This window comes from Myiozetetes cayanensis, unplaced genomic scaffold (assembly GCF_022539395.1).
Source record: "Myiozetetes cayanensis isolate MyiCay16 unplaced genomic scaffold, myiCay2020 scf4, whole genome shotgun sequence".
In the NCBI taxonomy this organism is placed as follows: Eukaryota; Metazoa; Chordata; class Aves; order Passeriformes; family Tyrannidae; genus Myiozetetes; species Myiozetetes cayanensis.
The window spans coordinates 3,314,205-3,458,383 of NW_026087631.1; the positions used below are offsets into that span (position 1 = coordinate 3,314,205).

A 144,179-nucleotide genomic window follows, 5' to 3' on the forward strand; every position below is an offset into this window, starting at 1 on the left:
ATATCCTCTTCAATTTATCAAAAAGAGGCTGATTTCAGACAAGGCTTGCAAGAAAGGGTACAAATCCAAGGTGAGGAAAGAAATTTCGTCCCACCGAAAGGGGAAAAGAACCATGTCCACATGTCCATTTACGAACTAGTAAATTAAGCAGAACCCTCCTCATTACGTTGTTTTTGTGGGTCCCATCTTTCTTCATATGTTAAACGTACAGTTTGGATGTTATGAACTCTGCTAGTCATTAGGGTACAAGACTCAGGAGCTGTAACCAGCAAATACAAAAAAAAACCCCTTTGTGGAGCTGCTCATGAAGATACTGGAAATGACTGTGCTGAAGTGGACTGTGACTAAAACACGCAGCCTGAACCCGCCCTACAAAACCTGTTTCCTATCCGCCCTTCCTAGACCCACTGCTTCTTAGAAGTGTGCTCCCTGCCTCTCTTCTCCATTCACCACTGCTTGCAAGAGGAGGCTGGCCAAAAGAAGACATCTCGAACCACAGACCCTGAGGGGTCAGTAGCTGGGGACACTTATATATGTTTACAAAAATAGTACAGCTACAGACCAGCTCTGAAGGCAACAGTCCCAGCAGTACAGAGTTATTACACAAAAAAATGAAGAGTCAAACTCTTTCCACGCCACCACAGAGATGTATTATTAACAATTATATGCAATGAAAACACAACCTGCACAACTCTACCCTTACAATTAAATTTTTAATTTTGTCTTTCTAAGCTGGATGAAAGAGACACGTTTTTAAAAAATTTGTACAACTGGCATCAGAATTCTTAACATGCTAGAAAGAATTGAGCCAAAGATGATATCACAAAGTCCCTTATGCTTAAGGGAAAATGTTAAATCAATTAGCAGTTGCCAGAATAAAGAAGCAACAATTTGACGTATAAGTTCCTTTAAAAAATAACACACTTTTCATGTTCTTCTGAAAGTGGTTATATTATGCAACAAGAAAACTCCACCATATTCTCAGCTCTTTAATGTTACAAAAGCTTTATTAGCATATGTTTCAGAAATTATAATCAAAGGGTAGTAGTCACCAGCCAGAACTTTGAAGAGTTTATAAACATACATGTACAGACTATGCCTTAGAGGGTTAATGTACTATTTTGAACTCAACTATTGCAATAGGACTTAGCTTTGACACAGAATGTTCACACCCTCTGTAATAAATTCTTTTCACATACTTCATATTTCTTCCCATGTGAATGAGTGTCCTTGGAAGAATTATCTACTAGATAAAAGTTGGAGATGAAATCTAAGTCTAGACTTATTAAGGGGGGTAGAGACTGATCTTATAATCTACGACAGTTGTTGATTAATGAGCTGCTCCTGATTGCTGTAGGCCTCCCCAAACTGCAGGAGCAAATGATACTATGGTACTGGGAGGAATGTGCTATCTGGATGCCACACCTTTGTTGAAACTTAAGAACTCCCTGTGACTCCTGCTACATTTATTCTAGCCTTGAACTACCACGTGTACCCGACGAGATACACGGTGACACACATACATCCCCCTCGCCACTTGACTGCTGCTTTTGTGGCAGAGTTTCTGTGCTAAGAGAACACCTTACGGCGAGTACAGAGCCACTCATAGCATACATGCTGTGTGGGGCCGAGTGTTCTGCTCCTAGGGCTCCTGCACAAACAAATTCAAAGCTTCCTGGAGCAGAAGAGTGGCATCACATCCTGAGGGCATCTGGTCTTGCCCGACAGTCTGGATAATTTTATTTATATGTACACATATGCATATGCACATCCACATGCATATGCATGCACATGACATGTCAGTACACACATGCATATATTATAGGGCATAACAAGTGCACTGTGAAAACACAGCACATTCTGCTTAACTAAACAAACTTCTGCTGAGCTCTGTTCCAAGGCTGAAACTGAACACAATTTAAATCTATAATAAAAGGGTGCATTACCTAATATTTAGTGATCACACGGCAATCTCTGATTATGTATTTCAAAGACCTTTCAGGAAAAGTTTTTAAACTTTAATAACTTTGCTTGCAAAACGCCAGTGTTCTTAAGGTGAAAACAACCCATACAAACTCTTCAAAGTATTCCCTGCACACTCATGTCTGAGCTTCAGACTCAGAGGAAAGAAAAACCTACAGAAAAATAAAAGGGCACAAACAGAAAAACTAGCTCCTGTAGTATGCAAGAGGAATTTCATTACCTTTGCTGAACACAACTCTTCTTTTGGTTTATCTACTTGCAATTATCCTTTTTCTCATTTCTGGAGATAGTTCTAAAAGTGTGCAGAAAAAGAACATCTTAAAATAACCACATCATCACGAACATTATCACCTCGACTACACTGACTGTATCAGCCTCAGTAGACAATGCAGCCCTGTAGCTTTTCAGCACTGTCACAAGGTACAAGAACAAGGCTAAAATTCCACAAATGAGACAGGAAAGCACATCTTGTTCCATGCACACCACACAAAAGAAAAATGATTTTCAAGCAAATCTTTCAAAATTGTAAATAAATCCTCTGTCTAATCTCAGCAGACACCTTTTCAGGGATTTGCTTGCATGGAAAAGGAATGAAATAAAAATCGTGTGTTGATAAATTAAGATCTTTCAATTACTCTTTTCCCTTGGGTTTGGTACGTGAAGTGACACCAGTATCAAACATTTTACTTCACTCCCTAGGTCTCCCGAAACCAGACTCCAAGTAGCACGATATTCTGCCCTCTCCCATGTCGTTCTCTTCAACAAATCTGACTATGATTAAATGAATCAAAGAGCAATGACTGAGTAAAATACTAAACAGCTGAGAATGATACATCCTGACGTTTACTATTCTGAATGCAGCTGGTTAAAAGTAGTTTCTAGAAAGGCATTTATATGAACCTTGGTGTAAGACTATGAGTAACTCCACACAGACTGACAGAATTTCAGCAACAGCGGCTCTGCAAATGTTACAGAAATGTTCCACAGAACAACATCTCCAAGAGCTCTCAACTCTGTCATTACATAGCCTTAGAATAAATAAAACACCTTTTTTCTTTTTTTTTTTTCCACTGTTGAGACATTATCAGCTGAAGGTAACGGACCTACTTATGTGATAACTTTTCAATATCCAACTCAGCGAAGTGTAGAAGAACTCACTATCCACTTGAGCTCAGCAGAAGCAGGAGAAAAAGATGGTTCTGTGTAAGGACCATGACACAGCCTTTCAGGAAACCAGTGGGGACCAGGGCTCACTCACCCATGGAGTGGATTTAAAGTGGAGAAAAGCACGACTTTACCAGGAACTGAAAGCATCGAGCGTAAGTCCTTGAAGAATGATTTCCCTTTCATATGGAAAAGTCAGCCCTTATAAGAGCATTTCTCTTACAAATCACCCTTTTGTGCAAGCAGAGTTCTAATATTGCTATTAATCATGAGCACTGAAGCCATCATAACACGTCACTTAGAGATAGTGATTAACACATCTTTTGCTAAAATATTGTTCCTTCAGAACTATTTCAACATCACTCCAAAGTACCTTTAAAAATTGTCCTACTGACATTCACTTTGTAATAATATTCAAACTCTTGACTTCAAAGCTGGGACTCAAATTGCTATGATATGACTCTATCTTCTCCTGAGAAAAGGAATGGACAGACCACTGCGACAGCAAAATTACTTTCTGAGATCAAAACTACTAGTTAAAGGCATGAATCTACAGTCTTATGCCACAGTATTTAAGGTGATTAGATGTTTTTAAATAAATGTTCACAGAAGGTACTTAACTAGTGCTTGTTGGAAAAAGGCAACTCAACAGCCACACTGTATATCAAAGTTATGAAACAAAAATCCATCAGCACAGACTTAATATTTTTTTTCCTATTAACATAATTATTTCCTAGTCAGTAAAAATGAAAATGACATGTTAGCATTTCAAAAACAGGAGAAAATGACCCTCTAGGCTTTATATGACTATCAAAACAAGCACCAGTACTTTATTTGCAAATTATTGTGCATGAAATGATCGACTCAGCAAGTTTACCAGTCAACAAAGTGTGAGCTCTACCAGTTGTAATCAATTTACATGTAATGGTATGTCTAAATATGAATGTAAATGAGTTCTTGTCATTTCACGTTGATGAGCTGCTTTATCATCACAGATATGGACAGGGACCACAGCTAATGTTGCAGAAACGGCAAAGCATTCACAAGTTTCATGAGCCAATGGTATCCAAACACAAATAAATTTGTTTTCATATAAAAAGACAGCCTCCAACTGCTAAGCCATGTTTATTTTCCAGTCAAGTTAACAAAAATACTTTCTACGAGGTTATTTCCAGACATTTGCTGTATATGCCACGTCCACTGCAAATACACAGCATGAACCACAACAGTTTTCTCACCTCGTAACCCACAGCATTTCTCTTTCAATATATGAAAAGAATTCTGAGGCCACCACAGAATAAAGAACATTTCAATATCATCCCTCTCGTATATAAATATACATTCCTAGAACCTGCAAAAGGAATATTCTGCAGATTAAGATAATTCTAGTTTCTTCAACAGTGCATTAGTCACATCCCTCCACAACCATCTTCAATACAATCATCAAAAAATCAAAATAACTGGGTCAAGTGGAATAAAGTTCCTTCACAGCTGACAGTGCTGATCAGATGATACGTTGGAAGAATGCAAGACAAAGACAGGTTTAACATACAAGAATGTATAATTAATGGCTGGCCTCGAAAATGTTTCATTTAATACAGTGAAATTAATATAATGGCAATGACTTAATCAAAAGGACACCATTATGTGCTGAAGTGAATTTCATTTTACTAAGGATAGTGTAAATAGATAAATTAAGCTTAACATTTTCCAAACAATAATCCTTTTCATTTCCCTTAGCTTTATTAACAGTACATATTCAGGTAGAATACTCAAATATAATTTTTACTGATATACAGAATCATTTAAATGCATATTTGGTACAATTTCTTATTTTTGGTGTTCAGTAGTTGCTCTTGCTTGATAAAATGGTACAGCAGATTTATGCTTCACATCACATTTAGGTTTTGCCTACGTAAAGAATTTACAGAGCTTTGTTCAGTTGTGGAATGGTATGTTTCATACACGCAAAAATGTCGAAAATGCTGCATGAACCTGTGGCCTTGCCAATACACAGATCAAAACCATGAGAAACTGTAATGAGCGTGAGTTGACACACATTCAAAATGTTGTAACATCTGTATGATTTGCTGTTACTTTGGTGGCTGTGATATTCCAGGTGCAGATGCAAAGTGCACCTTAATGGTCCTCATAGAAGTACATTTATCCCCCTGTATTTTAAAGGCATCAGATTCTTTTATTCTCCCTTGTAGCGAGGAGGTCTCTTCTCCTTAAACGCAAGAAGACCTTCAATTCTATCTTTTGTTGGAATAGTCTGCAATGAGCAGAGTAACACTTCATTATTGACACCAAAAACAATACCAAGGAAAATATTACCATGCAAGTCCTTGTTTTTCAACATATCCAAGATGCAACATACAATACAACAGAAAAATTAAAACCTATCTAGTCAGAGACAGGAAAGCACCAGACACATCAAAGGCATGACATATGGACGTGAAACAACTTGAGAGAAGGACTACCTTTTCTCCAAACAGATCTCTGTTAGAAACTCTTTAGGGTTTGTTTTTGATGTTTTGGTGGTAGGCTTTTTGTTTTGATTTTTGTTTGGTTGGTTGTTTTGTTGTTTTGGGGGTTTTTCGGGGGGGGGGGAGGGGAAGGAGGCTATTAATCAGATCACCATATGTCTTATGCGAGCATCTAAGGCTGATGCTTCTATTTCCATCATCAAAAACTTGCCTCAAAGCCCAAGAACATGCAGCCTCAAACACATCATTCCCATGTTTCACAGGCAAAGAAGTTTGCCTCAATTTTCTGTTGGTTAGCACAGATGCCATTAGGGGCACGTTAATGAGCTGCCCTTCACGTTATTTCATGTCAAACCAACACAAAGCAAAAGGAAGGCAGTTCTTGGACCAAACACATGGTAATGTTTGTGGAATGGAATGGTAGTTCCTCGCTACCTTCACCCTAACAGTCCTGGCAGGACATGTTATTGTCCTGAACTGCATCTCCTTCCTTAAATACCTTACAAAATCAGAATAAGTAGATGGAAAGTCTCAACACAATGCCAGAAAGTTTGCAGACAAAATCATAGAGCAATTCCTAGTTGAATTTCCACGTTTCATAACAGGCACCAACAAACCCTATTTTCTGTGGTTTTTTTTTTTTTTGTGTAATAATATTTACATACCTGAGCATAACAAGCTTCTTCAATTGCTAAACCTGTTACTAAGTCGACCTGAGGAAAAGAATACAATGTTTTTTAAAGGCATACTTTTTATATTTATTATATACTATCTCCAGACACCTCACAAAAATACTGTGTTTCTACATGCCACATACTATAACACTTCTGCAAAGTTCTTCTACCCTACTTTAATGCAGAAATGCTACACTGACATGTGGTGACAGTGGTTAGTATTTCTCTAACAGCTTCCCCGTTTGGCAATACAATTAGTATGTAATACACTCAAAAAATGTATGCTCTTTGCTACAAATCATCGGGGTAGGTAACAACCGTTGGCTGCCTGCACATTTCTAATAATTTCATTTACTACAGGGGAAAAGATGCACTGTGTGATTATTTAAAATCTGTTCTGAAATAAGTCATCTTCAAAATGTCATATAAAAACACGATGCCATGCCACGAAAAATATAAATTCAAGCTTAAAGGGATTCAAAATAGGGGGAAAAAGGAGGCCAAAGGCCATTCTGCATCATCATCTATTTTTAATACATTTATTTTCTTTGTGAGTTGGCCTGAACAGTTGAAAAAGCTGAATTTTGCCCTCACTGTTTCTCTGTCTGTCTTAAGCACGAGCTGCTGCAGAACTCACTAGTTCTCCAGCTGACCACTGGCAGGACTGTGGCTAGGCACCACAAGCAATTTTCGGGGGGAGATAAGCAATAGGATAGGTTACCAAAGGAAGCTGTGAAATCTGTGCTATCCAAGTTTTGTAACAATAGCTTGGATAAACATGTGCCTTGATTGGTTTTGATGCAGTAGATCTTTGTCTCGTGGCCTCAAGATTGAACTAGAGATGACCATTCAGAGTCTTTCTAATCCCAACGCCCATAATTCTATAAACATCATCACTTTGACCTTTCAGGCCACTACATCGGGTAGCCAGATAATTTATCTTTTTGCACTTTGAACCTTGGGTACCACTGAAATAAATCCTGGATTCCATCACTGCTTGCTATGGAAACCTAACAAACATCCTCTTTGCACAACAGCATCTGAGTTTGGTTCTCACGCCACAACTTAACGGGTGCAACTCAGTTATACTGCTGGTTGCTTTTGGGACTTTTAACAAAAAAAGGATCGCTTTTAAATTCGTCTTCTTGGATTCAGACGCTGCGTACAGTGTGAGCCCCTTTCCCTTTCACCAGGCTGAGCCATAGGGTGTTCTGCTGCAGAGATTAACTTCAAATATGGACAGTCCTGCTGAACTCAGCAAGAGGATCCATATGCCCAAAGTAAAACACATGTCCAGACATGTTCAGGAATGGATTTTAATGAGCTTTAGAGCCAGGTCAGACTTGACAGAGCGTAACTTTGATGGCTGTTTCCCACCCAGGATTTGAAATACAATTTGTTCATAGTAGTTTATGTTTAGTTTCTAGTATTAATAATTAGCAGGGTGCTCTACTCCTGAAAACAGGCATGAAGTAACTAAGTTTCGTTACAGAAACCAGCATCTAAGGAGTCTGAGACATAATAAAATTGCATTTCATCCTTTAGAAAGCTTTGAAAAAACATATTTTTTAAAGACTATACAGTCAGAAGCTAAAACAGTTCTAGAAAAAAATCACCATAGTAGAACTGATTTCTGCTTACTCTTATGGAAAGTACAGATCCTTACCTCCATTCCCTGATTGATAGCCAGTTTTGCAACTCTCATTGCTACTGGTCCCTAAAATGAAAGAAAAAGTTTATTCACATGTGATCAAAGCCAACAAGACTGGAGAGTCTGCACCAAAATGTTCTTATATGGGACTTAGACTTTGGGCTCTTGTTAAATTTACAGTAGTGGGTCAAATATCCTAGATTTCACCACTATCTTAGACATTTGCTTCCAAACTGATAGGCTGAATACTGACAAAAAGTAAAAGTACGGTATTTTCAAAAGAACCTAATTAAAGCATTGTGTTTGGTTTATGTTTCAGAGGTGCTGAGTGTGTCCACATTTGTCAGGCTTCGCCAATTCCCTTCCAAACAAGGCTCAGAAAGGCCACCTTAAGACTCATTTGGCAAGGTCAATCCTCTGTCCCTACTGTCACGCAGTGGAGACACACGAAGAGATGGGATAATGGAATAAAATCAACTGATGCAGCTTCAAACCTGAAGGACATTATTGCAAAGCCTGCACTAGTCAAGTGGAAACTCTTCCACGTGTGGACTGAGGTCCCCAGCGAGCAGAGAGGTTCCCACACTTGCCTCCAATGTGCTGCAAAACAGCAAGACATCTTTGGGAATCGCCTCAGTCCTGTGCCTATCCATCAGCTTTAATTCTGAAATTCCATTTACCTCTGTTTTCAAAACAGAAGTTACACTGAGACACATCCACTTCCATATGGACCTTTTTGCCTCTCTTCTGAACCGTTCAACAGCAACAGAATGACCTACTAAGACAACTGCTATGCTAAAAAATAAAACCTGTGCAAGTTGAAAGCCAAAACATACAATGAAAACACAGACCAGATCATGATGAGATGAGTATTGATAGGACTTTTTCTTCACTGTGAAATAATTACCAAATAACACCCCTCAAAACACAAAACAGAGAACTTCTGATTGCTTGCCACATAACTGGCGTGGCTCTTTAAAACATAACTTCACGTCAAGGATTTTTTTTTTTAATACATCTGTTTCTTTTTCAGTCTTAACGTTTGGTAAAAAGTAAAAACCAAGACCAAAATGACCTGCCATACCTGAGGTAAGAATTCTTTTGCCAGAGCTAATGCTCTTTTGTATGCAGCATCCCCTGCTTCATTCTGTTCCACCACGTGGCTAATCAATCCTATTGATTTTGCTTCCTCACCATCTACAACACGTGCAGAGAAGATTAGTTCTTTTGCCAGCGACACTCCAATTGTGCGAGGTAATCTCTGTGTCCCCCCTGGGGTTTGTAAAAAGAGAAAATTAAAGTATTAGTTTTCCCATTTATCTGCACCGCAAATGTAGCTGCGTTGTTCAGTTTAAGTGTTTTCATTTTAAATTCCACAAACAATTACACGAACATACAGGAATCAAATTAGTACAAAGTCATTACCAAATGCCTTCTTCAGTTTGGAAACTACACCTAAGTTGAAATCAATTGTCCTGTTTCTTAGAAAGACATGTAAATAACTGAAAAGAGGTTCTGTTCTATTACAGACAAGTTAACCTTAATCATATCAGGCAAAAGCTGAGTGAAAGCTACTTGCCAATAATCAGCATATCCAAGACCTCTGGATCTTTTCAACACTGTACATTTTTATGATATCAATCACCACTTTTGAAGAACTATACTTGAAAAAGAATATATACCTTAACAAGACTGTAGTCCACACTGAAATGTGGACGTTGGGGACAACATTTACATGTAAACTAAACTAAAACCACTACCAGAGAAGATCTCAAAGAAGCCATGGTTTTGTCTCTTCTTACTTCCATATTATGGTTGCAGTCTTAAAGCATGATTACAAAAACTAGGGAAGGACAATCAGCAGAGAAAGGCATCTAACATTAGTCAGCTGTTCTTAGTACATTAAAAAATTCTTTGGCATATCAGCATTTTCAGCAGGTCAATAAGCAGCAACCACATTAACCAGACATGAAGACTTTTTAGCTGGACTAACAATTAACTTTAAAGAACCAACAATGAGAATGTGGGATTAATCATTATCAAAATGGAAGATGTAGATTCAAAATCACAGAAGCAGATATTTGTATGAATTAAAACAGTGGAAATGGCCTTTCTCCAGGAGAAAGGTTTTTAAAATACACAAGGTCTACCATTTTGACATGGATCTGAAACAAACACTCAATTTATTCAAACAGTCTGTAAGTAAAAATGTCTTTCCAAAAGCTATTTCTGCAAGAGCATGCTAATATATTCAAATATAAATATATGTATTATATATGCAAGAGGAGTATTTATAGGAGTTGTTCAAAGGGAGGTGGTACAACACTGAATAAATGTGTGTTCAACTAGCAAGATATATTAATTTCCACTAGATAATGGTGGACTAAGACAGTATTTTATTGAAGCCATTCAATAAAATCATCTTAATGATATTTCCTGAATATACTTTAAATTCATTTCTGAGATAAATAAACTGACTGGAAACAAACAAAAAAGTTTTTGTGATTCAATGATTCAGCTTCCAATTACTGTTTTTCTATGAATCATGAGCTGCAGTATTACTGTATTCCCTTCCATAAAAACAGAATTGCCTTTGAACATATTATATCACAAAAAATTGTAGAAGGTTTGGAGGATTTCTGCCTTGTACCTTTCTAGAATATTACAAGGTCATTATCTATAGCGAAAACTGAGATATATTTTCTGGAGGAATTAAAAAAAAATTAAAAAAAAAATGCTTAAACTCATAACAATTAAAATAAAATTTGTAGTACAAAAATATTAGTAAATACAAAAATTGTGATACTCTCTATGATCCTACAATACCTGAGAGCATTAGAGCAAAACTGTCCTAATGGTCAAGGGCAACAGGCAACAGCAAGAGAAGTTCCTATTCCATAAATTCTGCTAATTCTGCTAGTTCTGCAGAGCTAAGGAAGAGGTAAAATTTTGCTAACAACACAATTTACAGAAAGCCCCGACTCTAGGGGCATTTTTCTGAAGGGAGCAGGGGATGCACACTAAAGCCCCTTGCCAAAAACAAACAAACAAAAAATGCTGTGAACCCTTAAGCATTAAGTCTTCCCATCAGCCTTGGCTGCCCCACTGCTGAGATTCATAGAGAATGACTAAAGCTGTATCTATCAAATTTATAACAGACCTACTTGCCATAAAAATGTGAGCTGTGTTTTCAAGAAACTCCCTGCCTCTGATACTGAGCTGTACCACCATCATCACAAACAAACATTTACTGGCTTTTTAACTTAAATATTGAAGACGTCTTATAATTTCTCACCCAAATGAGCTGTCACACCCTAATCAACATCTATTCTTATACACATTTTAAGCACACATCTGAACACAGCAAATGTCTATCCTTATTCTCCTTAAGAACACTGAAGTCAAAAGTTATTCCTTCCACCACAGCCATGGAATCTAGAAAAGCATCCGGTTTGGATTTTGATTACAGAAAACTGTTTGTCCAAATCATAAGACCTGAAACCATATGGGGCTGAATTTACTGACTCCGCATCTTCTGCTTCTTCTTTGCATGCTATGCCCAATATTTTTTCTAGTTAATTCTCTCCCCCTTCCTTTACTGTTTTATCTCTTCTATTACTGCTTTACCAGGAAATGCTGAAAACAAAATTTCATTGAGCAACAATATTTCATAACTTTGACCAAACAATGGATATGTTTAAGCATGAAAAAAACTGTTCTTGCCAGTGTCTTACACAATAATGATTAAAGAGCAAAAAAAGAAGACTATAGCTATTTGGCTGCCTCCTACACTGCAAAGCCATTAAGCAGAGGAGCATATTCTTTGATTAATATTCACAGAACAGAAGCCAACAGTTCACTGCATCTATCACATATATTCAGTAGCAGGGGTAAGATAGATGTACACACAAGAGCAGTGAGAGCAAATTAATCAAACGCAAACAACCCACTAAAACACACCCAACCCACCAAAGTTGCATCCATTTATGAAGACAGAGAGTACACCACAGATAGATGCTCTGTTTTGGTGATACAAGAAGAACGTATAATGCCTGCCAACTACAATCAGAGCTAGAGGAAGTAACACCCAGTCTTCAAAGACATTACTTAACCAAGGCATTTCATCTAAACGTAGAGCAGAATTTGATGGGAGAAGAGTTGTTTCATCTTCACAAATTTATTGACATGTTATTTCAAGGACGAGTGATCTGGTATTATTCACTGTGTTGATGAAAGTATTTAACACACAGTTGCAATGTAAATGTGTTCTTACCTGAAGTGGTTTATAGTCAATGTTGTAATAATTGTAAACACAGTTTTAGATGACACTTGTTCATGTGAAAAGAGTCAGTAAATACCAGATTGCTAAGTTCTGGTACAAAAACTGTTAAACAGTATTTTTTCAACAAATAGTTGATTTTGTATGAATATTATTTACTGTCAGCAATTCATCAATTACAAAATATGTACACAACTGGTTTGGATTAAGGGAGTTACGTGATAAATGCCCAAGAGTATATCCACCAAGATGAAGCAACTAGCTTACTGGAAATAGATTCATCATTCTGGCAGAGAGCATCTACAGTCAGTAGTTTCTCATAGCTGAGGGCTCTGTCAAAACATATTGGAAAAAGTAGTCGTCTGACAAAAAATCCAAACTCTAATTTGGCAATAATCCTGTTTATTAAGTCACGTAAAAAACAGTCTTTATGCTATCCTATCCTATTCTAGCCTAGCCTAGCCTATCCCAAGCTTTGTTTGATTCACATTAGATTGACTTAACTGACAGGTTTCTAGATTTCTTTTTTTAAAGGCTACTGTGCACTTCTTATATTAATAATCAGTGGTGAAACCAAAGTCTGTCAGCCACAAACCTTCTAATTATTCAAGTCAGTCAAGAAATGGCTCAAATATCTGTGATTGAACGATTCAAATACCCTGTGATTCTTTTGCAGAAAGCAGCAAATAGATTTTTCTCCCTTCCAATGAAACTCATAAAAACATGGAATGCAGAGACCTACTGTTCGTAACACCAAATCCTTAACACTGTGAGCCTACAAATAAACTAACATGCATAAAATTATTATTTTAATGTAACACTTTTCAGTCACGTTAAGTCATATTTGAAAAGTCTCTGTAACAAACATATCCTCTGCTTTTAAAGTACCTGCCATCTGTTGTTAAGTTAAACAATTTTCAAAATATTAAACATGCTAAAGTCTAAACACTGTACCTAGATATTACTTGACACCAAGTTTCCTACAGATTATGTCCAAGGTTAGGCCTTGCTCCTGCAAAGTTGTACACATTTTAGCCAGCTTAAATCCAGGTCTAAATCTCTGTGGGCTTAGACACCCCCTTTGACATTTTGTCTTGGAAGAAAACATGAAGAGCCTTTCATAGGCATAAACCAGACAGCTGGCTAACAACCAAAACCAGCTTAGACCAGGAAAGACACCAACAGATGCAAAAAGATGAGGGAGTGAAAACGTAATGGAAAAGAAAAGAAACAAAATATTATCTCTGCAAGGGGAAAAGAACCCACTGAGCTGACAAAGACCAGGTGGTAGGTGAGACCATTCTTGAGTCTGGTCATGTAAGTCCTTGTTTGGAAGAAGACTGGAAGTCCGAGGAAAGCCTGAGACAGTGGCCAGAGGCTGATTCAGAGGTTACCCCAGGGTCTGCAATGACTGAGAAAAGTTGTTTGAGCAAGATTTTGTAGAAGGTTGCCCAAAGAGCTCCTGGAAGTCCGGCCTGTCAGCCAAGGTAGGCACATCAGAGACATAACCTCCCTACTTGAGCTCCAAGAGGCAGGATGACTTGCTACCTATGCCAGCCTGGCTCTGGTAAACCCAATCTCCACAGCAATCCACTTAATTAATTTGCAAATCAGCCCTTAACTTTCACAAACCACTTTTATTTATCTGCGCCTGTGTTTTATTTAAAAACCTACCTGAAAAACACCAGGAATATACCAAACCACCACACATGGGTGGCTTGCAGGTGGCAGCTTGAATAAAAAGAATGTAGTACTTGGCTAAAAGATGCTTAAGATGCATGAGAGGAAGTGTAAATACACTTTAAGAATTCACTAGTAGATAAATAATCACAGCTTTTGTACTGAAAGATGAAATGGGCATGTAATTTAGAAAAACTAATTTATTTTCAAAATACGTAATTGTCTTGGAGCTTGAGAGAGTAGAAGATGGTTTCCTAGCAGATGGCTGCATATGTGAGATGAATAGAACCAAAAAAAAATGCATCTGGAACCTGAGCTTTGTAAAACGGACTCCACTTCAAAAGGGATTCTGCACCTGGTGCAAGGAGCTCGCTCCACACTTCCCTCACAAGCGTGGTACAAACAACTCCACTGTCAGACCAAACACCATTTGAGAAGCGTTTTGATCTGCATTACCACCCCTGGACTCCTAATGCACACTGACAGTCTGCCTTTTTTGGTTTCAAACCGAAATTATTTGAGGAGGAAAAAAGAGAAATGCCTAAGACTGCTAATCCACTTATTAATTTTTACTTAAGTGTAAACAAAAGCAACAAGCACGAGCACACACAGGTATTCAGTAGACCACGTGCCTTCCTGTTACTACAGATAGGAACTTGGCATTTCACTTGAGAATGCGGCGATGGGAAGTCACCTTAAACGAAATTCAGAAGTACATACACAATAAAGTGTAAGTCTTCTTGCTGCAGATAGAAATTAATGGCCCATGAGAGGGCATTTTCCAATTTCAAAATTACACCCACACGTTAATGAAGTCATTACTCAGCTGTAACAACAGGTAGGAGGTTTAGACCAGTGCTGCTGTGCAGGATCATACTTTACAAATCACGTGGGATTTATGCGAAATATTAGGTAAGAAGTTTTATTTAACTTGTATTTTAAATAAATAATGTTATAGTACATGCTCTTGCACTTTTGATTGACTATTACAGCTAAAATTCATTTCATGTGAAAATCAAGGCAAAAAACCCCCCAGACATGAGAAAAACTATTATCATTACCTAGGGCAAGTGAAAGAGAAAATTAATTACCACAGTAGTATCCTATTTTTACTTACATTTTTAATGAGATCACAGTCTGAAATTGGGACAATTACTATACTTTTTAATGGACGGAATTTAAATGAAGAAACAACAAGCAAAGCAAAAACCAGACTATTAAATCTGAAGTCTTTACTGCTTATAAGCAAGTGACTTGAATGTTTTCCTCACTTCAGTGCTCTTCTTATAGAAATCTACCATTTTATTCTTCCACACAGCAAAGAAATGTGTAAACCCCCCCAAACCAATTCCTATCCTAACCCTATTCTTTCTCCCATTGTGACTACTATCAAATTAATCTGCTTTCAACTCTTCCAGAGTAATGGGTTTTTTAAGAATTTATGCCTGAAATTATTCATCCCTGGAATTCTCTGACTCGAGCAGCGCTAAAGGAAGGAGAACTGTGGGGTCCCAGGGAAAACAGCACAGCCAGCGAGGCACTGGGAGGACACAATCCCGCCTGGTCCAACTGACAAATCCCACGCGGGTAGAGCGCTCTCCCTACTGATAAATAAATGTATGCAAAATGAACTTGAACCCATGAAGCACACTTTCCTTCTTGAGCAGAATGTCCTCCCAGGTGAGGCAGCCATACACCACCGCTGCACTGCACCTAGCCCAGTATTTAGTATTTAGTATTTTAATGTCTAAAACAATTTTTGGCGGGCTTTGAAAGTACAAACTCTACCAAAAAAACCTGGTCAAATCATTCAAAGCTGGCACGTACTAATGCAGTGATCTGCAACGCAAAAAGTGAACTCTTCTGTAAATCTGAACTTGATTTTGAGATGGTAAGTTTGATACTCAGAAACACTCCCAACTTTTTTGGCCTGTTCTGTTAGATTTTACAGTGTTATCTAAGAGTGCCAGAAGGGCATTCTCTACTTTTTACTTCCCATATTCATCCTTCTATTCATTATTTTAAAGTAAAAGTTGACATGTGATGAAATAATCACTGTTGCTACTAAAAATTCTCTATGTCACACAAGTAGTTGAAATGTAATTTTTATTTCTGCATGTTAAATTTGTATTCTGAATGTTATATTATTTGCTATTCCTTGTAAGTATACGTATCTGCAAGAATCATTAAAACTTACGTAAGAAATTAACAAATTAAAGTAATTCATCACAAGTGTAAATATAAATATGTACTCAGTCTATGGTACAGGATATTCTCCACGTGTTAATTTTGATCACTTGGATATTTTCACATTTAGCTTGAAACAATGGAATACTTATTTTTTAGAGAGATACAAACAGCCTTAGTGACTTCAGCTTCAGGTTTTCATGCTCAATAACTCCGACCTGGATATCAAAAGATTAAAATCAGTGAACTGCCACCTAAGAAATTGCAATTTAAGTGATCTGAACACACTAGGTTAGAAGCCTATGACATGGACAAGCTCCTCTTCCAAAACCAGGATCATCCTTTACAGACTCTATAGAAAACATTTTTATTCACTACATAAATAGGATTCAGCTATATTGAGAGCAGTAGATACCCTACAAACTATACAAAAGACCAGGTATTCAGAGATTGGAAGGTTACAAACTCAATATAAACAAAAGCAATTGGAAGAAGATCCAAATGGCTTATTTGTTCATGTTCTTATCAGGGAATCACATCTCTTTACTACTTCTGACTGACCCTTAGCTCCATTTATTGCTGTTCAGGATCAGCTGAGGGAGGGTGGGTAGGACTAACACCACTAAAGGGCCAGACAACAGATGGTACATTTAAAATTACTCTTCTCCCTTGACTGGTAAACACAATTCGATTCACATTGTTAACACTCTGAGAATCAATGTTTCTTAAGCCTTTACAGCCCAAATTAATTAAAAACGTTAAATTTAGTATGTATATTATTTTCTAATAATAAATGTATGCGGGATAGATTTTCTACTAGGACAGTTCATAGAATGGTTTGGTTTGGAAGGGACCTTCAAGATCATCTCCTTCCAACCCCCTCGACATGGGCAGGAACATCTTTCACTGTCCCAGTTTGCTCAGAGCCCCATCCAGCCTGGCTTTGGACACTTCCAGGGATGGGGTAGCCACAGCTTCTCTGGGCAACCTGTGCTAGGGCCTTGCCATGCCCATAGTAAAGAATTTATTCCTAATACCAGTGATCCTACCCCAATAAGCACAAACTGGTATTTTACCCCTTTGTTGTCTGGGATTACTCAGATGCTTTTCCTTAACAGAAAAGTACAGATCTTCCATCACCTTCTAGATATTTTTTAATTTTTAAAAAAACAAACAGAAAAAACCAAACCAAACCAAAACAACTAAACCTAAAAAACCCCCATAAGTCAATAAGTGACAGGAAATCAACAGAGAAAGAGATTAAATAATCGATTATTCCCAGGCTGTAGCCGTCAGACTGTTATAACACTAAGGAAATTAATTACACTGAGAAAACACGTTTTATGTTCCTCTTGCCTGCTGCTGTGACATAGCAATAGAGAGCAGAAGTCACTGTTTTTAGCATGCAGTGCAAAATGGCTGCATGCAGTAGCAATTCTTTCCCCATGGATGGAGAAACTAGTGCTAGTTATGTTCTTCTGTCACCTAATCAGGCACATGTGAGTTGGAATTCATGGACCTTTTAAGGATCAAAGACACTAATTTTATTTTCCTTATATCCTACATCCAAATTTCAGGAAGAGAGACATTAGGGGCTATATAGGCATGAGGTAGTGAAGAAACAAACCTACATCAACAGCAAGACCTAAGACAGCTGCCCGGCATCTGTGGGTCCCTGCACTGCAGTTATTCAAAAAATTGTAAATGTGTTTTAATTAACATAAGTAATTAAAAACAGTTTGCGACAAACACTAAGGTTCAACAAGATAGGGAACACCACTCACTTCTCATAGCTGGTCTCATCCTGCTCTTCAGGCAAGACCATCCTGATTCGAGCAGAGCCCACTGTGGAACCCTTTGTGTTTCTAGGTTTGGCTGCTGCTCCTGGTTTCTAGACCTCTCAAGGCACTCCTACATGCAGATCCTCTGACCCTTATCTGGCAGCAATCCACCTGCTTGACCAAAGAGTCAGGGCTAGAGCTCTCCCAAATCCTTTTTGTTAGGTTAGGAATATTTTACTGAAGCCCGGAGGTGTCAAAAGCTCTATTTCTGCCTAAGTCCTTCAGAGAATACGTAGTACATGAGCAAGAAACTAAAAAAAAAAAAATAATAATTTCTTTAATAAAGAACAGTTTACCCTTGAAATCTGAAGAGAATCACAGAACCTCTAGGAAAAAATGCTGAATGAAACACCTTGTAGACCCATTTGCCTTCAAGGCCAGAAATTTGATGAGCAAGCATAAACCCATATCACCTTCTTAGCCTCAGTCTCTTTTCTCTTTCTCAGAAAAAAAGTTGTTTTTTAAAAGACTTCCTACCTCTCTTTCATTTTAAGCATGTTTCACCCTAAGTGCTGTTAGCCTTCTTTCCCACTCAGACTCAGTTGTAACATTTATTCTCCTTGGAAGTAGATCACCGAAACAGCTCAGAAATGGAAAGCATTTATCACACCTCCATTTTTAATACTCGTCGAACAGGGTTGCATCTTACCGTGCAAATACAATTTATGGTCACACAGCAAGCTGTAGGTGTTCTGTGGAGGCATCTGATGGAGTACCAAAAGCAGGATAAGCTTGCAATGAGTTGCGAGTGTGGCCCTTACGCTTTTTTATGTTACAAAACATAAATATGATTTGAGAAAGTCTGCTTTGTTATCTCAGCCTCTCTTATCAGGTTCCTTGTTCGCACATCTCTATTTCCTTGGGGTATTTTAGGATTCTGAAAAAACAATTCTGATGAAGCAAAAGAAAAACAATAAAAAGGTATCCCACACCAGGGAATGGGAAGAAAGACCTTTTTTGAAGAAAAAATACTGGGAAACTGAGAGTAGAGAGAGTAAGCCTGCAGTTGCAGAGTGCAGGAAAAGATGACTGTAATTGGAAGCAGAATTTTCAGTGTCTTTGTGCAAATCTCCTAAACGTCTTCTTTTTGTGCAAGATCATCACTATGTTTCCTAGAAACTGGGCAAATAAGGGGTTCCTTTAGCTTAGTTCTTTTCTAGAATCCTCTAGGAAAAAAAAAAAAAATTCTTAGGATCACCCAAGTTCTGTTTGGCCAATAAATACGTTTTATCATTCTGCAAAATCAAGAAAGCCAAGAAGCTATGAGAACCTCGAAGGGCTCAAGCTAAGAGGAGAATTTCACTCCATTCATAATAAAATAACCAACCATTCCTTCTGGAAGGTATCTCGATATTAGCATATTGAACTAAAAGGTCAACATTAAACTAACTTTCTTCATCCTTTTATAGTTTGGATAAATCAAATTTCCGAGTAGTAATTCCTATTTCTTGATGACCAGATCCAACATAATGGTAAAAAATCCATCAGGGTAGGCCTCTGAGAGTGTGAATTCTTAAAGCACTCATGTCTGTGTTAAGTACATTGCACTCTATGTTCCAATTTTCTTTGCAAGATCATAAAACTCTTGGAGTAAGAATTAGCTTAGAATTAGTGAAGAGAAAACTTAGATTAATCCAGTCATCTGATTAACACTAGTTTCTCAGATCTCAATTTCATATTAAAACATAAAGTACATTAACACAGAGTTGTTAGCATGAAGTTACAAAGGATTACTATCTTCTGGGGCAATTTTCCTACAAACCTATTTTCTGTTGTGTCTGAGAACCAGGGGAAAAGAAAGCCATTCTTGGTCATAAACTGAAAATACATGATGAAAAATGGAGGTAAAGAAGGAAGGAAAAGAATCTACTATTTCTGAGATTCAGAGATTTGTAATAGTTGGCTCAAAAAAAGTCTCCAGAGCCAGAGAGGTTCTGTGAAATAATTAAGGAAACAGTACTCCATAAATCATTTTGTCCAACTTGTTTTGTGGTGAACTAACTTGTGCAGCTGTTCTTCTGAGGCAGACTACACAATTGCCATTTCATTTGTTGAATCTTCTGGAAGCTGAAGAAAAATGCCAGGCATACAGTGAATTCGTTATGAGTTTGGAAGCTATTTTTCTTTCTCACATAATACAGTCACAAATGAATATGAAATAGAAATAATTAGACACTGTACTATTATTAAGCAATGATGGATCTCCAAATAGGTAAATTATTCAATTAAAAATGGAGTTACACTATTCATATAGATATGAAGGATGTATTTTTCACTTGCTTCAAATTTAACACTGACCATAAGTAGAATGGATTTTGTGTTTTGTCCTACCTTGGCCTGACACATTGATGCTACTTACTTCATGGCCCTGAACCCTGTGGCAGTTGAAAATGTGGCCACAGTAAACTAGAAGGTTGTGCTATCTATCTATCTATCTATCTATCTATCTATTAGAGAAACAACAGATGTTTCATTCATCCTTTACACTATCCTTTCTGAGAGTTCAGGAGCTGGCTTAGCTGTGTTTTCCAAGAAACCCTTCAGTGTTCTGTAGTGTCATGATGGCAACAATACAATATAATTCAAATATTTTTGAATAATTGCCTTTTATACATTACAGTATAAATGAGGCATGACTATACTACATGAGTATCCTAAATTCAGTTACTGAACATCTGCAAGAAATAAGTTTGATTACCTTTTAAGCTTAATCACTTGGTTTTGCTTATTCTTCTTAGTAGAAACAAAAGATTACCATTCTTGATCTGTTCCTCAAAACCATTAAGTAATATAATTATTTAGAAAAACCAAAAGTCAAGCCAACTATTTTTTATCTTCTATGCCTCAAATTTCTTGTGTAAATAATACCTCTTTATACACTGAAAGTGCCCACCTGTAATATTTATAAATTAGTAGTTGGGCAGGTTGCTTCTTTAATTTATTTATTGACAGAAAAAATGCAGAAAACTTGTATGCACTAACAAAAACTTTTCTTCTGCCCACTTCCTCCCCCCTTAGTAACAGCTTACACTCTTACAGCTTCCCAAGTGCAAAGACATGGATTTCTTTTGATCAAATGTTAACAATTTTCAAATTCAAACCAACTGCTCTAGTGACATGAAACAGGTTTGATATTTTCAGTTTGCTCTGACACATTACATGCATATCTGAGAACAAGGGAAGTGAGATACTTCAAAAATTTTGTTTTGCAACCTCTGTGGTCATTACTAATCCAAGTCTGGTAACCACAGTGTAACAGGCTAAATTGGCTTTTCTAACAGCACAGGGGTGGAACCCAAGATGAGATGTTACAGCAGATGCAGAAGTTTCTAAATTTACAAATCTGATTACACCTGTTACAATTGACAAACTGCACAGCAAAGTATCTCAGTGCATCACAACTGGAATACTGTGAAAAGGAAAAACTAGAGATTAATATTTTTGTTGACCGCTTAACATTTTCTCTAAAAGCTAAGAACAATTAGGAGATGAAGGAAGCTGTTGTTTGCTGGATTTTCACTTTGTTGATAAAACAAACCTATTTATACTACTTCACTCCAAAGGAGTTTTGGAAAAAACAAACGCTTTAACATCACCAGAGCACAGGTTTCTCAAAGATACTACTGAAATTATTTCCATAACATTCCTGTAAGATGAAGCATTATCACCTTCATGTACTTTTATATGGAGAAATGAAAAACTGTGTCCCCAGAACAAGGTTGAAAAATGTAAAGGAAAAAGTGAACGATGTTCATTTTACATAATGGGGAAACAAGACATACAAAATATTGAGTACTAGCTGATCAAAAAAGAACGATCTATTTTATGAAGGAGAAGGGCAGTGAAAAAAAATATGATGTAATTTATCATGTTTCATAATCTATATGTACAAAGGAGATCATTTCAGTCAAGGGGCATATAGTGATAGTCAAACTTGTTACTTGTTTTCCTGATGATCATTAGAAAATGTGAATTCCTCATTAAGTGTAGTATTCAGTATAAACACACCTGTCTGCATGGAGTGGAACACAGCTGCGTTTCCTCTGAAAGCAGCTCTGTTTCCTACTGTCTAATGTGCATAACTCATTTAAGTTCACAAGACTCTTCACTCTCAGGAAGCTCAGCCATGAGGAGTGTCCAGTCCCAAGACTGAAGGACTGGCAATCTTACAGCTCCATGGTGGGCTGACCAACCAAAATACGTCAGGTTTTAAGTGTAAAAAAGCATTAGGCTATCTGGACAGTTGGCTGAAGCTCTGGCCAAAGTCCATGCCCAAGGCTGTTAGCCAGAGGAAAAAGCTGGCAAAGAAGCCTGGCAGCTCTTCAGCGTTCTCCCAGCTGAGAACCCAGGACCAATGGCTGCTGGATCAGTAGCTCCAAGGCCCCATTCAGGATGATTCCCAGGCTTTAGATGTGGAGTGGGAACCCTATCTAGGAGGCAGGAAGGTTGCACAAACAGCTAACCAGGAGTCTAGAAACCCCCAGACTTCATATAATTATTTGTTTTCCATTTTCCTCACTTGCTACTTACTAATTCCTGCCTTGTCTTTATGTGTCAAATAATTTCCTATTCCTTTCTGCCATACCAGCTATCATTAAGTTCTTACATTCTTCAGTTGTCTTTATCATTCACCCCAAAACAAAACAGGTTCAGTGTATTATATGCACCTTTAACTCCCTCCTGGAATTATTGTCCATTTTGTCTCTCCAGTCTGATTTCATTATGAGATTAAATTTCCCTTCTGGGTTTAGCGGATTAAAGTTGAAGGTTAGTAACTTTCCTGAGTTCTGGCAATTTGTAAGAAATGGGCTGAGGCAGCATTTCACACCATACCACTCAGACTCTGCAAGTCAATATGAAACCTGTATATGGGGATCAGGTAACAGTAAGAGAGTCTGCAAAAGAGTAGATGTTAATTATTTCATGGCAGGAGGAGAAATAGCTAAATGCTACTTGGTTCAATTTTCTAGTACCCCCTGCAGGTTAATACAAAGGAGTAGCATTTGGCTTCAAAGTGAATGGCATATATATCCTGCCTAATTAAAATGAAAATAATACCAAAGGTCTTTTATGTTGCTATTAATATTTAATAAAATATTTCTAAGCTTCTGTGTGAGGAGAATACCGAAGCAATTTTTGACTCTATTTCACCCATGTCCTCAATTTCAGGAAATGATAGTATCTTTTGCACAATACCATAGTACCTACTATTATTGTTGGGATTATACCTAATAGTCTTCCTTGTTTTCAATTTCCTCACGTTCCTATCAAGTTATCCAGACTACTTACACTCCTCTGGTCAAGTAGATAAAATTGACTGTGCATTTAATTTATTACTTCAAGTATAAACTAATCTTCTTAAGAGAAATTCAGGATTCAAAAATAAATATGGAATTTTAAGGTGTTCTATTTTTCATTTTCTATTGCACTGTCTAACAATCTCACACTTTACACTATTGTGTAATCAGTTTCCATTTCACATCCATATTAATTGCCTCGGTATGAAACAGTAGGGTAAGTAGATTACCACAGGCCTCATCTTTCTTAAATCAAGTAATGAAAAAGTCAAAATCCATCTAAAATTAACCCTTAATATAAAGAATCTTAGCAATATGATGCATTTATATATTTATTTCAGGCAGTGCTGCTAGTATCACCTCTATGATTATCATATAAAATTTCCCAATGTAAAGTGTTCTTTTATTTAAGTATAATCGCTCTTTGAGCGTAATAGCTCTTCCCTTTATAAGTATTATAAACAGCTCAGCAATCAGTTCCTACTACTAGGTTATTCATGTTGTGGTTTTTTTTAATTCAGTCAAAACAGTTCAGCTGTACCTAAGAATCGAACTCAAGTAAAAATGTGTGTAGCTCAAATAAAAATAAATAAATAAATAACCAACCAACCAAATAAATAAATAAATAAAATGGAAACCTTGTTTTGAGCCACTCTAACGTCTCTACTATGGAATACAGAGTCAAATTTGGCTTGCCATTGGTGGCAATGCCATTTGCAATGTATTTGGGCAAGTTTCAGTCTTAAAAAAACCATCATTATGAAAAGCACCAGTATTCGTGCCCAGGAAATAAAAGAATATAGAATAATGCATACAGAGCTGGCTTTGAACTCTGCAAGCAGTTTTGTGCAAAACTGCATGTAGCAGTTAATTTTTGTGTGCTTCAATTTTCAGTCACTTTCTGCCAAAACACATTTTCCATACGTCCATATAATCTCTGAGATGTGCTTGTGCTCCTGTTTTTTCAGGGTCCATATGAGGAACGACATGAGGTAGACTTTTTGAGGAACCATAAACTACCTTCAGCTGCAAGGTCCTGGACTTCTCTGCTGCTAAAAGAGAGCATTAAAATTTTCATACAGCAACATCGAATATCACGTAAAGCACAGTGCATGCTGCAGTTGGGACTGCTGATGAGAGAAGAATAGTAGGACTTGCAGGATGGCTGTATGGGAGCATTCTAAAATATCAGACATTTATATTCAAGTAAGGAAATTTAATTTCAAAGCGAATGAAAATAACTCAAGTTATGTCCATTCTAACCGAGAACTATTTGTGTCCACTCTGAATTTAACTCAGCTTAAGTAATAGTTGAAACAAATAAATTTTGAAGTCCCTCTTCAACCATAGTTAAGTCTTTAAAAAACACTGGCTCCATTCCCAGCTCCGTAAGGGACTGCATTTTAGCAGGTACAGTAATTTTAGGTATGTTCCCATCCAAACGTTTTTGATGTACCATCTGTTCATCTGGACACTCAAACTTGCCCTGCCTTTTTTCCCATTTCCTTGCTGACTCATCAGTCCCAGTCCCCTCCTCAGTGTTTTGGCTCTTCAGCAGGCTCGTCTCTCTTCATCCTTAGCTACTGGTTCCTTAACATCTTGCCCTTTAAGTTCCAGGATCACCTATCAATTTTCTTCACCTAAAAAAATCAATGCAACTTTTCCCAAATCCCCATTTCTTCTCCAGTTTTGCTTCCTGCTTAAGTACAGCTTCCCACTAAAGAAGTCCTGTCCTGGGCTGTGTCTTCCTTCCACACTCTCCCTGTGAGCTGTGAATCTCTGCAAGGTGCTGGAGTGCCTAAGAGTTCTGCTCTGGAGCTTAACATCAGCCTCTCAATACAAGGAAAATACTGCTCAGGCCCGAACAGAAACAAATAAAGGTCACCGGGAAGTGGCAGATAAATCCCTAAATAATAAATCCCTAAATAGTACATGAAGACTCAACAACTTTATTGCTTCAGTCTTCAGGGTCTTCAGCCACTCTTCCCACACCTCTCAAGTGGACAGACCACAGGACAGGGACTGGGGGAGCAAAGTCCCACCCACTGTAAGAGAAGACCAGGTTCATGACCATTTGAGGAACCTGAACACACACAGGTCTATGGCACCTGATGAGATGCATCCCAGAGTCCTGAGGAAATTGGCTGATGTGGTTGCCAAGCCACTCTGCATAGCATTCAAAAAGTCATGGCAGTCAGGGGAAGTCCCAGGTGCCTGGGAAAAGGAAAAATGTACCCATCTAGGAACAACTGACTTGTCGGCCTCACTTATATGCCTGGGAAGATCAGGAAACAGATCCTCCTGAAAGTTTTTTTACAATGAGCATGGTAAGGTGCTGGAACAGGTTGCCCAGAGAAGTTGCCGATACCCCACCATTGGAAGTGTTCAAAGCCAGGCTGGATGGGGCACTGAGCTACCTGGGCTAGTGAAAGGTGTCCCCACCCCTAGCAGGGAGCATTAAGCTACATGATCTTTAAGATCCCCTCCAACACAAAGCATTCTGTGATTCCAAGGACAATGCTTAGTCAAATTCTGGATATGAAATACAGGGTCCTCAGTAAGGTCCTGCAAGCTTTCCAGATCAAAAAGATGGTCTATTTTAAGGGAAAAAAAAACCCAAATCACTTTGTTTTCATTCACATCCCCATTAAAAGTATCTGTAAAGTCAGCTAGCATTACAAATTTTAGCCCAGTTGACTGGAACTTGTCAGCTGTATAAGGAATTCTTATGCAATCTTCTTGGGAAGCCTCAACAAAACCAGCAAAACAAGAGCTTTCAGAAGCAGATGCTGGCACTATGTACTAAATGGAAATGTTCATATATGTATGGATGGACAGACATGTGTAAGCATGTATAGACACTCACAGCACTGGATCTCTACATTTACTTAACACTAATTAGAAACACTAATTATCACAAGGTTTAAAAAACCGTTATTTACATATTTCCAGGCCTCAACATACAGCATCCTGAACATTGTATGCTACTCAGGAATATCACTTTATGTCTGAAAGTGTCAAAGTGATTGGAGACAAGATGACTAATTCAGTGCAGATTTGTTATTTAATACTATTCAACAGATGTTATAAACATGGCACACAGGTAAAAATTTCGTATGAGCAGAAGGATGAAGCAGACAAAGTTCTAAAAGCACATCTTTCTCTAAATAAAAAGCACAGTTACCCAGCATTTTGGTAGGCAATATGAAATCTGCCTCACTACAAAGGACCTGCTGCAGGGATTCTTTTCCCATTAAACTGCACTTAAACCCTTAAGACATTTTAAAGCACCATAGTAATGATGCCCCAGAAAGAAGAAGCCCTGGCAGATTTTAAATGCTGGTCAGATGAATCATGCAACAGCTTTGCACATGCACAGCAAAGTCAGTGCCTCAGAACTAGTGCATGTTCACAGCAGAGTTAGTTGGTCTTGCCCAATGAATCCAGCACAGCTGGTGTTGGACCAAATACTCATGAACAATTCAGCCACATTACTCAGCAGGCAGTTTTCTAGCAGCTGAACAACTGAGTTATCGAGCCTCTCAAGCTACTCAGATCCCTGGAGAACCAAGGAAAAAGCTGTGTTCCACATGCTTTTGAGTGAGGCTGGGTTCTACATCCTGTAACACACAATGTTACCCACAGAAAACACCCATTAATTCTATCTATACCACAGTGAAAGCCACTCCAGAGCTTCACACAATGCCAGAGCACTCACACCATCGTTTGTACTGAGGTGAAGCTCACTCCAGCTGAATTTCACTGCATGTCTTAGTCAAAGGGGTAATCTGAGCAGCCCCACTCCTGGCCTGGACTCTTTTTTTTCCCCCTCTAATCAGCTCACAGCTCTAAGGCCACAGAGACACAAAACTCAACACAAAAGAAACCTGGCAAAATTAAAAGAGCCTGTTTAAAAGTGAAGATCTTTACTCTAATTGATTACCACACTGTATGAACTGCAAGCTTAGCTTGAAAACCACATTTTCTGCTGGAGTTTATTTTTACTTAACTAAAACATATTTGACATGGTAGAACATAAACCTCAAACTGCATACGAGAAATATGTTAACACTGAACCTATTTTTGGAGGCTTTGGTGCATGAAATATGATAATACAGTTTTCCTGCTAACTAAGAACAGCTCTCAAATGTTTTTATTCTTAAATAGACAGCAATCTCAACACTTTTTTTAAAAAAAATAACCAAAAAAACAATGCCCTCATCTCTTGTATCTTGCATTTCAAGACAGAAAGCAAAAATACATTTTCTTTCAATGAAACCACAACAATGAAATCTAAATGAAATTAACTGAGAGCTTATTAACTCAGAGTACTTACTGATTCTTCTCAGCATTTTACTCTGGGTTGTTGGTTATCTTCTACTACTACTATTATTATTACTGGTTTTGTTGTTGTTGTTTTGTTATTATTATTTTCCTGGGTGGGGGTTGAGGGTTCTTTTAGCTTCTTATTTGCTGCACGTTATAATGTCAGAGGTTATCATTTTGAACAAGTCCTACCTGAAGAGCTTTTTTAGGCTTAACTACCCAAATTCTTAAAATACTCTATCAGATTGCTCCTTTCTTCTGGAACTTTTCAATTACACTGCTAAGTTTTACTTATATTGATCACAGACTGATAACAAGATTATTTCATATTTATTTTTAGTTTAAATAAAAGTGCTCAGGCAGAAATGTAACCTACAAATGCTTAGTTCATAATGGCATATATTAAATATTTAAGAGAACGGCATTGATTCCCCATAGATAGACTTACACTGATTAAAAGCCTCTACAGTGACGTTAGTAGCCTCATTATCTGGAATAAATTTTGTCATCATTTCCATTACAATCTGTCGCTTTCAAGGGTATAGGAAATATGCAAAAAATAATTACTTATACTATATTTCCATGTAAAATCTTAAAGCTAATTTCTAAATCTACTGTAGATTTTTTAAAATTAATATAGTTATATTTCTCAATATAAATTGGAACAATAGATACTTGACTTTATTTCTCAAAAAGTGAAATCTGAAACACAGGCAGTCCATAATATGCTTTACATCTTTTAAGATTTTTGCAGGGAAAACTAATTGAGGCCTCTTCTCCTTTAAGAAAATAAATTGTAGGATGAGAAAATACTGGAGGCTAGGAAGTGACATAGAAGGCTCTGAATAACATTAATTTGTAGCTGAAGACAAGCAATTGTAAATCTGCCAAAGGAATCTCATGTCCTCCTTTGAATATTTTGAGGCATTCAGAGAGAGGCAAAGTCCACTCAAACTACTCTTTGTGTTTTTCCTTCCTTAGATATTGGTTCTCTATCATATTGTTACCCACAGTACTGCCTTTTGCAATAATCTGCCTTTTTCAGAGAAGAAACTGAACCACACCAACCTCTCTTCATTCACTCACAGGACTGCAACCGGAATCAGTGTCCTGACCTATTCAGTGAAGCACCTCAACTCACACACACACTCATCTCATCATACCATTTTAATGGTGTCAGACAGAGAAAACAGAGAGAACAATAACTATTTCTTTAATCTATTAAAAGTTAAATAAGCTTACTTCACTTGTAGTGTACTTTTCAAAATCAATTTTGAAACAGCAGTGCCATTGAGGCATTAGAAAATCTAGTTTGTTTTCTAACTACATGAGGTTGTATTTCCAAATTTAGAAAATCACAGCTGCAATAAATATATAATATATAGACACATTAGGCATATACTCATATTTAAGTCACTTAAAGATACCATTAAGGTTTGTAAAGAGTTCCTTCTGGCTTTCTTAAGTTCTTAGTGCCAGAAGGAAATTATAACTTTTGTTGCCATTCATAAACAAACAATGGCTTATGTTTGAAGCAAATTAGAGAACAACACTACAAAGAGGAATGTAACATCATGTTTGTACTTGTTAAGGGCTATTACCCTTATCAGCAACGTACATCAGTGTTTGACATGAGATGTTAGAGATGTATAGATCAATATCTCAAGGAAATCAGTTGGTACCTTACATTCAAAACAATTACTTGCCTTAGCAATTTGCAGAATTGAGACTTTACAACTTTTTGTCCTCAACATCACCACGGTTAAACCGACAGACTGCTTCAAAATGTAAACTTTATAGATCACAAATAACATAAAAGTCCCCAAATGCAAAACGAGGACATTCCAACTGGAGAACTGAAAATATGGCAACAAATCCAGACTGTAGGGAGCAATTCTTTCTTTCCCTCTCCTGAGTAGTCCCTCAGAGAATTTCCTCAAAAACCTTAACTGAGAGAAGTTCACTCTTTAATACGTAAAGATTTGTGTCCATTTAAGCATTTAACTTCAGTTTCTGAAGCTGAGCTATAAGGATGGGTTCCAAAGTTTTGCTCTCTGATTCAAAGCAAAAATAACACATGCTAACGTCATACTTAAATATATCATGCCACTAGTACAATCTTAACGTAAATTTATGCTAATAAAAACATGCACCTACTGGTATGATAACCTTTCATGCTTAAATTCTGGTTGTGTCATAGGATTTGTCAGCACTGGGGGCTTTCCAGTTATTTTATTATTAAAGCAAATGGAAACGGAAACTTAAAAGGGCAAGCTCAAGATAACTTTGGGCACAGTGATACATACGTTAGCAGAAGATACTAAATATCTTCCAGAACAAGCTATACAAAGTGTATTTTTCTATTCGGTACAATCTGCAGTAATGCAGTTTGACGATAAAATGTCATCCATCTGCATTCTAAATGCTCCAGTACCCTCTTGCATGTCAAACACCTTCTCTTCAAACTTCTAGCTTCTGTTGACACTTCATTAGGGAACATTTTGAAAACCTCTCTGGTTTGAAATACAAGCATTTTGAAACACAGAGTGCCTGGAAGACTTTTAGCAATTCTCTCTTGGTTTTGGATACGAGGTTTATCTTGCATCTTCTAACTAGCTTTGTACACATGAATTACACAGAAGTCCCCCGTGGCAACTCAGTGAGCACCCTGGAGCCTTCCTAGTTTTCTGCCAAGTTATATATTGATGACAGAGCTGAACTAACGACTTTAGGGCCTCCAAAATCTATTCCTCTGTGAAGTTTTGGAATACAATTTTTAGGCTTTTCATGGCTGAGGTGTCAAATTCCTCCAAATGCCATGCTGCAGAGTTAAGAAATCTAACAAGACTATAGTATGACTTTAAGAAGTATGTAGACTTTAGAAGGAGAAAGTCTTACTCAAGCAGCTATGACACTTAAAAAAAATAATGGTGGATATTAGCTCTCACCAGGAAAAAAACAAACCAAAACAAAACATAAAACTAGGGACCAGCATCTTTGATGGTATGCTACATTTCAATCCAATTCTGATTAGGAATTCATCACTTTTACTCATGGCAGCCTTGTATGACATTGCCCATCTCAGAGCTCGGCGAAGTTGCAGGGGAGGGAGTCCCTCAGTGGCACAGCGTAGGTCAGGATGCTCAAGCCACACAAGTGAGGGAATCCAGAACTCAGAGTTGTGCTGGTAAGTCTAAAAGCTTGATGCGTGTAATCCCATACCAGTTTTCAATTCTCTGATAAACTTGCTGCAGTTTTTTCCACTCCCAGAGATAATTTCTAAAATCGTAATTTTAACTCTGACACGTCCTTACTCTCCCCACAATCATATAAGATTTATAGCAGATACATTGTACATACTTATCTATTACATATGTAAAAGTAGCTTCTACAATCAACAAGATACTTTAAACATCTGCATATTATATGCATTATCTACCTGTCCAAGATTTTTCTCCTGATCATTACAATCCTTGCTGCAGTGTATTTCGGACGTCTGAATGTAAAAACTATTCTTCTAAAACTATTCCTGTAACTCACAGATGAAACTGAATTAAAAAAGGACAGGTTTTCAACCCAGTGACAGGATTGAAAGTGCTGCAACACCAATTGTAATTTCATAGCAGTAGATGTGAGTATTTTATCATTCATTTACGCCCAAATTCGGAAGTCCCTGAATGGGTGGCTGAACAGTAAGATTTCAGTCAGAGTTTCTTTCTTATTTCTTTCTTATTTCATCTCATTTGCCAAAAAGAGATTTTGGTGGTACTTAAAAAAAAAAAATCTAGTAGAAGAGGCTTTTGACCAGCATAGGAATAAGTACATTTTAGGTTCAACCAGAACCTGCAGAAGGAAATGACATCCTGAGGTTCTTCTTTTCCTCTTGTTACATGTCACATGCAATGTTCTATAACAATTACACTGTGATTATGTTTTGTTCCCTTATCACTGAAAGATCATCAGGAAAGAATTTTGACAGTTAATCTAACATGCCTGGATTACAGAAAGGACGTGCATTTTAAAAGCCTTGAAACATAACACATCTGCTTTTAATTAAAAAAAAAATTTTTTTTTTTTTTAAAAATTAAATATTTTTCAACTTGGGCTGATTATAAGGGCGACAATAACCATTAAAACATGAATAACCTGAACTGCAAATACAATACAAAAGTTGTTTCACTTTCTCCTACAGACTTCCCAACATGTACCACCATCCAACAAGTTACTAAAACCATCCTATTCTGAGCCACAAGCGAATCATTGAACACATTCCAACCCTAGGGATCAAAGCTAAAACTTTACTTTGTTCACCATAAAGTCATCAGAGTTTAAAATTCATTCTGCTTCACCACATAAAGCTTGAAACTGACACCGAACATTCTACATGTCTGTAAACTATTATATCAAACTGTTTGAAAGCTATTATCTGTGCCTTCTGAACCCCTTTGCACCAACACAGCAATCTGACTTTTCAGAGGAGTATTCATCTCCTGATACAATATTAGGAAAAGAGTTCTTTTCAGGAAGGGCATGACTAAATGGCTTTGGATGCAGTTAAACTCCCCATTTAAAAACCACTAGAGTTGTCCAATTTAAGACACTGACACACACACACACACACAAAAAGCTCTCTGTACATCTTCATACATCATACAAAGTGAAAAATACACAATTATTGTACATGATAAGTGCTGTAAACAAAACAACACTATGAGAAAATTGTGATCAACTCATTAAACTGGTTAGTGAGCCCTGAACTGTGTAAAACACATATCCATTACATCTACAGATTGTTGTAATTAAGCTTTCTGCATTTTATTGCCATAAAATAATTCTTCATGAACAGTGCAACATTCTATAAATTTCAACGAAATAAAATTAAATATATTTGCTAATAAAACTTGTATAATAAGGATATTAACTGCAATCTTTGTAATTCTCTGAATTGCTGATAAAAATAAATTTACTCATAACAGAATGACTGAGAGACTTTTTAATTTTTTTTTTAAGTTAGCCATGAACCAGGTAATCAGAGGTACCTATTTTTAATGGACTGTCTCAAACACCAAGAAAAGCAAGGAAAACTGCTTAAATACAGGCTTGAAACACCTGAATGCTATCCAAAATGTCTGAACAAGGAGACTTACCTTAACAACTGCTTCTGCGCATTTTATGAACAAACCAAACAGAAACAACTTCTCTAAAAATCAGAAAAAGGTTAATCCCATTTTACTGCACACTCTTCTGTATAAATTGGTAATTATTATACGGTTTTGGACTGCACTTTAGCTCCAATATCTCAGAACATAACACTTCCAGTGCCACATTCCCACATAAGCTAGCAAGTGCTGCAATTAAATTATGGAATATAGTCATGAGCATAAGTCTCATGAGCAGAGACTCTGGGTTATTGAACTATTTGTTTAAAGACAGGTATTTCTCCAACTGAGTGTAGATGAAATTGCTGCAGCAGTCATCAAATTAAAAAAACTGGGCATGAAAAAAGCCTCACGATAAATTCCCTTTGCAAATACAAAAGAAGTAAATAAAACATCTCAAAGGAAAATGAGAAAAGAATGTTAGAAAGTGCATTTAAGGTGGAAGTGGGGACAGTCTACTTAAGAGGAACGCAGAAACATCACCCACGTGAGCACAAGTGGAATAAGAGCTGGAGTTGGAGGGGAACATGAAGAGCTTCCATAAGTATGTTAACACCAGAACAAGTTAAGTGTGTGGGTCTCTGGTGAATAAGGCATGAGACCAAGCAACAATTGCCAGGAAAAGGTACAGCAAAAGCTTAAATACTACTCAATGCCTTTTCTGCCTTGCTCTTCATCATCCAGGTCTGTTCCCTGGCCCACCAGGGTTCCTGAGCAGCATGGTGGCATCTTTGGGACTGAAGCACTGCCCACAGCAGAGGATGACTGGATCAGGGACCAAATGAGCATAACTGGACGCTTCCAGGTCTCAAGGCACAACATGGGATGCATCCAAGGGTGCTAAGGAAGCTGGCTAATGTCACTGTGATACATGTCTCTTCTCTGGAAGGTCACAGCAACCACGTAAAGTATCTGATGTGCAGACTATAAAAAGGCAAATGTCTTATCCTTCAAGAAGGAGGATCAAGGGAACTACAAGCTATCCAGATGAATTCCAGGTCATGGGAAGACTACAGTGCAAATCTTCCTGGAAGTCATTTGTATGCACAGGAGTGGAACTGCCTGACCAACCTGATGGTGAGATGGTTGACTCAAATGATGAGGAGAGAGCAAAGACTGTAATTTACCATAAATTTAGGAAGTTTTTGGAAGTCTACCACAGTGTTCTTGTTATCCTCAACTAGGTAAAGGATGATTATAGAAAAGGCAGAGATACACAACAGCTTCAGAAGGAAAAGGGGCAAATTGCATCAAGTGAAATTCTAATAAATTAGAATGAAAAAAAAACTTCACGAGGGTGGTCAAACCACAGGACCAGTTGGTCAGAGAGGCTGAGGAATAAATAACCTTTAAGACTTTAAAAACTTGGCAGGATAAGGCATTGACTAACCCAATCTAGCTTCAACAGGGAACTGGAGTACATGACCTCAAAAATTCATGTCCAACGTAAGTTGTACCATTCTAGAATACACAAGAGAAGTTCATCTTCTATGATATCAGCCTCAGTCAATCAGACAGGTCCAGATGTTCCAACCAAAGAGGTTACTGCTTCTCTAAACACCCCCTTGCTTTTACAAGAAGCAACCTTGTAGAAGGTTGCTCCTACAACTGATCCCTGAACTCAGAATCAAGATTCCCTGAATCTGCTTTAGTGAGAATCAGCCTGGACAGCTGACTAAATCATAGCTCTTCGGCAGACCTTTTATTTTGACTACAATAAGGGTCTGAACAGGCTGTTCTGCAAGCAGATCTAAACGAATGATGACTTCTGGCAGGAGGGCGAGACAGGCAGCTGAGGGTAGGATACTGAGTAGTAATCTCTTCTCTGGAAACAGCTGCTTGTAACATGCTGACACCCTTCCAAGTAACTATTCAAATGCTTTAACCAACTACATCAAGAAAAAGTGCATCAATGGCTAACATGATGCACCAGAACTAACATTCAATGAAGCAACTGCTCTTTGTCACATAACACAGAAACTCAAACAAGGCAGTGTGAGTGAGGTAAGGAGCAATGACTGAGGGAGTAGAATATCAACAAAATGCATGAATTTTGTCAGGACTTTCACTTCCCTTACTGTTCAGAGAATCCACAGTTGCAGACACTGGTAATGATGTAATGGTCATTTCAAAAAAATGGCACTTAGATCATTCAAACATCACTTAAATATCAGGTCACTGTTAAATTAGAATCTACAGATCCCTCAGTGGTACAAGTTCTGAACAAAGCTTGTAACAAAGGCTTAAGGGAAGGGAAGATCAAATTCATGGAACCAAAATCCACTGAGAGTTATTAAAAATATATAAGCCTCATCCAGCTCAGAAAATCCTTAATCAAAAAAACAGAGACTGGGAGAGTAATAAAGTGAGGTTTCATTTATATATACTTGCCCTGTGGTAGACAAGACATGGGACTAGACAGACCTCTGGGGTATGCAATACAAGCTGCCTGGTTCTAAAGTCTCACTTGCTCAAATAATGACAACCTGTAAGCTGGAGATTCCTATGTGGAAAACTAAAGCTTCTATTCACCCTTGTACCTGAAAGTTTAAATTTGAGCTTACAGACTTCAACCAGTTCTTAAACTTCTCTGTGGAGTAATCAATGGCTGAGGATTTTTTAGACTGTGCAAAGGTCAGGAAATAAAATAATTAACTCGAAAACATTTAGTCCCTTGCAGTTTCACTAATAAACCATTCTAAATTTTGTTTGGTTTAAAAGTTTCTTCTTGTTTTAATACAGAGAAAAGAAGACAAGACTATAAATTGTAAATCTGTGTCAGAAGCAAAAGTTCTAATAACACCTTCATCTATGACTTAAGGGAATCGTTAAGGGATCGGAGCGAAAAAGAAGACGACCATGAAATGGTTTGCACAATCACCTCAACCAGCAGAAATGACACACGAGAGATTCACAGTTCAAGCTGTGTTTACTCCACCAAGTGCACTCTTACTTCTTTAGTAGTTTCCTGGAACTTCTTTGCCAGTTCAAAACCTTACTTCCACACTTTATTCCCACTGAGCTTCATTTGCAGCACCAGTATCAGCTATTCACCAGGTCAAAAAAGGTTTGTCATAAAGATCAGAGGTAACATATTGGTGGAGTATTAAAGAAACGTTATTTTTTCTACACCTAGAATACCTTGGGAATGCCAATGGCAGTTTTTCTTAGTCCTATTGAAAGAAACAACATGTTTAGATTATGGTGTATATCATCAGCCTTCACACCTTTGCTGATCAGTGTATAAGGATTAAACTTCAGTAAATACTTCATTCTCTATATGTCAAAGACAGTATCTCTACCCTGTTTCTGATCTTAAGTCCCTCTCTCTGCATCTTTTGTTCTCTACTCTGCTTCTATTGAGTAAAATTTTCAGTGCAACACTTTTAGTTTTTTATTTTATTCTATGCATGAAAACTCATTCTGTACTGAAAGACTGAATCTGCTTTTTCAACTACAGTAGTAATAGCAGTAAAACTCTTCCATTCACTTCCCACGTTGTGAAACAAGCACCTTCGTGTCTTCTTCCCTCATACACCTCATGCCGGAATGAGGTCTCTTCTGGACACATTTACTATCCTCTTCAAATCAGGCCTTAAGTTTTCTTTTACTCTGATGCCTAAAGGAAACTGAAGAGACTGCATCATTACTCAAACCATCACCTATCAGACCAAATATTGTGGTCTCATGGTTTCCTTATATTTTGCATCTTTCCTACATTGCTTCTTTTCTACATGTACAATTACACTTACATTGTAAGTATTTTTCATCAGGAGCAACCACCTTGCACCTTCCCTTAAAAAACAAGCTTCTCATCCATTACCAGAGTATCATTGTGCTACAACAGTACAAAGGAATGATACCAAGTACTTCTAGAAGGACTCTTTGTTATTATAGATTCTAGAAAATCTTCTCAATTGTTCAAATACCACAACAGATAAAGCAGGACATGCAAATACCTGGGGTTTGGGGTGGGTTGATTTTTTAAAATCATATTCAAACTTGGAGTGATTTGATGAACTTTAAAGTAAATGGCAAATTAAAATTAAACTGCCTTCCATTACATCATTGCAGATCAATTGTCCAGGTACAAATATGTAATAATTTTCCAAAATGTAGAGTAACAGCCTAATTCTACTGCACTGGCTTCACAGTATGAATAATATGATACCCAAACACTGATTCATATGACTATAAAACAAGAGGCTGATGTGGACCACAGTTCAACGAGTCTATATTCCACTGAGACAAAATGATTCATATAATAGACATTTTCTAAACTTCTGAGAAACTATGCCACATTAACTCTTCCATCAGTGGTTACACAATCACATTGGCTGTGTTCTCCTGATGCCCACAACACTGACAATATTTCACTTTTCACAAGCTTCACAGGGGATTTTTCAGCTCCTCCATTGCAGTACACAAGGTTTCACCTGTTAGATCTGAAATGTGAGAAAACATTTTCTGTTGTTTCTGAGATTACTATAAATCCCACTGAGCTTCTTCACTGATGGTCTTCAAGAATTCATATTTTATTTTTTTCAGCAGAGTAACTGTTGTAAGCTATCTTGTGCTACTTGTTGAGAACAATCAGTTCTTTTCCCCTCATGTTGTCAAACACTGAATAAAACTTCTCAAACCTGAATATAGTGTAGAAAAGCAACCTCACTAGCCTAGAGTGATCAATGGAATGGACATTTATTACAGGTCAATTTAAAAAATGAAAAACCTGCATGCCATAACAATGGGAAATAACACTACTAACATTCTGCATGCAATGAAAGCATATGCTTCTACTATAACTAGGAGGTTTAAAAAAATAAAAAAAAAGAAAAAAAGATAAAGACAGATGTTCAACAAACATCAGTAACATTTTTGCATCTATTTTTGGTTTGAAATTTCAGCAGGTAAGCATTTAAAGAAATACAAATATCACTCAGAACTAGTCAAAACACAGACACTTTGCTAATCTTTTTGAACATTTAATTGTCAAGAATTGAAGAAAATAATTCTTTCAACTTGTTCAACGTCAAGAGAATCTGGTCCTCATGACCACAGGTCTTTGTTCCCTAAATTCTATTTTCTTTCTTTCTTAGCAACCAGATACTTACGGCTTTCTAGAGCGCTTAAGAACTTTGGAGTTATAGTCATTTACATTTTTTGAAACACAGTTCCACAAACTGTTTCTAAAGCAAAACACTCAAGCTGGAATTGGGTTAAATTCATCCAGAAAAATACAAATAAAAAAAAATAAATATATATACACAAAACAAACCAAAAAAGCAAAAAATAAAACTGCTCTTACAGCAGCTAGTGAATTACCATTCACCTAAAAACGTTAAGTGTATGCATGCATGCATATGTATACAACACTCTGCACAAGGAGAAAATAAAAGTTATTTTAAAGTGTTAATTCTTACATTTACAATGAATAAAAATGTATAGTGCCAATCCCTTCAACTCCACCCTTTTTTTTTTCTCACCTCTACTTAAAGTAAGTTGAAAGACCAAGTACAGTAAGCAAGTTTGTAGAAAATTAAAGTTATTTAGGCACAGTGTAACATTATGTATACATTTGCTTTACTGAGTTATCTCTTAAGTGTATATTTGGCTGGATTCACGGAAATACTCACACCAACGCTTACGGAATCAGCTTCTATGAATTTAACCTAGGCTAAACAGTTCATTAAAATCTCTGTTCCAGGTAAATGCCAGTGCCCTTAGTTGTGTGAAGTTCCACTCTAATTATTCGGAATCATTCATATTTGTCTGCTATCACAGGAGAAGATTAAGCAATCAATGTTTCAGTGTGGGCTTTATAGTAGGGATATATATTCTTACTTATCTGCAAAGCTCTAGTGACAAATTATAATGATGTTTCAGATGTCTGCTTTCTAAGCAGACTGGTAACAGAAGACTAAAAGTACACTTCTGCTATGTCTTTTTTAATATTGTAAATATGAACTTGAGCTAAAATAATTAAATAAACAGAGGATTTCAAGCTTCTGCATTTTCTTCAAGGTGTAGGATTTTCAAACTGATGTACTATTTCATTGGTTACTTTCTCCTTCTGTGCTATTAAATAACAGGTTTGATGGCAAAGCATTGTGAAATAGCCTTTGCCACAACAATACATTACCTCCTGAATATATCAGGCCAGATTCCAGCTAGTTTCACAATCAACACCTCATTTCCTCCCCAGAAAGATACAAAGAGGAGCGTGATGCATTATTGAATCAATCTGGACTTTCCTTAACCACACATTGTAAAAGACTGAATTAGTTAAATAGGGGGCATTGTATCTTTTTAGAAGCATTCTGAGTCCTTAATACAATAAATCAGTAATTTAAAAAAGATCTTTCTAAAACCTTAGGAAAATTATTTTGTTGAAGTAAATACCTTGCTTAATTCTGGTTTGTGTTTAAAGGTAGTCAGTTTGAAGGTTTTACTTAATTGGCCACATACCTGATTATGAGACTAAGGAATGTGCAAACCAGCCCTTTTCACCATTAAAAGAACTTCGTACATCACAGTGAAAGATGACACAGAGAAAACCTCCAAACTGACCCTGGTAGTAACTAACAAACAAGTGCTGACAATATTTGACTTACCACAGGATGCAATGAAAATCAGAAAAAGGGGTATTATTTTTAATTTTTTTGGTGTACAGAAATAAAACTTAGCAGGCCAACGTTCAAGTGGTGGAATCAAAAGCAACTTCTGACAAAGAATGTCAACGATTACTAAAAATGAAAACATCAGTCATATGGAGGTGTGTTCTATTTAGATGAAATGATATTCAAATGCAGTTAGTTCTTGGAAAACATTTTCCTCCTACACACATTCTTAAAGCTGACTTTTTCATTATGGAAATGATTACTACTATTACACCACTTCCATATTTCTACATTGCCACCCCAGTGATTGATGTAATTTACTTCAATCAGACACTCAAAAATCAATGAGCTACACTGTGAATAGTTTATGGCCCAATATCTCACTTCTGCAGTAGAGCAGATTAGTCTGGAGTTATTTTATATTTGCAATAGGCAAAAAGCAATCCCTACCCATACTATACTTCACACATATCTGAAAATCAAAAATAAATCAGTAACGCTTTTTATTTTAAAAAATTTACATATTATCAAGCAATACTTTTCACAACAGTTTTCATAAGCTATAATTATTTAAGACAAAATAACTATGTTATTATACTTTGCTAAAGCTGACCTCTCATGGCTGAAATTCTTCAAATATATTACATTCACCTGCTTAAATCTCTAAATAGAAGGGAAGTAAAAAGCAGAAAAATTAACATCAGCAAAGGGGCAGTAAAGATGACATACACACCTGAAGAAACTGCCAGAACTCTGTCAATAAATGTCAAATGTTTGGTCAGCCAATCAAACTCTACACTTGGTCTGTGCTTATGACTGTATTATCTATTCTACTAAAAATGGATCATAAGTGTAACTTTACAATCTACTCAGCTGTGCCCTAAAGATTCCCTGTAAAAATACTATCTACATTTATCCTTTCAGAAACCTGTGAGCCGATAATGATGTTACAGGAATACTGGAAATACTCATTATATTAATAAGCAGTCATTTCTCTGTCTGTGAGAAAAAGAAAATCCACATAATCAAAGAGGATGGATCTATGATTTTGAAAATGCACTTCCCCTAAGCTAAGTGCTTATTGATGTGTTTATGTAAATGCCTAAAAGTGACACTGTCCCTGACAGAATTAGACTATGTACATATAAATAAGAGATCACAACTCCTTTAAGCAAAGAAAATCTGACAATTGCATTGACTGTGGGTTTTTTCATATGTATTTACTTAGGCATTCTGGATGGATTTCAGTTTCAATACCTCAGCCAACGCAGAACTTTACCTCTATCAATGGCTCCTTCAGAAAATGACAAAAACTTTGCAATAGGTAAACTACATCCTCTACAAGAATAAACAAATAAAACAAACAAACAAAACAAACAAACAAAAACCCTCTCATTTTTTTCCCTGAATCTCAAGACAAACCAATTCTCTCAATATTATTTTTCAAAAGATAACCTTTTAGTTAAGATCATTCCATATATTCTTTGCATCTGCAGAGACACAAGCCATATGCTGAAAGACAGATTCCTACTCAGTGTTTGGTCCTAATTAAGAACAAAACTTAGAACAAACAACACAACATGACCCAGTAAAACCTGGAAGAAACACCCCAAGGAAACTCAGTTAGTGCCATCAGACATGTTAGAGAATGCTAATTCTCAGTTCAGATAAATGCTTCTTCAGCCAGACACAAAAGCTATGACTCTAGAAATTCACAACCGATTTCAGAATGCCTGTTCGGTGATATACTTTGAAATTAACTACTAGAACATTTTGATCCCTACATGTACACTCAAATCTGAATTGGATAAGGTACTGCACTGTGGTGACTCCCCGTTCTTCTTGTATCTTCTGTCCTGCCACCCTCTGGGCCAAGGGTACACCCACTGTACCTCACGGATCCCATGTTCTCCAAATGGGACTGGTCACAATAATCCCATTTTCAATAAGATACAGACACTTTTAAGATAATCTCAGAACACGTTTTACCTTTAGAGCATGGAAAAGATCTCCAGCTAAACAGGCAAATTCATCTCAACCTGAAGTATGGCAGTACTATTACTTCATTATTCTGCATTTATCTGTAAGGATAACTCCATTTTCCTTTATGTTACTCAAGTTGGCTTCCTAATGTGGCAGCCTAAGACAAACTCCCTTTGGCACCAATGCAGTAACTGCACACCTTACATACCTTACCCTTGGTTAAACAGGAGTGCAACTAAAGTTCTGCACCGAGCCTATGAGTTCACTATCCACACCACACCACGTGAGAAGAAAGAAGGTAGAAATCACAAAACACCCTTGTGTAAAAAACACCTCTCTTTTAAAGGGTAAACTACAAATCCTACATGTAATGAAACCTGTGAAGAAGAGGTTTTGTCAGAGGTGATAATATGAAGTCCGATAACATCAGGAAACAAGAGAATATAAAAAGGTAACAAAGCAGAAAAATAGCATGAGACTGCAATAATATTTTGTTCTATGAACAGTGTTTTCAGGAAATATGACCATTTTTCCATTGACAGATCATACTTCACCACTACTTCCCTTTTCTATGCAGGGGGCTGGGGGAGGGAAAAAACCGAACCAGATTTGGACTCACATACACATTTAACATGTTTTTCTGTGTTGTGCTGGTACTTGTGCCTAAAACACGCTCACTTAAAAAAACAGTTAAAAAAACCCAAATACATTTTTCACTGTCTTTTGATACTTCATGCAGCGGATAAAATTGCAGAATCACTGAATGCTAAGTTGGAAGGGACCTCCGATGAACACCAAGGCCATGTCCAAATCAAGGAATTCTGAAGACCGCATTTTTCTAATGCAGTAAGTAGCTAGCACCTGGGTGACGGGATGTGGAAACAGACATCTATACAAACCTCCAAAAATATATGTCACCTGACAATTCTGAAATAAAAAACAGTCTAACAGATACTTTATTCTGCACACCAGAAGAAGAAATGCAAAACGTAGCTTTCGCTGATTTTTTTAATTTTTTTTTTTTTTTTTTTTTATTTTATGTTTTTTCCCATGATTTTTAAACAACTACTTATTTCCTAGAGGAATAAATTTGGGGGATTTCGGGGGGGCTTTTTTTTTTTTTTTTGAGTGGTGTTGGGGTGGGTTTTTTCCAAAGCAAACTAGAGAATTTTTGCGACTCTCAGTGGTTCCATTATGTATAATCACCTCTTCTCTCGGAACAGAAAAACATATAAAATGTTGTGCTCGCAGACATTCAACCATACCAAACTAAATTCAGGTTTCAAATAAAAAAGGTATTGTAAAGATAAACTTTTAGTAAAGGCCGAAGCAAAGAGTAGAGTTCTCTCATCTGGAACAAAAGTCTTGCCTAGAGATATTATATATGAATTGCAGGGAATTCAAGAGAATCAGAAAATCTGTAGCTACAATATATTGCAGCCATACCTTAATTTAGGACACATCTTTTACAGAACATGGAAACACTTTACCTGGGGTTTAACTCATTTTAGAAGGGAGAAGTGTGCAGACCTCAGAACTGACAACACATCAGCCTTTCCTACTATTTGGACCTTTGACACTTCCAAGACTGCATTAAGTGCTTCCTAATTCACAGGGGCTTATTTTTTTTCCATATGAACAATGAGCAAGTTCAATAGCTGCTGTTTCCTATGTATATGTACTATTATTTTTGTACTCCCAGTGTTTCTTTCTTCCTCTCTTATTTCTCACTTCAAGATTGAAGAAAACAAAGGTTTTTAACGGCAACAGTGCTATGGTCTGGGCGACCTCCTGTCCTGTTGAAGAGATGGATATCCAGAAGGATAGCTGCCACTTCTAAAGTGTTCAGCATGAAGATGTCTGATCATCTGCAGAAGTTATAAAGCTGGCTAGGTACAATATCCTTATGAACAACCAAAATATCAAAATTCAGACACTTTATTTCTGCCTCTAGTAGCAAATCTCAGGGAAGCAGTAAGAAATCTTTCACTATTACAGGTCCCATCCTGTAGGAAGTGACAATCCAATATACTTGGATTAAAACTGTCTATTAATTTCCTCAGTTAAGAGAACTTTGAAGTACAGGCTACATATTGCTCCCCAAATTAAATAAATAAATAAATAGACAGATAAATAAAACCAAGCTCCCAGACAAACAAGCAAAATCCCCAAAACAACATCAACAAAAATCCAACCAAGAACCAGACACATCCATCTAAAAGAACGTAAAACCATAGTACAGCTATAGCATTATGCTCTTATGTTCTGTTATTTCACAAAAAAACTGCCCTTAAAAACCTTGTGCTCATGGGATTCAACCTACCACACCTAATTATGATAAGCACTTTTGGACATCATAGGACATGTACAGGTCCTGCACTCTCAGACTCTTCCAGAAAGAAAGTGGTAGAAATTATACTGAAAATATGAGCTTTGCAATTAAAGCAGCTACCTACCCTTCACTGATCTTTTCTAAGAGGACAGTTGCTCCCATGTTTACTTCTACAAGAAAAATAATGGGGAAGTCCGGGATCTAAGATGAATTTCCCACAAAAACTCTTCTTCTGACTCAGCTAATATCCAGCTACCACCTCACTCCTTCACATATGCTGGAAGAAGTGGGGTTTTTTTTCCCCTTCTCTTTAGCAGATGTGAATTCACTGAAATTTTAGATGTATTTGAGATTAAGGCACCTGAGAATGGTTTGATGATTTTGAAGGTGAGACTTACAGCATTAAAGTCCTATAGCGTACAGTGAAAATTCCACACATAAAATGTTCAAATCTATGAACAATTTCAAGATTTTTAATTGGTCATCATTCATCTGCTTGCTACAAGACCTACTTTTATTCTAGCTCTGTTGGAAGAAGTATCACTGCTGACTCTTTAAAAGAAAACAGAGCCAAGAGAGATATTTTCTTAAGAACTTTCCCCAGTAAAAACAGGTGAAAAAAGTGATTTAATGACAGAAGATGAAAACTGCTCTTAGCTGAAGTTCTTGGTAAACGCAAACCTTTGGAAAAAGTGTCACAGAAATGCACTTGAAACAGTCAATTAACAGATGCCAAGCTCAGCAAAATGAAAAAAAGAGCCTGTCACAGTAATGACAAAAAAATCCCCAGTGAAGCCTTGTACACTGACATTTTCAAGAACAACATTCACATGAACATTTAGATGAGTAAACTGCTCTATTTTATGCATCTTACACTACAGGTGAACTAGAGATTCAGGCTGAGGGATTTTCCAAACATCCCAGTTTCAGTGTTCCCAAACAATTTTAAAAGTTTAGAAAGTAAGCAAACATTAACACATTTCCTAATTTCATGCTGAAACAGAGAAGTGGGACAACCTCAGGCCCCCAAACAATAACCCGAATCATGATCACACTATGTACTAATAATATCGTAGAATAAGAACATTATAAACAATTAATGGAATATCCCCAAAAGTAACTGAAAAATGAATACAACAAAAAAGACTTCAAAAATACATTTTAAAGACAAACACTCACACGTCTGAAACACTGGAACACGAATCCAAATCACTTTCATTTGGTTTGGAAATGGCATGAAAAACCAAGCAAGTATGTCCTGCTTCTATGTGATTTACTAAATCAGAATGTTGTTTTACACTGTTCACCTCCAGTTTTTGTTTTATGCTTTATCGCATTAGAAAATGACTCACTGATAATTTACTTTGTTTTTACTCTCTTTTTTATGACAAAGACTTTGGGAGACAGTCAGCAGATGCAGTGAATAGAGAACACTTAATTTACTGTGTCACTTGAAAGAATCTGAAAACAAAGGAGACATCAAAAGATAAATTAGGCCAAGTCATCAGAATCTGCTAGCATTCCATATACTGAAAGACTGGATATTATGCAAAACAGCCAGACCTTTCCTTGTTCCATGCAGGGGAATCATATAGTTAGCAGTCTGATAAGATAAACAGCACAAAATAGAGGAGTGTGCAGCAGCTACTGCCCTTTGTATGTTAAGTCTCCATTGAAAATACTGGTTTTAGCAAGAGTCGATGAGAAAGCTGCCTTTTTTTTTTTTTTTGTCCTATTTTGTCCTTCCTCAATTTAAAAATGCATTTCCTATTAAAGGAAAAAACAAACAAACAAACAAAAAACCACACTAACCTTCACACTGGATTTCATAAATTCTCTCTTAGCACTAGAGAGGTGGAGGATGATAATTGTAGGGACATCACAATTAGTTCAAAAAATAAGTGTTTGGCCCCTCTGCAGAGTCCAGATAAACTGCATAAAGCTGGAATTTTTACAGATACTCTGTTTCAATGTACACTTAAAAAAGATTTCAGTGTTTTCCATCCTCCAACGCTGCTAGACAGCTATCGTTGATCTATATATTTCTCCTGAAAGTTCCCTGCTGAAAGTTCCACCGGAAATTTTAATATCTCTAATATAACATGAAGTACCCTAGCTCAGAAGCTCCTGAGCTGTCTTAAATTAGACCCCAAAAAACCTCAAAACCAACAAACAAAAACCCCCACTCTCTTCTCATTATTAAACTTTAATCTGTGACCAAAGATCAGTTTTGTACAAGTCTAGAAAATCCTTTCCTCGTATATACCCAAGAGTAGGGTTTACTACATGCAGTGATGATGCCTGATACTTTAATCAGAGCCAGCTTATTGCTATAGGCAAAATTTAATTTTTCAAGACAGTGGATTAAGGGCCAGGATGCTGTGCAGCTTCTACCGTGGGGAATAGTAAATGAGGAACAGGAGAAATATTCAGATATAAAGTTAGGTAAAAGGCTCAGAGCTAGGATGCAGACACAGAGGGGTATCCCTTTAGAGCTACGTTTAATGATTCTCTGCTGCAGAAGCAGAAAAACTGAAGATACCAGCAGCACTGCCAGGAACAGCCAGCTGTGTCACTGCACAGTAACAACTGCTTTCTGACCACTGAGCCCTCTTCCCTCAATGGCAGCAGCAAGCTTGACTTTCCAGGGCTCTGGCCCATGCAAAGTAGAAAAGAGCTCACAGCTATTTTGGTATCGAGTGACTGCCTGCCGTGCTCGTGGCAAAAGACAATTCTAATTTCAACAAAAACACTGCGGGGGTGGGGATGAGAATAAAACTGAAACACCAGTAAATTCAAATTACTAATCTTCCTTTTATGTAGCAAGCATGACAGCAATATCATAATGTGCTTTTTCAAACAATTATGCATCCTCTACACGTTGAATTTCTGTACTGTTTCAAAGGTAACCAGCATGGTTGTCAGTACAGTACAGCATCATGTGGTGTAAAACCACCACTTCAATCAGTTATCTCCCTCCAATAGCTACTTATTACCCGTATTTTCCTTTTGATTAAGTTGCTGGTTTGTTTTCATTAACAGTCAGACTCTTCTACATGATTAAAACCAAAAAATGTTGCATTGAACAGATATCCTATAACTAATCACCTGGTAGGGTGACCATGACTATTTCCAGATACTTCCTCAGCCTCTGTTAAGCCAGTGACAGATTGCAGTTATTAACAGGTCAGTGAATAAATTAATTCCAGGGCACTGAAAATTATGTTCATGAAATGAAAAGTGGCCTTGCTGACATTGCATCACTATTTCTAGACAGTGTGCTTGAACACCAAATAAATCTCACAACTTGGATGAGCGCCAAAAACTAGTGACCTACTTTCATTAGTGTGGGAAAAGACTAGCAATTGGTCCTATGAGAGCAGATTACCAAAATAACTTCACACAAAAACATTCCATAAAGAATTTTCTTTAAATCAGACATTTTCCAACCTAACAGGTCACTGAAAACCTTGCCCCCACCTCCAAAGTGCCAGTCTGAGATACATTAAATTTTAAAGTTAAAATGTGCTTCAACTACTCATACTGACATTCCTATACAAAATTCCAATTAGATAAATATTATCTTCTTTCCATCCCACTATCTCTCTCCATTTCATTCATAATAATTTAAAACTGTTTCAAATCAAAACAGCTCTTGCGTTTTCAGTGAAAAATGTAACACTTCAGGCTCAAACAAAGAGTTTTACTAATAAAAGTAAGTCTATTTTTAAGCACACAGTAATCTGCTCAGTAATCTTCCTTGATTAAAAATTCCTTGGCTTCTCTTCAAAAAACACACTGAGCATGGATGAGCTCAACAGCTGTCGACATAATTTTTAGGAACTTAGCAAGTATTGTTGCGTCTATACTAGCCCCCATTTATACACTCCAGCTGGTCCACCAGAGCCCCACTCCCAATCCTTCTCCCCCAGAAACATCTACACAGAGATGAAGAGATTTCGAAGAGGGGAATTTTAATAACAACACACAGCAGAAGACATTTCATCTTCTTTTCATCTCTCCAAAGCCCCGCTTGCCTTCTGTAAATTGCTTTCCATTCATTAATCCAAGCGGAGTGCAGAAGGTAAACTGGAATGCCGTAAGAAAGCTATTACAGCACCGGCAAAACCCCCAGAACATTCTTTCGTAAGTCAGGCTCGAACATGACATAAGCAGCGCACCGCAATTAGTTTCACCCAGCAATCCCTGCTTGCACAAGTCCTCACTGACACATGCCAGTGGCAAAACCACAGCTCTTCCCTGTGTGCTGCGAGCAGTGAGGGTCGCTTGCGCAATGGCTTGCTTAACCACCTCCAAATTTTGGGGTTTCTTTCGTGCTCCGGATTCCCTCCGGATTCACAACTACTGAAAAAATCCTAGAGGATGATCATAGCTTTTGTAGGCTTTGCTGTGGCAAACGATGATGTCAATGGAAATTTTGAGCAAATAATGACATGAAGACCTGTGACTAAGTTTTGGAAGGACACACTCATCATTTAAATTTCAAAAATGCTGTGGGAGTATCTGTAACTGTACAGAATAAAAAAACTAGCTATGCGGTTACGTTTCTAAAACCCACACTAATTATTTTAATCTTAATAAATAATTTCTCTAAGAGAATCAGTAGGAAAATTTTAGCATCTTACTTTTTTCTCCTCAGTTATTAAAACTTACCTCATGTTTGTATCTCCAACCTGTCCTGTTTCTCTGCCAATAAGCTACTGATCAACACGTACTTTTTTTTTTCCCCCCCTCCTTCTTTTCCCTCCTTTTGATCTCCTGCACCTTCTGTCTCTGCTTCTATGCCCAACCTTTTTGTAGACTCCATCCCAACTATTTGTGCAGGCTATGGCAGTATCAGAACTACATGCTGTCAGCTGTAGACTTCACAAAGGGCAGGGATGGGAGACACATCACAGAGGCTGAGTCACTCCAAATCACTTAAAGGGTGGCTTATGAGCTGTTTGATTCTCAGGTAGGAGTGTCACTTATCTCACCTGTGAGAATCATGCAGGTCTTCTAAACATACTTTTTATCTCACAACTGAAAACCTCCTCACTTCTACAGAACTATTGAGAACTACTGAGTGATGTCTAATATGACCAGCTACGTACAGTTTGCATCCAATGTCTCATCTTTACCATCTTGTACTAAATTGTGTCTATCACTGTGCAGATTAACAAGCTTCTTAACACTACAAGGAGTATTTTCATCACCCTTTTTACACATCTCATTTAGTGACAAACCAAGAACTAAAATAAGGAGTCTGTGTTTCTTGAGCTGTCAATGTAGAGAGACAGGACAGCAACTAAGACTTCCAAAATTGCCTAGATTGTATGAATAATCTTCTTCACTCCTTTTATTTTGCTGTATTCCATTGCCCTGGTATGTTTTTCACACACACATATTGAAGAGTTTGGTAATGACATATTTCTGCTTGATTCTGTCACTGAGAGATAAAATTAGATTTTTCCCTCACCACCTCATGGAATTAGAAAACGAATTCCCCATCCAGACTGACTGACTTATGCATTTTCATCTTCATCCATCACTGACTCTTTAAGGTTAATAATTTTCTCTACTTTACCTGCCTGTGTTTCCTAAAACTCCCAAGGAGTTCTTTCTCCTTAAGACTTGTGCTACTGTAGGGATAGGAAGAATAGAGAAAAAGTTTCATCAGTTTATCAAATAGAATGCATAAGCGAAGCTACAGGAAAAAAGGACATTACTGAGACAGTATTTAATCTCTGACAATGAGCTGAAGTAGCAATGAGTCTCTGTAACAAACACGGAAAGGCAACCAGAAAAGTTAGAGAACATAAAAATTCAGAGATGCTGACTATGGAAGAAGTTGAGCCTAGAACTCTGAAGCTCAGCATTTTTGTTTTAGCCATAGTCCAACAGGAGAGGTTAAGACAAATCAGTAGATACCGAGTTTAATCTGGTTAAAATGCAGTTTTAATTTATCCAAAATTCAGTTCTTTTGAATTAAAAAATAACAACAAAAAGAATCCAAAAAAAAAACCACCAAAAAATCCAAACAAAAACACCACCACCAAAAAAAAAAAACCTACAAGCAAGCAACCTTCAGTAAGCCAACTTTTTAAAAGAAAATTTAATGCAATTGTATTTTCCATATGCAGCAAATTTTTATTCTCTTCATGTTCCACTTTTCCCCAGGAACATCAGCTATTTTTACTTGGTCTTCCTTTTGTTCCCACATAAGCTTAGTAATGAGATATGGAAAGAAAATAACACAAACACTTCACATGAAAGTGTGTACTTTTAAGATTTTACTATGATTTTTCAGTGGAAAACAGAACTTGAGATTGGCACTAGATCCTGTTTTCAGGACATGTTTGGGGATCAAAAGGGTGGTCTTTTACAAAGTAAATTAGGCTTTGTACAACTTTTAAAACTAGTTCCAAACTGTACAAGGGGAAAATCAAATCATCAAAGGCAGTCATGATTGATCCTTATGAGTGAAAGCTCATTCACCTGATTAGATAAGTATATATATATATTTATTTTTTTTTTAATGGTTTTGAAAAAATAAAGGGTTCCTTGCCTGGCAGTGTTTTAGATCATTCTTTTATTCATTTACTTTATTCTCTCCATCCCCTCTTCACTTGAGCACCCCAAGTGAATATAACCTGCTTTGCAGCTATGCTATGAAACCTACTGTGAATTCCATTCATATTATTACAGACTGCCTAAGCCATAATTCCATTCAGTGTCATACTATTCTATATATGTAGTAAGAAAAATCAAGCTGCAAAACCTCTAAAAAGTTTGAGTTTGCTTTCTCACATAGCTATAACAATGAGGAAAGCAACTGATAACACCTCAGGTTGTACAAATGAATTTAAAAAAAAAAACCAGTATCCAAAAATTCAATCTTGATACAAAGAGCAATGCTTTTATTTCCTCAAGACATGACAAAGGTCCAAAGAACGTTCAACCATTGGTTGTTGCTAAGGTTTGCTTTCTTCATATACTAATCTCAGAACTTCTGTGCTTTGCTTTCCAAGATCAAGCGCTCTTACACTTCCTCTAATGCTCAATTTGGCTTCTGGGGCTTTCTTTCGTCCTTGTTTTACTTCCTCCCCCCTCTGCAGCATCAGGGGACTAACTTTAACTAGACACAGTATTTTGGAGATGCAGTGCTGATACTTTATGATATTCAAATCTCTCAAACATTTGACTGTTAATTCTGTTTTATCAACAAGACATCTCCAAACTGAGGTCAGGAAGAGATGTTCTGCCACCTCTGCTGGCAGAATAAACTAGAGTGTCAGAAGTGGTCAATTTCTCACACTGAACTTGCCATTTCAAATATCACCCTATACAATTGCAGTCACTTGGGACACTCATGACAGCCTTAGATTCCTCCCTTTACTGCAGAAAGTAAGAGCTGTGTTTTTAGCATGGATTTGGGAAGTGTTCTATGGCTAAAGTGCAAAGGGAGAGGCACAGATTGTTCTGAGGATCACTCTGCAAAGGTAAAAGTATTGGAGATGCCTGCTCCATGCAGACACCGGGGACAGTTCTGGTGACACAGTTCCAGTTGTTTGTTGCTACGACTCATGAAGTATTCTGTTCACAGAGATGAAACAATTTTGCGTACAAAATTTGCAAAACATTAGTTTTACCTATGGAGCTTTTGCAGTGCCAGTACTGCAAGCCATTTTGCAGTTTTGCTTCAACATCATCGCCATTACAACGGATCACAGAGCCTGGGGGAGAATGAGTCACTTGACGAAAATCAGCTAATTCTTATTTAAGAAAGGGAAACTGTAAGAACCACAATTCTCCTCGACTTACAGAAGCAGAACCAATTTACCCCCCTCTAGAAACATTCTATATATTGTGTTTAATTACTTTGAGGAAAAAGTGGATGTTAAGACATCTGTTTTCTGCTCTATTAGCAATTTCTTATTTCAGGACATTTATTTAACACAACTCATAAAATAAACATTAAAAAAATATTAAAATGCAACTAGAGCTATCTAGACCTCAGGTCACTGAAGAAAAACAGATAAACCTTTGTAGAGAACTAATTCAGGGCTTTTACTGTATCAAATCTTAATAGGATTATTAAATGGTCAAGAGTCACTGTTGGACCACGGTAAAAAAAAAAAAAAAAAAAAAAAGGGGGTTTCTTAATTGTAAGTTAAAAAAAAAAAAGAAAATGCATATTCTTTTAAGCACAGTATAGATGAGATGCTGAAGATGCTGATTCAGAAGCTCATTTAAAATTGTCTTGTACTAATATTTATTTTGTGAATTTCACAATATTAAAACTCTGACAAAAGACTGAGATAAGAAAGTAGAAGAAGTAGTAGAAGTCACAAGAGACTTTATGGAATAACTGAAACAAAAAAGAAGCAAACTCAGAGTTTACTGTTTCACACTGTCAGAGGACTAAGAGCTGAACTTTAAAAATGTAAGACTCTTACACAGGTGTCCTTATCTAACACACACAAAAAAGATAGTCTATGTAAGAACAAGGAGACTACACGGAAAAAGTAGAGACAAAAAGACTAGGCTAGTGAGGGTGAGAATAAAGATGGACTAGACAGGTACAGGATTACCCAGGTAAGATACATAAGGTTATACGAAATGATGGTATTTTTCTAAGTATCTCTGTAGTGATGTACTGCCATGCAGCACCTACACGCAGGAAAACTACACTAAATGCACTAAAGCAGCCTTTTAAGTCCTGCCTCAGACACTACCACAAACAGCGACACTGGAATTTTTTCAGTATCTGTCAAATGCAATTATTCCTATTCCTGTTAAGACTGCAGCACAGAAATCTAAAGAATATCCTATCAATCTGTTGTAATGTGCATCAGATTTCAAGGTGAAATGTCTGACATTCAATTGAGCCTTCACACTTGGCCGAATTGGACAATGACTGCTGTTAGCAAGATCACATTCTGTGTGAGTTTTTCACGTCTGGGAATTCCCTTGACATCTTTCTCTTCCAAAACATAAAATTTTATTTCAGCTTTAAAACGAAGTCTGCAACAGAGACCATAAGGTTGTTTTTAAAACCACCAATTAATACTTTCAGAGATAAGGAAAATACACTACAACTACGTAAATCTAGGTTTCATTTTTACACTTATTTTCTTCCTGTGCAAAGAAAACTAATATTTCAACATTCTTCCATATTAGTTCATAATCTTATAATACACAAGGACTGTCATTTCCCCAAAAGCAAGCTAAAGTTTAGAAAAACAGTCAAAACAATATTTATTGTTACCAAAGTGGAAAGAGGAGAACACAGAAATGCTTCCATTCCATCTCTCCCTTGCTCTACATTTTAAAGACAAAATCAGTCCAGTCTGTTATGGCATGCAGCTTCAGTTTCACCTTTGGAAAAAAGGGTTCAAAGCAACTTTAAGATGCAGAAAGAAGATATAGCTTATTCACAAAGAATTTCTTAGTTAACAGAGTTGTTTTTTCTTTCCCTTTTTTTTCTCATATAATATGCTTTTAAACGGAACACTATCAAGGAAAACATGATCCCAGGGATTGTGTGCTGGGTTTTTATTTTAATAACAAAGAGTGGGAGACAGCTTGGTAATGAAGTAGTGGGATTTTTGGGAGGAGCAGGGAAAAACAAAGGCCAAATGATGATGAATTGAACTAAGCCTTGCTAATCAGAATGCTTTCATAAACAAAATAAATAGAAAAAAGCAGTGACAGCTACATATATGCTGGTCAGTAGCTACAGTTTTTATCCAGCAGGGTCAACTTATCTGCTGACACAAGTGTATTAATTTCAATTAAGTCCTATTGTTTTATTCTGATTTTGGGGTGTTTTTTTGGTGGAAACATAACTGTGGGTGTATACCAATACCTCTACCTAGGTGACACTTCCACAGAAATAAGCTGCATAAAGGAAACACAAATTATTTTTTATATATACACTTGTCTTTCCCATTTCTTGTTATCACAGAATACCTTCCCTTGTCCAACTAACATAATCTCACTCTGTTAACAGAGTAGAAAGATTATGTATGTTTTTTACAAGCATTTTTGTCTTCCCACAAGAGATCTTTTACTGAATGGTACATAAATGTGATACAAACAAATAAAAGATCTGGCAGATCTGCCAGCAAGGCATCATCTATCAATTGCACACTTAGTATGACATCCATTGTGAAAATCTAGAGATAAACAACAGAAACACCTCATGGATGGAGACAGTTTTAAAAAGTTACAAAGCAGAAAAACAAAGGACTTCAACAAACTAATTCTCCAAAAGACAATTTTTGGCTATAGAGAAACTTGTCACTGAAAAACACTTCCTTTGCAAGTTGAGAGACACCAAAAACTACATTCAATTAATGACAGATGTTTGCTTTCTTTTTACTTCAGTTTGGGAAATAACAACAAAGAGATGGAAAACATTTTTTTGTGTGTAAAAAACACTTTTCCTTCATTATGTTGAGTTCTGTACAGACACAGAATTACATGGAAATAAGTTGTTTAAACAGCTTTTTGACTAAGAGATGAAAAAATAATAACTCTTTTAGCAATGAACAGCTTTGAGAAAAGTTACTCTGACAGATAACAAGCATCTCCCTAAACTCCAAAGCTAATGAACTCTGGTTTCTCACGAAATCCTGTCTCATATAAACTCATTGCTATCCAGTGAGATGAGTATTCTGATTGAAACATTATCCACAGCTAAGACATGCAAGGCACCTCCCTCCTGTGCTCTTTCTTTCATGCCCAAGAATAGGTTAGTTCATGCTGAAACGTTTTCATCTGAGGACAATAAAATTTTCCCTTCATCTGGCCACCTACTTGTAATAGAATTCTAGGGACTGCCTCTTTTTTTGTAGCCTCTAAGCCACAAATTAGACCACAACGGGCTAAGAGACACCAAGTTTATAGGCAAGAAAACTGAGGAAGAGAGGGGGATGGACAAATATACACCCTGAAGTACAGTACAGCAGAGAAGAAACAGTCCAAGAGATTCCTGGACTATGTGGAAAATAATTTTCTGACACAGTACATGAAGGAAGAGGCAAGGTGCCCCACTGCTGTTTGTGAACAGAGAAGGATGATGTGAGGGGCACATGTGGGGCACAGGTGACCGTGAAATGATAGTTTTCAGTTCTTGGAGCAGTAAGGAAATGGGTCATGGAACTGCCACCTCGGACTTCCAGAAGGCAGCCTTTGGCCTGTGTAGGAGACTGGCTGACAGAGTCTTTTAGGAGGCAGTCCTGAAGGGCAAAGGTTCTCAGGAAGGTTGGACATTCTTCAAGAAGATCCTAAGAGCACAGGAGCAGGCTGTCCTCATGTGCCAAAAGAAGAGTCAATGGAAAAGAAGACCAGCCTGGCTGAACAGGAAGCTTTACTGGAACTCGTTAAAAAAAGGTGATTGGCAGACTTTCTTAAGAAAAGAAAAATCATCAATATTCATTCTCAGGTAACCTTTCCATCATCAAGTCACCAAGCAATTTTCTCTCTGTTACACACTTCCACTAGTTCTCTGAATCCTGACTTTCTTACTAGACAGTGGGATGTACCGAAGAGGAAAAACAGTTACTTTCTCTAGCTCACCTGCTGGCAGTTCAGCTTTTTTCCACAGTGGAGATTTTTCCACAGCGGATTTAAGTATCCAAAGGCATAAGAATAATCCTGCTCCCTCACAACCTGAACAGCTGCTCTGTGAAAAGAGCTACTGTATGAAATGAGGCACTGCTGTCACCCCACTTGGTCTGGCTATGCTGTCTGCCATGGATGTATTTTCTGAGGAGATTCAACCTTCTCAACAACGCACTATCGCCAACACAACATGCTCTACACATGTCTGCTTGGCTGAGACCCTCAGCAGGCCTTCTACTGAGACCCTCAGTAGAACGAATGATTCACCTTGGTTCACTAAAATTCAGCTAACCACCACTCAAACTTAGCCTTTAGAAGGTTGCAGTAGTTCTGTGCTTATTCAAAAGCAAAAATTTCTTGTACCTGGGATATTTCACAGAATCACAGAATACGCTGAGTTGGAAGGGATCTAGAAGGATCATCAAATCCAACTCTCAGCCCTGCACAGGACCATCTCCAAGAGTCACACCATGTGCCCAGGAGTGTTGTGCAAGCACTTTTTGAACTCTGTCAGGTTTGGTGCTGTGCCCACTGCCCTGGGGAGCCTGTTCAGTGCCCAACCACCCTCTGGGGGAAGAACCTTTTTCTAATATCCAACCTAAACCTGCCCTGACACAACTTCAGGCCACTCCCTGGGTCCTGTCACTGATCACCACACAGAAGATATCAGTGCCTGCTCCTCCTCTGCTCCTCACAAGGAAGTTTTAACTGCAGTGAGGTCTCCCCTCAGTCTCCTCTTCTCCAGCTGAACACACCAAGTGCCCTCAGCCGCTCCTCACACGGCTTCCCCTCCAAACCCTTCACCATCCTCATGGCCCTCCTTTAGACACTCTCTAATAGCCTAATACCATCCCTATATTGTGATGACCAAAACTGCACACAATATTCAAGGTGACGCCATTTGTGTTAAATCTGGTTGGTCCCTAGACAGCACCTCACTAGGTCTTTTGATAACCACATTTCAAACTAGGATGGAGTAACACATAATACACAACAAGGTCCAAGATATGACTGCTGATATGCCCTGAACCTACATTTTTCTAACAATGTATTTTCAATTGTAAAGTTCTAGGGCTTTAAAAAGCAGACCTCTCCCAAATAAACAAGTTTTTCATATAGCCTCAAACACCCACATTAATTATCACCCAAGTTAAAATGTTTTCATCTCCTTACAGTCACATACTCCTGGCAGCTCACAGAACAGAATAAAACAAATAGTTTGCCACAGTGTAGGGACCTAGTCCAAAGAAGCAACACACTTTGTCAGTGGGTTTCAGGTGTGCTAGAAGGTAGCAGAAATCTTTGGAGGCCTCTTAAATGGTTCCAGCTCACTTTGCAGCTGCACTTCCCAGTCGTTTTGGCTCAGAATAGCCTGAAGTAAACACCACAAGAAAATACTACATTAACCCATGAAACTTTGGTTCAAGTGTGCACATCTGGCTTCTCTACCTAAATGACATATGCAAAATTCCTTCACTCAGTCTTCACTTTCCGGCGACAAAAAGCATGATCGGTTACTCTTCGGATGACAAGAACTAGAAGGGTTGAAACACTCTGACTAGAAGGGTTTAAACACTCTGATTGCTCAACCGAACGGGGCTGGTGCAAGTACAGGCTGAACGGGAAGAGGTTGTGATGAGGTCGAATGCAGTCGGCAAAAACAGTCGTAAGAAAGGTTGATACGAACATGGAAAAATCATCTTTGAACATGACCCAAAATGTTTTCAGTTTAAAAGGCAAGGTAACATGGCGAAATCTGTCGTGTTTTCAAGGACATGAAGACATATGCCAGATTCATCATTTTAGGATGAGGAAAAAAAAAAAGAAAGATTTTTCAAACCTCAGTCTTTGAATAGCAGTAAAATATTCTGAATGAAACTCATTATGAGTCAGTTACCTAGCATTTTAAGGTAAGAGCATACAAGTTTGAAACATCTATAATTAACTGAAGACAGGGAAACAAGACAACCTACAAAAGTTGAATAATTTTTAACTTTTTCTCCATATATTGACCTGGCTTTCTAGAACTGGAGTGTATGTCTCCAATACTGTCCTGCAGAATTTCTTAGAAGATGAAGTGGAAGGACCAAGGGGAAAAATTTACAGTAAAGATAAACAACATAAACTTTAGTTTTTTTTTCTTCACTGGGACTTACTGTCAAGGCATGTTACTTCAAGACAACACCACTACAAGGAAACACATCTTTAAAATCACCTGCATTATTATCTTTATCCACTGTTAAAAAGAGACCAGTCTTCAACCACAACTCTGTTTTCCTTATGTAAAATGTAGCTGAGACCACAGAAAGTATTGACTGAAATCACATCTCAACAATATGCATAATAATAGAGCATTCGAAATTGTACAATAATGGTCCAGACTAGTCAGAGGATGGGAGAGTTTTGTACATAAAGTTCATACCAATGCTCTCATTATGTGTTTTTTTTTTTTTTACAGTTCTTCCCACACAACCTGCAAAGGTGTCTTTTAGACATACTGTTTCAAAATAGGTTTCAGACGTTATAAAGAAAATAGGAGCAAAGAAACAGAACAGAGTTCCCTAGAACTTCCAGAAATTAAGGCTAAAAGTCAAAGGAATGTACTTTTCTTTTAATTATTGCCCTTTTCCCACATCAGCAAATATCTTAATTCAAGTAAAACGATTTACACACAAAATAAACCCAAAAGGTTTTGTAACACAAATACCTCCCTGAACATTAGTCATTACACAACTTTCATTCGCCCTGAGTCCAGGAAAAGCCTCAACTGGCCTTCAAAATATAAAAAAATGTTTGACTCCAACAATCTCTAAAAATGTTGACATTTATTCACAGCTATACTTTCAGTTCTTAAACTCTTTATAGCCAGTTTAAAAGCAGCATGAAAATGGAATTTGAATTCTAAAGCACCAAATGTTACGTAAAAGTGGATCATTATTTAAATCACTGCTTTTGTACACTGACAGTTTTTTATCTCACCTGACCCTTAAGAAAACTATTCAGCCTTCAGATCAAGACATCAAATGTCATTTATAGAATCACTCAATATTGACTTATTTACTGAAGACTTTGTCAAAAAATATATTATGCAAGTCCTCCTCCCTGAAACTCAGAAGTACACCTTTTAATTAATTTTTTTAAACAATATCAGCAATAAGCTGGAAAACATACTATGATCCTTAATGCAAATAAAAAAATAAGCAGAAATTAATAAAAAATAATTTAAAATCTAATACCAAGAGCATGTGTTATTTAGTTATCTGCAGTAGTAAAAGAAGAACACTCATACCTGCACCTGGAATGATTGCCAACTTCGTTTCAACTAGGCCCATTTTAGCAGAAGAGGCTAAAAAACAAAATGTGAAGGAGTTCTTACCATAACTATAGGAGGTAAAAATCTATGGAAAATATGTAATATTATATATGACCGACAAGTTTGTTAATTTATTACGTTTCCTTGAAAAATAACAATAAATCACTTTAAAAAGCATTTGTTTATGAAAATCTTCAAATATATTCAACTGATCTGCCATTAGTAAGAGATCCAACTACTTCCATCAAGGCAAGTTCTGCACCTTATTGATTTTCATATAGCAAGTAAGGAATTAGAGACTTGCTTCCAAATGTAGAATACCAAAGGAAAGAGGCTGTTATTACTTAATATCTTAAAATGGGGTAGAATTTTGTATCCGATTATTTGAATTCTTGAGGTGGTAGAATATTCTCTAAGGTCAAATAGCTTTATAAACCCTAAGTTTCTGGTAGGAGTTCAGGACAAAGTTTCCATTTACTTTCCATCAATTGGCTTTACAGTTCTGACAGCCTATTAGCTAAAAGCTCCCCTTTTCAAGTGTTGTTGTCACTTTTGTAATTTAATTTCTTGTGTAATAAGACTCTCACTAGCAACTTTTGCTTTTTTCCTGCACCCTGTTTAGACAAAATCAAATCTCCATTCAGAGCACTCCAAATTCGTAAGAATAAATAAAATAATGAAAATAATGGCATAACCCTTCTGGCAATACTGATAAAATGAGGATCATAAGAATAAAATAAACATGTAATAAAACCAATCCAGCTATCAGTGGTGTTTGAAATGAAGCATTAGCAAGTACTTAGACAGGTTTCTGCTGAAGTCCTTTAAAACAACAGGTTATAAACAATGCCCAGTACCAAGTGAGTTTTTTATAAGACTGTTGCCAACAGATGGATTAGTCAAGCCATCTGTAACACTAATAATTCTATGTTCTAAAAGCAGGATTCATACCTACCTGCCACCCGTATATCACAGGCTAATGCAAGTTCTAGGCCACCACCTAAGGCAGTTCCATCTATTGCAGCAATAGTAGGTACAGGCAGATTGGCTGAAAAAGAAAGCATCAGTTAACACCAGCCTCATAAAGGACATCTCTGAAACACTGTTTCATTACATTTTGTTCATTGTACAGTCATACTATGGGGAAAAAGTGACATCAAACAAACCGTGACTAAAAATTGACGGATCGGCAATGCTTTGGCAAAAAAAAAAATCTTTGTGGTTGAATAGGTTTGCAAGTCTTTTTGTCTGGCTTTGGCTCACTTTTTACAAAAATATGAAAGTAAACTTCAAGGACATGGACAGCAGAGCTAGACAAACAGTAAACAGGGGTACTTAGAAACAGCACTTATATAAACAGTCCCAGTTCAAAGGCAGGTGTCTCATCATAATCACTGGTGATGCTAGCTCTGTGCCTTAACACTCCCAGACCACCACTGGCAAGAGTGGCCACCACTCTTGTCCCTTTTCTCCTGTAAAGCAGCACCTAACAGACTAATGGAGGTGGGAAAGCCTTCAGCCTGGCAAACAGATGCACGTGCTGCCAGCACACGAGAGGCTCCAGAGGCGTGGTCTGTACGTAATTCATCGTCAGTGTTCTGACAGGGGAGAGCCATTTAAACATTAAGCCTAAAGGACTGCCCTTCAGCTTCGGCAAGTTTAGGTTCTCTTCATCCTTCTTCATCACCAACTCAAAGTTCTATAAAAAATGCACTTTCACTTGAGAAATGAACTTGTATATTACAGCTTTAATTATATTTAATACAGCATTTACCACAAACTATCAATTTTAAACTATACTCAAACAATATTTCAATAGTATGTTGTTGCTACTGAAGTTTCAAAGATGGTCAAAAGCAACTTATTAGCTGGACGCTTGGGTGTACAGCTTGTGGAAATGTTAAGCCAGCTCTTGATAGCAGTAGCTTTTTCTGCAGATGCTAAAAAAAATATTTTCTTTGTTTTCATGTTCCAGCTACTTGTATCCAAAGACCAGTTCATTCAGTCTTAGTTGGAAATTGAAATAGGAAAAAAAAACTTTTGTCAACATATAAATGAAAATGAAGTGTGACTTATTTCCTTTTAAAATCTAGAAGGGTAATATAACAAAAGTGATTAATTTGATGTACTAATTACAAATAATACTTCCTGTTCATACTGAATTAGTTAGTTCTTAATTTTAGAAATTGTGCCACCTAGTTTACCTTTTTTCTTCGTGACAGAGATACTTCAGATAATTTCATTTGAAAAAAAATCCAATTAAAAATGTTTGTGCACATCAGCATTACAATTAGTATACAGACCTATAGTCCCTCACTGGGTAACAAACAAAATATACAATTAAATGAAGGTTATTTTAGTTGTAAATTGACATGCTTTTATGATTAACAACTAATGAAAATCCAAGTGTCTTTAAGAAAAGAACAAAAACATTGCAATGCTTTTTCAATATTGTAACAGATGCTTTAAACCAAAGTTCCTTGGTTGCTGGTTTAGATCACGATTAATAGTGATTACCTGAATCAATTTCCATGTCAAAAGAGATTACTGACTGTTTGCAACACCAAGCTCTTCCGGTGACTTAAAAGGGCTCAAGGTATCCATTATACTTGCCATCTACCACAGAAGGCACAGGAAACAGATGACTAGGAGTAAAATCTGCTCTTTCTCTATTCACTTCTTCGTAGTTATGTGGAAAGGTAACTCTCATTTGCAGCAGGGCCAGGTTGCTGACAGAAACTGTTTAACCCCGTCAACACAACTAATTTGACAAACAGTTCTTGCAATCTTGCTGGCTGACACAGCTAGTCCTTCTCTTAAAGGAGTATGCCTTTGCCGTAAGTAAATGGAAAATAATTTGCCTGAGCACAAATAATTTGCCTGAGTCATTGTTAACTGCAGTTCCCAGCAGTTACCGCCTGTATGAAGGTTCCAGTTATCAGAGACTGGCAAACAGTATCTTGAGCACTATCTGCATGACTTTGCAGTACTCCAAGGCAGAAAACTTTCCCTAAGATAAGGGAGTTCCAGAATTAGTAAGGTGCAATTCAAGCAGACTATTACACATAGAAGTGAAACTTAGAAAATAAGTATTTATAAACCAGCTTGGTTTCAAGAACTACAGCCAGCATTCCTATAAGGAACTAATAAAAATTAATAATTCAAGGAGGGAAAAAGCAGCTTGATAAAGTATGTTAGAATCATCGCTTCCCAGGGATATTAATTTTAAAGGATCATCTGACATGGAAGCTGACAATGAATGAAAGGCAAAATACAAATTCTTTGTAATAGCTCAGTGCATATCTCTCAAATGAATTGGAGAAATTAATCCTTTTAATGTGTTGTGAAGCATCAAAAAAAAGTAACACAGAAATAAGTTAGCAATTGCTCAGGACTGTAAACTGAGTTTCTAGGCTAGAACTTGTAACCAAGGGCAAAGCTTCTTGGAATATTAATATTCTGTAGCACAAGAGGCACTTTAATAACTTTAATACACAACTGCCAAAACTGTTGAGCCCATAACAAAAACAGAGATGATGTTTGACAAATAATGCCCTGTAGGCTTAACTGAGTTTATGCACTCAAATTTCAGGAACAATAAATTACGTAAACAGACAGGTCAGCCTCCAAAATGATCCTACGTGATAAGGGTCATTTGCTATGAGTGATATAAAAAATATTTAAAGCTTTGCCAAGAAGCCTAGAGGTTTTCTTTTCTTTAACATTCCACGTTTTTGTCACACTCTGAATAAGAAAATATAAATTTCAGGCAATTGCTGCACTACTAATCATTACTGCTAAATTCTAGGTCTCGTACAGGTTTATCAATGTGCAATCATGAGTTGCAGAGTGAAGTCAAAAAGGAACTATATATATATATATAAAAAAGAAACAACTAAACTAAATGTAAGTGTACAACACACAGACAAGGGTAGACCATGTATATAGAAAGATTAATGTTGTTGTTAGAAGTAGTTAAAAAGACTAAGTAACAAGCAGCATTAAACTTTAGTCAGAGAATTTCACTGAGCTACCACAGTACATCAAACTGTACTGCAGAATATGAAGAACACTAAATAATAAGACAGTTCATTAATGAATTCATAAAAGGTTACTCCACGCATCTATTGTATTGTAAAACATGCTGCATATTCTGTAAAGACACTTCCATTTTGCATACAAAACATGTCCCAAGCAAAAGCCATTCAAGACATTATACAGGTAGAACGACCAACAGGTAAACTGAAAACTTCAACACAAGAAACTAAACTTTGTAACATTATATACCTAAACTAAACCCACAAGAAGGTGAAACAAAAGTTAGAAAATATTATATAAAGCAATATAAAGAAAAGGGCCTGTTTCCTGCTCTGCACATCTTCAGCTCAACTTCAGGAGTACACTCCTGCTAGACAGATATGCCAGATATGTAGTTTTAGATTAGGCTGACCAGCAGGATCTTGTAGTCTTGGGATACCTCCTGCTCTCCCCTTGACTCTCCATTACTGAAATACATAGAACAGAGCAAGCTAAAGTCTCCCACAATTTTGCCATCAGTACAGGACATCAAAGAAGGAGCACTTTGCAGCTAAGTACATAAAAACACATGTAATGTGTTGGAAGTAATTTCAAAGAATCACAGTTTTTCTGAAGCAGGTAACGTTTTCATCTCTAAATGGCTTTCCACGTGATGTCCGCTGCTGCTGACTAACAAGGGATTTCCTTTCTGCTTAGAGATGGTGATATGATGAACAACAGGCACATAAATACAGGCATCGGGTCTGGAGGACTTGACCACTAAATAGTTTCTCAGATGTGTGTCACAAAGCCCACACAGCTGATTCATATTACTGTGGACACTGATATTCCCCAAATAGAAAGCAGAAGTTGCCTGGATTCTACTAACCTGAATCATATCTGACTATTTAGTTCTCTGACTAATTCATTAGGAAAGTTCTTATAAAATTACAGCTACGTAAGATAAACTAAATTACTGTCTTACTAACTCTCAAGCAGCCTTTTTCACAGCCTCACTTTCTCACTATTGACAGAAAATAAGTGGTCTGATCAACCAGGACAAATCTACTTTCCACAGTTACTTAGGAAGAAGGAAGGAAGAAGTACAAAGAATGAACACATAGAGTAAACCCAAAAATTTATATATGAAAGTAGCCTTGCTTTTATGAAACATTACATACAGTATACTTCACAAAACAGGCAATAACACATTCTTTAGATGGTGTACAAGGACTCTGAGGAAGACCTATCACCAAGAATAATGCAGCTATCCAGAATTCCAGACTTTGTGATTTGTGCTCCCGGTCAACCTATATGAACTTGTCCAGATTGATTAAACTGAAGTACACAACACCAAGAAAACAGAGTTACTGGTGCAGAATGTGTCAAATTCAAAGATACTAACCTTCCAGGACCATCTTCCTTGCCTGCTGAGTAAATTTATACTTGTAATATTTTCTGTTAGCAACTGTACCACATACTCATACGAAAAGAAAAAAAACCAACACATTCCTGAGCTAGGTACAAAATATTTTGAGCTGTAGACTGTTTAATTACCAATGAAGTATATGAGAATCACACATTTGTAGCTTGGCAGCAGTTACAATCAACCTGTAGGATAACTGTAGTATTCCTTCTTATAGCTAGGATATAGGAGTCATCATTAAAGAGTTGAAGTCCAGCAAACTTAGAATTCAGTTTCTCCTAAAGTAAAGTGTTTGCATTGCTACTGCTGGAACAGTTCATGATTCCCATGAACCAGAAAAGAAAATTCCATGAAAACCCACTCAAGCCCTAACAATGCAGAAATTCTGTATGGTCCCTTAGAGACAATTAACTTCTATTTTTGAAGTACTCTTGAAGTACTACTGAATTAGGACAAATATTTTCTATTCAACTGATTTTAACAGTCAGAATCTGGTATTTAGGAACATTCAAATACAGACACATTTTAACGTTTTCCTTTTTATGCATTTGATATGAAACACTAAAATAAAGACAGTCACCTTAACTTCCCTTGCTAATCGTGTGTTGTTTTATACCTGGATAATGTTCAAAAAAGTCCTTATTGTTCATCATTCATCTTATTTCAGTGACCTCTGGCAATCAATCATCAGAAAGAACAGCTATTCAGACATAAATCAGAAGCTGGTTACTACCTCTGGTACCTACCAAGCAAGACTGATAAGCTTAACTTGTCTTTAATTATGAAAAGAAGAATTCTTGTTTCCTGGTATTGACTGAAAAGAAAGCAGTGAGAGTACTCTGCTTGCCTCTAAAACTGTGAGTGTCCAACTAAGACAGAAGCAGCAAGAGAATTCAATTTAACATGACAGCAGAACTGAGTTCCCACAGAGCAAAAAAATAGATTGTCCAAGCTATTTATGTCACACGTGCATTTCTGATTATTTGACAAATAAGGCTGATTAGTGAACAGCTTACTAGGACAAGCAACATCAGGGGTCATGTCTAGCAGCTCATTTTTCCTTCTGAATAAAGATTTCCTAAAACATAAAACAAGGAAGATTAATTGCCTAAAAAATATCCTGCATACTGTATTATATATATTACTGAAGGAAAGTCTACTATAAATCGAAGAATAGAGTAACAGTTCTACAATTCATTATCTAACTCTAGCAGATTGAGAAAGTGTGGCAAATGCATACGAGAAACCTTTAAATCACAGAATGGTTGAGGCTGGAAGAGACCTGTGGAGGTCACCCAGTCCAACCCCTCTGCTCAAGCAGCATCACCTTGAGCAGGTTGCTCAAGCTCATGTCCAGGTGGCCTCTGAAGATCTCTGAGGAGGGAGACTCCACAACCTCCTTGGGTAACTTGTATGAACGCTCGGTCACCCTCACAGTGAACAGGGACTTTGTGATGCTCAGGAAGAACGTCCTGTGTCCCAGTCTGTGCTCATTCCCTCTGGTCCCGTCACTAGATACCAACGGAGATAGCCCAGTGTCCTCTTCTTAACACCTTCCCCTTTGGATATTTCTACACTGATGAGATCACCTCCTGAGCCTTCCTTTCTTTAGGCTGAACAGCCCCAGCTTGCTCAACCTTTCCCCATACGAGAGATGCTCCAGAGCATTCAGCACCTTCACAGCCCTTCACTGGACCTTCCAGTAGCTCCATCTTTGCCTTCTACAGGGGAGCCTAGAACTGTCCTCAGTACTCCAGCAGTGGCCTCTCCTGAGCTGAGAGGGAACGGATCACCTCCCTCACCTTCCAGGCAACGCTCATTCCAACAGCCCAGGATACCACTGCAGTTTTTTGCCACAAGGGCACAGAGCTGTCTCATGTTAACTTGGTGCCCACAGGACTTGCAAGGCTTTTCTGTGCAGGTGCTTTTCATATCATTACCCCCAGCACGTACCTGGTGCACAGGATTGTTTGCACTTTCCTTTGTTGCATCTAATGAGGTTTCTGTCAGCCTACTTCTCCAGCTTGCTGAGTTCCCTCGGAGTGATGGCACAACCCGCTCCTTATGCTTTTATGCCAGCAGTGAACTTTGCTGAGGGTACACTCAGACCATCATCCAGACCATTAAAAATGTTGAATAGGACTGAACCCTGCACTGGTCCCTGGGATACAACCCACTGGCCAGGGGCCTCCAAGCAGACTTTATGCTGCTGATGCCCAGAGTCTGCACCTTTTCATTTAGCCAATTTTCAGCCCCCTTTGCTGCCTGCTCACCCAGTCCACCAGTTACTCCAAGAAATACTGTCAAAAGCCTTACTGAAGTCAAGGCAGAAAATATCCACTGCTCCTTCCTCACCTATGAAACCAGTCCTTTCTTCATAGTTTGTAAGACTAGTCAAGCAAAATTTCCCTCTTGTGACTCCATGTTAACCACACCTCACAACTTTCCAGTCCCTCACCTGCCCAGTAGTAGTTTAGTTTCCATGTTTAGTTGTTGCAGCACCTTTCCAAGGACAAACTTTAATCTACAGATAAGAAAGCTCCTCCCCACCATGTTTCTTAGTGCATTTACTTAAATGTAGCAACAATAATGGAGCCTTCAAATTAATAAAAAGAATGGTCAAATTAATAAAATGTCTAAATAGCAAAAAAGAAGAAACAACAGTCACATCTGAAGAGTGAAAGTGTCAAAGAAAGAATTACAAATTTTAGGTTTGTACTTACATTCTCATTATTTTCAGTGTATATTTTGACTAGCAATAGCTTAAACCCACATAATACTGCAAGTCTATGTCTGATTCCTACACCAACAATGCTGAAAGAAAGGTTCCAGACCTGCTACTTTACAGCCTCTTTATGAACCCTAAATGAATCTGCAAGTCTTCTGGTTGCAAGTTAGAGAAGTGTTTTCAAAAGGTCACAGACAGAAATAAGAATTTTGAGTCAGTAGTAATGATTATTTAAAACTAACTTGCATAATAACTGGGAATGGATTTTTGATTTAGTTTTAAAATAACTAAGTTTACACCTAGATATTCTTATCTTGTAGCTCAGAATAGACTTCTCTTCCACCTGTGCACTACAAAGATTTTTGATCTCTCTTGGTGATGTCACTCTTTATTGTAAAAATTAAGACTTTTTTTTTCCATTAAAAAAAATCTTAAAGGACATAAACTATGCACCTTGAGTGGCAAGTAGAGGTAGTCCACGAGCAATTTTGATAACTGAAATATTCTGTATATTAGGAACATTATAATCAAAAAATTACACATATATTAGATAATTTTTGTCATAGGAAATCAGAAACATAACTGCAACACAAAACTATATCTTGATTTCATCTTTAGGGACCTTTTCCTGAAGAAAAATAATAATGTTAAGATGATATATTATCACTGGAATGACAATTTTGTTTCAGGCATTTACCTTACCTTGCAAAATATGTTATCATGTCCGTGGCTACAACAGTTTGCTTGCATTTTCAGTTGCAACACTACCATCAAGAAAAGACCTTTCTGGGGTGGGGGAAAAAGCTAACAGGAACCAAACACTTCAACAAGTATTTTCATCCATTCTGTAACACCAAGAAAACCAAACAATGTATTTAGCAAAACCTGAAAGCGACTGAGAGAGACTGCCAAATCTTCCTATATGAAGTTGAAGGTAAAGAAGGTTGGTCAGACCGGGCAAGTAATTAAATGCTCCAAAGCTTTACCTCTCATAATTGCAAAAAAAAAGAGAAAGTAATTACTCAAAGTAACTTATATGTCTTAAAATATTTTTCAAAAATATTTCCATCTGCAAAAACATGACCACATTCTTAAGTCTGAATAGGCTGCGCATGCATTTGGACACACACAGTTTTTTGCCATTCATTTGCTGGAGTACAGCTGTGAAAGGCTTTTATCTACCCTCTAATTCCTGTGCTCTGGATAAGAAGCTTAATAGACTGCAAATGTTAGTAGAGTTGTTTGAACATTGGAGTCTTTGCTTTAATACCTTCGAAGTTCAGGCAGACAATCAATAGCAGTAAATAGCTGCATAAAAAAAAAATGCATTTTTTTAGCACTTTTAAAGAAATGTTGCTTTTTAATTAAAGAGGTTACTGTGCATTGCTCACAGTTGGTTATTAAGTAAAAGATATTAATAAAGTTTTTCTTCCTTTTATTATGACAGCAGCTAAAGCGCCTTACTCAATCTCATTAATTTCCCAGTTTCCGCCAGTGATTTCTCATCGTTATATACGACTGAGAAAAAATATTTTTGAATGACAGAAAAACCCAATCAAAACAACCTTGATATAGGAATATTAGGAATGCCACATTCCTATTTTTTTTAAATTTTCTATTTGGTACTTTATTGTGGACAGGTAATAGAGACACAGCGTTTTACATTCTTGATAACAGAAACACAAACTGGGAAAGTAATGGGAATGAAAGAGGTGCTTTAATCAAACCATTTAGCTACAGTTTTCTATAGCCAACTCTTCCATTATTTTCTTTTGGCATTATATAAAATCATTTGCATGTTTCATTCATTTTCACTGACATGCTTCAGTTTGATAAACAGATTCCTCAGTTTCTTCGTACTTCCTAATGTTGCCTCTTCTAGTCTTATTCTGCCCTCAGTAAGACAATAATGAAGTAAAACCTAGGTGACAGAATCTACTTTCTGTGCAAACGAGTAAAAGCTCTGGACAGAAGAAAAATGTAAGTTATTTCTTGTGTTTCTTACCCTTACTAGGTACACTGAAGAATTTCTCACTAACACAAATAGCAGAGCACATAACCAAGTAGTGAATTTATAAATCATGGGGGATAACAGCAATGCTAAATGAATTCAGTTACATTTTTACATTCTACTTCTATGTAATTTTTTTTCTTTCTTAAAGAGTACACAAAATAAAACTCAAACTACAGTATATAATATACCCACGACTATATAGGCACAACTACAGTTTCTAGTATAATCTCTGATTGTTAAGAAAATCAAAAGGGATTTTTTTTTTTTACTTGTCTGATTTACAGTATGAAGATAACACTAGCATCCTTGTTTGACACAATGCATTCCCCAGTCTAGTGCTAAAATACCTTTATTTCAAAATTAGCATAATGTATCAAATAATAGTTTCAAGCCCGCTCATTCAGGGAACACTACAGAAGAAACACTCCCTAACATTTCACAGTAAGCATAATTTTTTTTTTTTCATTAACTAGCTTGGAAATATCATTAATATGGCCGGTGCATACCTAAGCAAAAAGGCGTGTTCAACACAAGACTTGACCATGCTACCCTGAAGTCAAAGCCTCATGCTTGGGCCAGGCAATGAGCTTTGGACTTCTTCAACAGAAGAGCAACTTTATGCTTCCAGTCCCACGCCAGGAGTTGCTGCCCTTTTAATACCAATTGGTTCTAGCAAGAGAGACAGACACCAAGACAGGCAAAGAAAAAGAGCTAGCAAACTATCCCTTCTCACTCAAGGATTGAAACATGCAGTCTCAAACCTCAGCAAGGGGAGGAAAGGGTTGAGTTTTCCAATGCATCAAACGTACAAAATGTGGCTCCCTAGAGAGGGAACAGAGACTTTGTACACCAAGGCATACTGAAGGCCTGTTTTAACAGAGTGCAGACTGGCTATGTTGATCTCAATAAACCATTTGAGTAAGTAGCACCCTCCTTTTGGGCACAGTTACTTTTTGTGGAAGGAAAACTAAAAAGCCATGTCCAAAACATAGTCTCTTTTCCTCCCAGAGCAGCACATGGAATTAATGTCAGAAGGAAAACTAAACTACTGCTGAGGACATGCTGATTTTTGTCAAAGCTGTACAGCAGCACCATGGATCAAAGCAATGAATCAGCAATGCAAAGCCACCTCTGATCTTCAGACCTACACGGAAGTACAATCAGCTTATCCTAATATACAGGCCCTCTATTTTGGCATTTCTTTTGCAAGTTTTTAAAAGGTTATTATTACGGGGGTTGGTAAGGGAAGTGTATTACCAACTGTGGAAGTACTGTTGTTATATAAATAGCTAATAAACATCTTGGTACAGAAGTTTAATATTGCATTTATTGCCTCTAAAAAGGTACAGAGTTTAGAATTGTGTTTTTTAAATTAAAAACAATACAATGCAATTTGACAAAGCCCCTTATTTCAGTTCTGCATGGACAGTACTGTCTGTTTAGGAAACAGACAACATGTCGTCAACAGGTATCTTAAATTAATTCAATATTAAGAGAAGTAGTAAATCTACTACTGGAAAACAACCAAGAGCTCAGAATGCAAGCAGTCAAGGACTGCATTAGCTATGCAGTACACTTAACCAAAAAGGCAACCACACAACACAGCAAGCAAAATACCGTGCCCTGTGCCAAAATCTCCCTTTCAGAGTGTCAGCAACACAAAAACACCACAATGCCTGAGGCAGGTTGCTAAGCATGGCTCTGCTAGATGTACATTAGTCCTTTTTCAAATTTGATAGCTGTGAAATTTCACTCAGCTTTCCAGTAAACTCCAGTTATAACCTGTATCACGCTTCCCTTAGAGAGAAATCCTCAGTTCTTACCAAAGGATTTCCAAACTAGACTACTCTGTCTCTGATGGCCAGATCTACTGGCAAACAGATAAATTGGGTAAATGTTACAGAAGGAGTAGTAATCAGGCTTGGAGTGTTCATTACTAAACCAGGATTTTAAATGCAAGCCAAAGCTCCACAGAAGCCTCAGAAACACAAATAGTAATATAAGGCACTGCACTGACCTCATCAATCATTATTCTTGATTACTTTTGAGAACTTACAATGGGAAGGTGGGGCAGCAGTTACCAGACCAGAAAACTTAGTGAAATTTTTATAATCCTGATACCACTCCTGGGATCTCTGAGATGATGTTTTGAGAGTTTGCATCCCAAACTGAACTGCAGTGGTGATGTGATGTGGCACAAAGAAAAAAAATCCCAAGTATGCACGATCTTCAGCAGTCAGAACCGGAACTTTTGGGAAAAGAGGATGTTCTCCTGAAGGATGAACAAGTGCACTCTTTTAGGTAAGTTAAAAGTTTGGTGATGACTGAAAGAAGCCAAAATGACAGAGAAATTGCTAAGGAAGGAAAAAAAAAAGAATCAATAAATATAGAGATGTATCTGCTTTGAATAAAATAAAAAGCACACAATAAAACCCACAAAATTAAGCAACTGACAACAAGATGCTTTCACTGAGGATGATCTCATTCAAATTGGACTATTTTAAAATTAATCATATCTGTAAAAATTATGTATAAACAAAGTTACTAAATATCATCACTTACTGAAGTTGTATCACAACTTACGCATCAAAATTAATCAGATGTCTCCAACAAAGTACTGTAAGGTTTGTTATAATGCAACAAAATCTACAGAAAACAAGTAATGTTAGTCTTTATTAAGAATTTCATTCCGAATTAAGTACAGATATAGCTTCTGTCAGGCCATGAGTAAGGTGTTTTGTCTCCAAATGTGAAATAAAAAACAAGCTGACCACACTTAAATCTTAGAAAGTAACCAAGACAGTCAGTCTCCAGTTTTTATTCCCTGCTTGTGGGATTTGGGTGCTAATGCCTATGTTCTTTGGAAGACCTTTGCTAACCAGTAAGTTTCTCACTTATTAGAGGCTGGGGCCAAATGTCACTCTGAGTGATTACACGTATTTGCTGAGTTGAAATTCTTCGTACAGCTTCACTTTTTCTTTCTGTTAAACACCAAGGTGTTTTTATGGAGGAGTGTGGTTACTGCATTCAGCCCCATAACACCCTCAGTTTGTTTTGCAACTGAAGTCCCAGCAGGTAACATCTCTACAACAATAATATCACAGCCCAGACCCCACAGCCACCATGAAGAATGACATGGACTTAATGGGAGTCATAGTATAAGAATACATATTGAAGATCTGACCTAGAATGATAGGGGGTTTCCCCCCGCCCCCAAAGCATCAAAAACAAGGTTTCTGGAAGTCAATGTAATTTGATTTAATTTAGGCAGGCCTGTCTTGTTGTGCACGGTTACAAGAGATCTATTAAGGCTTTACTCTTCTTGTTTCTTGAGGGTAAATCCAGTCCTAAATCTGCAATGAAGTGCCTCAAGGCAGAGCACAGTAATGGACGAATAGTTTTATAAATTCTACTATCAACAACAAAAGAAAAAGGAAAGAAAAAAAATACAAAAACCCCAAACACACACACAAAAACAATACCAAGTCCCAAACAAACCTCCATAATTCTGATACAATCTTAGCAAAAGCAGCCACTTCTAAAAATAGAGGCTGTTTTGATTCCCCTCCCCACAACTTAAAGATCTTAAGTGCCGCAACTAATGGCTCAGTTCAGTTTTTTCAGCCCTTTCATGTGTTTATTTTTAAACCAAGCGATATTTACTGCAGTCTTACTACTTCACCCAAATTTAGCAAGAGGTTATAAATTATGCCCATGTAAACAAGGGCAGTATGCTTTTAATTTCCAGAAAATTCTCCTCCGTAGCTGTATTCCAAAATGATACTACAGCTTTTTACAAAACCACTAGCGTAAGGATTTTAAATGTAATGAAACTGACAGACAGTAAGCAAAGCCAAAGCATGCTAAAAAGGCTAAGTTTATCCAGTTTTTCAAGAAATAATTAACCTTCACTTTATTTTGTCTATAAAGGTAACTTAATGGTCCTCTTTATGAAAACACAGCTAAAAAGAAGCATCTCCTTACTAGGTCACACATCTGAATACAAATGCAATTATGAAAACATGACCTAGTTCTGAAAAGCAAAAAGTAGAATACATTTTAAATGAGATTAAAGCATTAAACTCAGATAGAAAAAGAACAAAGTAGGAGATTGGAAATATTGTTCCCTGGCTATACAACATTCTCAGTGGTAAATACTAATTTGAAAATGGTTTCTCCTCATTAACCATCTCACAACATTCTAGTTGTTGCCAGGCAGGAAAAATATCATTATCATTTTCAATATACAGATACACTGCAGTAACCAAATGAAAATAAAATGTCCCCACAGTTCCACAAAAATTACATTCTGTAATGACAGATCACTTCTTCAGAAGATAAAGAAAAGGAAAATAACTAAGAGCCTCTGACTTGCTACAAAATTACGTTTACTTCTCTTCATAAGGGCATCACAGAACGGGACATCTTGTGCTCCCATCTAATCTAACCTCATTAATTTTTGTTTTATATTTTCTACTAGTTCCTGATGTAGGGAATGACACACTGAGACCCCACCTGGAGTATGGCATCCAGCTCTGGAATCCCCTGCACACAAAGGGATCTGCTGGAGCGAGTCCAGAGGAGGGACATCAAGTTGATTAAGGGGAGAGAGCACCTCTCCTGTGAGAAAAGGTTGGGGGATTTGGGATTTTTCAGCCTGGAAAAGAGAAGTCTTTGGGGTGACCTAATGGCAGCCTTCTAGTACCTGAAGGGAGCCTACAAGAAAGATGGAGAGGGACTTTTTAAAGGGCAAGGAGTGACAGGATAAGGAAGAATGGCTTCAAAATGAGAGTAGATTTAGACTAGATTTTAGGAAAAAAAGTTTTACTGTGAGGGTGGTGAGGCATTACAACAGGTTTCTCATGCAAATTGTGGATAGCCCATTTTTTGAGGTGTCCAAGGCCAGGTTGGATAGAGTTCTGAGTAACCTGGTCCAGCAAAAGGTGTCCCTGCCCATGGCAGGGGGTTGGAACAAAATGGTCTTTAAGGTCCCTTCCAATCCAAACCATTTTATGGTTCTGCGATTTTTAAATTGCTTTGCAAAGACCCTTCAGAAAAATGTTAGATCCGTCTTATAACTACATCTACTGCTGTCATAATGTGTTCAAAAAAACAGTGTATCAAAGATGTATACACTGGGAATACATCATGTGACCCAAAAATCAAAGTATGCCTGTTTAAACACCCATGATATGATAACTGACCAGTAATATTAGAAGTGTTATCCCAATATTCTTCTCTAATCCTTTAAAAATTAACTGGGAGAACCTTCCAGTGACTGTTCTGTTTATGTTTCAAAGTGGAAATGGCAAAATGGGGAGAGGGAGGGAGTAAAGAAAGGAGAAAGGGAGAAGTGGGAGAAAAATGCAAAGATGGGAGAGAGAAGCGAGACACTTAGTCAACTTAAGCAAAAAGTTTTGTTACAGTATGAGGCAAGGGCTGTGTGTTCAAATTATATCCGTTTTCCAAGCAGAGGCATGTTTAATTGCTATTACCTCCCCACACAAACCTTCCTGTCTAGGTACTTCAGTGACCTGGGTTCTCAAATATGAATTCCACTAGCTCACAATTCCAGGCTTCTTTCTCGAGAAAGAGACTAGAGATCAATGAATAAAGGTACTCACAGAGGCTTCCTAAACCTCAAGTAATTCACTGTTAGCATAATGATCCAGTGTAAACCTTCTAGATAGCACTGAAGATGAAGACTATCAAACATTTCTCTCAAAGTTTTTATAACTCTGTGACAAAATAAAGCATCAAATCACTGTGAATATTTTCCAGTCATGCAGCGCAGAATTCCATATTCAAATACTCCAGGCTTCAGAAATTTCCTCACTTTAAAATCCCAAAATAATTGAATTAAAAAACTCTACTTACTAATCACTGGAAAATCTTGAAAAAAGTTGCCCCTATTTAAACATTAATAGCAGCTCAAAGTATTTCCAGTAACTGGCCAAGGAAGGCTGAAAATTTATTACTTAGTGCTAAGGAAGCCTCCCAAAATTCTTACAAAATTCCTGAACTGAACAATTTGTTGCTTGGCATTCCAATAGAAGGACAAACACTGGTATGATATACAATATCAGCAGCAGGAAATTAATGATCTATTAATTTCTAGGTATTCACTTCAAAGGCATGACATTCATTTGAGGGCACAAGTTTCTCCATGAAGTACCTAATCAAACACTCATTCTTCAGCAGTTTGTCATTTACCTGAAAAAAACATACTGGTATCCATTCATAGCATTCTGCCAAACCAATATCTGGCATAATGTTCCCAAGGAAATGTATCTATAAACATTTTCTGAGGAATTATTTATTCCTCAGAGTTTTGTGCCAAAATTTCAAGTGGCAGAATATGTTTCACATGTAAATTAAATGCAGAAAATTAATTGCTTCAAACTTGGAACACTGCACTTCTCTTTTCAACAGAACATATTGGCAATACCCTGTTGAAAAACAATTATATTAAAACTGATCATCAGAGATGTAAAAATATAATCATTTGATGGTGAATTCATACTGTAAAACTTATAAAGAAATTACTATCCTTAAAAACTTGTAGAAATCCATTAAAATCTCAAATTATTAAAAGGTTTTACTACACCAGAGCAAGTGTATATTAAGTAAAATTTTAGAAGGCTTAGTAGGTAAATTTCTATCAGCAGTTGATGGTTAACATGTTTCTAAAATATATTAGACTGCAATAAATATACCAACCACAAGGATTGAAGAGCAAAAATTAAATTGTAAAGCACTTGGATGTCACTGAACAACCCATCCTTTACGAAAACAGAATGGAAAACCACCTCTAGTCCAGTTGAGATTTAGCTTTTCTAGCCTTCTTAAAAAAAAAAAAATCCAACTCAATTTGGAACATTTTAAAAGAATAAATGCACCGCGATTCATATTTGTCAATACACTCTGTAATCCTTATTAAGTGCTTTTGAATGCTAAACAGTTTTGAGTATCCCCCTACCTGTCAAGAATGAACAACCATGCATGGTTATGTCATTCCTCTGATCTAACGCTTCTCAGGCTGAAGTTACAATGACACTGTTCAAGGCAGAGGTTACTTACCCAATTCATTAATAGTTGCTCTCGCTCTGGAGACAAAAGAACTAACTTCACTTGAGTGCATTTTTGCCCTTTCTTTAAGGTCAGCACCTGTAAGCGACATTTCACACGCACGTTAGCAAGCTGTGTGCAGCACTGTTAACACGTTTTCAAAAGTAAAACATTCCTTCATTCCTAAAAAATACAAATCTACTTTTAGACGAGGAGTTTAAATTGGTCACATAAATTTTCCACAGATTTCAAGGAAAACATGACCTATTTATCCAGGGAAAAAAAATACAAACCAACCCAACCAACCAACCAAAAAGATAAATTATCCATAATCAGATTTTCATGAAGTATATTCTTCCCAGCGGCATTTTTTCTTCTCATATTAAAACTGTCTATAATAATAGCATTTATGCTTTTAGTTCATCTGACATACTTTTTTATTTTCCCAACTGTGTCACAAAGTCTGATAAATGTGTGTTTCTCATATTGTGCTCTTGTTATTTTCTTGATAGATCATACAATAGCTAGGGTGCATGATTTTATATTAACAGACAATATTTATCTAAATAAAAATCTACAGTGGGCCTAGTAACGTTTTTCAACTCACTTTCAACCCATTTACTGAAATGTATTTTTGAATAAGTTACATACTGTCACCACTTTTGTTCTTAAAAAAATAATGCCACAACTTGAAAATTGTTACTTATTTCTTCATGAATATATGAAAACTATTCCGTTTAACAAGCATACTGTAACTAGACAGAGATTCAAACATGGTTTTAAAAATTCGCTTGTAGTAAAAAACTGGCACTTCCTCTCATGAGTGTTTAAAAAAAAAAATTGGACAGTATTAATAACAATAAAAATAGCTAAATACATTTGACCCTTCTACTTACATCATAGCAAACTCTTGATTTCAGTAGCACTTCTGCTCTTGCAGGTGTCCCACTAAGTAAAGTCAAGTTTCATTTACACTATCAGGCACTGTGCCAAAAAACCTCCAAACAACCTTCTAGGACGTGCCCCAGCTGAAGACAGTATGACAGTCCAGCTAATCAGACATACAAATATATGAGTATAAAACAGGAATTACTATGGTCAAGTCTGCACTGCAGCAAAATTGCAACTGCTACCTTAGCAATTCACGATCACTGCATAGAGAAATCTTGCCAGGAAATATTGAAAAGCAAACAATATTTGCGTCTATAAATCTGGATAGAACTCTAAATCACATAAAGCTGCAAACAACTTTCAAAAATGCATTTATGTATAGAGTTCTGTAGCTAAAAGGAGCTTCGTGAAACTCCACGTCAAAACCTGCTTTAAAAGTTATGTCAGCAACTGTGTGAACAAAAAAACATCATTTATTTTATATCAGTTAATGTCTGGGTCCAGCTTCTACAACTCTGGCCAAATCATTGCCTACATAAGAATAACATGAAACTGTGTGCTTTATTAACAAGAAAACTGCTTGGCTGTGCAATCTGACTCAAAACTTCCACAGAATGAAATCCTGCTCACTGGGCATACCCTTGAAAAGTATTATAAAGAAAACATCTAGTATTACTGTTAATAAAACCCTCTGTTAATATAAGATTAGGCAATTTTTAAGTTTTGATTTATTCAGACTAACGGAAAAATTGACTCAACTAAAAAAACTCAATCCTTCTAAAATAAAAAATTAACAAACTGCAGACTTCTTCCTTCAGTTAGAATACACATTTCCTTAAAGACCTTTACAGAAATCTACTAAATTTTCAACAGAAACCTTGTGTAGGAATGGATTAAAATGTTCCTTCAAATATAAAATTAATGATTTTAATTACTGTAAAGAAATTTCAGATCTTAGTGCCAAACCCAATTTTTGTAATCTAACATTTCCCTTTTTAGGTGTTTCTCCCTTATAAATGCCAAGGAAATGGAAAGAGTCGTTTCGGTAGCCCTTTTTCTATTTTAGCTCTCCAACACATAATAATAGTAACTGAAACTTTCTCAGAGGGAAGAATTTCAGTCACAAGTCACTCCAAAGGGACACAGGCCTTGGCATCCTCTGGTTCACAGGAGACAGAATGGCCACCAACTTAATACTTTTGTTACTGTTGTAAGATTTGAGTTCTGGACAAAGAATTATTAAGAATTCTGTGACCCACATAGCAGAGAACTGTTCACACGTTTCTTCAAAATCTGTTCTCAAGTCAGAAGCAGAAAAGGCTAAGTTTCTGAAGCTAGCCATGAAGGGGAGTGCAGATTCAGAGAGAGACTTTGCTCTCTCAGCTACAGAAATCAAAGACCACTCCTCTCATCCCAAGTTTTCTCCTTCAAAGTAGCTGAAAATAGTATTTGCTCAACTGCTTAGAGCAACGAAGTAGATAAGCTTTTCAAACCACAAAAACTCTGACACAATGAACCTCTGCAACTTTCCCATGGGCCACAGCTGAAATCTGTGGGCATGTCTGACCCATTGGCTTCCCCACATCCACTCCCAACAGACTCCAGGGTCTGCACTGTGGGTCTATTACTCCCACCCACATTGAACACAGGGCTCCTCTAAGCCCTTGTAACCGAGAAAGAAAGGGCAAACCTGAGCTACCAGTGGGCTGAGGCCAACAAACTGTTTCAGTTTTCATTACACACTGTAATTATGTCCCCACATCCATCTGGTTTGTACTGGAGCATGAATCATTGTTTTCTGGCGCTTTCTGGCGTCTCAGTGCTTTGTCCCACTGACTGATTCTCATCTGCTCAGAATACTAACAAAAGCTAGCCAAAACCAACTGTGATTTTAGGAGTCATGCTCCCCAGTTCTCACCTTCCTGCTCCTAGCACTTTAAAAACTCTTCTCTGAAGATTATAAAATGCCATTTTCAAATTACTAGCTGCTAGTACGGGATAAAAGAGAAGTGCCACAGTTAAAGAGTATATTGACAGTGCCATCAACCACTTCCTCCTACAGCTACATTAGGAGTTAGTTGGTCAGGTACTCTCCACTTTTGAGTAAACTCCTTTTGAATCAACCTAATTCACCAAAGTATCACTTCGAAATTTACACATAGAACTTCCCTGCAGACTTCCAGTGAACAGGTTTGTTTGAAAAATACACTTCTATTGAAGTCTGTCAATCCAAAAGAAAATGTCCGTTTGGTTTTGATCCATCACTTTTTTTACTTCCCTCCCCCAGTACTGGCAGAAAATAGTAAGGTTGGTAAGGGGTATTTTTAACCTTACTTCCCCCAGATATCCCCTGTTGGAATAACTCTCTTCTGCATGGTTTTAAACATTAGGCTACTCAAAGGTTAGCTGTAGTACACTGTCAGTTGAGAGCGTTCTCTCAGCATGTGCCTGACTTCCATTTCACAATGATGCCAGAGAAAATGTTTATTTGAGACAGCCAAGGGCAAGCCAGCAAGATGGGCACATTGCTCTTATTCACCAGCATTTTTCCACGGTATAGGTACGTATGACAAGGATGGCTATTTAACTTAGAGAACACACCAAAGGAAACCAAGTTTTACAGTGATTACTCTGACCCCTCTTGCCTTTTTTTTGGATATTTTCACAAACTTTCTAAACGGAATTTATATACTGTTGAAAAGTTATGTGTAGTGTTTGAAAAATACGTTCCAACATCTTTGTATAAGCCTCACTTCTCAAATACTGTAAATGCCTAGAAATCTTCTTGTACAGACTGCTCTATACTACTTCCAAAACACACCACAAAATCTCTAAACTAAAAAGGCATAAAATTTCATGGTTTATATATGATACTTTAAAAATTAACTTTATTGAATAAATATTTTTTCATTAAAAAGTCCTTTAGAAAGCTGGCACACCAAAATTAAACAGTGAAGTTATTCTATCACGTGTCGAAAGATGCTCTAAGTGTCCTTTGTCTGAGAAAACACTACTACACTTTCTCTAAGAGAATTGCTTTTAATTTAGTGAGAGAAATTTTGGCAAAAGTTTTTACAAGAAAAGCATTTCACTAAAACACTCAACAAAAAGACCCAGTTCACAGAAAACATCCACTACAAACAATCAATTTACCTGCTTTAGTAAAACACAATTCATTTAAGTTACCCATTAAAGGAGGAAAAGAGTAAAAGAAGAAAACAGACCAAAAGAGTAAAGAAAGAAGGAAGGAAGAAAGAAAGAAAGAAAGAAGGGGAGAAAGGAGAGGAAAATAGTTACCTACATCTTTTTTCTCTAAATTTCCAAGAATTTCTGAAATAAAGCTCTTACATCCTGAAATCTATTTAGGATAACTTAACTGCCAATTTTTAACAGCAACTACAATACTTCATGAAACAAATATATTTATTTAGAGGTAGTGTCAAGTCTAACCCAAGTAAAACTTGGTTAACATAGTAACAGGCTATGAATATTATTCTGTTGATATATATTTCCAGTTTATAACCTTAAGATCCTTTTTTTAAAAAAAAAGCATAATTTTAATTTTATTATAACAATGTCACCATGTAGATTAATGATTTTTATTTTGCTTTCAACTAACACCTTTCTGTATATAAAGCTATATGCTTGACAAATCACAAGCAATGCCAGTGACTACTGAAATCTCTAGCTCATGTAGAAGAAAAATGTTTAATGCTTTGCAGAAAAGTATCTTGAATACAAATTAGTTCAGTCTACTCAATCAAGAACAGACAGAACACATCATAACTATGGACTATCACGGGCAACCTTTCAAAAAGTAACAAAAAAACTTATCATCTGTTTGGTAGAATAATAGATTAAAGTCTAAACTGGAAGCAATCTCTGGAGAATCACCTGGTCCAACCTTCTACTGAACGCACAGCCCTAAATTAGGTTACCCAGGTCACTCTATACACCCTGGCAAACAGAGTACTTTTCTCTGAATCTACCAGGCACAGGATGACCAGTTCTCTCTCCCACCCCAGCAATCTCCAACACTCTCATCACCTTACGCGGGCCTACTGAGTGCTGAGTAGAATAAGCACACGCCTCGACCCACTGACGGTTCTCTTCCTGATCCAGTCATGACACTGTTTGCCCTCTTTACTGCCACAGTACACTACTAGCTCATGTAAAGCTCTCTATCCCCCAGAACCCTCTGCAGGTCCTTTGCAGCAGAGCTATACCCCAGCCAGTCAGTTCCCAGCCTGTTCTGACACCGAAGTTTACTCAGCTCCAGGTGCAGTTCCTATTTATCTTTGCTAAAAGTCATGCAATTTTTGTTGGTCCAATTTTCCAGCCTGTCAAGGTCTCCCTGAATGAATGGTGGTTCCTCCTTCCCACAAATTCCCTCCCCTTCCACTTCGAAGTCACCTGCAAACCCGGAGAGGGTTTGATTGTACCATCAGAACACCTACAAAGATATTGAATAGCACCACCAGAGCCCACACTGACCTTAAGGAACCCCACTCCAAGGACCACCTGGCAGTTTGACTTTGAAACAATAACATCACATTATCCTTTCTTATTTACAGGTGACCATATTCCATGCTCTGTATGTCCAGACTGTATCTTACCACCTTGTCTACAGGAATACTAGAGGTGAACACATCAAGTGCCTTGTTAAAGTCAAGGTAGACAGCATTCATAACTCTTAATTCATCCACTGAACCAGTGGTTCCATCCCAGAAAGCACCATGTTAATTCAAGCACAATTTACCCTTGGTAAACCTGAGCTGGTTTTTCCCAGTTGCTTCCTTGTCTTTCACGTGCCTGAAAACAACTTCCACAAACACCTGTTCTGTAACTTCCCATAAGAATGAAGTCTTGCAATTACCAGAATTTTGATTTTTGTAGATGGGTAAAATATTTGCCCTTTTCCAGTCACCTCAATGACCTTTCAAATAAGATAGGTGGTGGACAAACTCAGATACAGATCGTGTTCATGCGTGTGTGTCCAACTGCTGCTACAGCTGGAGTTTAATTCAGTCCTTCTCTACTGACAGTGGTTTGCTGTTTATTTTGTTTTATTTTGTTTAAAAGCTACAGAACACACCAAATAAACTTGTAATGTATGGAATATATTCTAATGCATTCCTAAATATTTTAAAGATTTTAGATTCAAACTGACTCTGTAATACTTAAAAATCAATTACAAATTCAGAACACTACGAAATGTAACATCATTGCATCAAGAATCATTAATTTTAGTGCAGAGGTATGAGAGATCAGAAAGTTACGGATAAAAAGTGAAAAAAATAGTACCAAAATATCTACTAAACAAAGAACAGCTAGCAACTTGCTTCTAAGGATCAGCTTCTTTTATGAGTACTCCTGAGAAGAAAGACCTTACAAAGCAGCACATCTTGCTCTACATTCTCTGTTCTCTGAGATTTTATATTTAAATTTAAAATCAAACATGTATGTAAGAGGTAAAATTTATATCAAAAGATCATTTCCTCAAAGATTAACCTATAAGACAACAATATATTGTCGGAAAAACACGGCTTTGCATAACACCCTTTTTTGGTTGTTCTTGTTTCCTTAGCCCTTAAGGATAAATAAAAATCTAATATTCAAATTGCCTTTGTCTATGCTGTAGAGCACCTTGAAACATTTCAATGAAGAAAGAATACCACAACATTTAGTCCAAGTCCCCACACAGCTTTATTCAAACTCTCACATCTTCTCATACTTAATATTTCCTTTATATTTATTTTCTAATTTGAAGTTAAACAGAAGTATGATCACCACTTTTATGTGCCAAACATGACTTGGATCTCTACATTTTAGCGCATTTCTGTCGTGGTTCAACACCGGCTGGCAACTAAGTACCACACAGCCATTTGCTTCCCCCACCTCCCCTGCCTGTGGGATGGGAAGGAGAATGAGCAAAAGGGTTAAGATCAATTTAATAACGAAAATAAAATAAAAATAATTATCATAATTATCATTATATAACCATCATGACAATAAAAACTGATATAAGAAATAAAGAGAGTGAGAAATAAAACCCAAGAAAAAACAAGTGATGAACAATGGCTCTCCACTCGCTGACCAACGCCCAGACCATCCCCCAAAAGCAACTGGCAGCTCCCAGCCAACAACCCCCAGTTTATTTACTGGGCATGACATTCCACAGTATAAAATATCCCTTTGGCCAGTTTGGGTCAGCTGTTTGGGCTGCGCTCCCTCCCAGCTTCTTGTGCAAAGATCTGCAAAGTCCCTGACTCAGGGTAAGCACTAGGTCAGACAACAACCAAAATATCAGCGTGTGACCAACATCATTATTCTTATATGGAATCCACAACACAGCACTGGACCAGCTAAAAAAAAAAAAAAAAAAAATGGCAGTTTAATGATTCCAACAAAGGTAGGAAACAAAAAAACACACTAGACAGTAATATATCACAAAATATTAAGCAAGTGCTGGAAATCTTCTCATACAGAATGGAAATGGAGAACTAACTCCAGAAGTTACATGTAAGTATTCAGAACTCAGTTTTTCAGATGTGCAAAATTCTAAAATTCTTAGGAAGTCAGCACACTGTAAAGATAACAGAATGATTTGAAATTAACACAAATAAGAGTAGCTTTGCTCCCAGGCATTAGGAATAAATTTGAGTATGCAATGTACTTAGAAAAGTAATACCAGTGCAGCACCACAGGACCCAGCCTAACAGTGAATTAATATACTAAAGAGCCGGCTCTGAAATGACAAAGAGCTATAAAATAAAGGGCTGAAAACACAGACCTTGGTCCTACGCCCGCCTAACTGGGTTATCTCTCCATCTTTGTGATACGCTTTCCATAACTGTCTGTTAAATAACATTGTAGCTAAGAAACTAGTTCACAACATATGGTTAGCACAAGGGTTTCAAAGCATCTTCAGTAACATGAGAGAGAGAGCACCTTTCGTAACTTAAGGGTAACCATCTTACTTTCTACCACAACCATTTCCTTTACTGAACAGCAACCAGCAGTTCTGTGGCACACCTGTACAGGCACAAATCTCTGCAAACGCCACCTGCATTGTACACAGAGAAAATGCATTTACACACAACTGTGATAAAGAGCAAGTTGTATTCTGAATTTCAGAACAAAATGAGAAGGATGCTTGCTGCAGTCATTCTAGTTGAGGGAAAAAGAGTTTGGCATGCAGGATGACATGTATGTTCCCCTACATAGGGAAGCAATCTAAATGAATAAAACTTTTTTTTTTTTTTTTAATGTAAGACTGTATATTCCTGAAGTTCTCTAAATGTGGATATGTGATTTTTAAGACAAAACTGATACTGATATTCTTGCATATAAGACTTCCTTTCTTAATTTTATTAGCATGGCTTGATAATCGCACTTTTTACACACATCCCCTCTGTGTCACAGAAACATTCCTGAGAATCATCAAACTGTGAAGAACAAACAAAATGTCTGCAATTCCTATATATCTGAACCTGTGGCAGGATGCCAGTCCTAAACATTCCCTCTGGTAAGATGGCAGCATTACAACTCCACCACTATATGTTATCTTACATATCTTGCAATAATTTACACACAGATCAGCATATTTAAAGCACTAGCTGCTATATCAGTCCCCATAAATAGGATATTTCAGAAAGTGTAACTTCGGGGGCAGAGGGGAGGTTTTGCTTTTTTTTTCCTATTTCCTTTCAGCTTTTGAACCCCAAGCCTTTCTGAATGGCCCAGGTGCTAATTCACACAGGTTTCCACTTCCAATCCAGGAATCCTGAATATAAATTACTAACTTCATATACAAAAGTTCTACGATCCCCTTCCAATGCCTATGCAAATTCAGACCAGATATAGATTTAAGTCAGCTGGTTCTTTTTCCATCCTGTCTGTCCAGCTCTAAATTTAGACACACCCAACAATATTCCTCCTGTTAACCTTTCCTACTGCAAAAGAAAGACAGCATTACACCTCATATGCCTTTCCTGAATTCATCTTCTCCCAAAGGGGGAAAAGAAGAATCACTATAAAGATACTAACCTCACCTCTTCAAAATAAAGTCAATTTTTTTTCTCAAACACCAACCAGTTTTCTTTGTGAAACTTCCATCATCCTGTCACTCCCTAGTCCCTACCCTCTTAACAGCTTTCTCACAACAGGGTTTCGCAGTTTCCTCCATGAAACGTGAAAGAGACCAGTTGTGTTGGGTTTGGCTGGGGCAGAGTTAATTTTCTCCACAGTGTCTAGTACGGGGCTGCGTTTCGGGTTTGTGCTGAACACAGGGTTGATAACACAGAGATATTTTCGTTACTGCTGACCAGGGCTTACACAGAGCCAAGGCCTTTTGTGCTTTTCACACTGCCACGCTGGGGAGGGAAGCTGGGCGTGCATGGGAGACTGGGAGGAGACACAGCCAGGACAGGTGACCCAAACTGGCCAAAGGGACATTCCATGTGACATCCTGCTCAGTATATAAAGCTGGGAAGAAGAAGGAAGAAGCTGGGGCTGTTTTCAGTGATGCCTGTCTTCCCATGTCACCACTACATTTGACAGTCTCCTGGAGATGGCTGAACACCTGGCCTGCCCATAGGACGCAGTGAATTAATTTCTTGTTTTGCTCTGCTTGTGTGCATGGCTTTTGCTTTTCCTACTAAACTGTCTTATCTTAACCCACAATTTTTCTCACTTTTACTCTTCTGATTCTCTCTCTGATCCCACTGATGAGGAAGTGAGCAAGCAGCTGCATGTGCTTAGTTGCCAGCTGGGGTTAGACCACAACACGAGCACTGGTGGAAATACAAGAATGGTATAGTTACCTGTTTCCAAACAGGTAAATTAAGACAACATTAATTTTGATTCTGTGCTATGTCACACTTCCAGTGACTTCTGTCAGGCTAACAAATCAGGACTAGCACACAAAGGCTGTGTACACGTAACTGTCATTAAAAGGTTGTGCAATTTTTGACTCTCAGATAGATAAAGAATCAGTGGAAAAGATTCAGAAGGAGAAGACAGTGTCAGTAGGAGTGAGGGTCAGCTAATAAGTGGTTAGGAACCACAAAGACAGGCCTTCAGAACAATAAAATCTTGACAAACCTGTTTGCCCCAGTCTTAGAATACTACCCTATAAAACATCCCAACCACAGGACAAGACCATGAGTTTACATCATGGTAATGATAAATATCAGCATTTAATAAAAAGCATTACATGTTGCAATTATTATTCAATATAGAGCATTTTCTTTTAAAACAGAACACCCTCCGCCCAGGACCAAAAAAAAAAAAAAAAAAAAAAGGTAAAGCTATTTCCTATAACACTTTTATTTCTATGTTATTTCCACAACAAGATTACAGAAGTACTTCTTTAGTCATTCTGGTAGGCTGAACACCCAACTTCCTCAAAACACTTTCGTTTTCAAATTCAACCTTCACTAAGAGAACTCCTAGATTCAACATAATTGAATTCTTATACAGAGTGGCAAAGTTCAAATAAGACAACCCTAAAACCTGCATTTTTTACCCTATTATTCAGCTCCAAACTAACAGTGCAATCATTATTTGTGATTTCTATTTATACCTTCTATAAGAAAATCCTCTGAAGATATCAGCACCAGAGTTCTTATTTTTAAAACAAAATATCTAAAACTAATTTACTTTATAGAATAATTATGTTTGGCTATTCTAACTACTGAAAAAAAATAGTATAAATGTAGTACTGCATCTCATGTGTATCAACTGCAACAGCTTTGCAGTGGGTCTGCTAATATCTAACCCCTATGATGACAACTGACACACAGTTTTCTACCTTCTGATTCATAAGAAGACATTCCAAAAACTTGCTAATGCTGAGATTCTTCATCCTTCTTCTTGAGCCTTAATTGAATGCTCAGACTGAACATTCCTTGCAAATAGTATTAAACCTTTCATCTCAAGAAAAGAATAGGAATGCACCCAAAATTTTCAGCAACCTGCTGTTTGTTCCACTTTGATTTCTAGTAAGTTCAGCAATCAAAAGAAAAGACTTCTTTCATAGCACTATTACAGATGACTGACTCAAATACTTTGCATAAAGCATATATCTGACCATTGCATACATGTTTTTTTTAAGGTTAAAAGGAATTGATACTGCTGGGTTTATCTACTTTGAATAGCAGTAAGTACAAAAACAGTTAACTAACAGCACACCCAGTTTTATGAGCTCTAAATAGAAAAGGAGGAAGTGTGTTATGTGGTAAAAAAGAGAAAGTCAGAATTTCTTCCAAAGAAGTCCTGAAGTCAGTATTCAGGCATAAATCCTATTAAAGAAAGGAGGAGATCTTCCTGAGAAAAAAAATATAGACTGAACTGTTAGATTGCCTGGATGTCGACGTGGGTGAAAGCCTTTTTCTTTCTTTTTTCACTACCCTTCACTCCATCCCTTGATTTTGAAGGCATCACCCAGTATCTCTGTAGCAGCCTTAGTCATGTTGGTGTATTAGCTTGAAACTTCCAGCAGGTCAAGATTCAACAACACTGGATTCTGTACAGCTATGCAGCAAGTGATATTTTCAGTGGAACATTTAAAGAAGTAGGTAAATAATACATACAGTATATGAAAATAAAAACACTTTGTGAAGGATATCAGCAACAACCATCATGTTCTGCTGCCTCCCAATTACAAGATGATCATTTTTGAGGCATACATCAGATCACAAAGTTGAGGAAAGACTTGAAGTAAGTGGCCTTACAAAGACTGCATGAGGTGAAAACTGAGTTAGATTAGAAGCCTTTTCAAGCTTAGTTTTTGTGGGAAAACTCACACTCTGGAAGAAAAGTCTTCAAGATTAAGGATATAGAGTCTCCTCAGAGAGCTTAAATCTTGAACTGAAAAAAAACCCAAAACATTAAAATGGCTGTCACTGCTGCACAAACATCTCTGGCTCATATTCACACTGGGCCAGCACTCAAGGCCAAAGTCTCGCCATTCTACACAGTTCTGTGTGAAAGTAACAACTAGTATGCGAGCCATGAGTAGGAACATCTCTTAATTATCCTTTGTTCACACAAAAGTCAGACATGAAACCAGCAGCTGCAATTCTATTTCTCACAACATCAAGTTAAGCAGTTCACAAGCAGTACTTCCCCTTGTTCCCTGTGTCCCCAAAGGCTTCAAACTGACTCAGAAAAATAAATCAGAGTGCTTTCAAACAGCGAAATTTGCCATCCACTGAATGTATTTTGAGCACCAATATTGCAAACTCAATTCTATTTTCTAAGGACTTGTTATTTTAAAATACTTCAGAGATATTTGATCTCTTCTATTTTTAAAAGACTATCCAATAGGCTTGTCAGCAAATTACTTTAGAGAAAGAAAGAAAGAAAAGGAAATGAGATACAACACTGGAGTATTACCTGCCATCTGGAGGGGCTTAAAAAATTATACAGATTGGTGACATTTGTGCCCGAAGCTCAATCACTTAAAACCCATGTCCCTTCACATGCATTCGGTAAATTCCAGCTGGTGGCAGGAATTCCACAAAGAAATGGTAAAATACCAACAAAATACTATTTTAGATCTAAATTTTTTTATATCCTACAAAACCCTGATGCTTCACTATTAATATAAACTTTCTGCATTACATTGGAAGGAGCTGAGGAACAGTGTGGACAACTACCTACCTACCTGCAACTTTTTATCTTTAAAGAATTGGGGGGGGATTGTGTTTCGTTAAAACAGGCAGGATTCAACTAAAAGGCACAGCATTTCTTTTACTTATTGGAAGTTTTTCTTCATATTTGAATCAATTAGCACATATATATATACATGTATATATATAGTTGCACTGTGCCCTATTCTATGCCATTTATAAAAGCAGGTATGAAACTAACTGTTAAAACTGTCTTAAGATGAAAATGCCATAGATTCAGATATGTCTAAATACCTCTGCTACATGATCACTTTATTTATTCTTTTCAAGAGCAAGTGGAAAAGAATTCTTTACCATGCAATAACTATTTTTTCCATGTGTTGCGCACATGTATTCTATTTCCAGGACACGTTACCACCAAGCGCATGAGATCAAATTATTTTTGCCAGCAGGTTTTCTCAGCCAAGGATATAAATGGCAAAGCAGGCTCAGTTCCCTCACCAATAAAGAAATCAGGTGGCGCAGGCACTTAGTACACCAAAGTAAAGGGTTATTTAACTGACACAGTGTACGATGACAACACGCCTCAGAGAACCGTGAAAAAAACCAGCATCGTTTCTTCACAAAGCAACACAACAAAAACAGACATGACATGAGTATTTCAAATGGAAGTGACCCCTCGATTTGACTTAATACTTATGGAAGAGATCTAGACCTTAAGAGGCTGCAGTGGGAAACTCAAATGTTCACAAGAGAGGTTAAAAAGAATTAAGTTCCTCATCTAAGAACAAAGGTATTCACCAGCAATGTCCTGGGTGGCAAAGGGCAAACCAAAAGTTATCTTTATCACTTTAGTATGATCAGGGCTAATCAATAATCTGTATCTTTCTATTAAGCTAGTTTTAGCCACTTTAAAACCACAAAGTTTTAAACCATTTTATATAGAGCACCAGATGAGTGACTGTAATTTCTGACAAAAAAGGCATCCATGTGCATGCCCTGAAACTGCAGCAAAAGCTTTAGCCAACACCTGAAAATAAATGTGTAGCTTTTGAGAAGCTGTAAGAGAATCTACGACAGACGTAGAGTTTACACATAATAAAGATGCAATTGCTTTCTTTTATCTAGGATTTGAAGATGATGAAAAGTGAAAATTAAATGAACTAAAATAGCTATTCTCCAGCACAACCATGTTAAAGTGGGTTTGGTATCACACAGTTGTAGCAACATTGAGGCTGGAAAAGACCTCCAAGATCACAGAGTGCAATATTATTCACCTAACACAGCCATGTCCACCACTAAACCATGACCTAAGTGCCTAAGCTTTCAAACACCTCCAGGCATCATGCTGGACTCAGTCAAATTGCTCAACACCCCTACTAACCTGATATAATCAGCAAACCACAAACAACTTGATAATAAAAAAAGACAGAAGTCTATCCAATAAGCCCTGTGTGTTTTCTGGGTAATAAATAAAATTCTATTTCAAAACACACAAAGTTGTCTTGGGAATCCAAAAACATGTTTATGACAGAGATGTGCAAGTAGCTTGGAAAAATAAAGTTCCTGAATTGTCTTAATGCCTGTTAGGATACTAACCCAGCTTTCAAGAGATCCCCCAAAAAATAAAAATAAAAATTTAAACATACACAGAGAACTTTTTCTCCATCCCCAGTGGGGAGACTTGAAATGAAAGGCTTAAAGCAAAACCACATTGCTGATGCAGGCTATAAAGAAAGACACCCAAACAACATTTTGTAATTTAGGAATACATCTCAAACTCATAACCTAATAGCTAATACTGTAAGGTGCTGCAATTCCAGACTCCAGTAAGAACCTGCAACTGTCCACATGCAAAGCAGTGAGAATAACAATCCCCATAAATCGTCTCCCAAAGTCTGTGCAAACTGCTAACCATGAAAGGTTGGAAGTACAGAAAGAGTAGTTTTCCAAAACTTGTGGTTCTACCTGAAGAGTGCTGAAGGTACTTTTGGACTAAAAATAATTCAGGAGCACCTCCCTAAATGCTAAGTTCTTAGTTGAGAGTTCACCATTGCACTTTGAAAATAGAACAGGAATAAAAAATAACCCTCTAGGGTTCCAGCACCTGCTGGACTTGCTTCAAGTGACTTCAAGCATCCCTCTAGTAAAGCTAAAAAGGAATAGGGTAACAATACAGTGATGCTGGTGTTTATTACCCTACAGGACATTTTTGGAACTAACTCACCTAATGACTACAGATTTCATTTTTGCTGTCATACAAAACCATAGTTCTGTACTGTAAAACCAGTTTTGAATCAGGATGGCAGATAAGCCCCCACTCAGCTTGCCTTCTCACTCTGCACCAGCAGGATGGACAAGACAAAAGGAAAAGCGAGAGCCAGCTGTGGGCAGGGGGAGAGGGGGGAATGGATATGTGTGGAAAAACCACCTTGCAGGCTGAGCTAAAGACAGTTTAATAAGTACAGGGAGGGAAAAGGATGCAAAAACAATCGTCCACCACCAACAGACCAATGCCTCTCCAGCCCTGAGCAAGGTCTACTTTGGAAAAACAACTACCCAGTTTTGCTGCTGAGTAATGATGTCACGATCCATGGAATACTCCCTTTCGCAACTCAAGTTGGCTGTGCCAGCCCTGTACCCTCCCAGCCTCTTGCCAACCCTCAGCTGACTCACTGGCACAGCGAGAAGCAGAGGGGACCTTGATGTTGAGCAAGCACTGCTCAGTGACAACTCAAACACCGGTGTCCTTTCAACACTGTTTTGCTCACCAGTCTGTAACACAGCACCATACTTGCTGCTGTGTGGAAAATGAACTCTGTCCCAGCCGTGCCCAGTACAGGTTCTAAAGATAAGACCACTGGTACTTAAGGCATTTGTTAATTTATACGTCAACCACAAGCAAAGCAACTCCAATAACTCAAAATACCTAGAGAGGTACAGAAAACTGATACATACAAGGGTATCAGAAGACTCAACTGAACTGCCCTGTGACTTCAAAGAGCCAAAAGATACCAGTGATGACTGCACAGATATTCCTGCAGCTTTAAATATTAAATCAACACTTAGCTGGCTTTAACACACCTGCAGGAATCAATACAGCCTATAGCCTGCTTGAAGATGACAAACTATGCCACACGAAGGATATTCCTGAACAGGAGAATCTCAAGCATGCCAAGACAACTTTGCTCACTTCCACAGAAATAAAACTGCTCAGATACAGCATCCTATCCACTAGTCTACCCTACCAAAGCAAAGACTTCAGCAGTACTGAACCCTGCAGTCCTCACGCTTTGATCCAGGCACCAGAAGTGGTCCAGTGATGGTTATGCAAGTTTCCAGTCAAGTCCTTTTTTATGACACCCAAGTTCACCTACACATCTCTAACATGTAGGGTATTAAGAGAAATTTCTTACATGGTGTCGTGTGTGCCAACAGTCATCTAATTTCACGCTCCAATGACACAGGATAAAAAAGGGGGAAAAAATTAAAAAAAAAAAAAAAAGTGTTCTGCATTTCAGTGAGCAGCTGTATGTGAAACTCAGCACTGCCCTGAAGCAGCCCTAAGCGGTGCCACAAGGACTACATTCCAAAAGTCAAACCCAGCTGTAACACGTACACGAAATGCAGGAATTCACACACCTGTGTGACACAGAAAACGTGGGTTTGGATAAACGTGACAGAAATACTACAGAATGCTTTTTTATTAAATCAAAATGGAATGCATTGCAGTTGCACCACATACATAACATAGCCATTAAAGATGCATTTCCGAGCAACAAAAGCTGCAATAAGCTAGTTACATCACCAAACACATCTGTGGACCAAACCCCTTAAGAAGCATATTAAAAAAAGAAGACAAATACAGAGTAAAACTATTTCTGATTATGTTCTAAATATTGAAATATTTTTTTTAATATATTTTATATCCAAAAAGCAGAGTCTCTTTATAAGAGCAAATGGGAAAACAAGTTGTCCAATTACCTAAGAACATTAGCTGCAGAAGAGTTTTCCCAATATAAAATGTTCTGCATCCATCTGGTATCTTTTCCATTTTAATTTAGTCTATTCTGGTAAAATCCACTTCAGAAAAAACTTCGATATTTGAAAATTTATTACAGCACTCTAAGTGAGGCCTGTATGTATGTTTCTCTATTCTAGGTATTCAAGCAAGGTACCCTTCACTGCTTCATAGTCCCCTTGACAAGATGTCACTTTCATTTAAATGCTGGTATGTGCTGAAGGTCCTTCTCCACAACTCCTGCCTGTGTCAAGTTTGCACACCAAGTCACTACAGATTTCTACTCAGGACACTTCTGCATCATTTCTGTAACAATCCAAAAGATCTTGAGCACTGTGTCTGTTTCAAGCATCTCCCAAAACTGCAGAAGTTCTCCAGCTGTTTGGGACCTTATTTGTAAGCTATATGGTTATGTTTATTCTCATCAATTAAATGACTTTCAGTCATTTCAGTATAAAAGTCTTAGCTCTAAAGTTAGGCTCAAACCCCCTATTTTCCATTAAAAAAACAAGCTGCATTTCCAAAATTTTACTCAACTTAGTGTAAACGAGACGTAGGAGGGGAACTCAAAAACAGCCAAGTGTTCCCTTCAGAAATTTGTCTCCTTAGGGTTTCTGTACAGTTGCTCAAGAGAGAGAACACCCTGAGAACTACTCTGACTGTCATGCACAGAATTGAAACAAATAAATTTCTTTTATCACCACTATATTTATGCTTTGTGACTACTCCTTCAGAACTTAACAAATTACTTTGTACCTAACATTTCAATGTAATAATTTTAAGTATTCAGTTTGAACAATTTTTTTCCCATGCTTTTGTAATTTTTTTAATGGCTCTGGGAAAGTCATTCCTGTTTCCTATTACCCTCCTCTGGATAAACTAAAGAACTAATCAAATGTCACTTGCTCAGAAGTATATCTTTTACCTTGAATTTAATATTTTTAATATTTTAGGTGGCTCTCACTGGAAAAAATATTTCCAGAAAATATTGCATTGTGTGCATTTGCTGTAATGGACTAAAAGACTAAAGACATTAAACTATTAAAACAGAACAAATTTTTAAAAAATATATTATTTTTATGATAAGTAAAACTTACCATGGCCTCACTATGTTCCCCAACATCCAAAGATGAACTGCTTTTATACTTCCCAGCACACTTAAGCCAGCTGAATGACACCAAGTGTAGTACAGCCCTCAAAATTAGTTCTAGAGACAGAAAAACATCACATAAAAAAACCCCCCACTTCAAGTAACTGAAGAAGGTGCTGTAGTTCCACGTGCATGTCCAGCCTTTGGTAAGTATTATACTAGCAAAGTCACATTATACTAGCAAAAACACACAAGAATGTTGATTCTGTTTGGCAAGGCTCACCACATTACTGGAGGACCAACTCAAGACAGATTTGGGTCTTTTTAGTAAATCTTAAGTAATAGCATGGATCGCAAGTTCAAGATGGCTTCAGTTCTACCGGGGAAGTAGAAAGAAGAATGCTTATATAATTGGAATAAATACTTTTCCATTTCTTAATCAGATACCACAAGCCATGCAAGAGAAGGAACGGACAGATGTTGTTTCATCATCCTGAAAAAGCAAATATGAAAATTATGTCAATCAAGGGAAAATACTGCTAAAAAGACGACTGTCTAGCTGGATTTCATAATTTACTTTTCATTAATGGCCTGATCTTAAATTTGGTATTTATTTTGTGATCACAAATCACAGTTAGTTGTGGTCTACAGCTCATACAAGACCAAAAAAGGAAGAAAAATTGCATGGATATATCCACAACTAGCATCCCCAGATGGATACATCCAATTACCGGAAACTTTTCTTTTTTTTTTTATAGTTTTATGCTATGGCAATATTAGCTATGAATAATGTTGTCTCTACTTCCACTGAACCCTAAGAAAAACTCTGACACAGTAGACAAATCCACAGCAATTTAAAGTACTTTCAATTCAAATTGTTTTCATTCAGCGGAAGAACGGAGTCCCTCTGAGACAGAAATTTAATATTTTTATGAATTGCTCCTGGTACTAAAGGAGTAACTAATCTAAAGCTGTCATTAGAGAACCTCAAAACTAGAGAAGGACACACAGTATTTCACAGACAAGGCTTTAGAGCACACAGTGCAGGAAAAGAGAGACATCTAAACAGATGTCAAGCCTGATGAAAAGAGTCCTGCATCTCATGTAACGGATGGAAAAAAAGAACAAAGCAGCTACAGATTTAGTCTCTTCTGTTGAAGTTATTCCACTTCAGCTTCGGTACAGTACTTATTACACAGTACTGCTCACTACTCACTCATCTAGAGAGAAAGATTCCTCACTACTTTTATTTTAGCCCAGTTTTTACACAAGTTTCTCTGAGACTGTATATAACCAATCCACCCTCAATTTCATAGTTCCTCAAGAATAAAGGTGTTGCCTCAATCTTATTTTGGAAAATCCGTAACAACTTGGGCCACCTGCCAAGTGCCCAAAAAGATGGTCTCTCATTCCCCTCCTCAGTAAGATAGGAGACAAAATGCAATTACAAGCTCACGGATCAAGATAAGGACAGGAAGACCACTGACTTGTTACCATCATGGGAAAACAGACTGATTGGACTTAGGCAAGATAAATTTCATCTGCTGCCAATAAGACTTGGATAGTGAGAAACAAAAACCAAATTAAAACCATCTTGCCCCCGCTCTTCCTTCTCTCCTGGCTTAACTTTACCACTAACTCCTCCACCCCTCTCCCCTGCTGCGCATCACGAATGATGGGATTTGGGAATGGGGCTTGCAGTAAGACCGTAACACTTGCTCCTCAGAGGGCTCTTATCTGCTCGGAGTGATCCTCCACGAGCTCCAGGAGAACAACCTGCTTTGTCATGGTCTTCTCCTTGGGCTGCAAGGGAATCTCTGCTTTGGGTCTTCGAACACCTTCTCCCCTTCCTTCCTACCGATCTCAGTGTCTTCAGGGTTGTTCCCTCACATTTTTTCTCCTCACTTCTCTCTCATGGCTCCTGCACATGGTTCTCCACCATTCCTAATTATGTAATCACAGAGGGGTCACCAGCATCACTTACAGACTCAGCTTTGGACAGTGAGGGGTCTGTTTTGGAACTGGATGCAGCTCACTACGTCCAGAACCAGGACAGCTCCTGGTCTCTTCTCAGAGAGGCCCATGTGAACTCAATATACTGGTTTAAAAACTATTCCCAACTAGAGAATAAATTTCAGAAAGCCGAAAAAGTAAAAAAAAAAAATTCTATAGATTGTTCCAGGAAGGCACTGAAATGACCAGTGAGAAGGCAGACAAGTGATTCTTAGCTTAAAGTTTTACAGCGGACTAGATGCTGATTTAAGGACTTCACTGTTGAGAACAGTCCTACCCAACTTCCCATCCCACTCCTTGTGCCTGCCTCCTCAACAGGAATAGATCAGTCTTTTGGAGATTAAAAAAACGAACATAGTTAAATTCTCATATTCTTAGTGAAAAACTTCCTGGAAACCTCCCACTTGTATTTTTTTCTGCAGTTAAAGGATGTATGCATATTTTTTTATTATTTTTGAAGCACAACTTCACATGCAGCTATTTACTGTGCCACCATTTGCTGCACTAGCTCAAACCAATTTTTATTTGCTAATTTCCCAGTAGCTTGTTTTCCAAAGTAACCACACAGCTGAGGTAAACTTATAAAATAATATGGATGACAAAGCATGCTGAGCCCTTCTGAACTACATTCCAATATTAGAATCATGTAAGTGATCAATTAGGAACATAGCAGCTCTGCCATACTGAGGACTGAGAACAAGCTTTTGTTCAAGATCGACTTTTCTAGCTGTCATTCCAATTTCTTCTGAAATTCAGTATGCGTTGTCAGGGTAGAAGGTAGAGGAGAATTTGGAGTTAAACTGACTGAGGTACTTCCAAAACAGGTTTTCTTACTGGAATTTTTTTTCTGTGTAGACCTGGGGATTAAACCACAATCCTAACTGCACTCTTTATTGGCTCAGCTGTTCAATACATGCTCTAGAAAATCAAGACAACAACTTGTTCTTTCGGAAAAACAACAACAAAATCAAGAAGTAAAATAAATGATGTCAGACAAATGCAATCTGTAGAATCCAAACCTAACAGATTACTATGCACACACTCACAAAACAGAGCTGACACAGGGCTGACCAACCTGCCGCATTTCACATAAACTGATGCTGCCCTGGGGGAAATGCAACCCTCACTGAGCCTGATAGTCTGCAAGCAGAGAGCACCAGTTTGAATCTGAACATTGGTGAAAGCCTGGAATGAAAAGCAGAGGAAAAAAACCCTTGCTGCAGACTACATATGAAGGCATTTATTTTGGGGAATGAAACGCATGTACGGCAACAAAAGTATTCAGAAGACGCTAAAACATTTTTGTGTGTGACCTGAATCTTCAAAAAGGAAGAGTGAAGTAATACACAAACTCTCTTAGCATGTGTGCAGGAGCTGGGATCTGGAGGACAGAACATGCTCTGGGAAAATATATACTCTCTCCTTGCTCGTTTAACAGAGATTGCAGGGCAAAAGGAGACTACACCAGCAGTAATACCTCCCTACTACTCCTCCTAGTTCTACAAAAATAAGAGTAGGTCAAGTATTTCAGAGCTATAATGGAGTTCCTCTCCTCCTTCACTTCAAAACCTCATAAACAAAGAAGTCTTCAAGGACCTGCCCTACTAGGCTTGTCTGCTTCATAAACTTCTGCCAGAAAAACTACACCAGCTGGAGGTGGCAGCCAGGAACTAGACACCATACAGCCAATTCAGCCCTGCTGGAAACAAAATTCTGATGCAGACAATTTGCGCCAACAGGAGAAGCATTTGGGTTGGCTTTACTCACACCACAGATTCAAATGATGAATTTTTGCTGCCAGAAAGATTACTTCTGCTTTTCCAAGAGAGGGTTTTATTGGCCAAGTTGCAGTAACTTTTAGGTTAAAGTGGTTTTAAGAGCTCTGATACACACATTTTTCAAATTGCTTTGAAAACCTGTTACAAAAAACAACAACAAAAAGTTCACTGTCTGTATTCTGATATGTCTCGAAGTTTTCTAAAATAAGGTGTCCAAAGAATAAAATTTTTTCAAATACGTCAAGTAAAAACTGTCCCAAAGCTCTCTCTCTTTTTATGCACACATATACAAAGCAAATAACCCCTCAATCTCTCAACCTCTACTTCAGTTCATTTTTGTAACACATATACAAGTGCCTTGTCTTGACAGGACATGAAAAGAGGGCTAGAGGAACATGACAATCCTAAGGAAAACTATTTTTGCACAAGGAACAGCAACTGAAGGTGGAAGGAAAAGAATATAATAGTACTCTGTCTCTTTAATCACTGCAACCATCAACAATAAAACTGTTTAAAAAGAAAAGGATGTTATTGATTGTATTTGATTGATCAATGTAATTGACCTCAAATATCCACAGTTTTCAATTGCAAAATATAGCATAATCCCCATTTCATGTCACCAAACACACTGACAAGAGTGGGAGAGACAAGGGGAAAAAAAAAAGTAAAGGAAAGCAGCAGGCTTCAGCTTGCCAAAACACTTCCAAATGTAAAATTCTATAAAAACTAGAAGTTCTACAAATATTATTTTGCCTTTTATTCAAAGCCCTGGGAAATCAAAAGCAATAAAAAACGAGGTGCAATATTAGGTTGTTCAGCTCTTCGGACCAAAGCCACTATCAAACACTGAAAACCAAGGAAAGCAGCTCTTGGACAACGTCTTTTATTTGTACCTCCTCTCAGACCTCATGTAGTTAGAAGAAGCTGTAAGACTGTCTCCAGAATGACCCTGACTGAGCAGGGAGGTTGGACCAGACGGATCCTGTAGTCCCTTCCAAACTGACCCATTCGGTGATTCTGTGAATAAACTGCCACTCCAAAATTAGGTTTTGCATCAACTTCTGGATACTCCCTCCTCCCTTCCTCTCAGTACCATATCTCCCAATAGTACTATGCACACACACACACTTCCAGAAATTTTCTGAAGGTGAAAAATCCTGACAACATGCTCACAAAAAGTCCCTAAGCAATATCAGTAATATATATATATAATATATGTTAAAATTACATTAATAGTGAAAAATGAAGCTATTCAAACTGCCTGTGTTAATGTAATTCGGCCCCTTGTGTGAGCACAGCACAGCCCATGATCACTTTGCCCATGGGACACCTGCAGAAGACTGTGCCTTCCTCAGTAATGGAAAGCTGACAGGAAATAAAAGGGCTCCTGCACAGACTCAGCAGCTTTGGCTGCAGAACTGGCACGTTCACAGCCTCGACTTACACAGGCCAGGACTGGTCACACATGTTCACTCCAGAAAGGCCAACACTTTACTTGGTTCCAGATAAAGAAAGCAGCCAAGAAGTGACTCGGTGCCAGAGCACTTCTAATGGAAGCACAAGAAGCCCTCACAGACATAATTACCCACAGACATAGTCTGCTCATAGACACAGACATCCTTAACCCAAGCAATTCTTTGACTTCTAGGTGCCCCTTTTCATCAGTGCTAGAGCATTAATGAGGAACTTTCTGCACCCACGGATGTATGGAGTATAAAACAGGAGATATAGAGAAAGCAGTAGTAAAAGATTCAAAGTGAATTTTCATGCAGAAATGAAAGGATATGATTTCTGGCACATCTCTGCATTCTTGTATACAATTTCTTTTTTTTTTTTTTTTCCCCTCCCATTTCACCATGTGAAAATTCCATAATTTGGCATCATACCCAGATCCAGATCAGTCACCAACAGCGATTAAATCTTTTAACCATCCACACTGTTATTTTGTGAAAAACAGTTGGATGTCATTTTTTGTGGACTAGGCCTTAGAAGGAAACAAGACACTTGGCCTGTGGCTTTCACAGATTTTTGTTGATAGCTGAAGAATGGCAAGATTTAAGGATCTTGGACTTCATTTCACACATAAAAGGGAACTACATTCTAGGACAAAGTTTCTCAATATGTGGTCTGTAAAACATCAGATGGTGGTCCAAAAAATCATCATAAAAATGTATTTTTAAAAACATACATTCCCATACATGCAAGCAAGAAAACATAATTGAGGAAATACAAAAAAAACCCAAAACAAACATTCCAGGACTAGCCTAACTGAATAGCACTATAATGCCTATGAAAATGTGACATTTCACCAGATGACCCTTACATTTTTTTAAGGACATTAAGTGTTCCTGAAACAACACATTCTCCTTTAACATTTAAGTTTGAAGGCACTTTTTTCTGTTCCACTGAATTTTCTTAGTAAGTCCCCTCCAGCGAATGCCTTCTTACATCCAGTGTTTTTTCCTTCATCCTATTTCCCTAAGCTGTTACCTGTTTTTTCCACTTCTCACTACACTTTCTCTGTTTTCATTCTCTGTGGAGACACTCCTTAAAGTCATCTACTGAAGCTATCCATCCACCCACTGAGCTCGTTCTGCCTATTTTTATTGACAAACCCTGACTCAGGTATTCTGGTTCACCCTGAATTTCACTTACCGCTGTTGGAACATCCTTTATTTCATCGGTTCAGCTGCCGGAATCTCACTTTTCAGGACCCTTGTTTTACCCATCACCTTTTCAAAATTATAGACACTTAGTCCACACCCTATGCCTACTCCCTGGATTAAGATCCAGACACAGCTATCCAGCCCTTGTTTTTCACGATCTTCTTTTCAGGGCCAATTTTCCTTCCTGATGTCCAACAAAAACATCCTTGATCTTGCCTACTGTCAGCTCTCTATACATATTCTGAGTTGCTTTTTTGAGGCCAAACAAGCAACAATGACTATGTTAAATCTTGATACCAAAACAGCTCTGAAGAGTCAGCCAACAAAGAATACCGGAGAAGTACCTGGAGCTCATAAATACAATATATGGATAGCACACCTGGGATACTCTCCCTCAAAACCAGTATTACTGCTCTCCCATTTCCCATATAACACCATCACAAAATTCAAGGATGCTAAATAAAAAACGGTTTAAAAAACCCAACAGTTGATAACAAATGTCAGCTAGCAGCCACCTTTTTATTTGAAGTACACAGCACCTAACTTGAAACCCCATCTGCATGTGTTGCTCTGATGCTACACTCTTAAACAGTTCAAAAACTACAGTTTTAAAACCTTTTTTCCTGGCATTACTAGTAACTGATTTTTCAAACTTGGTTGTTTGAAACAAGATACAACCTTTAAATATACTAATTCATACATACACATTTAATACATTTATTTATATGTATTGCTGAATACTTAATTGATTATTCTGTTTTTTTCAAGACAGTTCTTTTCACAAGTCTTGTAAGTGACTAACAGTATCTGCCTGAAAACAGACTTATTAAAAGCAACAAAAAATGTTAAACTCAACTAAAAGGGCTTAGGTGTGTTACATATGTAAAAAATTGAAGAAACTGTTTTGTATTTAAAACTGGAATAATTACGCTATGTGGTGCTATCAAGCACAATGACTAGGTAAATGACAGAAAAGAAAAATTTCAGAACTGATCTTTTTTTGACAGTTCAGTCTTATTCGTATATTTGAAAGAACAAACTGACTGACTTCTGTTTTCAGTTTTAAATGGATTTAAATTAAATTTGAATAAAGTAACAATCAGTTGAAACATTCAAAAATAGGAAGACTATTCACTTGATATCCACAGAAGACACCGTTGCATGAATTGATCTCGACATGTCAACAAATTCTGTTTCCCAGAGTCTGGTAGTTGAGAGCTTTTGTTTTCCTGAGCACTTTGGCAAGACACATGTGCTGTTGGATATGTGGGCTGGGGTGCGTGCTTTTTGTTGCTTTTTGTTTTGATTTGTTTTTAATTTGAGAATACATTCAGTCTGCAGTAACATGCACATTCATTGCGAAATTTTAAGTTTACGTATGTTTCTTTAATTAAAAATTCATTTTAATGTGTTTAAAATACAGGTTTAATACAGCTTTCTACAAAGCCTCTTCATACAACCTCTAGTGTTATTTGGACTTATTCTGACGTACATGCAAGATTTTCTAGGAGTTCAATTAGATGACTTTTCACCACCATGAGTAAACTATTATAAATTTTGAAATACTTTATGACACAGAAAGAATAAAACCAATATTTGGTTCTTGTCAGCAATTGAGGAAAATCGTACAAAAATGTTTTGTTTGCTACTGAGATGAATATATGAAAAAGACATGTTTCCTTGGAATCTGGGCCTTTTTTTTTTTTTTTTTTTTGTGCAATTAATGATACAGACTTCCAGCTTCTCAGGAAAATTAAGTTTGCATACCAGCACAGAATATCCCTGGGACTTCACTCCGGAATATAACAGTTCGTACTTTCTTATCAGATTTCAAAGCATCCACAGCTTTTGACATCTACAGAGAAAAGGAGGAAGGGGAATAACCAAACACTTTTTAAAGTGCTTCATTCCAATATTTCACCTTTATACTAAAAGCTATTCTTTTCACTTACCATTTTTACAAGATTTTTGCTAAGTGCATTCTTGGCATGAGATCTGTTTAATCCAAGCACCACAATTCCTGGAGGGGAAGAAAAATTGCATTATTGTTACAACGTAGTAAAAAATGTATCATCTATGTAAAATACCATTATTATTTTGGATTACACAAAAGGAATCAAGGGCTACAAAAAAAAGTTTCTGAAAAGTCTCTGAAAGAAAACAAACTTTTCCAATATTCAACAGAAATTTCACATTTTAAGAACAAAAATATGGCACTTACACCTTCACATGGAAAACGTGCTTACAAAGGTTGAATGAAGAATTACACAACTGCATACACAAATTTCATGTTTGAGTGTGAAGTGCTGACATGCAACCAGGGAAGATCCTTAATTGTAAAGCATATGTTTCCATATTTAGATAGCCTGTCTTCAGAGACTTCTTAAAGCTTGAAGTGTAACCACAGCTAAGACTAGGAACTCTCAGAGAGGTAAAAGGAAGTCACAAACATACAAAGAATACCAACAATGGGAAACTTGTACTTTTGCTTAAAAAGGAACAAAATCATACAAAAGTTCTCCCCCAAGACACAAAAAACAAGCTCAGTCCTTGGTACACAGCTCCAAAGACACATTCACAGTTCCCCTTGTCCAGGTAAATCAGTTGTCTCACCAACTGATCACACTGGTTTGAACAGCTGCAGCAGAAGCTCCATTTGTTCGTCCTTATTCATCCCCCCCTCAGCTTAACAGGCACGATTATCAAACAGGGAAATCCTGAAAGGTTTATTCTGCTAATGTCTAAGTTTACTATGCCTATAGGAATCTCTTAAGACAGTTAGTGCCTGAACCCAACACAACTGCCTGAATTAGAAACACCAGCACACTGGTCCAGCCCTGGTAAGGTTTTATCAGGACCTTTTAAGCAGAGAATGCAGGAATGAGAAGAGAGAAAGGACTAGGACAGGGACAGCAAATGAAAGGCAAAAAGGGAGCTCTGCCTTAAGCAAAAATGCCCACAGTACTGCCATCAACTTACAAGACAAAAAAAGAAATTCCAGAAACTCACTATTTGCTCAGGTGATTACTACTTCACCACTCAGGTTTGAATGCCTAACCTATATAAAATCTGCCTCTCGCACCCTCCACAGGGTGCCTTCCTTGTCACCTCGGTGCATACTACTTCTTTTATTTCACTAAATCCTTTCCTCCCAAAGGACTGACCATCATTGCTTGAGTCCCCTTCCTCTGCTTCCTCCCGCATCTATGTGCACAAGCATGCACACGAGACAAGACTAAAGAGCTGCTCTTTCTGCAGCTACCAGTTGAAAACAAAGCCCTCCATCCGCCAGCTGCCGCTCTCAAGGTTCCAATAAAAGTGGTGTCAAATACAAGTAACAAAGCACATGTGCCTCTTTCTTGCTCCCAAGGCACTGTCAGTTGCTAGGTATGGATACCTCCAAAAAGGAGAGAGGAGCCGGGCTAACCCAAATGACCTTCACTCCCTTGTTCTACAAACCTAAATTCCATGTGTTTATCCCCATGGGTGGAGGTACCCACACAGCACCATCGGCAAGGGTGGTTATTCAGCACTTACACAGGAATCTGTTTATGTTCTGTTAAGCAAAAAGGAGTGGTGCTGTAGCACTTCTCTGCTGTCACAGCTTCTTCAGGAGGATCACTCCAAATTCAAACACCGTACATGTTCAATGCAAGTAGTCAAACAAATGCAACACCACACTTTAAAGCAACAAAAGACCCCTTGACCTCAATTTGATTTTACACTTTCAGGCACATTACAAATGCTGTGTTTGAAAAAACTAGAGATGTTATTATCCCAAACCATAATCCAGTTAGGAAATATAGCTCTTTTCAGAAGCACATTAATCTTAACAGCAATGACACTTAACAACACTCGAATTTTTCTTCTCCCCATTAGAGCCCAAAGACTGTCGCTCCAACAACAACAATAATCTATTCACAAGTAAGTTTCCAATTAACATTAAAGCACATTCAATATTTTTTCCTACAAAGGGATGATCCTTGAAGACAAATCTTACAAGTTCCTCTTAGCAGGGTTTTATCAAGTCATAAAACTACCACTTCTGCTTCCTTCTCCAGAAGAGAAAAAGATGGTACCCACTCACCTATTCTATTTCTTAAGTAGGGAAAAAAAAAAAAAAAAAAAAATGAAGCAAGAACTGCAACAGGAAAAGCATAAGAGGTTTGCAAGAGAAACCTACATATTGCATTGATGTGCACAAAATGTGCATTTCAATCCTTGAATGTACATTTCAATCAGTTTTGTTCTGATATGCCATTACCACAAGACCTGAGGATGGAAGGGACCCTAAAGATCATCCAGCTCCAAGCCCTACGCAAATATCAGGGACCCTTTGCACTAGACCATGTTGCTCAAAGCCCCATCCAACTTGGCCTTGAACACTTCCAGGGACAGACACTTCTCCTCTTGGCAATCTGTTCCAGTGCCTCACAACCCTCACAGTAAAGAATGGCTTCCTAATATCCAACCAACCCTGCTCTCTCTCAGCTTGAAGCCTTTGTCTTACCACTGTATGGCATGGCAAAAGGCTCCTCTGTGGACTTCTTGTAGGGTTCCTTCAGGTACCAGAAGGTCACAATAGGTCACCCTGGAGCCTGATCTTCCAGCTGAACAATCCTAATAACCCCAATTCCCTCAGACTTTCTTCATAGGACAGGTGGTCCATCCCTCTAATCATATTCATGGCCTCCTCTAGACTTGCTCCAACAGGTCAGTGTCCTTCCCGTGCTGGATGCAGTGTTCAAGGTGGGGTCTCACCAGAGCAGAGCAGAGGGGCAGAATCCCCTCCCTCGCCCTGCTGGCCCCGCTGCTTTGGATGCAGCCCAGGACACAATTGGCTGTCTGGGCTGTGAGTGCACTTTGCTGGGCCATGTCCAGCCTCTCACCCACCAGCACCCCCAAGACCCTCTCAGCAGGGCTGCTCTCCATTTGCTCATCCCCCAGCCTGTGCTGATACCAGGGGCTGACCTGAGCCAGGTGCAGCACCATGAACTTGTAAAAGAAAAAAATATTTTAAAGTAATCATTAACAGATATAAGTAAGGAATAATAATAATTATAATCACGACAATGATAATGATGATGATAACTGCAGTATCTGCATGGTGTCAGAAACATGGCAGATATACTAAGGACGATTAAGCATTCACGTAATGCTATACTCAATATTAATTTCATAGTTTTTCCTGAGAGTCATCCCCACATTTTTCTAGGACACACCTCAGCACATAATGTGCATCTATTAAGAATTACATCCACGTATTGAAAACTAACTTCCTCCATACTGGCTAGGCTCTCCAAAAGATGGTGATTCCCAAAGTTGTCTAATATAAGCAGTCATACTCCTGCATATTACTCTCCTAGCCAACCATCAGAGGAAAAGCATATGCAAATGTACATTATGTTCTCTGCTTATAAATTACCTCTGTCAAAAGAAAAAACTGCCTGTGGTATATTTTTTAATGTTTGAGAGAAAAAAATTTGAAAGTAATGCATAATAAAACAAAAAAATGCCTTTTAGTGAAATAAAGATACGTTTGAAAGATATATTTGAAAAACAGCTTCAAAATACCTGCAAATTCCCAGAAACACCCTCATTTCATAGCATCCACTAAATTTAAGATGTGCATAACATTAAGTGATTAGGCCATGGTCTAACTACAGTTTTTATCAACACTCAGGAAATCTTACTTATAATAATGATTTTTATCTCTTTTATCTTGTACTTTTAAGTGACCAAAACATTCATCCTCAATGTTTGGTAGAAACACATTTACATGGTTACTTACAAATAAATCCTGTCGTTACACACATATTAGTAATCTTGTCAGAGCTGGAAAAATTTACTAATCTGCATAAAAAGTACTTGTAGAATTCTGAATTATATTTATTTATTTGTATTAAATATACACACACAAATGTAACCTTCCACAATTAAAAAAAATTTAAAAAAAAAAAGTCTGAATTATGCACTGAAAAATTGAAGGATGATAAAGGGAGCTAAGTTACTTTTAAGTTTGTCTCACTTAACTACTCGGACAAACCAAGGCAGACAAGTTGACTTAGATGTTTATTATTCTAGAATAGTTTCTTAAGTAAAGCAAGAACATATGGGGAGTATATCATGCACAATTCTGGCGGCTTCTTATCAAGAATCATCTAATCATTTTATCAAGAAGTATTTAAGTGCAAAATCACACCAATGTTTACCAGACAGTACTTTCTAAAAACACCAAAAGACTCTTCGAAATCCCATATCTGCACCTGTTTCATCTCTAAATACCACTTTAATCTTTTTCTGCACTTCTTAAACTAGTAGATCTCACCTGCACAGCCCTGCTTTAAAGATAGCAGGGAAAGTGTTTCCAATTTATCAGCCAGCTATCAGTTTCCAACTTCTACTCTACGCAAACGACTTCAACTGAGGCCATATTTGTTCTGCCTGTTCCATGTGCGCTAAAAATTCCAACTGATGAGGACCAAAAGCTGTCTTACATACTTTAAACTGAACTAAAACCAGCTGGGAAGCCTAAGCATAACGAGTCATTCTAGTGTAAAATCCAGATTTTACAAATATTTGTATCACATTCCAGCAAGTGACACTGCAACACTGGAGTCAAGACTAAGAAGATATTTCTCCTAGTTCCATCTGTAACTCAAAGAGCAAAAGCACCAAGCTCATTTAAATTTGCGATGGGATCACTAACACGACTTGGCTAAATGGACATCCTGAAATGCCAACAGCTGTAATACACGTCAGCCCCAGTGACAATCAAATAGAAACTCAAATAATGTAAAAGATACACACTTAATAAAGAACACTACTGCACTGACAGTCACCTTTACTCACGGAAAACCAATACTAAAAACTTCATAAGCTGCAATATGTGCAGAATACACGGGTATTTTACAATCACATTCTTTCAAGAATCTCACACTTTTTCCTACTGAAGTTCAGCTTAAATTTGGAAGCTGGAAAGTCTTGAGTTAAAACTTCAATAACCAGCCTTTTCAGATACACTACCATTTTAGTTTATGCTTAACGACTTCCAAAACCCGAGCTATACAAAGCCCATGAAAGTGATATGAAGCAGAACAATTTGCTACTTTGCCTGTGGGAAAAGACTTGTCCACAGCTACACGTATGCCTGTATGTCAGGCAGTTACTGTCAGTTTTCCTTCCTCCTCAGTATCCTCAGCTGTAAAAGCCCCTGGAAAATATATCCTTCTCCAAGCAGCATGGAAACACTAGGCACGTGGAAGAGCCCAACCACAGCATGAGAAAGCGTCTGTGTGCTGTAAAAGGTAGTCAGAGGGACAGGGTCTGACCCCAGGTGGAGTCAGGAAGTATCGGAAAATTATGATGAGGCCACAGCACTGGGGTCCCTCTTGGGAAAGTCTACACTGTGAAATGGTAGAAAAGGGAATGGTAGGTTGGAGAACAGCAAGAAAGACCACAGCAGTGTATACAGAGTTAGTGTCCTCATTCATCAGGGGTATTACATGCCATAAGCAGATAAAGATAGATGAACTTGGCATACAAGGTGAGGAGGAGAGTGTGCAGGAGCACTACAGGGAGAAAGCAGAGATATTTCTTCTGCAGAAACGTCTTCTCTTTGTGCTGCTGAAGGAGGCATATGAAGTTTATGTCTCCTTCTGGTTTACTTCTAGACCCTTGTTCTTATCCTTCTCTAACAAACAGTATTTGTTTCTATGTCCTTCTGAAAGTTAATGCCAAAGAAAATTCCTTCTGCCAAAGAGAACTCATGAATCAAAAATACATTGATTGAATCCTTTCTTATGACAGCCACAGTTGATTTAACATTTCAAATACTATTTCTGTGTTTTGGGGCATTAGGTTAGATATTCAGTGCAACATACCTTCATAACATTACAAAAGCAATGATTCCTAGCTGATACAACAGCTGGAACACACTGCCTAATTCTACTTGTGTAATAGCAGAAATATAAACTGCACACTATCTAAGATCATGATATCTATAAGATCATGGATATTTTCCACCACTTCTTGGTAAAGCATAAAATAAACAAGGAAAAACACTCCTCCAACATTTCACAAACCCTTCTTTGCTCCTGCCTTGCCTCTTCCTCTACTTAAAATAATCCTGAAAAAGTCAAAATAGATGTTTAAAACTAATTCCACAGTTGGTTGGAAAAACACCACTACAGTATACTTTGAAGGAACTCGAAAGAGCTGGGAACAGAACTACAACTAAGACAGATAATGGCTTCTGGATCAGACTACATCGTCTTTACAATCAACTCTTAATAAAGACAAAAAAATCTACCCTCAGATGAAAGCAAAACCTCAGCTTTCCCTTCAAAAAAAAGGAATAATCTTCTAGGCCTCATGCTAAATTTGGAAGTTTTAGTTACCTCTCTGTACATGTACACAAAGCTATATGCAGGCATACTCAACTCAGGCACGTGCCTGAATTTGCAGCAGGTCTGAAACAGCCGAGTTAACAAGCTGAAAGACGTAAACTGCACGGTGGTAGTTCCAAGATACACTCTCCATATAAAGACATACATGCGCTGCAGATGAACAAAACTCTACACTATTACCCCCTCCATAAATGCAGGTATAACGTCATGGCTGCAGAAATAAATCCTCGGGAATGGAGTTTGCACTTACTTCTTCCCCACCACTCCCAGCCCCACTGCACCGAAATGGGTGGAAGGAAGTGGCAAACAGCATAGGAGGTGAAACACCTCCAAAGGAAGAACACCTCCAAAATCTGGAGAGCAACAAACCAGTAGAGGAAGTACCACGTGTCCGTGCTGTGATGCATTGGCTCCAGACCACGATGGAGCACAGATATTCTTTCTCTGTTTAACCAAGTGGCGTTAAAACAAAACTCTTGGTATAGTTGAGCAGACTAAGGTCAGCAGCAGTTGACAACTATAAAAGCAAGGAGGAGGGCAGGGTTATTAGGAGAATGGTGTGAGATGAGAGAATGCAAAAGCCACACTTCTGGTACAGAAAACATGGATACAAATTCTATGTCCTTGTATGCCTCTGACCAGAAGCACAAAACTGGTGTGAAAAACAGCAGAACTCTGGCAGTTTGCCGCTAAAACTCATTTTGTTCCAATTGAAGTAGCCAACAGACGACAATTCAGAAAGGTGCACCTCACACATACACAGTACGTGCACTGTAGTACTCCGAAAAAGAGGAGACACACCTGAAGAACACAATGCCATCCAGAGGGACCCAGGTAGGCTCAGGAAGCAGTCACATGGGAATCTCAGGTGGTTTAACAAGACCAAGAGCATGGTGCTGCACCTGGGTCAGTGCAATCCCCAGTGTCAACACAAGCTGGGGGATGAACAGATAAGAGCAGCCCTGCTGAGAGGGACTTGGGGTGCTGGTGGGTGAGAGGCTGGACATGGCCCAGCAAAGTGCACTCACAGCCCAGACAGCCAATTGTGTCCTGGGCTGCATCCAAAGCAGCGGGGCCAGCAGGGCGAGGGAGGGGATTCTGCCCCTCTGCTCTGCGCTGGTGAGACCCCACCTTGAGCACTGCATCCAGCTCTGGGGTGCTCAGCACTGGAAGAACATCAACCTGTTGAAGAGAATCTGAAGGAGGGATGCCAAGGTGATTAGAGGGATGGACCATTTGTCCTATGAGGACAGGCTGAGAGAACTGGGATTGTTCAGCCTAGAAGAGGGAAGGCTTTGAGATGACCTAATTGCAGCTTTCTAGTACTGCAGGGACCTTACAAGGAAGACGAGGTAAGTCCCAAGGGCATGTCCTAACAGGACATGAGGGAATGGGTTCAAATATAAAGAGTGTACATTTAGATTAGATATTTAGGGGGAAACTCTTTACTGTGAGGATGGTGCGGCACTGGAACAGGTTTCCCAGGGAAGCTGCGGATGTCCCATTTTTGGAGGTGTCCAAGGCCAGGTTGGACGGGGCTCTGAGCATCCCGGTCCGGTGAAAGGTGTCCCTGCCCAGGGCACGGGGTCGGAACGAAACGATCTCCAAGGTCCCCGCGTTCAGCGACTCCAAGAAGAGCCAGTGGAGCCCGAGCCGCCCCATCTCCGCCGCTGCCAAGCCGGCATCTCCCGGCATCCCGCGGCGCATCCCCCGCGGCCCGGGCACAGCCGGAGGAGGAGCCGCCGCTCCCCCCGCCTCCCGCGACTCCCGCAGGGCCGCCCCGTTCCCTGCCCCGCAAGGGTCACCCCGGCCGGGGCCGGGGCGAGGTGGGGCAGCGCCGCCTTCCCCCCCTTCACCCCGCTCCGTTACCTTTGTGCTCATCATCCAGGTAGCGGACGCGCAGCTCCTCCTCTTCCTTCGCCTGCGAGCCGTAGCTCCTCCCGGCCGCGGGGCGAGCGGCGGCGGCGGCGGCGCCTCCTCCTCCCGCCCGCAGGTCCGGAGCGCGGTGCGCGGCGCGGGCGAGGCCGGCGGGGGTGGCGGGAGCCGCGGGCGGGAGCCCGAGGCGGGCGCGCAGGAGGCCGAGCCCGCGCAGCGCGGCCGCCATCGCTGCTGCCGCCTCAGCCTGCGCCGGCCCCGGCCCCGGCCCCGCCGCCCACGTGACCGGCTGCGGCACGCACGGGGCGCCGCCGCCCCCCCCCTCCCCTCACGGAGCGGGGCCGGGGCCGCTCGGAGCCTTTGCCGGGGACATCGCTCGGCGGGTTTGCGGGGGCACGCTCGGAGGAATGGGATTAAATACAGAGCGACCTTGAGACACGCACACACACACACACACACACACGAGAGATGGTGGAGCTCGTGAAGTTCCAGCAAAGCGCGGCGCGAGGTGCAGCACCTGGGACGGGGCAGTCCCAGGCGCAGCTGCGGGCTGAGAGCAGCCCTGTGGAGAAGGGTTTGGGGGTGGTGGTGGGTGAAGAGCTCGACACGAGCTGGCAGTGAGCGCTCAGAGCACAGAAAGCCGAAGGCAGCCTGGGCTGCGCCCAAAGCAGCGCGGCCAGCAGGGCGAGGGAGGGGGCTCTGGCCCTCTGTGCTGCTCTTGTCAGGCCCCCCGGGAGCACCTGGGCAGTTTTGTTGCCCCTGATGCCTCACAGCTTTTTTTTTTTTTTGATTTTTTTAGCTTTTTGTAGATTTTTGGAAGTAGTTGTGTAGTAAATTTTCATGTGGTTGTATAATGCCTTTAGCGCAGTAGTTAGCACACGCTAAACCCTTTCTCCCCATTTCATGTCGAATTTTCTAAATTCTTTTAGCTTGCTTAAAGTCCTGTTCAAGGTAGAACTGTGAAAAACACCTCTATTTAAGAACATTTTAACCTTGGCCCAAACAAGAAGATATCTCAAATAGACAAAGCAACCTTCAAGCCCAGAACTTTGGAGGAGCTCCAAGGACTATATGTGCCACGAAGAAGACAAATACGAGGAAAAAGGAGTCTCAAGGACCACTGACTCAATTTCCAGATGGGGGTGGGGGGCAGAACTGGGGACGATCTGGGGGGATGGATAGATCTGGGTTTGAATGGACCATACCATAAAGTTGTAGAACCACTGTCTGGGTGCAATGCCTGTCTGTGTATTCCCCTGGGCATGAGGACTGTAATTAAAAGACCTGCTCTTCTTATCTAATACTAAAGTGGCTTGGAGGTTTTTTTCTCCACATCTTTTAAGGCATCACCCCCAACACAGGAAGGACATGGAACTGTTTGAGCAAGGCCAGAAGAGGCCACAAAGTTGCTAAGAGGACTGGAGCACCATCCCCTATAAAGAGACTGAGAAAGTTGGGGCTGTTCAGCCTGGAGAAGAGAAGGTTGTGTGGACACCTCATGGCAACCTTCCAGTGTCTGAAGGGAGCCTACAGAGAGGGATCCTTGGTCAGGAACTGCAGTGATAGGACAAAGAGTAATGGGTACAAACTGAAAGACTGTATATTTAGGTTAGATATTAAGAAGAAATTCTTTCTTGTGGCAGTGGTTGAGACACTGGAACAGATTGCCCAGAGAAGTTGTGGGTGCACCAGCCCTGGCAGCGTTCAAAGCCAGGCTGGGTAAGGTCTTGAGCAGCCTGGTCTAGTGGGATGTGTCCCTGCCTGTGGCACAGAGGGTCGGGACTGGATGATCTCCAAAGGCTCATTCCAGCCCCTTAACATTCTACAATTCAGTGATTTTCACACCTTGAATTACGCAGGTGCCTGGACAAATTTCTCATGGGTAAAAGCGGATGTTTAGTTTCATCAGCAGTTTGTGATACTGGTGGAAGTTTGGTGGCATGTTTATCTGCAGTGAGCTCAACAAAATTCCCACCTTAAAGGCAACGTGCTCAGGCTCTGTTTCACTGGGTGAGGTGGCACCAGAACGAACTCTGCAGCGACAAAAGGCTGTTTGGATTGGCCGCCCTCCTCTTTTGGGGCACTCAGAGTTACCATTGTGTTGCCAAAGTAAGGATGAAGTTGATATGACTCGGTGTTTAGAGCTGGATTTAGCAGCGTAAGCAGCAGCACCGTGGTGTCTGCTTGCCCTGCATGCGCACTAACGGGTGCTCCAGCGTGGAGCAAGTCAAATAATATAAGAATTAACAGTGGAGGTAACAGGTAATTGCTGTCTTTAGTTGTAAATTCACATGTTACAAGACTGTTATGACCAGTTTCAAAACGAGGGTTGAAATTTCACCAATCAGTACAATGACATTTTTTGGGCCAGGGTATAGGTAGGTGTGTTAGATATAAAAGTAGTTGACTCCTTACATAGGACCTGGCCAAGGTTGTTACAGCTGCAATTAGTCCAGTACAGTCATGAGGCTCTGAAAAAGCTGTGAATTTGTCCTCTTCAAGTTTATTTCCTTCAAAGAATTAGGCATTGAGAATTGAAAACGTGCCTTTGAGCCACCCCCTGTCATTTTCAAAATTCAGTGCACTGAACAGGAGGAGTAAAGCTGTACTGCTCCTGAGCAGGGGCTCAGATGGAGCCATTTTGGTTGTTATTTCAGAAAACTAGCTACTGCATTCCTTCATGCTGTTGCTCAGCAGCTCCTCCATGGCCTCCTTCTGGAGAAATGAAATCTAAAAATAATGTCCTGTTTGTTCTTGTGGAGCACCATGAAGGGCAAATGTGTGTGTGGGGGGGGGAAGGAACAGGCACAGTATCGCCTTGCATTTATTATGTTTTACTATTTGACCAGGGCTATAGCTTGTGATTCACAGCCCATTCCAGTAGTGCCCACAGTATGCTGGAGAGTTTTCCAGTGGAAAGAAATAAAGGGTGCCTGTCCTGGAAATTCTGTTCACAGTTGAAGAACATTTTATTTTATAAAAAGCAGTTTCGAAACATCGTATCCAATTACGTCAGTAGAAACAGCACTATTCTAAAAGGCATAGGACAAGACAAAAGGGCGTTAAAAGCAGAACTAGATTCGCTACAGCACCATAAAGTTGTCTTTAGGCAGACATTTGCAATGGTTCCCAGAGTCAAGGACTAGTGAACCCTTTCCTGAGCAGAGGTCAGTAAATGGAATCAAGCCCAACAGCCTCATATCTGTTCTGACAGCACTCAGAATCATTTTTAAAACTGAAAGAATTTCAGAAATGCAAGTTTCTTTTAAATGCCGCTGTTTGATTTTACTTTCTTTGTGTAATAATTTAAAATAAAATTATTTTCTATTTCCCTCCCCCGTTAATGTGTAAAACTGTGTGATATGCATAGAAGAGTGTTTCATTTTGGTCATTTAATACTACACTGCATTATGTAATACTGTATATTCAGTTCCTCCCATTCCACTGACATTCAAACATGGTTCAGGACTTGGCTGAAAGCAAAGTTTCCCATATTCTTTTATTTATTGCTTTTTTCACTGTAATTTGATTCTAACAACACAGCTTTGGAGTCAAAGTAATACATGGAGTCAAAGTAATACAAAGGGAAAGTATATTAATATACATGTTATTATGTAAACACATATCCTAATTGAAAAAAAACTGGAGTAACTGGAAGAAAATTGTTAAGTAACTATCTAAATAGTATATGACATTGTTTGGTGGCCTGATTGCTGCTGCACACAAAAATCCAAATGTTGATTCTTGGTGATGGGTAACATAAATTGATTTAGCACCACTGCATAAATCTTGACTCAGCCTCCCTCATGCCCAGAGAAGCAATGTTAGCATGAATGTGAAAGTAGAACCAGTGTAGATGAAGAATAGGTCACCAAGTTCTCTGCACTCAGCTCTAACTTTTAATATGGCCACTCAATCATAATCTAATCTAAGGCAAAAGACTTGAAGGTCCTTCACCCTAATTAATTCTGCACTTGGAGTAGCCTTGGAAAGCCCATTTGCACCAGGTTGCAGGTTCTCACAGTGTACAGGACTGAAACTGAAAGGGGGAATATGCAGCATGTTTTTTAGCTTGCCTTATGGCTTTTGTTTGTAAGTACAGAATCATAGAATCACAGAACGTGCTGAGCTGGAACAGACCCATCAGGATCACTGAAGTCCCACTCCTGGCCCTGAAAGGTTTGAGGCTTGGGGTGAGGACAGAACCATTGCAACTTAGGCAGCGCAGTGCAGAGGTGCAGAAATTGGGACAGTGCCTGCATGGTTAGCAGAGAGAGGTTTCATCATAACATTATTCTGTGTGCTTCAGTGCAGGGTACCTGCCTTGACTCGTTTTCTAGAGGAATGATCTCAAATTAGGTATAACAGAGGCGTGTGACCTCTAAACTTTAGATCTAAATTAAGTACCTAAAACCAGAGAGTGTGAAACTACTTGTGGATGTTCAGTTAGGGATCTAGTGTTGTTAAAAAGGCTAATAAATATTTTAAATTAAACAAAAATCATAGAGTTAACTGGGTTGAAAGAGACCTCCGAGATCATCAAGTCCAACCCTTGATCCAACCCCACTGTGGTTACCAGATCATGGGACTCAGTGCCACATCCAGCCTCGTCTTAAAAACTTCCAGGGACAGTGAATCCACCACCTCTCTGGGCAGGCCATTCCAATGTGTATTCATACTAATATGCAGTTTTACAGCTCACAGTGAAAAGGTGCAGACAGTCTGTACAGTGAAGCAGGAATACTTGCAAGAAGGAGTCTTAGCTAGTTCTATGTTGCTTTAATTTTCTTACACTGATGCATGAAGATGAGGTGTAATAAGTAGTTTCATTTTCTCTGGATGAGCATATCAGTGTCAATGCATAGAGTGAAAAGGGAACAAGTTTTAGGGGAAAAAATGGAGCACCCAATTTTGGCTTTTCAAACTAAATGCTTTGTCTTTCTTGCAAATTGAGAAGTAATTGTCTCTGTAAAGGGACTATGATATTTAAGAGTGAAATCTGCTAGCTACTCACTCTCTAAGTTGGTTTATAAAGGTTGTTTCAATTTCACACCACCCACCAGGAGCATTTGTCTCTGCTAGTTTTCATATATTTGCTTTTCATTAATGGCAGGATTTTACTGATTATTGTATTATGCAGTTAGCATGCTTGCCTTTCCAGTCTGGGTTTTTAACCATTTTTAAAGTCTTCTCGATCTTTTAACACTAAGCCAGCTGAAGAAATGTCCCTCGTTTTTATGTATTTATTAGTAGTAAACATGTGGCGCCCACAGCATGTTCCCTTTTTGGCACCGCGCCTATTCAATATGTTTTGCAGGCAGCTGTTTCCTTAGATTGTCTGTTTTCTTTCTTCTCAGTGCAGCTTTGAGATTGCAATGCCAAGACATATGATGCTTTTGCAGCTTGCTTTTTCTCTTCAGTAATCACTCTCCTTAAACTCAGCCTTTTGGGGTACTCTTACAAGTTTGCTGACGTGGCACTTGTTACCTGGCCCCAGGACCTGTTGAAAACTGCACCTGTGTGTCACTCGTGTCTTGTAGCACAGGGCTACAACAGATTTTGGCTCTGTGTTCATGTCAGCCCCGTTTATCTGTGCCTATGCTCCTGCATCGTGAAAATGGAGACAAGTGCATTGGACTGATACAGCGCCTGGCATATGTGAGCCAATTGCAGGAGAGTGGGACTGTCTGCCCGTCCTCTTCAGGTCACTAACAAGGCAGAATGCTGGAACAATTACAGAAACATAAACATGCTGAGCAATGCCTCGTGTGTGGGTAAATCAGCGCAGAGCTACCACTGTGTAATATTGGAAAGTTAGAGCCTAGGTATCTTAGGTACTTGTGACTACAAGTGGGCAGATATTCAGTGAAGGAAATGTGTAGAATGCTTCATTTTGAGGCAGGGCACACAGTTTATCCCAAAAGGGCATGAAATAAGGGTATTTATTTCTATGGGGTTAGATGTAAGGAAAGATACTGAAAACAGAGAATTGACAAACAGTGAGGATGCTTGAAAATTGAATCTACCTAATTACAGCTCCCAGGTATTTTCATGCTGTTATGTCTCCTCTTGCTAAAGCTTTTAAAAAGCTTTCTTATATTTCTAAAGTAGTTCAACACATCAGACATTCACCCAGCCAGATAAATAACTACGCATTCACTCAAATTGCACACCAACTGCAACATCACTGAATGCTTTTCTTACAGAGAATGCACCTTGCTCAGCTATTTATACAGATTGTCAAAGTCACACATTTTCTTCCTGATCAGGCTTCTGGACAAAGCTTCGTCTGAAGCAATACCCCCCTTCCATATCTGTATCCTTTTGAAGAACTCCAAAGCCAATATCAATGTTAACTTGTCTGAAGTATCTTTGCTTTGGAAACAGGGGAGGGCAAGCTCTCCTGTAGGATAGAAGGGTCGGTGAAGGCTGCAAAGAAGCACAGAAAGCAGGCAGAACACTACTAATGCAGTTGGCATTTGATGAAGATAGTTGACATGAAATTCTAGTAGAAAATGGATTTCCCAGTTTTGTCAGGGTGCCTTTATGTGTGGTTAAAGGCTGCTGCAGAGGGGCTGCTGCTAAGAAGGCAGCAAAAAATTCCAGTCAAATCCATGCTATCTAGAAGAATGAAATAAACTAGGTATTAGCCCATAGAAGGAAGCATCAAGGAACAAAGAATTACTATCATCATAAAAACAGTATCTACGTGAAGAGTGGGGGTTTCCAACTAAACAAGCATTTGGTGAAATAAAGGGGAAATTCATCTGAATAACATTTTGTTTAAAAGTTTTTTGATTAAATTAATAAAGGACATGTCAGTAGAACTCTCAGTGAAACAAATCAGAAATTTCTGTCACCGTTACAATCAGGAGATGAAAAAATTTTTAATGCTTCTGTCCACATGCAGTGTGTTTTCTAGTAAGAAGAACTTACCAAGAAACTCTGCTTTATTTGAACACAATATACTTGTCATGAACCCCATGTCCATGGGAGGAGCTAATAGAAGTCTGATACTTTATGCTCAAGTAATAAAATGCAATAGAAAAATCCACAGCACTTCATAGCCTGTTTTTGTCAGTTGAAACTCCATTACTCTCCATAAGCCAGCCAGGAGTTAAGGTGAATATTACATTTCTGAATGGCATAATTACATTTCCCTTCTCTTCAGTTATTTTTTTTTTTGGGGGGGGGGGGTACCTTGGGGTTTACAGTCTGGAGTTTACAGTCAATATACTGTAGATATTACATGAAATTTAAGGTATTGTTTAGATTTCTCGTTAAAAGCTGCAGCATTTTTTTAGAAGATCAGTTGCACAGTTACTGTTTGAAAAACGTGATACATTAGGCACAAATCACTCTGAAGAAAAATTGCAAGCTCTTATGATGTAAAACATATTTATGTTCATTACTTTTCCCATTAAGTCTTTTAGGATTAATAATATGGTGTGCAGAATTCTACTGAATATATTGCTTTCTTTCTAAGAATGCAATGTTGTTTCCTCACAGTGATTTTCACACCATGTGGAAGAAATCCTGGAACCTTTTTTTGTCCTTCTATTCAGTTTTATTAGGCTAGGTTACCTTTTACATACTAATCTTAGCTATATTTTTGTGCATTCTTCACTCTTTACACACTGATGCAATTAGATACTCTGATAATCTGAATAAGCATTTTCAGTGAAGGCTTATTCAGTCCTGTATAGGAAATCTTTTAATGTCATGAATCTGCATGACCTTAAGACCTGAATTTTCAGGGCAGAGTAAAAGGTTAAATAATCACAGTCTTTATATCTTACATGGATTCAGGGACAGATGAGTTGGAAAACTACATAAACTAGGGACTCTGTTTTGCCAGAATGGATTCATCACAGTCTTATTTCTACCTAATCAACCCAGTGTAAAATATTTGTATATGTACGAAAGCAAGATTCTTAAGATCAAGAACAATGAACCTAGAAGTTGGTATGCGAAAATAAAAGAAAAATACACACTAAGTGGCTAGAATGCACCAGTGTGCCTGGTCACACATACAGAGCTATTCGCCAATGCCAGCAAACAGCCATTTCCAACACAGCAGTTTTCAGATTTCTAATTTTTTAGCATTCCTAAAGGAAAGGTTTTTCTAGATCCTTAAAAATAGGATCTCATCTAGGAATCAGTTTTTGCAATTTGTGAAAATTCAACAGCAATTGAAGAAAATACATCTACAAAAAAAACCCCAACTAAACCCTATCTGGAGAGTCACCGTTAACATTTTCTTTCTAGACAGCATCTTTTTGTCTATGTCACTTTCTTTGGAAGGTGAAACTATATTCCAGCTGCCTTATGCCTGGTGAAGTATGTTTCATCTGCTTAGCAGAACATAATATACCCTGTCTTTCTCAGCCCTGGCAGCATCTGGCAAAAATAATTAAAAAAAACAGGTTTCTGTGTCTAAGCACCTCTATAAAGTGGAAGACTTAAAAAAACCCCAGAAACCAAATTTCCAAGTTTAAGCCAGTATGTTAAACTAATATTGCCTACAGCCTTCTTCTTCAGAGATGGCCCATAACTTTGCAGCATATGTGCTGTTTCAACAGTATACCTGAAAAAAAACCCCTAAGAATGTGGTTTCCCTCTTCATTGCAGTCTCTCAAACATGTTGTTTTCCTGTGGCATGTGCTGTCTACCAGTAAGTAGTAAACTGTGCATATGACCTCAAGAATGACATTTCTTGCAGTGCAGATATGGAGTTTCTTTGGCATCTTTCTACTCCCTAATCCAGCACCCTCTGCCAAAGACGCTCACAGGACACAGGCCACACTTCAAGCGTCTTGAGCAGAGAAGGACCAGAACTGACAACCCCTCCTGCAGCCACTGAGCAGAATAAAACTCCCCTAGTTTTCTTTGTAGGTTTGATATCACCACAGCCTCTGTGCACTCAGTGCCTCTGAGCACTGTCAGTGTGGCTTCAGCTGAGCTACGCTCTGTAGCATGAGCTGGGAACAAGACAGAACCACTGAGGTCTGCTTTGACCCTGGAATCAGATTTTTATATGCAACCAGCAGCCCTTTAGCCTGGAAAAGACAGAGTAGGAATTTGACCCAGCAGATACCCACATCCGTGTGTATGTCTGCATTACACTCGAGACACTTCATAATAACATAATTCGGCTAAAGGGAATATCGTTTAAAGAAAACAGACCATTTTTTTTGTTTCATTACATAAATTAGTGCTGGAATAAATATACTGTTTAAAAGAAGTGGGGTTTTGACTCTTAATATGTTAAAATATGTGGCATTTTTCAACATAAACTTACTAACACAAATTAATCTACAGCCATGTTTCCCAACAGTTGCCTGTGTTCCAGTTTTTCAGAGCTCAGCCTGAAGTGTTTGAAGCATGATTTTTCAGAGGTGATGAGAGCACACAAGAGCAAGACTAATGAATGTGTCTGAAACTTTTGGCAATGTCTGAATTCCACAAAGGTTACATCAAATATTATGAACATCTGAAATAAATAACCACAATGCATGGACAATCATGTAGAACTGTGATGTTAAAAAGTGGAAGTGTATTCAACATTTATATTCCTTTCTTCACCCTTTTAACAGAACACCATTGAACTCTAATGAAATCTTGCTTGGCCATAGTCTTTTTTCCCTTTTCCCTCAATCCTGTGTTCAATTCATCATAATCCTATATTTTAAGTGTCTGTTTGTTGCCATGGAAATGATTGATGTCACAAATTCAGTTAGAACTTCATGACATGCTCAAATATTAAAAAAAAAAAAAAAAAATGGAGACTAGAGAAGAAGAAAATCATTGTCCAAATAGCAAAGCTTAGGTAGCAAGCAAAAAAGGAAAAAGTACACCAGCATATACAAAGAGTAAGGCAATTTATTATTTCAGTCTGTTGGGGGAAATTTGTCTTTCAAATACGGAATGATGTTTTTAGAGTTGTATGTAAAATAAATATATAAGCGTATCATAAAATCAAGCATTCTAAACCTTTACACTTTGAACCATCACATATCCCAAAAAAATAGACACAATAGTGACCAAGAAGTGAAAGAAGTAGGTTTCTTAATGTAAAAAATTGGAAAATAAATAAGTTTTAATTTAGAGTTGGTACATGCACTCTTTATTCGTTACTGGAAAAGTTAATTGAAATACCATTTAAAGATTTATTCAAATTAATGTTGGCATGTTCACAAAGTGACGTTTCTCAGATTTTGCATCTCTTTAGTCATTATACTGTACCTAAGACTTCAATTACATGGGTTGGCTGAAAACTTCTAACTGGCTGTATTATGTGGTCTGTCAGACTTGTCAGATACAGTATGTCTTCAAGTAAAAATTCACTTGTAAGATGCTCAGTGGCACCAAGTGGATTACTTTCCGGTTCCCAGTAGAGAATGTAACCAGCTGCTTCACTGTTACTAATAGAAAATTAGCAGCAAAGGTAAGAAACAGATAGTTGATAACAATTTGAAGGCAGCAATTTTGAAACAAATTTTTGTTCAAATCCCAGTAAGTAGCAAAGCAATTTCTATCTTTGTAATAGGGCTAAACAGCCTTGTGAATAGGATAAAAATTTGAAAATATATTGTTTTCCTCAGTATTTCCTTATTGACTGGCTTAGATTTTTTGCTGCTTACATTGTTTTTTTTGGATATCCCAGTCCTAAAGTGTCTACCTTCTCTTGTTGAAGTTCCAAAAGCCTGTAGAGCCCAGCAGAGCAACCAGGTATCTTAAAAATTGGGTGTTGAAATGGTCTGTATCATGATACCCCAGTCACTTTTTGAAGAATTTAGCAGTGAAGTTCACTTTAAGAAAGTCTAAGAAAGCTGATTAATATATGCAGGAGGACCTCGTAAGAGGTGCTGGTGGAGATGAATCCTGCAGACCCTTTCTGTTCTGTTTCCTTTAGTCTACTAGAGGCACAAATGCCCAGATCTTGGCTAGACTTGGAGCCCAGAGATAATTATGATGTGCAATTAGGCCTGAATTATAATAAGTTTATTACAATAAGTGGAGGAGCACCATTTACATGGGACCTGGGAGATCTAAGAAAGAGGAATAGATGTGCTATTGTCCTGTGTTCTATCTCTGGGTTAGACTACTGTACAATGAAAGTTTATAACCACTTCTTGTTACTTGTTTTGTGTAGTATTTGAACTCTTAGCCTGTTTTAGCAACAGCTGCACAACTGAGACCCCCAATCCAAAACCCCCTGGAACCAATGGAGGGTCCCACTGAAAAGAACCACTGGCAATGTTGTGAAGTTGGGAAGCCTGAGGTTGCTGATAGCTAACGTATTCCATCTTCCTAACAAGCATTTATGCTACCTAAGCCTGCCTTATTAGTATCTAATTGGAAGCTGGGAATAAACTTCTTTCAGTCAGCACTTCATTAAATTTACAAGTGTGTGGGATGTAGAATAGATGAAAGACGTTTGACTACCTGGAGGCTGGCTTTGGCACAGAGCTGTTCATCCAGACACAGTTGCTTTTCCATGTTTGAAAGGCAAAAGCAGAAAACTATTTCATGTTATAGTCAGATGCTGCCTACGTTTGTCCCCCTGTCCACATTATAAACCAGTTTACAACTGTAATAAATGCAGCAGTCAGGCTGAGATTTGCTGAGGTGGATGCCTGCCTCTGGCTTTGTCCAATATTAAACTAGAATGGCCCAGTAATTTCTAGGATTTGTCTTGGAGGAAATGAATTGTCTTGAAAGATATGCCAGCTAGACTTACGTGTCATCTCCATGTCTTGTGAGGGAGCACTTTGTCAGTGACATCACCGGAATGCCCAGGACGTGCCTTTTGCTGACTTACCACCTTCTTGTCAAAAGTCATGCAAAGTGGCTAGGCTGCAGTATTTCCATCTTGGAGGACCTACAGTTTAGAAATAAGCCATATCAAAAGGCAGGTATGTCTTTTAGATAAAAATGGTGATATTGAGGCAGTGTCATAGCAGGAATTAAATCCCTGCAAGGATCTGTCAATTTGTCTCCCGTCTGTTTGAAAACACCTTTAAAGCTACGTTTTGTATAGGAGAACCAAAACAAAGTACTGTCTTTATACATTGTTGCTTTTTTCTCTGGATTGGAGCAATGGTCTGCTCTAAATTAACAAGTTTTTCATTCAAGCTGTGCAAGATTCTCTTAAATAACATTAATAACATTGTACGATCTGTTAGCATCAGGTCCTGTCCTTACAAGGAAAAGTTGCCTGAGCTTAGAGACAAGTGTGGGAAAATCTTTTGCTGTGGGGTGGCATAGCCACCTATGAGAGGCATCAAGGATGGTGGGAAGAGAATTAGGAAACCTGCTCAGACTCTCAATCTGTGTTGTTCAAACCCACTCTGTAAAAGTTTTCAAGCAATAAGGTGTAAGATCAATTAATTCTTTGGGGTGCTGGGCTTGTCAGTCGTAAATGGCTTGTAAAATTTCTTGGGTAATTTCTAAGTGATCTTGCTTGCTCTGTTTGAGAAAATCTTGTATACAGGAATAACAGATAACAGGGTTTTCATGAGGTCAATTGGAAAAAAACAAACGTGGTTTGATCTCAACAGCTCCAATATCACTGCAAGACTCTTACTGCAAAGAGGATGACATTTTGTCACCCTGTCCCAGGAAAATTCCAAAAGAGATTGTAAGAACTGCAATTATTCCCTACTGGTAAGTGCCAAAAATACAGGAAAGGATATTTTGTAAAAGTGAACTTTCACCTCTGACCCACATATTTGCTTTTCTCTTAATGACAAATTACACAAGCAAAATTGCATGCGTTTGCTAACTCTTTCTTTCCTTAAATGATTTCATAGCATGTTCAGATTTAATTACCAAGTTATGCCTTAGCATTGCTGGCTTTAATTTTTGTTAGGCTATAATACTACTGAGTTATTTTATTTTATATATGTAGGACTTGCCAAACATTTCCAAAGAAAGTAACTCCTTTTACAAGACTTGGCAGACAACAACAAAACAACTCGGGGGGAGGGGATGAAGAAAAAAAATATTCTATTTTTTACATTTATGAAACATAAAATATGTATTTTCAATTATTATGCACATCAGAAACTTTTGCTACAAAACACTGTAAATTTGTTAATTTGGGGTTTTAAATTAAATCAGACAGGAGAACTGGATTACTGTTGGACAACTCATACAAAATATTTTTTTAATTCATTTTTATTCATTCAACTCTATGAAAAAATAGTAAAGACCTTCACAGTTTCTAAAGCTGAAGTTAAAAGTATTGGATATGTTCCAAGATACAAACACAATATAATCGTGGTACCACTGAACTCAATGGCTATACCCCTTTTGACTACATTAGGGGCAGGATTTCACTTTGTTTCACCCTGTAAAAAAGGTTTTCTTAGTTTTTTGTGTATCAATTTAGTCTGAATTCTGCATACTTCTTCTGCCTCCTCTTCCTTGGTGCTAATTGAGATGTGTTTGCTCACAAACCCTGTTACTTGAAAGACGCGTTGCAATTCCAATCCCCTGCTTTTGGAAATGACTATGGATTTTAGCTGCTTTATTCTGAGTACACAAAAAGGTCTTATTTTTAGAAAATTTCAGTTCCTTACTCTGAGAAACCCATGCTCCTTAAAAGGCAAGGTGACTGAAAAGGGGTGACATAAAACTGACAAGGAAGGATACTGAGTCTAGGCAGATCCCTGTTTAGGGTGGTACATGGTACAGTCAGAAAGAGAAAACTTGTATTTAAATTGTACCAGGAAAAGACCTGATCCATCTCAATGGAAAAAAGGCAGGGAACTACTACAGGATGAACTGAAAAATCCAATAATTTGAAAAGTTTTAGATTAGCCTAGAAAAATAGTGAAGAATATATCCTTTTGCATTGTTGGTAGATGTGGCTTAACTTGATTTTTCTCACTCTAGTGTCATTATCTGAAATCAAAGTAAGGAAAAGGCTCAGAAAAAATATAAAATACTATCCCCTCAAAGGAATTACAAATGCCTTGTCTTAAGAATTGCGTTTGCTGAAGTAATTAATATTAATATTTTTACTACTATAGCCTAGCTAATGTTTCAAAACCCTCTTTGCTGGACTGTTCGCATTTTTCACATTATAAATATGAAACATCACACTTTCCTGCTTATCTGCATTATTTAACTACAGTTCACTCTTAGATCTGTGTTCAAATTGTCATCCGATGAGCTCAAACTTTTTCAACAGATTGGGTCTCCTTACCAGTATCATTCTTATTGCTATGCAATAAAATAATAGTGGCAATGATTTGACATTTCAAAAAGGAATTAGTGAGGTGAGAAAGTGTTTAATTGAGAAGGAATCAGAGACAGGTCGCGATGTCGTAGCAACCCTAAAAGATAATGAAAATAATTTATGCATTAAATAATCCCTATCAAAAGTGTGATTATAATAAATGTGTATTTCTGAAATAGAACCCTAGTTCAAAAAGCACTCAGGAGCAGAGATAACTGAACTACTATTTGACATTTTCATGTATTATAAGGGAACAGTAAATTTTCAGTAGTGGCTGAAGTCAGACCCAGAGCAAATCATAATGGCTCTGTACGTATTTTTAAGTGCTATAAAAATAAAACATGTCTTCCAATTATGTTAAACTTAACTCTGTAAGCTTTTATTTGTAATGATAGCGATAAGTTACAACAAAGAGAAGATTCGTTAAAGTGGAGATGGGGATAAGAGTAAAACACAAAGTTCTAACGAAAGCCAGTCAATAATTCAACAATCTTGCCCTATTTTAGTAAGGACTGGGAATGTGATTCCTTTTTTTAACACACCAGTGACTTCTGTGGCATCTCCACTCCTACATATATTTCAGTCATATGGTTAATTTTATGTAGTCCTGCAAGGAGCAGGGAGTTGGACTCAACAGTCCTAATGTGTCACTTCCAGCTTCAGATATTCAGTGACTCTGTCAGTCTGTGGCATTGCTGGCGTTGGTAAATCCACATACAGCTATGTGTTTTCCAAAACAGGGGCACAAGGTTTGTATAACTATAGAGAACCGCCTGAGCTCCTTGAAAAATTATCTAAAATTGATTATTTTATTGTGCTCAAGACAGCAATCTGTTCAGCACTATTCCAAAGGACATTTGCAGACACTAATTAATTTTTACACATGGTTTCTGAGGCAGAGGAGGTTTGCTGAGGAGATAGGAACTAGAACCAAGGCAGATTACACAACTGCACAAAGGTAGGTCTAAAGGAACTTCAAGGATAGACCTATTCATCCCCTTTCTCAAAAAGCTAACATCCCAACAGATCCTTAAGGTGCCCTTAAAAATGTCCAGCAATGGAGACTTCATGGCCTTCACAAGTGATCTGGTCCAGTGCTTTCCAAGCATTTCTGTGATTTTCCCTCAGCGTGCAGTTCTAACCTGTCTTGCTTCTTTTGAAGCCTGTTACTTCTCATCTTAGCTCTCTTGAGCAGACAGTAGTTACCTTAATCTTTGCAGCAACTTTTTGTTTACATGAAGCCTCTTGTCTGTATTATTCCTTGGTGGAACTAGGTGCAGACTCCTGCAAAATCCCACTTGGTCCGCCTTTTGTTTGGGTTGAAAACTGGCAATTCACCATGAACTATTTCATATGACTGCTTATGCTTCCCCATCTTAGCAATTTCATCTTGGTCACACACCTATGGCCTTCTGTGCATTTGTCATGGGAGACAAAAGACTCTTACCATGGCCAAGATATATACCATCTATTTATTCTTCCCTGCCCCATGGCCAGCAGGCACTGTGGTAGAGTAAAAGAGATAAATGTGTTCATGATGAACACCTTTTATTCTCACCTGTTTCCTCACTAACTTTCTAGTGTTTGAAAAATGGGTTGTTTCCCCCCATTTCTCAAAAATAGCTGTTTCAGTATCTGAGGTATCTTCAGATGACTGTTTGAGCAAGAATCTCATCAATGCTTATTTGAATTTGTATTAATCCAAAGGTGAAACTCTTTGGTCACTGCCAATTTGAAAGCATCCAGATCACAGAAATATTCTTACGCTGTCCTGCACAGGCGTTGTCTTGGCCTCAAGTTTGACTTTATTAGAGAATACTAATCCAAAAACATTAAACCTTTGAATTCTCTGTGCATTACTTATCATTATTTTCTCCTTTTTGTCTTCTAACAGACCAGTAATTCCCTTCTTAGCCTTATAGTGCTGATGTGCATCTATATTTTTGTTCCTGTTCATGTATCTTGCTCATTTTCTGTCTCAGACCTCCATATGTGCTCACATAACTACCCTAATTTCCACCTTCTCCATGTTTTGATTATGTCTGGTGACAGCGAAACCCATCATTAAGCAAATTTTTCACTTCCTATGTTTGTGTCCTTAGTATCACTTCTTTGCCAGTTCTCCTAAACCTTCTGCTTCTTGGACTTTTTGTCCCGATTTCTGTTTTTTCATCTTTTTTTCTTTTTTTTTTTCTTTTTTTTTTTTTTCCAGTTTGCTGATTTTATGCTACGTTGCTCTATCTCTTTTTTAAAGTTATCAGCTGTCACACCAATGGTCTATGGGTCACTTTGCTTTGCACTCTCAGCATCCTCAAACTCACTGATTAGAATCAAACTTTAAAAGAGTCTTTCACTACTGCACACTTCTCTGTCTGAACCAAAACTTTATTAATAACACTTTCCAGGAACTTGCTGAGCAGTCTGCCTACTGCTCTGTAACTTCCCCAAAGTCACACCAAATTTCTGCAGAATTTAGTCGAAGTTGCCTCTGTTATACCTACAGAACATCTTTGTGCTGTGAAAACCCAAATAAAGATAACCATGCATTCCTTGACCTAACACGTACCATCCCCCCAAACACACACACATCCCCACACCCTCCTGTCCCTCCCCACAATTTGTTTGGAGGATTACCAGTAGAAATATCCTTCTTCTCATGCTTGGAGTTACTGTTGCTTCTTCAGCCCTTCAAGCCAAATGGTAACGGAGCAGAAGTGAGAGAGAGCTTTTGCCGCGCCTAAAAAAACTTAGAGGTTGTTTGGGCTTGCTTCCCTCCTGAGGCATTTTGGATACAAAAAGGGAGAGCCCAGTGCAAAGCTTAGAATACAAAACCTTTAACTCTTACATCCACCTCATGTCCTTGGTAACAGCAGCATGGTGAGACAGCACAGTGTGCACTGTGCATTCGTAGAGCTGATCCACATGATGTAGTAATGGCTTGGAAATGAGACCTGTTGGCTTTTCTTACAGCTGGAATATGTCTTACTTCATAGTTTACACAATCAAAATAATGAGATGATGGACTCTATGATTATTCTCTTAACTATACCTCTTATTTTATTCAGTAAGGCACAACTTTAAGGGTCTGAGGGACTAATCAGTGAGAAAACCTTCTAATTAAAATGTATTCTTATTTATAACGTACTCTTAACATTCCCAAAATCTTTAGCTGATGATTGAAATGCTTTTTTGATAATAAAAGATGCTATTTTATCTAGTTTGGGCTTTTTTTTTTTTTCCCTATAAACATCTGTGAAACAGAAGGGATGAGGTTTTCTCTTAAAAATTGTGGGAACACATAAAATATACAGTACACTTCCTGTTATAGAAGGCTATTTGTTAGTCTAAATGCTTGTGCAATATTTGGCAAATGATCAAAACTAGTTTCTCCTGGTGTGTTTACAATGTTCTAAATTAAAAGCCAAGCCCATTTCGAAGTGACATTTGTCATACAAACCGAAATGTTTCTCTCATACTGCATGTTGTTGTGCTTTCTACTTGACAGGATGAGCTCCAAATGTTGAGCCCAAAGCTTGCAACGAAGTTCTTGAGAGAATTGGACTTGCCATCTAGCAATTCCTTTTATAAGAAGAACCAAAGGATTCTTTCCCCCAGTGTAGGATTTTTTTACTATGACTGTATGTTTACTTAACTTTCTGCCTGATGCTGTACTTAATCAGCCACGCTGAGGGAAATTCTTTTGATTTCATTGCAAATTCTGTTGCTCTTTACCGCATTTTAGTGTTCTTTCCCATAACCTTTGAGTGGTGAAATGGTCACAGACAAGAACAGAGGAGCTCCCATTTCTCTAGTGAACGCTTCAGAAATGTACAAAGACATAAATTTAGCAAAAGTTTTGATCAGACACTGCTTCTGCATTGAACTGTGAAAAAACAGCTTGGAGTGCTGCAGAAATGCGCTTTCAGTGTTACGAAAATTACTCACCACCATGTGCAAAGCATTTTCTTTTCAACTCAGGTTCAAAACCTGATGTAACAAAAAGCCTGTTTAGTAGTTGTCATTAGTTACCTAAGGGGTTTTGACAAGTTTTGAGAGAAAACTGGGTCAGCACATAAAGGCAGCTTTTGAATGTATTTATTACCTATGTATTGAAAAGCCGGGCAACACTTAATATGTTGCACAGGAAAAATGTGCGTGGGTCATGTTTCATGTTATAAATAGGCAGATAGGCAAACACATACACTGTATCATTTCCAAGAAAAACATCTCCCGTTCCAGTAACCTGTCCCTCTTTTCATATCTCAGATTTAGTAATCTTTTTACTGAATTGTAGACTGCCCTTGGACTTCTAGTCATCCTTTAATTTAAATAAAAGCTGTTGGCGTCTGTAGTTTTATTTCTTTTTTCCTTTACCTAAGTGCTTTAATGACCATGAATGGTCCTGACTGAAATTCCAGTGAGGGGGTCTGCTGCACTTCAGGAGAACCACAACTTGCCTTATGCCATCAACTGCCCTGTGGATATTTTAGGACTGTAGCTTCAGCTGAATGAGGAAAGAGTGGAAAAGAGTGAGTAAAAAAAGTGCACATATGCAGTCTTCTAAAAAAAAAACCCAAATTGCCTTGTGTCCAAACGCTTGAGCACCTCTCTAAGGAGTACCTATCTCTCCAAGGAGCACGTTTTGCTTCTTGTTCTAAAGGATTCAAGTGGGTTTTTTCCTATGAAGTAACTACAGAAGAATTAAATAACAATTCTTGGAGCCAAGCGTTTTCAAAGATGTGGCAGAAAATACTTTTGTCAAAGCTGAGGCAGACAACCCAAGAAAACAGTACTAAAAGCCAGCTATTACACCACAATCTGCAAGGAAAGGCGTGTATAGTAGATAACAAATATGGCCCAAGCCGTCAAACTGCAGTTACATGATGAGGAATACACTGTTGTTGCTTTGCCTTTTTACATTCTCCCCATTTCCACCACCTCTATTACATCACAGAGAGATTCTGACAAAACGAGGCCGTGTTGAAGGCTGGATCCCTCTTCTTTAACCCGACGTAAGTTCAGGTAATGCAACGCTGCCAGAAAATTTACGCCAAGCTAAAGTAACAGCAAGGTTGTAGAACTGAGATTATCTCATTACACAGGAGAAAATATAGATGGAAAGCATTTCCATGTATACACAAACACACTATAATATTCAACTTGATATTGAGATATAGTCTGTAGGACAGGAATAAACAAGGGGGCGAACTGTAAATATTTTAATTTTTAAATTTAACTAGGATTACTCATTTATGCTTAGAACACATAAATGTTTTGAGGAGATGCCAATAAAGACAATAAAAATGCAGGTAGCTGAAGAAACATACATTTCAAACCGAGCAAGGATGCTGAAGTCAAGACAATTGGCCTTAGCTAATTTGAGATTTTAGTCAAGGGTTGCTCCTGGGACTGAACTAATGACCCTGTGATTTCCTTGTTTCAGGAGACAGCTTCAGCAACTTATGAAAAATCTGAGCAACTGGAACCTGAACTAACTGCAGTGGATGGGAAAATGAAACAGCTTCAGGTATTTCACTACTGGTACAGGCAGAGGCTTTCTGAGCTCTGCCTGTGGGAACTCACAGGAGAGAAAAACATTTTAGTCAACAACTCAGGGACATGTGGTAATCACTCTGGAGCAGCAGCAGTGTATTTTAGTCCTGGTATACTCCAAAGCCCTTTTAGTAAAAAAGACCATTTCCAGTCACATTATGAAGACACGATGTCTATTAAAAAGAGAGAGGAGACTGGCACATAGTCTCTGGAGTGTCTCTGTAATCTCTTGAGGTCACATGTGAAGAGCAAGAAAGTATCTTCTTTAAGGAGCGTTATCACGTGAATTTTATGTGAGTGGGATTGTCTGAAGAAGAATTAAATTAACAAAAAGCACGAAGCAAGCTCGTGAGTGAAAGCATCAGATTAGTGAATGCAACATGGACAGACTGGAACAGATAGTGATAAAATGGCACCAGGAGGCTCTCAGGCTTTTCTTACTACTCAATTTCATTAGATGATATCCTGTTTATAATCTCGTGAAAGCCAGCTGACTTTTTGTGCAATCTGACATGCTGCTTAACTGTTTATCACGTCAAGCACGATCATATTACACAAATGTGAGAAGTTCGTAACATTTTTTAACAAGGGCGGTTTTCCTCTCAGTCACACTCCTGCACTTGTTAAGAAGATGAGAGACATGACAAAGCAAAAAGAATTCAGACTGCAGAAGTGTTTTTCTTCTCTCTGCATGTCATCTACAGGCCACGCTTTCTTTTTTCTTTTTTTTTTTCATGTGTGGAGGGACCAGTGCACAGATGTCACATGAAATATGTACCAGGTACTCAGGATAGACATAGAAAGTTCCCTAGTGGACTCTCAGGTACAAAGCATTCTTTTTGATTTCCATGTATATATATATATATCTCACTGTGTTGGTAGGATTTACAGTGCAATTTATAGATAGAGAAATTGATATGGGTTGATGTACATACCAAAAGACTCTACCTCCCTTCCATACCTGTTATAACTAGCACTGATGAGTTATTCCTCTCCTAGTTAAAAATTTATGAAAGCTGCTGAACCAAATAAAACCAGAAAGTCAAAACCTTCTGGAAACTGTTGCTCCTTTGAAAACCTTTGCTGTGTTTCCCACTGTCAGTGCTTTCTCTTCCAGGACTTCAGCCAGCATCCCTTCATGGGCTTGTGACCGGGTTGTGGCCGCTCAGATCTGAAGGCCCCCAAGCTCACAGATCCCAAAACCTCTCTAGGCAACACGATTCAGTGCCTCATGAATCTTGCAGGAATTTTGTTTTCGATTCCTTCTCTCCCCTGTAGTTTCAGGAGGTGCCATTGTCTCCCACGAGCCTGTCCCCATCCCTTTGATGCCTTTCCCAGAAGCACCGGGGTGTGCTATGAGGTGTCCCAGTGCCGTGTCTGCTCCATGTTGAACCAGACTCATCCCCACAGAGCATCCTTGCTTTGAAGTCCTGAGCCCCTCTTGTTGGTCAGCCCCCTCTGCTTCCACTGCCATTGCTGCTGGAGCGCTAAGAGACGCAGGAGACAAAGGAATCTGTTCCTGGGCCCTCCACTTCCAGATGGGGCAGGGAACCCTCCCCTGAGGGGCCACAGTGACACCCAAAAAGACAGGCCAGCAGCCCTGGGCCTCTCCAGCCAGCAAGAGGCCAGTACTTCCTTGGTGACTTTGGAGGATGCCTCAGGGGTTGGCCAAACTGTGATGGGGCCACCAGCTGGAGCCTGTACCAGCCCTTAGGGGCTCCCAGCCCCCCAGAGCCAAGTGTCCAAATAAAATAAATGCTTGGAAACTCAAAAAAACGTCTCAGTGCTACGAGCAGTGCAGGTGGCGTTGCTGTCCTTGTGTTTTCTCCCCAAAGGCAAATGCTGCCCAGCTCCAGGCCCATTTTTTGCAGCTGGACCCAGGGCAGTTTCCAACCAAAAGGTCGGCAGTTACGACCTGTCCCCACCACTCATTATCCCAGGCTGCTCATGCCACCCTCTGTCCCCACATCCCAAGTCTCTCTGCTGTCCTAACAGCCTGCACTGCCTGGTGCTGCCTTGTTATGGCCAATTCCCTCCTCCTGCCTCAAATCACGACTCGGTGTTGCTCTCTGCATCACTCTGGCCTGTACCCTACCAAGGCAGGAGCCCCAAGGAGTCCAGCAGGGTAAGTGCAAAGCCCTGCCCCTGGGGAGAGACAATGCCAGGCACCAGCACATGGGTTGGCTGGTGAGCACCCAGGGAAAGGCGAGCACAGGCTTCACTCCTGCTCTTCCAGATCCAGCCTTGGTGCTGGTATTCCTTCTGCTCAGCTTAGAGAGGACTCCTCTGCGACAGAGGCTTGGCTGATGAATGCCAAGCAGCTGAGGGCTTTGTGCTTGTCTATTTTGGAGAGAAGAAGGCTGAGGAGTGACCTCACTGCTCTCTACAACCTCCTGAGGAGGGGAAGTGGAGAGGGAGGTGTTGATCTTTTCTCCATGGGATCCAGCTGCAGGACATGTGGGAATGGTTCAAAGCTGCATCAGGGAGGTTCAGATTGAGTCTAAGAAAATACTTTCATACCAAGAGTGTGGTCAGACACTGAAACAGGCTCCCTGTCTGTCAGTGCCTTAGAAGGAGGCTTTTGCACAATACTTTTCATGATGGGTTTTAACTTCCTGGTCAGCCCTGAAGTGTCCGGGCAGTGGGACGAGATGATCATTGTAGGACCCTGACTGCTGAATTTATTCCATTCTACTGCCTGCCTTTTCTCCCATTTTTGTATTTTTCAGTGACATACGCATTATTTCATGAAAGAAGCTAAAATTTGAACTTCTTAAAGTCCTCTCATTATTCTTACAGAAAATGAAAAATATAAACAATTCCTTTCAGCCCCATAAAATGCTGATAGATCATATGTCACTTGTCCAATATAGTTTTGCTTACACAAACATTTTTGATGTTTGGTTGTTCACATTTAACTACTAAGCTTTTAAAACACGTCACCACATCTTTTTTGGAGAATGAGAACTAAATACTGAATACTTCATGCACATATTGCCTACTGTTGTGCACAGTGTTGAGAACACAGGGAAACGAACACTGTGCTCGTCGCATTTTATCATCTCTTCAGCTATTTGATGTGATAGAATATTGTGCTCTGATATTTACAAATACTGATAGAATATTATGCTCTATGCTTTGATATTTACAAACCATTCATATCGTACCTTTCAGGGTTGTATAACACAACTCCCATGGAAATGACTGCAATAAGTTCTCAGTGTATTTATACCCCGAAATTAAGAGAATTTTTGGAGGTCCAACTTGTTAGAAGCTTGCTCGGTATCACGTCTCAGAAATGTAGGCATAATAGATACTGGTGCCAGCATGTGTGGACAGCAGGGTAGCCCGATTCTTTTACGTGTGTAAGTTACCAGCTTAGATGCACATTCAGGCATTTGCACATCCAGGAATCTGAATAGCATGGAAAAGTCTAAAAATAGGCTGACATTTTGAGTTGAGCATCAGTTTGTAGGGGGAATGAGAGACGGTGGAGGAGAAATCGACCGTGTAATCTGAATGCTGGCAGTATTAGACTGCCATTTATCTTCCCCAGGACCTTTGGGCTGATGCAGGTTTTTCGGGTCGGGTCTCTTTCAGATGCACCAGGAGCACGAAGGATGCTTGCCTACAGGAGACTAAAACTCACATAAAGTCATGGCAGAGTTGCAGCCCCTGCATTTGTTCCTACTGAGCATTTTGTAATCCTGTGGAGCTCCACAGTGTCCACAGGAGAAGGAGTTACCACAATTGGGATTGGCACACAAGTAATAGCTGGTCAGCTCATATCTGCATTCCAAATATTTCTTGGGAGTCCTAAACCCAGATGTCTTCTGATGCTTTCTCTTTCAGGCAAATAAACACTGTGCCTCTATTCCGACCTTTTGCTCGTAATTCACCGAGTCCTTTTAGAGCTGCCATTGAATAAATAACAGTTGAGTATCTGGCTGCCTCCTCCTTCATACAGAAGTTCCCTACAACTCCAGTGATATGAATAAAGTGACTGATACACCACTGTTGTGTCACAAGGGAGTTAGCCTTGGAGACAGGAAAGCCAGCAGGAGTCTGTGCCAGGAGTGAACTGTAAAGCTTCTATCTTGGTAATGTTAACTCATCTTGAGTAAGTCCCTTAATGCACACAGAAAAAATCTACTTCATTAAGGGAATTAGAACTTAACACTGAGTTAAAAGGCTTAGGATTTGGCCTAGTGTTTTTAACTTTTGATTTGGCACTATAATGAAACAATAAGTGCTACTCGTTCTTATGCAAGAAATACCAAAAATTCTTTTGTTGTTTTCTTGTAGTTACCAAGCTTGCATTGTGCAATAAACTAGGTAAGTATTTTCAAAACAATATGGTTTTAATAAAGGCCATGTTAATTGGATTCTCTGTGAGTTTTCTGCTAAATTCATTGTACACGATTTTCAATGGCACATTTATGTACTAGCAAGTAGAAAATATTTTTAGAAGTTGGTGTACTAACCAAACTTCAAAAATGTGTTTATTGCACAATTTTACTTTTAAGTTCCACAGGAATGTTTTTGGCCCTCGTAAAAAGCTCAAGTAGACGTTAGAGCTGTAATGAAAACAGCTGAAACAATGAGAGAAGAATAACAGGAATCATCAGCAACCTGTCTCCTATCATGAACAAGGAGGCTATACAGAATATTAATAAAATTTAAATATAACCCATGTAAGTTTTACTGAAGGCAGCAAGTTGAGGGTATTCAGAAAATCATAATGTATTGGCTCAGTATATGTATGGGCATATCCACATACATCCATTAAAATATTGATGTTGATAGGACATGAGGCTACATTACTGTGTTTATACACAATTAAGTTAGGGAAATTTGATAAAGGACCTGATACTCCATAGTGTTAATTAGCCATCAGTTAATGTCACTAGGAAAAAAAATTACCTTGCTAATCACCAGTCATTTGTGACAGTCTTTTCTTAAAACTTCCCATTAAACCCTTCACAGTAACAACTATCAAAAGCAGGGTTTGGGACTATCCAAGTGAATCTAGTGTGGTAACTCAGGTGTTCCCATAGAAAATGTCAATTTATATTGGTAAGTCTCTGAGTTACCAGTTTCTGTGTGTGGCCTTCCTCAACATTCCCATTTGAAGACACACTAGTCATTTTTCAGAAAGTCATCGATATTCCCTCACATGAGAAGGATTCCCCTTTCACCGTGTTTCGTGTTGTTTAGTCAGTTAATTGCTGAGCTTGCAGGAGACTTTGTAAGTTAGAGGATGTTATGCTGGTTTATACCATTTAGATTAAAGCCCGCTTTGTGCTCAAAATAGCCTTCTGGTGTCCCATGACCAGAGGACCAGCCAAGGGTACTCCTCTCATGGAGGCTGATTCCCGTTCCTGCAGTGCAGGAAAAGCATGCTGGAAGGGCACAGCTTCCCCAGCTCCTCTGGCCACACTTACATAACCATGGACCAGCTGAAAGTTGGAGCAGGGGGGTCCCACTACATTCCGTCCCTTCCCCCATCAGTGTGACTGTCTGTCCCATACCACATCCCACAGGGAAGCAGGCTAAAGATGGGCAAGGGAGGGTGAGAGCCTCCAGGTGAGGAGGCTACACCACGTTTACTGCAGCCAAGAATGGGGCTTTGTAGGTACCACCCACACTCCTGCCTTCTGTAACTTTCAAAGGCCCGGGGAGGATATTCCAAATATTAGCTGCAGAAACAGTAACTTCAGCACGGGGAGATTAGTCATCAGCTCAGCTAACACCCCTGTGTTGAACTATGACAATGAACGTAATAGAAGAGCATGTTGTAGTTAGAACTGGTTTTGAACAAAAGACAAATTATTTATTTCTTTCTTCAAATGAAGCATAACACTAAGGTATAAAGGGAGTATAAATAACATCTGATTGTGCTCCTAAGCTCCATGCTATAACTTTCTTGCAATGACATCCTTCAACAAATTAACTACATCATTACTGTTAAGTATTAATTGCACAAAACAGATACACAAAATATATAATGAGCTAGAAAGAGGACAACATTCTTCCATTATGACAAACAATTCTAACAAGAAATGGAAAAAAAACCCAATAGATCTAGGCTTACACAGATGGCAACACTGAGAGTTTTAAGTCCTCTCCTTGAACACATTACATGTGATAAATAATATGCAAAATATTTAAAGAATTTTATTGTTGCTTACAGAAGATACTTAGCAAGCAAAGAGACAGTAGCAATCACTGCCTCATGTCTCATATCCCCATCATTCAATGCAAATGTTTACATTTCATGCAATAATCCTGAGCTTATTTTCAGTAACATTGAAATGTCATCTATGTTAATTACCAAATACATACAGAGCCCAGCTATGGGGTCTATTGTATTATTAAGGCATGAAAAAAGAATAGCAGTTTATTAACTCTGAATGCCACAAATACAGCACAGCAGTTAGAAGGCTCAAAAAAGCTCAGAAAGTACCAGTGATTTCTGTGCGAAGGTCCTCCCAGAACACGACTGAATCATCAGCTCCTGAAAAGGCACAGAATCAAATCCTGGCCTCACTGACATCAGGGAGTTCTGCTATTGCCTTGACTGCTGGACCAAGCTTCAGAGCTAGCAGGAGTGACTCAGACTCCTCTTCATATCCCCAAAAAATTGACAAACTTCCTCTCACTCAAGTCAAGTATGAGTTTAAAAAACAATACCTATATATCATTTTGTTAATTAGTATTTTAAGCCTATGGAAAGGTTCCATTCATCATACAGTATGGCAACCAATAAAAAGCCTCTTCAGAAAAAGCTTAGTTGTTAGTCTGATTTTTAGTATGTTAAAAGAAGGGGGAAGTGTCATGAAAAGAACCTCTGCCAGGTCTATGCTCTATTTATAATTTATGTTTAATTTTAAAATGAAATACTTTGGTAAGCCAAACCAAGGATATGTGATGCAATTCTAGACTCCATGGTTCCACGGCTGTTCTGAAAGACAAAGATCACCACAGCCCTGTCCAGTCATCAAGTGAAGAACTCGTCATCTGCAGAAGTTGTAAGGGGCTAGCAGTATTCGGACTGTGCAGTTCTTCACACGGTCTCTATTTTACATTTGAGAAGATCTTGCAAAATGCCCTTTAGCAAGCCAGAGTATTCCAGTTCAGTTAACTAAGCCATTGTAACCAAGGCCAAATTGCTGGCAAGACTTACTTCACACCCAATTGCATTTCCCACGCTGGGAACTAAAGTAGCAGATGATCTCCTCTAACTCTGCAACTGCTATTGCCTAGCCTCTGTGTAAGTATTTGCCTACTTGAGCTCAGAGTTTACAGATCCAGTAGCCTTCTCCTTCATCTACAGGTGGCCCACGGTCTACCGTGGAAAGGACGCTGGTGTGCAAGAGGGGCAGACTTTCCCTGCCCTTGCCCCTTGCAGACACAAGCCACCCCTTGACAAAGGCGGTGCTGTCCGATTCTGTCACTGGAGGGCTCAGAAAACTTTGCAGATGCACAAATCTGACTTAACTAATTTCACCTAAAACACCAAGTTATAATATTGAAAAAAAAAAAAAAAAATTGTTTTTCCACACTAAAACATTCAGGAAACTCATTACTGTCTCATTTGAGATTGAAGGAGGAAACAAAAAAAAAAAAAAAAGGTTGGTGATCTTAGTTACTGGGTTAGAATTTGCATGGGTTTTGGTTAACTTCTCCTAATAAATAAGTTAAAGAAGGCTAAGGCTATAAATTGGTACTGTTTCATTTATAAATAATCACTTCATCCTCTTCTAAAAAATGTGTTAAGGAAAAAGGTGGCCAGAAGGATCACACATGTTGTTCAATTGTAATTTGGTTGTTAGGCTGTAAAAACCTAAAATGTAAGTGAAGTTGAGCACAGTGTAAGAAAAAACCCAGTTTTTTAATTAACAACTTATTTACAAGTTCATAAAATCAACTGAACTGGAGTAGATGTTCTGTGTTTGTCACCAATATTTTATTGTAACTGGTAACTTGCACGCTTTGTAGTAGAAGAACAAAAAGAAAATAAAGTTCACTATATACAGCCTTTGTACAGGCTACTTGACTATACTCAAGGCATAGTGATCATAACACAACCTAGTCTTCATAATAATTTGTGCACAAAAAGACACCAATCAGACATTATGTGAACATTACAGTGAAATGACATCACAAGTCCAGTGAAAGTTCAGCATCATACAAAACATATTGATCTACTGCAAATGACATCCTTTAAAACAATAAGCCTTTTTTTCAGTAGTAACTTAGCCAGAGTCTGACGCAGAGATTTGTGTAGTTATAAGTCTTTTAAGTGAAGCAACCTCTGCAGATAAATTTGCTATGCCCTGCTTCAAATAGAGGTTCTCTGACTCAGAGACATTGTAGATGTTGTCTTTTATTTCAACAACTCCAGTTTTGCAACCACTCTGAATTTTAACGTTGAGTTCCTTCTGATGCCAGAGTTCTGGTTTAAGTGACCAGTCTTGGATGTTAGTCACCTGAACCGAGAAAGGAGTGTGAGAAGAATGCACCAAATTCTGCGCACCATGTTTTTCAAGCTCAAAATGTCTTTTTGAGGACATGTCAATGGGCAACGACAATTTCTGTGTTGCATCATAGTCATTATCCATTGCTTCCACTTTAACTTGCATGGCTTTGGCTTTAATTCGAAGCTTGTGAGGCAAAGCTGAAGAATTCACTTCTGGAACTTTAACTGTTGCATGAACATTTTTATGCTCAACTGGGGAATGAATTGGACCCTTTGGAACCTGCTGCTCATCTTCTCCATCAGATGACTTTCCAACTACGCCATCATCAGTTTCTGACGTTCTCGGAGAGTTACTGGAGGACCTGTTAACTTGCAAGAGAGGAGGAGAATGTGAGTACACATTAAAGGTAGCTCCCATGTAGTTTGGATATATGGACGCTTTAAATGAACCTCTGTCATCTCTTGGTTCTCTCTCCAGTTCCATGGGCTCCTGCTTTATAATCTGGAACTTATTTTCAGGACTTCTGCAGTTGCTTTGTATACGACTCGGTTGGGTGTGTTCTACCGTTGACGTTTCAGACACATCAGACATTGAGCTTTGAGGAGAATGTTTAATGACAGAAATACAACTGCTACCAACTATGGATGGTTCATGTTCATCTACAAATGAGTTAATATTTGATTTGGAACTCTGATAGTCTTGGAAATACACGGTTGTTGAGCTACTGAGTTTCTGTATCTCTTGGGCATAGGCTGCAGAACTAATTAAACCAAACTTTAGCTTCAAAGAAAGCAGCTCCGCCTTCAAAGTGGCATTCTCTTCTCCCAGTGCAATTAGTTTGTTCTCTAAGACAAGGTCATTCAGTCGTCGTTTTTCACGAGATCTTTTGGCAGCTTCGTTATTTTTCCGCCTTTTCTCCCAGTACATAGCATCTTTCTTTTCATCTGGAATGAACTCTCGCTTTCTCCGGCAAGCTGAAGATTTGCTTTTCCCACTACTTGCTTCAGTAAGTAGTATATCTTCGTTTGTAGACAGCTCTTCAGATACTTCTGCTAAGGTAGACTTGAGTACCATGATTTTGTCCACATTGCTACTTGTGTCAACAGGTCCGTGCTCCTTTTTAAGGGTCTGCATTTTTCTCAGCTGCATCAGAAACAATTTGTAGTAGATCTACAACAAGCAACAGAGAAAGCTATCTCCCCAGTACTTCTTACTCCACAACTTGATAAATACAGTAATTTTAAATCCACACACATTCTTCCTTTTCTTTCATATTCTCAGACAGAAGTGTCTAGAATCAATTTTCTTAGCAGATTCAACAGGAATCTTCTTAAAACCCTGGAATAAATAGAGAATTTTATTACTACTTAGGAAGTGCTGGTTGAGGACGTACCAAAGTAGCTTTTGGTAATTAACTTAGACGAGCATTTGATTCATTAAACCTGCTACAATATGAAGACACGTCATATTCACACAGTTAAACAACTAGTATTCCAGATTTTATGATACCTAGGTAGCAGATTTGCTTCCAAAACAAATGCAACATGATCCAAGGAAAAATCAATCAAAAAAGTGTTTGAGTTTTGATCCTATGGTAATGCTATCACAGAATTTTCCATGATATCACTGGCCAAGCTAGACCTCCAACACTTAATGCTGCAGGACACCAGGCATGTTGATGAGCAGCACTGGAAAGTATCTTGTTCCCCATTAAAGCATCTCTCCTGAAAACAGCCGTGGTGTCTGACTTAGAAATGAAATATATTTGGGTCCTTCATGTATTAAAAATAACATGAGCTTATTTAGAGAAGCTGGAGTGCTTTCTATTGTCTTAAAATACCACTACTATCCATTAAGGCTATTAAACATTTAATTGCTGCTTTTGAATCCTGTAAAAATATACATATATGTATTTATGTATATATATAAATGTTTATATACATGCACATGAAACTTTAAATGCCTTTTTGATCAATCATATCAATTCAAACTAGCAAGTTCACGTGCACAAGTTGGGTAAATATCTAACAATTAATATATACTGGCCAAAAAAAAAAGCATTACATTATTTTTTCTTGTATCTTACAAGGAAAATTTTAAAAATCTGAAAGTACTGAAAAATACATTACAGAAATAACATTAAATTAATAATTTGCATTTGGCAAGTTGTCTTATTATGTCAAAGTAAAGTTTAATACCACTGAGGAATGTGCACCTTCAGAAAACAGTGTTTGCATGTTAGTGGAGGTTTAGACCTACAAGTCTTACTATTAATAAAGAAAAACTAGGCTAACCTTTAGCTTCAGACATTTTAATAATTAAATTTGAACATAGCATTTAAATTAGCCTTTGCTATATTTAGTCCCTCTCAATGCAAAAAAAAACCCAAAAAACAAAACAAACAAACAAACAAACCTCATAAGATCATTTGGTTTCACCTAAGGCTTCTCAATATCTCATTTGCCACAGTCAGTCATGTTCCTGGTAAAATGAATGTACTATGCCAAGTGCTTTTATAGAACTCACTATCAACTCAGCAATCATTCTTGCCTGTACAACCAAAAAAAACCCCAACAAAAACCCCCAAAGCAAACAACAACAACCCTCCCCCCACAGCCACTTCAGATTAATGCCTGTATTTATTGGGAATGTTTTTACAATGACTAATGAAACTAATTTTAAGATTATCAGTCAGGAAAGTTATAAAAGAATTAATGAATTGTATTCTGCCAGTTTCTCTTGCCTTTTCCAGAAGGCAAAGTGGAGTGAGTGATGTAATAACAATTAAGCAGGGTCATAAAGACCAAGGTTTCAAGCTGTGTTCTGTTCCATCAAACCATGCCAACTCTTCTGTTGTGAAAAAATTAACACATTTAATAAAACAACTAAGTAGAATTTCCAAAAATTCGTGGTTAATTACTGACATGTAACTATTTGTCTTTGATAATACAGCCTTAATGAAAAAGAGCTAGAAGCCAGCCACACCAAAGACAGCATCTAACATTTCAGTGCAAAAGCAGCACCACAAATTGCAGTGTTAGAAAAGAAGAAATGTTCCTCCAATACACAAGCAGTTACCCAGTAAGATCCAAAATTCTAACTGGAGTCAAAGGGAGTTTTCTGCCAAAAGGAGAGCTGGATCAGGTTTATAAAACAAAAACATGCCCCCAAACAAAGTAACATCTCTTTGTCCAAACTGTCAGTACAATTTGATTTACTTAAGAAGCCGTATAGCCATTTCATCCATTTCACTGCTACATGTAATCAGTGGTTCAATTAATATGTATTCCATTTTAAACCTACTGCAACTCAATACTTAAATCATTGTTGAACACACAGAATATTAAAAAAAAAAAAAAAAAGTCACTTGACCTTTTGTCCCATTTGTAGAATATTCGGTCTCTGTAACATCATTGTACACTAATAGGAAAATCCTGGGATTTTATTTCATTACACTGTAGCGCTGGGAACTCATGGCTACTGATCTGTAATTGTCCTGATATGCTACAACACTGTATTCACTTGTATCAGGAGAAACTGGTGTGTCTCCGAGGAACTGCAGACACCTTCTATGGGGCACAGCAGGAAACAGTGTAACATGTACTCAATACCTATGAAATCATCGCTTGTCTCTCAGCGTGCAGCTCGGCCAACTCTCACTCAAGCAAAAGGTGTTCAAAACAACTTCTGTGAAATTTCAGGTCCTTACCAATTCAGAGCTCTTGACTGCAACACTAAGAGGGAGTTAAACTCAAACCCAAATACATTTATTCTCCCAGAAAACGGAAACTAATATGTATACATCATTATTATACACATATGCCATATACCCTAGAACATCTACTTGAAATGCTAGCAACAGCAAGGAAATACTTACAGAATTGGTGGTTATTTTATCAGAATGAAGCCATACCTATACAAAAGCAATATGTTTAGTCTTGAACAAGACTGTTTCAGGACAGGAATTCTGACTCTGTCTATCTGTAATGGTCTCCAACTCAAAGTGATTCCATTTCAGTGTTTCTCCAACACTGTGGTTTAGGAAAAATACTAATAATGGTAATAATAATTAGCAAAAATTGTTGGGATTGTGGTTTTGGTTTGTGGTTTTTTTTTTTTTTTTTCTTAAATGAACGTAGACTAATGATACAGTTCATCAATATGGCCACCAATAAAAACTCCACCCCAGGTCCAAACAAACCTGCAAGCCTAACACTAGCACTGAGCTGCGCTGAGACCCACGCGCTGCAGAGTTCATGTCCCCTGTCCCGCAGGACATCTGCAGGTTGGGCCATTCCAGCACACAATCTGCTAACTGTAGCACGGATTCCTCCTGTTTTGGCCGGGCTCCCTCCTGTACACGTTGTTCCTGGCACAAGCAGACAGAACGTAAGTAAGCAGGCGATCTACAGCAAATATTAAACCATGTATCAAAACTGCCATGTTTTTTGCACGCAGCATTCAACTTTGCTCTCTGCCAGAGTCCATCAGGAAAGCTGTCAGGACAGACGTGTAACCCACTGACATAGTCATACTGGTTTGCTATTTACGCAGTTAGACCTAATGCCATTACTGTAGTGAATTAACAAAACAGAAATAGATCTTTAACTCTTTCCACATCACGGCAACTGGAGTTGCTGCTTTACAAACAGGAGTCAGAACCCTTGCTTGTTAATACTTCTCCATGTGGATCAGTCCAATGCTGAGTCTGTAAACAAATTAAATTCCATCTGATGATAATGGCAATATGCCCTCAATGGAACTAGTCACTTCACTTCACTTGAATTTTATAATTCCACTGGAAAACATCAGTATTTACACATAAATTAATGAACTGTAATGATTCCTCAGACTACGTTTCAAATTCCAATATTTTCCCTTATGATTAATTTTTCAATTGCTTTATCACTCCCTCATAAAGTGTTATAAAACCAACATTTGGTTGGTTGATGTTAATGGCATTGAGTGCCAATTCAACAACGTAATAACACTCGACCCTATTAACTTAATTACAGAGCCAGTCTTGCTCCCACAGCAATTTTGCCATTGGTTTCAACAGAAGCAGAACACAATCCCAGATCCAAGTATTAATGAGACTATTGTATAGGACTCATGTTACTGAAGCAAGAAATAATGTATGCAGAAATCACAAAAAGTTAATTTATCCATGGACTTCAGAAAATACTTAAGTGACAACATAGTACATTTAAGATCTGATCCTGGGGATTTATTTATGTATTCACACTGTAATAATTGAAATGTCTCAAAGGTTGAAGGACAGGTCCACAATCTTTCTTCTCTCTTCTGTGTAATTTAATTACATAAATAATTTCTGCTTTATAGAATGCATGTGGGCCTCCCTATGTTTGTAGGTTTCCCCACACAATAACTGTGTGTTACTATTTATACTTAGCAAAATAATTCATGCAATTTCCAAGCATAATTTTTCAAACATAGCCTAGATTACAAAAAAGTGTTTAATTCTACTGGTCTAACATTTTGATAGCGATTCTATGAAACTAAATGAAATCCCATCTCTAGCACTGGATGTTCAAACACGTACACAAAAATCTCTCTCAGTCCTTAAAGACATAATAGCCATACAGCTTCTTGTTTCAGACAAGAACACACACCTATCACCATCACCACTATGTG

General features: G+C 38.3%; 2 protein-coding genes across 2 annotated transcripts in view; both read right to left on the reverse strand.

Moving 5' to 3' along the window:
- Positions 1-4,255: 4,255 nt before the first annotated feature.
- Positions 4,256-112,337, reverse strand: AUH (AU RNA binding methylglutaconyl-CoA hydratase). The gene is made up of 11 exons (XM_050328884.1): positions 112,248-112,337; positions 110,235-110,529; positions 101,910-101,977; positions 101,725-101,812; positions 75,875-75,961; positions 59,565-59,657; positions 58,586-58,642; positions 9,046-9,233; positions 7,977-8,027; positions 6,302-6,349; positions 4,256-5,422 (listed from the first exon to the last, which is right to left on the reverse strand). Exons 1-11 carry the CDS (start codon positions 112,335-112,337, stop codon positions 5,345-5,347), a joined length of 1,143 nt encoding a protein of 380 aa, XP_050184841.1. The 3' UTR covers positions 4,256-5,344.
- Positions 112,338-135,849: 23,512 nt separating this feature from the next.
- NFIL3 (nuclear factor, interleukin 3 regulated) overlaps positions 135,850-144,179 on the reverse strand; it is a 14,765-nt gene continuing 6,435 nt past the window's right edge. Inside the window, exon 2 of the mRNA XM_050329082.1 lies at positions 135,850-139,862. Coding sequence (XP_050185039.1) covers positions 138,300-139,673 — 1,374 coding nt within the window. The 5' untranslated portion in view covers positions 139,674-139,862 and the 3' untranslated portion in view covers positions 135,850-138,299. The remainder of the gene's footprint in view (positions 139,863-144,179) is intronic.

Excerpts from the sequence above, each read along its gene's own strand:
- AUH (XM_050328884.1), bottom strand. The coding sequence starts at position 112,337 with ATGGTAACTCTGAGTGCCCCAAAAGAGGAGGGCGGCCAATCCAAACAG. Across the intron at positions 8,028-9,045 it reads CAAAAGAATTCTTACCTCAG|GGACCAGTAGCAATGAGAGT; the intron begins GTATGGCAGGTC and ends CTTTCATTTTAG. Across the intron at positions 6,350-7,976 it reads CTATCAATCAGGGAATGGAG|GTCGACTTAGTAACAGGTTT; the intron begins GTAAGGATCTGT and ends TCTTTTCCTCAG.